Genomic DNA, 143156 nt, shown 5'->3' on the forward strand with positions numbered 1-143156 from the left:
TCAAGTCACCTATAACGATGGGGGAGGGAGTCATTCCATTTCTCAAGGAAAAGCAACACCTGGCATGTGAAAATAATTCTCCTTTGCTTACCTGTGCCGTACTAATCACTTTGCTCTCTCTTTCTCGTCACAGCCCTCGCAGGCAGGCAGATATTATTATCCCCTTCTTGCCGATGAGACAGCAGTGAGGAGCGGATTAAATGAGTTGGAAGTGTTAGAATGGGGAGCCAAAGCAGGCTCCTGGCTCTCAGCCCCCAGCACTTTCTACTATCTTGCAAGAAAGCCTCAGATGAGAAGGGAGCAGCCCGGGGTTTGCCCCAAATCCTGGCTTCTCATGCATGATATCATATCAATCTACAAGGTACTCCCGCTGGGTCGTATTGCTAGACCAGATTTTCTTTAAGATTCGGTTGCCAAAGTTATCAGAAATACATTTTGGACCCTGGCCACTTCAGACGGTGGCCCGGCTCCACTCGCTCTGTTTCGGCCTTTCTTCGTGTACAAATAGGTTCGGAATCATTTCTTGGTCTCCCTCCACTTGGGCAACTCCTTGAGTGGCTGCCTTGCTCACTCAGGGAACTAAGCTGAAAAGCTGGTGTTCTTTTCCGCTCAGCAGACGCAAAGGCGATAAGCTGCACTTTTTAGAGCCTCCTGAGAGACTCAGACACCCTGGGCTGAGCAACTCGGATCTTGTCCAATTTCCTCCTCTCCAGCTCCAGCTCCGGCTCCGGCTATGGATGGGTGTCTGAGCTCCGAGCAGCAGCCTGGGCGCCTGGGGGAAGGACCAGGCTCCCCAGTTGGCTGGCTGGAGGCAGAGGAAGAGGCTGTCCAGAAAGATGGCACCAGTGGACCCACAGGAGGTACCCCCCTTCACGACCTCAGCACCTTCTCAGTTGTTTTCCTGCTGATGGCATTTTCCAGTTAACTTCTGTGACAAGAATTTCCATTTCCTTTTAACTCTAGATTTTTAAATGATTGTTATTGAGATATAATTGACATGTAATGTTACATTAGTTTCAGGGGTATGACAAATTATTTGATATTTGGGTATTTTGCAAAAGGATCACTACAATAAGTCTAGTTAACATCCTTCTAGATTGCTCGTATAATGAAATAAGTAGAAAAATGCCTTTATGCAAGCATAAGCATAGCGTTACGAGTAATCCCTATTTTTCATTACTTACTTATCAAAATCCACAAATGTATTTTATCTTGTGTATAAATCTAAGACTGTATATTTTTGTAACAAGAACATTTTAAAAAGAAATGCAATCTAGGTTAGTTTCTGCTTTTCATCAAAATGTATTCCTGGCAGCTCTGTCATACACGGATCCGTGTAGAGCAAAGTGCATTTTCCCACCAGGACAATGCAACCATGAGGGTTGCATTTCTGGACAGGGACTTAGTAGTTAATAAATGATGGACATAACAAATAATGTCATGAGAGCCAAGATACAGCATTTATAACATTTGCAATCATTTAATGTGGTACAATGATGTTCCAACTCTACTAAACCAGGATATTATTTATTTCTACTAAACTGTTTACGTAAAAATGCAACTCTACCTGTCTCTCAAATCTGGTCCCTCTAAAGCTACCAGTCTAGCATGGGTACAATAAATGAAAATATTTAGTGTGCAGTAAACATAAATTTCTATATTTCTGTACACTATATAAGGTTCTAATGGGAGTATATTTATATGCCCACACTTCTTTACCCTGTTGATTAGGGAAGCATAAACATTAGCTTATTAACCTGTAAAATAATGAACCATTCAAAATCAGCCCATTGACTTTTCCCCCAGTCTTGAGAGTCCCTGGTTGGCGATTTGTGGGAGGAAGGAAAGAATGAATGGTCTGGGGCATCGCGGGGGTGGCTGGGGGAAGGAAGCCAGCAGGAGCGGCACAAGTACCCGATGGTCGGGCTGCTCCTGGTAGACACTCCACTGATGAAAGCCTTTGAGGAAAAGAGCACAGCCCTGTACCCACTCCTTGTACCAGCTGGCCTGTGCCAGCTCCTGAATTTCAGGAATTTGGTGAGCTGGTTATTAAACATGGCCGTTATTGAAACTTCAGTTACATAAATTGCAATGAAATGGATTATATAAAAGGCAAAGTTATATAGGAAAAAAACAACCTAGATAATAAATACTCTGGACCAGACATGAATTATTTTAGTGCATTTGATGATTAGCTATGTTCTTGAGGCTATTGATGTCCATTGTATCTGGACGGTAGAAGTACTCCATTGTGGTGTATGCTGCACATCTTTCCCCAGGGACATTTTATCACCGGGTTGTTTACACCATGGTCACTGTCAAACCCTACAAATCAGTGGTAGAACCTAGGGCCTCCTTAGTCTAAGGTGACCAGACGTCCCGCTTTTGGCGGGACAGTCCCGATTTTTAACAATTTGTCCCGCGTCCCGCGGCGTTTTAAAAAAGTCCCGATTTCTGGAAAGAATGCACGACAAGCTAGGGAACGGCGGGAGAACGGGAACTATTTAGCCAGGATATGAATTTTATATTATTTTTGTTAATTTTATAATGTTAAACTTTAATGATAACAAATAATTGTTGAGAACTGATTATCGAGAACTGCTTATCAAAGTTCGCATTGTTGATCAGTTAGAATTCGACCACCATTGTTTGGACTTAATGAACAATGGCATTTTTTGGGGATTGGCAACGACGAAAACATTTTGTAACTGTCTCTCAGATGATACACATCGTACTGCGTGCTAGGAAGCTAGTTAAACAAGTGATGTCATTACAAATCAGCTATTCAGATAATTCAGGTAAGTAATTTATTTATTTATTTCATAAATACATACATTTTCTTGAATTTAGCAGACAGTACTCGTATTATTTATATTTTATAGTGGCGGCAAAAAGTCTAGCGCCGGCCTTGACAGTGACACTTACGACTTACCTTACGGCAAATTCATGACCTTTTAAACAACGACAGCAATCTACTAAAAAAAATTCACTCAAATGAGAAATATGCCAAAGAATAAAATAATACTATACATAATTTTTTATTTATTATATTTGTAAATTGTACTTATGTTGAAATTTAAAAAAATATATTACAATACTATTTTTGCGTTCTATGAAAATTTTTGTTGCTCCATAGAGACCAAATTTTTAATCAAGGAACCCTCCCTCCCCCCCCCCCCCCCACCCCCACCCCCCGGTCAATTGTGTCCCGCTTTACCAATGTTAAAATCTGGTCACCTTACCTTAGTCCTTCATAAATATTGGGTTGGTGTGGTATGTCAGTAGCTTCCCATAAGAGGTAGGCGAGGACCCTACGTCTCCTTCCCTCCCCTACTGCCTCCCCACAACCCTGACCAGGGCACGGGACAGGAAAGGACCCCTCAGGACTGACTTGGCCACTCTTTACCAGCAGGTTCTGGCAAGTTCGATGCAGCTCCTGGCCTCCGGAAGCTCGCCTTTTTGTTCAGGGCGGAGAATTCTCCTTCCAGGGGCGGAACACGCTAAGTCAGAACCTGCGGCCAAGAGCAGCCCTCCCAGGAGCCGCGGACATGGTGATGCTGGTTTACAAACCAGTCCCTTCGCTCACACTGTGGTCAAAGGCCATTTCCCAATCTGCTGCATACTGACACTTTTTTTTTTTTTTTTTGGTAAAACACAACAAAAACGAATTGCTAGGAAGACAAAATGGAAATACATACACACAGACATGCAAAGTATAGGCATGTAATTAGATGCAGCAGACATGATCCCGTTGTGGAAATTCGAAAGGCTTACTCCAAGTTTCTGTACTGTTCTTTCTGGACACCGGGTACAAACGGGTCGCAGACCAGTGGCCTAGAGCTGTTGCAGTGCCCCTGGGAAGCCGTGATACCTGAAATAGCCTGTCCTACCTGCCTCCCAGGGGTGGACTCCTGAGTAGGTTTCTTCAAAGAACCCTCTCCTCTGAGCATGTGCTCTTTTCCTCTCATCTTATATGATATTTGAGAGCTGCTGGAGTGGTCATGAGAGCAAAGGAGCATTTAACACAGCAGTAACTTGATAGTCAGAGCTCATCTGACAATCTCCCCCTGGACTGTGGGGCTGGCTCCTCTTTGGGTGACCTATACCTTTTGAGGAGCTGATGTAAGAAGGATTTAAGGAGCACACTCCAGCCAACATTGGGAATGTTACTTCAAGACCTAAAAATAGTCAGGCCCACGTTTGCCCGGGTCTTCCTTACACAGACAGCTCACTTGTGCCGTGTTCCTGGTGCCATTTCGCTTTCTCCTGTCGTCAAGAGTGTGGGAATGGAGCCACGCTTCTTCCGTCCTCTTCCAAATAGAGGGACTATCCTTTGGCATTTCGTCATATGATTAAGATGTCGCATCTGAATGTTATGTCCCTGTCACTCCCTATCACTGCTTTGTGCTAGTCTGCAGCCTTTGTCATTGGTAGCCTCACCCCTCTGTTCCCATCCTACCAATTGTACTAAGTGTGTATTGGCACTGAACCAACAAATCATGAAACCTATTTTATTTTCTTCCCCACAGATTTTAACAACATAGAACCATCTCTTCGCAGCCTCCAGAAATTTGTTCCTACAAATTATGCCAGCTACACGCAGGAGAACTATCTGTTTGCAGGCAAGAAGATTGTCGTTCAAGAATCAATAGAGAGCTACGGAGCCGTGGTGTGGCCAGGGGTGAGAGGACTGTTGCACTGGGATGGCAGGACGATAATAACACTTTTGTACATTTGCGTGGCCTTGGACAATTTGCCAAGTACTTTAACATTTTGGGTTTCTCCAACTGAAACCCACAGCCAGGGGTGTGGGGAGGGTGCTTGGGCTCCACAGATACATCGCATCTCTCCCATAAGCTTTGATTTTCCTCTAGGCGATGTTCCATTACATTAATATAAGCTTGAATACATCAGGAAGTAGGATGAAAAAATTCACATGAATTGTTAAGGGAAAAAGTCACATCTCAGAGTTTTGGCTTTGCATCATGTACCTTTGGGCCACTCCCACACACCCTCGGGTTTACGTTATGTTTGCATTGTGGATACGCCAGCAGGAATGTTCGAGAACCGTGGCTGCTTCTCATGTTCTCCCGGCAACGGCCCCGGGAGGGTGTCGCCGGAATGGGGGAAACGCTCTGACTCGAGACCCAGCAAACCTGCTGTTTCCTGGCTGTGTGGTCAGGGATGGTCACTTCGCCTGTTTGCCTTCATTTCCATATTTAAAGCGTGGGGCAGTGTTCCCGTCCAGTTCCGAGATGGTTGTGAGGGTTCAGTGAGTGACACACCTAAGCTCATGTTAGACCGTCATTGTTGATGCAGTAGGATTAATATTAATGAGTTACTAAATTGATGAGGAAAAGCTCCTGACTTGGTAAAGCCATTGCACGGGGGCGCCGTGCACAGCCAGGCTGGGACAGCGGCCTCAGGGGCAGCACTGCCGTTCTTTCCACCGAAGAGGTTTTCAGCCAGGGCTTAGAGAGGCTCCAGGTCAACAGCTCAACCCCTAGCATGGATGGGAATCATATTGGGGTCTCCTTAAAATGCAGATCCTAATTTGGGGAGGGGGAGCACTGTACTCTGCATTTCTCCCAGGCTCCCAGGTGATACAGACCTGCTGGTCCAGGCACTGCACATGCAAAGAGTAGTCATGATTAGAGGTTCCATGGAGAGCCCTCGGGGTGATCTGGGGTACTGGTGGCAAGTGAGAAGGGGCAGGAGGAGGAATGGACAGCCAGGGGTCCCCACGCTCTTAGAGCTCCACCCTCTCCTCCCCCCTCCCCGCCCAGGGACAGTCCATTTTTATCTCTTATACATGAGTATGATTTCCTTCAAACAAAGGTTTTTCTTCTCTTTTTTAATTGAATTTATTGGGGTGACAATGGTTAATAAAATTATATAGGTTTCAGGTGTACAGTTCTACAATACATCATCTGTATATTGTATTGAATGTTCAGCACCCCAAGTCAAGTCTCCTTCCACCACCATTTATCCCCCTATCCCCCCTACTCCCCTTTCCCTCTAGTAATCACCATACTGTTGTCTTTGTGAGTTTTTGTTGTTTTTGCTTTTTTTAAAAATATATTTTTACTAGAGCCCCCCCTTGGCCTGGCCTGTGCTCTCTCGCAATCCGGGACCCCTCGGGGGATGTCGGACTGCTGGTTTCAGCCCGATCCCCACAGGTGAGGGATGTAGTAGTGTGCGAAGCGGCAGGCGGCCCGGGTGCCGCTCCCACTCATCCCAGCCCTGCTGCGCCTGCTGTGGGAGCACCCTGACCACCAGGGGGCAGCTCCTGCATTGAGCGTCTGCTCCCTGCTGGTCAGTGTGCATCATAGCTACTGGCTGGTCGTCCGGTCATCCAGTCGTCCAGTTGACCAGTCGCTTAGGCTTTTATATATATAGATATTTGGCAAATAGACAACAATAGCAGGGGTATCAGAGATTAGATTTGTCCACTGGGCTGTTTTATGCTCATCAAGGCCTCAGCCTTTCATGCACAAACGCTGGCCTCTCTTGGGACCTCAAGCTCCTGAAAATTGCAACAGAAGGATTCATGTAACACGCTTCTCTTGTGTGTAGTCCAGTGCAGCTCTCCGCGAAAGAGATCATTTTCCAGATTTCGATAACAGGGCTAAGAAGGGTGGGGGAGTGTTTGTAATGTCAAAAGATGTAGCTGTTCCTGAGAAAAGCATTGTTTCCAGATAGCACCCCAGAGGGGCCAGCCTCTCACAGGGCAGGGCTATCTCTTCAGAAAACACCTCAAAGCATGTGTCCTCTCCATAGCTCTAGTTGACACTGTCTTCCTAATATTGAAACCCCTACATCACAAATAATTATCCTCTTTTCTCAAGGGATGTTTGATTGTCTGTATGAAAGCTATCTTAATTTATTTGCATATGTGTTTTAACGTCTCCTTGCTACTCATAGTGTGGTCCACAGACCAGAAGCCCTGGCATCACCTGGTAGCTTGTGGGAAACGTAGTCCTGAGCACCCCAAGCAGAGCCCACTGCACACAGACGTGCATCTTAACCAGGCCCCAGGTGATCTGCGTGCACACTAAAGTGTGGGAAGTATTGTTCTGACAGTCTGATTCTTCGAGAAACCACTTAAAACAAAACAAAACTGCCCAGTTGTCCAGCATAGAAGACGAAGCCCTGGCCCACCTGAATTTTGATAGAGGCTGGGAGAGAGGTCTTGAGGAAGTTTATCCAGCATTCTTAAAGCAGGTGGAGGCCTGGCATGACTAAACCAGGGGAGGAAGTTGCTGCTCTGCAGGCCTCACCGCCCGGGTTTGCAGGAGATGAGCTGATCTTCCAGTTCCTGGAGGTCGAGCAAGAGTCTTCTGATACAGGCGATTCACAAACCTGTTCCTCTAGTTCCTCTGATGTAGGTTATAATTTTCATATTCCAAAGGTCTAAATACATCATTAAATGTATATTTTGATTCTGATGAACCTTTCAATAAATGATTAATGACATGTCTTATAGTATTTAATTTGGGGTGGGGATTGAGGTGGCTACTGGTTTCCAATGTTGCAATGCCCAAATGACAACTGTAAATCTTTTTTAGGCTATGGCTTTGTGTCAATATTTGGAGGAACATACCGAGGAATTGAATTTTCAAGATGCTAAAATACTTGAGATTGGTGCTGGACCAGGCCTTGTTTCCATCGTGGCCAGTTTTTTAGGTTTGTTTATTTACTTATTCCTGACCTTGTTTCAAAAGACCTTTATTGTGACAACAATGATAAGGAGTATCTGTGGTTTAGGTGCTCGCCATGATTTCACTCATTGAATCTCCCCCAAATGTCACAAGCTACAATTACTACTGTTATCCCCAGAGATAAGATTATTGTGTTTTAGAGAAGAGAAGTTCAGTAATTTGCCCAGTCCACCGATTACCATGTGATGAAGTTGAAAATTTGGAGTTATGACTTTCAAATCCTCTGTTGTGAACAACTATGTTGTTTCCTGCTCTTTGTTGCAAATATTATCACTAACATTTTGAAGGAAATAAAAAGTGAGTTAATCCAAGGTGAAGACAGATTTATACCCAAAATGCAGGTTGTGAGTTCCTGGGCACTGGGCAAGAGGTGGTACTAATCTGGCTACTTCTGCCTGCATTATATAGTTCTTTCTTTAAAACTAATCTGGAAATATAGTGATCTATTTTGTGAACCATCGTCACTAGCTTTAAAATGCCTAAGAATTAATTTAGATAAGAGTGAGAATCAGACAAAATAGATTATCTTTTGTGGAAAGAAAATTGGGTGCCGATTTTCTTTTTCATGTAAGAGAAAAAGAAAATCATCAGATAGATGTATTTTTAGAGGGAAAATTATGAATTACTATAAGCAGCTGCTGAAAACCATAATATGTTTAGCTAATTGTCCTGAAATCTCTTAACATTGCACCATTGCTGAACTTAAAGTTTCTTAAAAGATGGTTCTCAACCAAAGGTGATTTTTGTCCCATGAAGGACATTTGGCTATGTCGGAAGACATTTTTGATTGTCACAACTTGGGGATGGGTGGGGAGGTGCTACTGTCATCTGTTGGATCGGTAACAGAGACACTCCCAAACATGTTACAAAGTACAGGGCAGCCCCTCCCCAGCCCCGCCCCCCAAAGAATTATCCAGTGGAATTATGTCAAATATGTCCCGCCCATATGTCAATAGGGCCAAGGTTGAGAAGCCCAGTTCTAGTTCTTTTCTTTCTCCCTGAGAGTATATGTCCACTCTGAATGCCCAAATGATTCCAGGTAATTACTACATTTTTCCTCTTTCTCTCTTAGGAGCTCAAGTCACGGCCACGGATTTGCCTGATGTCCTAGGAAACCTTCAACACAACCTTTTAAAGAATACACTAACACACACAGCACATCTGCCTGAAGTGAAAGAACTGGTGTGGGGAGAAGGCCTGGAACAGAACTTCCCCAAGTCGACTTTCTATTATGACTACGTTCTGGCCTCCGACGTGGTCTACCACCACTACTGCCTGGACAAGCTGCTCTCCACCATGGCGCACCTCTGCCAGCCAGGGACTGTGTTGCTTTGGGCAAACAAGTTCAGGTTCAGCACTGACTATGAATTTCTAGATAAATTCAAGCAAGTTTTTGATACAACGTTCTTGGCTGAATTTCCAGAGTCGTCGGTTAAAATTTTTAAAGGAACACTAAAATGGGACTAAATGAAACAAATTGCCATTCAAAAACTTAGTGTGTGTTTTGAGCCGTGTTAGAAATTGTATTGTCAATAAAACACTTATAAGATTGAGAAGGTAGTGCATAAAAAAATCTTGTACACGCAAAACAAGCAGAACTTAATATTACAGCAGCTATCTAAAATCACCTATTTAAGATTATCTGGTTAATCTAAACATCTGTAAAGAATAACGTGAAAATATAAAAATAGCTTTGCTGACTTCCAGAAGTCTCAGCTAAATGTTCAGTAAATTTTACATGAATAAATTAATAAGCAAGTTTTAGTATAATTTACTACATACTTGTTTGTCTCAATTCATTCTCCTCATATAAACCAAGAGGTGGGTTTTATATTTTCCGGCTTTTTCTACAGAAGTTGGCAGCTACTGTACTATAATGTAAGCCAACTTTATTATTCTCCTACTATGACTGCAACTAATTTTGATTTCCTGTAGCTCTTGTTGATGGGCATTTTTTCCATTGGGTTACAGCGAAACTGATAGCACTGCAGCACATCTAAAGAACTAGTGGAAGAAGACACATTCACAGAACAAATATGCTTTGACTGTGTTTCTCATTAATAGAGCTCCCTTCTTCTACATCTGGTTCTCTCTGCAGGTCCCAAGAGAAATGAAAGGAGGATACTATACTATGAGTAAGTAGTTGTACACTACAAATAAAAAGTAAAGCAAGTGTCTTTATTTATGTTGTTCACTTAGTCTGGAAAGCCCTTTCCTTGATCTTTTCTATCAACTTAATCCTCATTCCCACAGTCTTCCAGAAAGCCTGACCTCAATTCTCAAATCAAAGGTGGCTGCACTTGTGTATCTCACAGCACTGTATCTGTACTTCCATTCTACGTACTCCAGTCTACTTCAGAGTCAATTCCAGATCAGCAGGCCCCGACTAGATATCAGTTTCCTGAGAGTGTACTTAGGGCTTATCGTGTCCTGCATACAGTAGAGATCCAATTAACATTTGTTTGCTGATTTTTACGTTCATTTTTTAAAAAGTATTTTTATTGATTTCAGAGAGGAAGGGAGAGAGAGATAGAAACATCAATGATGAGAGAGAATAATTGATTGGCTGCCTCCTGCAGGCCCCATACTGGGGATTGAGCCTGCAACCCGGGCATGTGCCCTGACCAGGAATTGAACTATGACCTCCTGGTTCATAGGTCAATGCTCAACCACTGAGCTACGTCGGCTGGGCATAATCAAGTCCATTCCTAAAACAGGAAACTAACCTGTTACGCTTGATGTAGTGCCACCTGGACAACCAACTGTTGAAAGGCATGGGCCATTGTTTCCAACATTTGAAACATAAGCTGTATTATGCTTCCACACTGCATCATTAATGACTTCACTTGAAAGAGAGAATTCTCCTGAGAGAATTCCTTTGAACATAAAATATCGTCCCACATTTCAAGAACTATATTATTATTGTGTGAAAATATTGGCAAAATATGGTTTATATAAAAAACAGAACTAAAGCAGTGGCTATAAATAAGGAAGTCTGAATTAGTATGAGTCAGGGTACATTCTCAAACTATAAAAGCTTAGCTCTATTCCCAAAGTATTTATAATTGCAAAATATTGTTCAACTGCGTGGTTCAGTAACTTCTGGCACCACCCACCATTGGTGGAATATGATACAGCCATTCCAGGTAGTATAGCTGAGTTGGGTTTTAGTGTTGGGAAGTAGTCATGAGGCCAGGTTAAGTGTGGAGAAATGCTAGATACAAAATTGAACATATGTGGGGAAAACTACAATAGGACTGAAGGCAAATACTGAATGATTCGTAGTACTGGGTAGCAGGACAATAGCTGGTTTCACTTCCATCTTCCACTTGAAATAATGTATTCAGAAACGACTCCTCGGGAGATTCCTATATATATTTGTGATTAGTGACAAAGGTGAAGGGGAAATAAGGCTCCAGGGAGAACTTAAGAGTAAGATTTAAAATATAAGAAATCTGGTTAGAGCTTGATAGCAAACAAGAAAAATGTACTGGTCCCCTTTGTGGGAGAAAGACAATTATACGAGTACTAAAAAGTTAGGATGCTGCCTAAGGTCTGTCGCAGCATTCAAAGTGCCACTATGGCCCGGCCAGCATGGCTAAGTGGTTAAGCGTCGACCTGTGAACCAAGAGGTCTGATTCCCGGTCAGGGTATATGCCTGGGTTGTGGGCTCAGTTCCCAGTTTAGGGCGTGCAGGAGGCAGCTGATTGGTGATTCTCTCTCATCATTGATGTTTCTATCGCTCTCTCCCACTCCCTTCCTCTCTGAAATCAATAAAAAATATTTTAAAAACAAAATAACAACGAAGTGCCACCATGATTTGGCTTCCTCCACCCCCTGCCTTGAATAAAACGTCATCTTACATCTTGTTGGAGTCCCTCGACCTGGGACAACAGTTCCTCTTTACAGGGCTCTCTTCACAGTGCTTGTCTGGCGATGACTGCAACACCAGAAAACTCTGCCGCAAGCCCCTAGACGAGAAGCCATGGGGCGCCACACGTCGTGAGTTGTTACAGAGGTGCCAACGTCGTGCCACATGCTGCCCAGGAACGCTCTGCATGAATAGTATCATGAACCCTGCAGGACACAGCCTTGCTCCAGTGAGCTCTGCTCCAGTGACTTTTAAACTGAAGACAGCACCTCAATCTCATAGACTAGAATATTCGAAGAGAGGCAGTCTCTAAAGGCTTCCCAGATTTATGCTTGCCGTAAATTCACACAGCTACCTTTTCTTGATGCAGTAAAATAGTTTATTTCCTGTAAGAACTCTTGCTAGCAACTGGGAGATGATTTTAAAGGAAGGTACAAGTTGGAATCTGAAATTCTTCTGTTTCTACCTGGATTTAATACTTAACTAAGGAATTAATACTTAACTACCTTCTTTGTCATATGTAAGCATATAAATATTTAGTGCACAGGTCCCAGAAATATAGAAAGTTACATATAAACTGAAGGCAGAGGTAATGCCAAACTATGTAATAGTATGATGACTAGCATGTCTGTGGATCTAATCTTTGAAGTTAATAACTCTTCCTACACATGGCTGTCTCTTGGATGTTTGTGCTACAATGGAAGATGCAACGCCAGTATTGGAAAGGCAGATTGATGACCATGACGACATAGATACAAAAGGAACAACTGAGCAACCGATTCAGGAAAACAAACCCAAAAGGAAGCCAACTATTAAGAAATCACAAGGCAGCTCAGTCACTGTGGCTCTGTGGTTGAACATCGACCCATTAACGAGGTCACAGTTCCATTCCTGGTCAGGGCACATGCCCGGGCTGCGGGCTCAATCCCCAGTGTGGGGCATGCAGGAGATGGCCAATCAATGATTTCCTCTCATCATTGATGTTTCTATCTCTCTCCCTCTCCCTTCCTCTCTGAAATCAATTTTTAAAAATATATTTTTAAAGCATCTTTTTTTTTTTTAATTGACTTCAGAGAGGAAGGGAGGAGAGATAGAAACATCAATGGTAAGAATCATTGATCAGTTGCCTCCCATAATCGAGCTCACCCTGAACGGGAATCAAACTGTGACCTCCTGGTTCATAGGTCGATGCTCAACCACTGAGCCATGTCAGCGGGCAAGAAAAACATCTTAAGGATAGGTTAAAACTAACTTACTCCTCTCTACCCCAGAAACACATAGGGAGCATGTCCTGTTAGCTCCAGAAATCTTCCAGCATTGTGATTATGGCCCTGAACTGTTATGTCGACATGAAGTGAGTGGCAATCGAGAATATGCACCGTTAAGAGTATGCCAAAAAATTTAAAAAGCTGTATTTTGAAATAAAGATGACTCATTGTATTCAAGCAGAAATCATAGACATCAATTTTTAAATCTTCCCATACAAATGCATCTTAAAATCAAATCTTGTAGCAATTGAAATAGACTGGGCTAGAGAACTGTGATGAATGGAAGCTAGCTTTGGCTTTTGTCTATTTCTGCAGAAAAGTGATGATTCTATAACAAAAATAATTAATTTTGCCCTAGCAGGTTTGGCTCAGTGGATAGAGCATTGGCCCACAGACTGAAGGCTCCCAGGTTTGATTCTGGTCAAGGGCACGTATCTCAGTTGCAGGCTCGGTTACATGTGGGAGGCAATCAATCGACGTGTCTCTCTCACATCAATGTTTCTCTGTCTCTCTCCCTCCCTTCCACACTCTCTAAAAAGCAATGGGAAAATATCCTCTGGTGAGGATTAACAAAAAATTAATTTGGATCTAGTGATTCAATTAGTTGAAATAAATCTTAAATGATTTTTGGTGAAGTTCTGGTAACTGACAGTAACTTGGGCGGGGGGAGAAGTGGTGGTATCTGTGGTTCAGTGAACTTTTATATCTTACCAGTGAAAATTACTACAGCAAATATTATTTTTCATTAAAAACCCTATTTTTTATTTTCTTTGATTTCTTGGAAGGGAAATACCATTTCACTACAAAATAATTTGTAGTTAATGAAGAAATAAGATTTAAAAAGTAGTATCATCTTATGTTTGTATAGTTCTTTGCAAGTTACAAAGCATTTCTACATAGTTTGTTTTCAGTAGCTTATCATTTGATAACTTTTTACATTTTATATTTACATAATTTTTATATTGTAAAACTAGGGCTTTCAATGAGTGTTTTTAGTTATATAGTTTTACCATTTAAACTTAAATATTACCTTGAAGGAAAACTAGGGCAAAAAGTGAAATTTTTGTTTGAAGTTTGAGAGGCCATATTTTGTACATATGGGTACAATTGGAAGTGGTTTTGCTTAGGGAAGCTCTTTCTGATGGATTACAGCCAGTTGCTACAGATTTTATTTAAGAGATAAACCACACACCTGTTCTTCTATTTAAGTTTTAAGTATATATTACAAAATCGAATATGGGCCAAAGAAAAAAATTAAATTTATGAAGGCACTAGTTTTGGAAAACTACTGAACCATCCTCAAGAGGATAGCCTTTGGTGTATCTTGACTAACTTGTAATCAGTAATTAGGAGGAAAGAAAGTAGGAGTAATGTTGGTTTATAGCGTAAGGGAAGAAAATGAGAAAATAAAAATTTGCATTGAAGACTTGCTTTCATCTCATCTCTTAATTCTCTCTAGTAAACCCTTAGTAAAGTGTGGTTAAAAATTTTTAATTTAAATATGTTTTCTAAGAAAATCAGAACAAGATCATCTGATAATAGTGCATGAGTTTTTATTGACTATGGTACAAGCTAAAACAAGAAGAAACAATCATTTAAAAACACCAAAGACCCTTACATAGCAAAGGTTAAGAAATAAATTAAGACTCCTGTTGGGCTGTGCTGGGGGAAGGATAGGCCTCATTCACTTCGATCCTTGGGCTCTCGGTATTTCCACTGGATATAGTCAAAGATGTCTTTCTCACTATCCACTGGCAGGGGTTCTCCAGCAACTCCTACAAGAGACAAAAGAATCAAAAGTTTTAGCCGAAACCGGTTTGGCTCAGTGGATAGAGTGTCGGCCTGCGGACTGAAGGGTCCCGGGTTCGATTCCGGTCAAGGGCATGTACCTTGGTTGCGGGCACATCCCCGGTAGGGGTTGTGCAAGAGGCAGCTGATCGATGTTACTCTATCATCGATGTTTCTAACTTTCTATCCCTCTCTCCTCCTCTCTGTAAAAAATCAATAAAATATATTTAAAAAAAAAAAAAGTTTTAGAGGGTTCAGGACTGACAGTTGTATAGGACATACTTGTAGAAAACAAAGAAAATGGTAGCCAAGCCACTAAAAAAAGATCTTGCCCGCCCCCATCCTGCCACATGAGCTGTGGTTGAGGTTTGTCACATATACACCAGAGCTACAAAAGGAACCTGAGTGTGCCAACCACAGCCTCTAAAGTTATCCAATTCATGATTTTCTTCTCTGCTGGATCTCCATGGGAGTCTCCATGGATTATATAAAATACTCTAGTTAGTTCCTTTGCAACTCAAAATGGGGTTTCTAGACTAGCAACTGGCATCACCTGGAAGCTTACTAGTAATGCAGACACTTGGGCCCCACTCCGAAGCCCACTGAACTAGACTCTGCATTCAATGGGGTCGTCACGTGGTTTGTATACACACTGCCATGTGAGAAGTACTGCCCTAGCCTACCAAGGAAGAAAGCCAGATTTTATACTTTTTAGGACAAAATAACAAAATCTCCATTTTCCTAGTACAGAACAGTAAACTACATAGTATATTGTGAAATGTTAACAAGATCAATAAAGCTGAGATTAAGCTATTCTTACTCTTTAATTTTAAAGCATGGGGCCAAGCCCTGACCGGTTTGGCTCAGTGGATAGAGCGTCGGCCTGTGGACTGAAGGGTCCCGGGTTCGATTCCGGTCGGGGCATGTACCTTGGTTGCGGGCATATCCCGAGTAGGGGGTGTGCAGGAGGCAGCTGATCTGTGTTTTTCTCTCATCGATGTTTCTAACTCTCTATCTCCCTCTCCCTTCCACTCTGTAAAAGCAATGATACCTGGATTCTTCAGAAGTCTTAGAGATACATTTTAATAAACAAAACACTTAGACCAATAAAGTTTATTTTTACTGACCATCACAGGTAGAAAGAATTTAACCCACTGTGATAGAGCTAGAATTAATTCCTGTCATCACGGGCCTTCAAGTGAGAGCCTGGGAACATAAATGGATTAAAGTCCCATTTGTTGCCTGAGCAACTAACAATACAAAGAAACTAATTAACTGGCATAGTTATTTAAAGGCTTTTTAGAGAAATCAAAGTTGCTAAACCAAAATACCTTGAAAATAACTTTCTCTTCAGATGACTGGGGTTTTCTCTAAAGAACACAAATACTCACCAGTGACTCCTAGGGGACGGATTGTGTATTCATTGATTGTGAAACCCTTTTCTAAGGCATGAGTTCGCATATTCTTATTGAAAATATCACTCCCAGTGAAATAGAGAACACCACAATAATATTGATCCTTGGGTATCAACCTTAAAAAAAAAAAGCAATAGAGAAATCTTCTACTACACATTTCAATGTAGCAAAAATAAGACTCTTAAAATCAGTAAGATACAAAGCACCTAAAATATTAGTCTATGTGGCCACATAACCTGAAAAGGAGACTATCATTAGGTAAACCATTCAAACTACCCCAACCCTGCAGTTTAGGTTTTAGTAAACTATGCTCTGCAAGAGATGTGGAGAAATGAAAAGCAGTGTCACTTATTCCAATAACTTTCCCCAGGGAGGAAATGACTTTTGAGCTATGGAAGGCATCCTGATGAGATGGATAGCTAGAGAAAATAAATTAGATTCTGTAGACAGTTATTATTTCTACACTTTCAGGCTAAACATTTTCTACAGCAGAAACATAAGATACTTCAGAATGAAAAGGGATTCTGGATATTTATGTAAATTCCAAGATAAATAGAGGGAGGGGGGAACGGAAACAAGAAGGGAAAGTTAATAGGTCAGCAACAAATACCTGATATCAATTCTCCTGTGTGGATATTCCTTTCCATCATTTTTACTGGGAAGCTGGCAAACACCCTAAAATGGATATTTAAAAGAATGTTTAATGATATTTTTAAACTGAAAGCTTAATTTTAATTAAATGTTATTAAATGTGAGGTAAGTTTTGTTTATATGGAGGCAGTTTTCTAATTTGGAGCACTTTTAACTTAGTTTTTCTATGCACTGTACATTATCACTACCTTCTTATTACACTTTCTGATAATTAAAGAACTACATGAAACAGCAGGCAAGGATGAGAGTGATGAGGATTTGGCCTTTGTGAATTCTAAACAACAAGCTAATTGAGGAAAGCATCAAACATGAAAGACAGACCAAAACAAACAGAAAAAAAGCAACTTGGAAGAAATGATTATTCAGGAAAAAGAAAACAAATAAAAAAGCTATTAGAGGAAAAAGTAGGAGAGTTTGAAATTGTGGAAACCTCTCAGAAATGAGAAGACCAAGAGAAGAATAATCTAAGATAAGAAAACCAGGGTATTATTTTCTTCCTTCTCTACAAGTGAGTTTTCATTATACTTCTAGTTTTCAAACAGATATTTTCAAGGTCTGTTTTGTTATCTTTTCCTTTTTCATAAAAATAGGCAAAAATTCTGGACTAGTCAGCAACCCATAAATATGTTAAAAAAAAAACTACAGACATAAATAAATTTCAAAGTAAAACTTTCAAATGCCACATTCTAAGAAAAATATACAAGTGTCAGGCTTCTGATTCTAAAAAGTAGTTGAGTTGGTACACATACCACTAAAAGCCATACTTTTTCACTCAGCAACATAGAAAAGTTAAAATCTAAAATCCAAAATGGGTTGCTATGGCTGAAAGATAATGAAACCTATTTATGTTCAAAATATGAAACCTACCTTCTTTGGCATTAGTAAGTTCCAACTCAACCTTCAAATGAATCAGAAACTACTTCTATCTGGAATTACCATGAGGTATTACCTTTCGGATATGGATGTTTCGATGCCACAGGCAATGATCTTACTGTTCATCACATCAGAACTAGGTCTTCATCTAATGGCTTTGTTCCTTTCTTCAAGGCTAATTTTATTTCCTGCACTTTTTCTGAAATGCTAGTGTCAAAGAATTTCTCTGTATTATTGTACACTAGTGGCCTGGTGCACGAAATTCGTACGGGGGGGGGGGTGGTGTCCCTCAGCCCAGCCTGCACCCTCTTCAATCTGGGACCCCTTGAGGGATGTCCAACTGCCTGTTTAGGCCCGATCCCGATAGGCAGTCGGACATCCCTCTCACAATCCAGGACTGCTGGCTCCCAACTGCTCACCTGCCTGCCTTCCTGATTGCCCCTAACTGCTTCTGCCTGCCAGCCTGATAACCCCCTAACCACTCCCCTGCCAGCCTGTTTGACCCTAACTGCCCTCCCCTGCAGGCCTGGTCACCCCCAACTGCTCTCCTCTGCAGGCCTGGGTCCCCCCAAACTGCCCTCCCCTGCAGGCCCAGTCACCCCTAACTTCCCTCCTCTGCAGGCCTAGTCCCTCCCAACTGCCCTCCCCTGCTGGCCTGATCGCGCCCACAACTGCCCTCCCTTGCAGGCCTGGTCTCTCCCAACTGCCCTCCCCTGCTAGCCATCTTGTGGTGGCCATTTGTGTCCACATGGGGGCAGCCATCTTTAACCACATGGGGGCAGCAATCTTGGTCACCCCTATCTGCCCTCCCCTACGGACTTGATCGCCCCCAACTGCCCTCCCTTGCAGGCCTGGTCCCTCCCAACTGCCCTCCCCTGCTGGCCTGATCGCCCACAACTGCCCTCTCTTGCAGGCCTGGTCCCACCCAACTGCCCTCCCCTTCTGGCCATCTTGTGGCGATCATCTTGTGTCCACATGGGGGCAGCCATCTTGTGTGTTGGAGTGATGGTCAATTTGCATATAACTCTTTTATTAGATAGGATTAACACTCTTTAGGAAATTTTAATCTCACTTATTTTAAAGAATTCTGAGTCAGAGAATATAAAAACATTTGTTATTTTAGGGAAAAACTTATATGTCAAGGTCATTATGGATATTTTAAAAATAGCAGAGTATACCTAATGATCTATTCCAATGGCACAGATATTTACAAGTGGAGAATTTAAAACAAAATTCTTTAATAAAATAGTCTGAGATTAGCATTCTGCTAATTCTTCTCGTTTAAGGCCTCATGGATATTTACTGACTGTAACATTAAGCTACAGTGAGGTCACACCCTCACAACCATTACTGAACAGTCTTTAAAGTTTTTTTCTGATGTGTTAACTCAAACGAGTACTTACCATGAATTTTGTTTCACCTTTTGACAGAGTATCTGTAATAAAACAGACCTTTTGTAACTGCTCCACAACACGATGTAACAGTTTTGGCTGTAGAATCATAATTAGGGAATAAGAAAAAGAACAATTACTCTGTTATGGCAAGAAAACATTTTTAACACAAGTTTTCTGATGATCTGTGGAGAAATGCCTATTTTCCTATGTTCTGAGTAAGTACTTTTTTCTTTTAACAGGAAATTCATCTTATTAAATGAAACTTATTTTTAGATACCATCATCTTTCACCAAGATCATCATGCACCCAAACAAACATCATTTGTTTGTTTATGTGTTTCATTAAAACAAAAAAGTTAGCTGTTTAATCTTTAAAAGGCATATATTCCAAAATAAAAAACGTTTTGCCTTCTTGGGATTTCTAATAGAGGTAAAGTTTCTAAATACAATATTTTTTTAATTAAAAAATTCCTTTAATGAAAATCTGATTATACAGAGTATTTTTAAAATATCTATGATATACAATAAATAATTCTGAAAATATTTTACTAAATTTCACCTCTTTCAAATGTTAGATTGTCCATCCAATTCCTCGTAGAAAAGTATGCACCCCTTTCAACAACTTACTTTTTGCCTTTCACATAATTCAATCAGTACCAAACAATTTGACTTTTCAGAAAGATTAAAACAAAAACTTAGGCCTGGCCAGCATGGCTTATTGGTTGAGCGTTGACCTATGAAACAAGAGGTCACGATTCCATTCCTAGTCAGGGCACATGCCCGGGTTTCGGGCTCGATCCCCAGTAAGGGGCATGCAGGAGGCAACCAATCAATGATTCTCTCTCATCACTGATGTTTCTCTCTCTCCCTCTCCCACTCTCTCTTAAATCAATAAAATATATATTTTTTAAAAATAAAACAAAAACTTATTCTGAAAATGGACAACTATCATTTAGAAAATGATGCTCATTGCTATGTAAGATTGATCGCATTGATTATAAATTGAAGTACCTGTTTGTTTGACTCAGAGGTAAAACTTGGATGGGTCAGAAGAACATCCATGTCACCACTGGACTCTGCACCTGTGATAACAGAGAAAATTTATGGAATTCTTCACGTAAATTTACCTATGAGACAAACAGAACCATGGGGATGACACACATAGAAGGGCCTTACTTTCTCATAGCATGTGGCTTGCTGTGTATCAAAGTCTATGTTTTGAAAATATTGATTCCAAGGCCCTACCCAAGGAGATTCATATTTAGTAGGCTTGCAGCAGGGTACAGCAATGTGTATATTTTTAAAAACTTCCTAGGTGTTTTTGATGCACAGACTTGTTAACTCTAATCTTCTCATTCTGCAAATATGGAAAACAGGATGTGGAGAGACAAACTTACTTAAAATCATGTAGTGACAGAGTTGGCCTGAGAACCCAGGTATTTTGGCCCCAATCCAATGTTCTTTCTACTTATCAGTAATTACAAATTTAGTCCTTTCCTATTCCCAACTCTAGATTCTTACAGCAGCTACCCAGAGAATTGCTTATAGCCTATCACCTACTTCCAAGCAAAACTCCAGAGTGGCCAGAGATTCAGTCAGATATCTTTCTAAAAGTTTTAAATAAAATTTTTCTATTCTAATTGTTAAAGTTTATATTTTTAAACTTATGTTACCCTTCCAAATTTTTGAGACCACAATTATATAGTTCTAGCTTTGCTCGTATTCACATAGTAAATGGACATCAGCAGAACCTGGTTGTTGTGAGAATTGGTTTTGAACTGGTGCTTCTGAGACATTATTCTTAGATCCATTACAGAAAACTTAGAAAATACAAAAAGTAAAACAAACAAACAAAAACTACCCACAGATTCACTAGCATCTAGCCAGACAACCACTATTCGGATTTTAATACACCCAAAATTATTATAAATTTTTATTAAAATTAGTCACTAAAATATCATCCTATAATAAATCCAGTATGGATTTCTCTAATTTTTCATATATATTTCCATCTACAGATAAATAAACTTAGCTAATACTACTGGATCTAAGTAAATCTGTTAAGTAACACAAATTACATCTTTTTTGTTGTTGTTGTTAATCCTTACCCAACGATATTTTTCCATTGATTTTTAGAGAGGGAGGAGCAGAGACAGAGACAAACATAGATGTGAGAGAGACATCTATTGATTGCCTCCCACATGCACCCGGAACAGGCCAGGAATCAGCCTGCACGTACCCTTGACCAGAATTGAACCTGAGAATCTTCAGTCTGTGGGCTAACACTCTATACACTGAGCCAAACTGGCTAGGGCACAAATTACATCTTTTTAATCCATGTTTTTTTATATACACTAAGCAATTTTAACATCAAGGCATGAATAACCTGAGATTAAGAAGTGTATTACCTCTTCTGAAACTGCCACAGACTGTAGCAATGTATTCAGAATCCACTTTTTTAACTTCGTTTAGTACAATATCCTAATAGGAGAAAAATTAAGTCAGTATTCTAAAAATGGCTTTTCAGAGTGACACTGTCAATTCTAATCAAAGAATACAATTCAGCACACTCTTACTTGCATTTGTAACATCTCTTCACGAGGAATTCTTTTCTCAAAGTCCTCAAAATATCTATAAAGACAGAATAAATAGATAAGATTTGTGTGACATTTAAATCTTCTTAAAAATTAAATTTCCTACTATATCAAGTGTCCTTATACCATCAGATCATTAAAAAATCAAGATTAAAATTCATTAAGACAACAGTAAAACTGAGGGTGGAGAAGGTTTATTCCTCAAACTTGATCAAAATCCTTACGAGCCATCCTTTCTGTTATTCCAGATACTCCATCTAAACTTATTTATAAATAAACTTCACATTCACATACCAAGAGTAAATAAATTTAAGTTAGTACACTTCCAAATTAGACTGTTCCCTATTGACAAGTCAAGGGGTTAATATTTATTGTCCTTAAATCATCTAAAATTACTGTATTTTAAAATATCTTAGTAGGATCTTGCAACATAAACAAACCCAGACACTATTCTAATTGAAAAAGGCCAAAAGACCACATATTGTATTATTTCATTTATATGAAATGTCCAGAATAAGCAAATCTATAGAGACAATAAGTAGATTAGTAGTTGCCAGGAGCTGGGGGGTAGAGGTAGAGGGCTGGAGAGAAATGGGAGTGACTGTTAATGGGTACAAGCAACAAAAATGCTCTAAAATTCGGTTAGTGACGGTTATACAACTCTGTGAATATACTAAAACCTCTGAGAAAGTAAACTGATGAACAAAATAGACCCAGAGACATGGAAGCATGCAACAGACTGACAAATCTCAAAGGAAGTGGAGGGGGAGGGGGCAGGAAGAGATTAACCAAAGAATTTATATACAAATATGCATAATCTATGGACAATAACTCGGTGAAGGCCTGTAGAGGGAGAAGTGGGGAGGAGGGGAAGAGGGGAGAAGGAGGTCAAAGCGGGGAAAGGGGACAGCTGTAATACTTTCAAGAATAAAGATAAATTAAAAAATTTAAAAATAAAACCAATGAATTTGTACTTTAAATGGTTGAATTGTATGGTATATGAATTATACTTCTACAAGATTGTTATAAAAATATTATCTAAGTATGAAATAAGATCTAAGAATAAAGCACCGGCTCAAAACCAATTCTCACAACAACTAAGTTCTTTAGAAGACCTCTATTTACTATGTAAATGCAAGAAAAGTGAGACCTATACCACCCTGGTCTCTTAACTTGCTCAAATTTTTGGAAGGGCAGCGTAATAGTATGGTAAGGCATCAACAGAAAAGTGCAAGTTATTAGGCCTGAATCGCCAACAAGACTGTAAGACTAGAGGAAAGAAACATGCTTATGCATGTACATAGCTTATGCACTATGTATCCCTATCTAATAAAAAAGAAATATGCTAATTGACCCTCATGCCATCGTAAAGATGGCAGCACCCACAGCCAATAAGGAGGGAATATATTAATTGACTGCTCCGCCCTCAAAGATGGTGGTACCCACAGACAATAAGGAGGGAATATACTAATTGACCACCTTGCCCTCAAAGATGGAGGCACCCACAGCCACAAGATGGCAGCGCCCAGTCCCCTCAGCCCCGCTGGGGTGGCAGGCGTGCGGCAAGGCTCCGCGCGCCTATCTCTGGAGTCACCCAGTCCCCTCAGCCCCCCAGCTGCCCAGGGCTGGCCCAAGGCACAGGCAAGCCTTGGATGGCAGCTGCCCAACCGCCCAGGGCCGCCCGAGGCTCAGGTAACCAGGGCTGGCTGAGGCTTGCACTGCTAGCAGTAGCAGCAGCAGAGGTGTGATGGGGCGTCGCCTTCCCCTTATGACTGGGTCGCCTCCCACCCCTGAGGGCTCCCGGACTGTGAGAGGGGGCAGGCCTGGCTGAGGGACCCCCCCCATCCAGTGCATGAATTTTCATGCACCGGGTGTCTAGTTTTAAATTATTAGAAAGGGGGTTCCTGATTATATCTGGTACACAACATAAATAATAGCTAATGCTGATATACAACATGCCTATTAGTTATTTCATTACTGTTATTTAAATGCTTGGTATTTTTCTTCTTTTTTTGAAATTTAGTGTTTCAAGTTCATGTCCTATCTTCTGAGGTAGACTCTAAACTTCCTAAGAGCTACACTGAGCCTGTTTATATCCTTACCCCAGATCTAGTGTAGTGCTTTATATAATGAAAGCATGAAATAAACACCCACTGACTCACTGATACACTCAGTTCTATGAATTTTCAGAGGAAATTCCCTACAAAAGTTAAGAGAATTAGGGGAAAACTCTAAACAGGCAAACTAGAAAGCAGTAGCAAAACATGTGAATACAGGCATATTCTCTACAAGCGTCTGTACCAAATCTTAGCATTTCTGAATAGAGAAATGGTTGTTTAGCTAAGTTTGAAGAATTATTATGATGTATGAAAGAATGGCTATAAAAAATTTTACTTTTACATTTCCAGTGTCAAAGAAAATTTGCCACCTTACTTCAGCCCAATTCGCTGATGATGGTTCAATTTATCTTCATTTTTTCTGAGATCTGTAAAAAAGATAAAGTTGAGGTGCTGATTCAAACATTTTTGGGGGAAAAATGGTAAATTTAGTGATCCTATTTACAAAAAAAAAACTCCATGGAAAATACATTAAAATTACTTTGAAAAGACAGTAAAAAAATTTACCTCAAAAGAATTAGATAAAAGTGACTCTTCAAATTAACATAATAAAACCTAACAGTTATTTCATGATCATTTTTATTTCCTGAATCAAAAGTTCAATTAGTTACATGGAACAGTAGATAAAACATACCAAGATCATACCAAATTTCACTGACTATAGCACAAAGCAGCCTTAATAAGAACTATATTGCTTAATTTATGATTAACAGCAGCAGTAGTAAGCACAACTTCTGAATGTATTATGAGTAACTAAGTTCATTTGTATTGCTCATTTGTTTATTCACTCCTTCATTTAGTTAACATTTATTGAGTACCAGTTTGTGTAGGAACTGTGCTAAAAATACTGTTAAAAAGAGATGTTTTTATTTTTTTATTTTAAAAACTGTCATATCCTAACATATCTTAAATATAAAAGTGACTTAGTTCCACTTAGATGTTCCTTTATTGGGCATAAATACAAGAGTAAGCTTTTAAAGATAAGTATGCTTCACAAGCTATTCCTATAATCACTCATATATTCACATAAATTCTCTCTGGAAATATAAAATGGAGAAAAATAAGTATCTTTATAATATATGGAGTACTTAATATTTCTCATAGTTGTATTTACACAGAAAACAATGAAGTATATGACTGAAATGAAACAGGAATATTGAGTTTGTTTTATGGATATGATATATCAACAGTTATTATATTACAGATCTGTGAAATGAGAATGTAAAAACCCTACAAAAGTTAAGAGAATGAGGGGAATTAGAGTAGCTCCTTCACACTCCCAAGGGATACAACTAAGTACCTTTGAAAAACTAATGCTTGACCCCATTTTCAGTATTTCACTCAGATAAACCATATATGCCACAAGCAGAAAAGCACAACCCTCTGAGATGCAGATGTAACAGAGGTCATTAACTAGCCATGCGACTCACACAAATACTCAGTAATATTACTAATTAACCATACTTCTTAAGAGTCGGTTACTATTTTTAATTACTTTAGTAGGTACCAAGCATTGTGCTAAGTGCTTTACATATATTATTTCATTAAATCACATGAGACAGAGATTATACCATTTTGTAGCTGAGAAACTGAAGTACCAATCATTCATTCTAATGAACTCATTGCTTATAAGTAGTTGAACCCACAAATATTAAACCCTAAATGCCAGATATACTGTAATGAATCTATACATATATATGCCCTTGAAATGTATGAAGAAATAAATTATATTTAAATGACTGCTATATTAGATTTAAGAAAAGTGTTTTACAATTGCTATTTTTATCACTTCTTTGAAAGCAAAAATTCAATAAGCAATACAAGTCTCTTACAGAAGCTTTCTCAATATACAAAACTTGGCTTTTAAGCTGAATGTGTAGGACTTCGTTGTTTAAAATTTTATTAACGAACAAAGTTTATTTACATCAATTAAAATCTGCAAATGAAATCATTGCCTTAAAACAAAAAGCCACTTCTTGCTCTTCTTGATTTTCTTCTGAGTTAAGATGGGAATCTAAACTACTCTGTATATCTATTCTCTAATGTAAAGTTAAAAAAAAATCCGTATCATTTGTATCTAATTGAGAAGGGGTTTTTTGTTTTGTTTTTTAATATGTTTTTATTGATTTCAGAGAGGAAGGGAGAGGGAAAGAGATAGAAACATCAATGATGAGAGAGAATCATTGATTGGCTGCCTCTTACACACCCCCCACTGGGGATCGTGCCCGCAACCTAGGCATATGCCTTTGACTGGAATTGAATGCAGGACCCCTGAGTCCACAGGCCAACGCTCTATCCAATGAGTCAAACCAGCTAGGGCAAGAAGGGATTTTTTCAAGTTCTGGTTTGTTAGAGCATTAACAGTCAGTCAGGACCACATTTAATCTGGAATTACATACTCACCTTCTAATGTTTTAATTCCTTCATCTACAAACTTCCTTGCAGCAGATGGACTACAAGAAAGAAACACATTATTTCATATCAAGTGAAACTCAGGATTCTTGAAACAAATAATTATGTCTTCTCTTGTCAAACATAAAAGAGTTACTAAGACTTGCTAAAATGGTGTATGGTAATTTGGGTAATGTTCAATTTCATCCAAAGAGAGGAATTCTTGAAGCCTCAATCTAGGAATACAACCATAAACTTAGACATGAAAAAGATGTCTCAACAGTTAGGTGGCCTTATGCCCATGTCTTTTACCCATAAAAGACATACAGGTACTTGAAAACTGTTCATTCACTCATGAGATTTGCTGAGGGCCTAATATGTACCAGATAACACTGCTAGGTGCTAAAAATACAACAGGAATAACACAAATAAGGGTGCTGGTCTTACCTACTTACATTCCAGTGGGTAGAGAGAGTGAATAAATACATACATATATAAACAAATAAAAAAATACCTGGCAGATGAATGAAAATAGAGAAACACAGCAGAGTGGTTAGGTACTACTTTAGATTGGGTGGTGAGGGAAGGCCTCTGAGATATTTAAACTGAGACTGGAATGACAAAGAGCCTATTCACAGAAACTGATATTCATGGCAGGAAGACAATGTAGCATAGAAAAAACAGAACTGAAAAGGGAGTCAGGAAACAGTTCTAATTCTGATTCTGCCACACTTATCTCACTTTCTGTATGCAGTTTTCTTGTCTGGAAAAAGAGAACAATATAATAGAAACCCTATAAAACAACTTTTAACTAACATTGCATAATTGCCTTGGGTCCCCAAGGAGTCAAGCTCATTTTCAGTAGACTAAGTTTAAGAATTTAATCTATTTTAGAGTAACGTTCATAAAGATGTTGCCATATAAATCATCATTATATCTAAAAAAAATTCTCATTCCACGAAGATGAGAGTTAAGTAAAGCATTACAGCCTTAATATTTCAATGTTCATCTTTACTTTGTCTAGTGTCAAAGAAGCCTCCTTTCATGCCAGTTCAAATTTTAAGATAAAGATCCCGTCATTAAAAAAATGTTTGAGAGCTTGTTTCAAATTCATAAGGTACTATGCTAGGTGCTGTGGAAAAAAAAGCTTAAATGTTTAAGATATCATGCTCAAAGAGGCAAATGAGGTTTAATCTGGAGAACACAGTAAGATGTACGAAGAGCAAGTGTTAGTGGAGTTTAGAGGAAGAAGAAATCATTTCCGGCTGGGGAATCAAACTGGCTTCATAAAGGAGGTAACACTAGCCTTGGATGAGGCTTTCACAGTCAAGGCAACATCTAGAGAACCAGCCTCAGACAAGTAACATATGGAAGAGCAAATTGTATGGGCAAAGGCACAGGCGTGGAAAGAGGCAGGTTTTGAAGAGAAACAGCATGCACTTTAGTTTGGCTGACATAAAAAATTAAACCAACCCCACATTGTGTCTGTTTGAAAAATAGTTCCTGCCCTGGCTCAGTTGGTTGGAGTATGATATCGTAGACCAAATGGGTGCTGGTTTGAAATCCTTCCTCTCTCTCTCAAATCAATAAAAACATATCTTGGGTGAGGATTAAAAAAAAAAAAAAAGATAGTTCTTACCCAATGCCAGTAACTCGAGTCAGGAAATTGATAGATGAACTTGTATCATCCTGCCGAATCTGTAAGGGGGGAAAAAAAGCATGACAATGATTTAGGAATGCTTCAAGGCCTCCAATGATCTTATTGGAAACATACCAATACTTACATGTGTCTGGATAACTCTTAAAGGAGTATTCATATATAACCTAGGTGGTTATAAGTGACTAGAGGCCCAGTGCACAAATTCCTGCACGGGTGGGGTTCGGCCAGCTGGCCCCAATTGGGGTGGATCGGGGCCGGGCCTGTCGGGAGGATGGCCCACCCCGATTGGGCCAATCAGGGCCGGCTACGGGGAGGGGCCATGGGAGGTTAGCCAGTCAGCCCCATCCCTGATTCGGGTTCGCTGGCCGCAGTGGGCTTCATAGCGACCAGTCCTTCCGGTTGTTCCAGTGTTCTGGTCCCTGGCTTTTTATATATATAGATAACAGAGCAGCTAAAGATGTCTCATCTCTAACTTATCCAATACTCTTAAAAGACATTCATGAAAAACCAGAAGTGATGTAATACCTCTCACCAGAGTGAAATAAAACCATAAAAATACTTGGAAGAGTTTAAGCATTGAAGTTCTAAAAGATAACACCTTTTAGTCAAAGTTTATAATCTCCCTCCTAAATGGTTCTGGAAATGTGAAGATAATTCTATTATATATGTTAATAGTCTCTTAATTGCCACATAAAATAAGTGAACATTCTATAGAATATTCAAATTTTTTAAAAATAGGACACTCAAAGCCATAAACTCCCCTCTTCTCTTTTCCTTCTGAGTCTCTAGAGTCAGTGACATCAATCACCTTCAGTGGTGCTCCATGATAGCTGCCATAAAAACAGACACAATAATCAAATAAGCAAATAAATATGTTAAAATTTTACCTTTTCCAGTTTACGCAATTTTCCAGTTGCTAAAAACTCATCAATCTTTTCAGCAATTTTTGTTCCAACGCCGGGCTACATAAAAAATTAAAAACACAGAAGTCATGTAAATGTAATGTTTTCCAAATCTCTAAAAAATAAAGTACAAAATTAGAAATTAAAAACAAATGATTATCCTATGACCAGTTTTGAAACAAAGAACAAAGAAATTGGGCCTCAGTAAAAAATATAAAATACTTAAATGATTGACAAAAGAGAAACCCTAGCAAAACAATTCTAAATGACTTGCTTTTTAAAAATTAACTTCTGTGCCTGGCTGGTGTGGCTCGGTGGTTGAGCAACGACCTAGGAACCAGGAGAACACGGTTCAATTCCTGATCAGGGTACATGCCCGGGTTGCAGACTTGATCCCCAATGGGGGGAGTGCAGGAGGCAGCCGATCAATGTATCTCTCTCTCGTGGACGTTTCTATCTTCTATCCTTCTCCCCTCCTCTCTAAAATCAATAAAAACATTTTTAAAAAAAGGGGGAGGGGAGGACTGCTCAGGTTTCTCATTTTCTATGTCAGAAGATACTGACCCAAAGCAATTTAGAGCCAGGCTATTTTTTATAACTAATATTATGGAGTATAAGGCAAAATACTTATTCTGAAAATCTCAGATTTCTAGAATTATGGAGAAGCACTGATATGCATCAGAAAGTAGGTCTGTTCAAAAATAACAGTGAAAAAATAATAATAGTGAAATGGAATAAAAATGACATTTTCATATTAAGTCCAATCTTATGCAAAAGGAATTTTGGGTACTTCTGTGTTCTTTTTAGGGATAGACCATAACTGAGATTTGGAATGAAGTGCATCAAAGTTTGCCAGAAGTTTGCCTTTAATAAATGATTGGGCTATTTGCAATTAACATAAAAAGGGAAATTCAATAGTGACTAAAGGGGAACACAGAATGGGAGCAGAAGTGGCTTCTGAGGTTTAACACTGGGTCAGTTCGACAATATAGAAACTTAGAATGAAAGTCTAATGTATTTATAACTTGCATGGCTCATCTACTTGGGGAGGATGTATTGATGTTGAGAACTATTATAACAGAAAGGATTTAAAACCTAGACACCAGAGCATGATTTGTATCGAGTAATAAATTCAAGATGAAGATGTGGTACATGACTAAAGTAGATAATGTGTCACTTAGTCATAAAGTACAAGATTAATGGTAATGTTAAGACTCTGAAAGACGAAAATATAAGAACAGTTATAGTTTACATTCTAAAGGCTCTCATGAGAAAATTAAGGACAATCAAATAGTAATACCTAAATTCTAGAGGACTTTGAAAACACATAGATAAAGAACAACAGAAGAAGGTGATAACTATCAGGATCTAGACTAATCAAAAGCCATGTCAGTTTGACATCTTTAAGAAAAAATGAATAAGCCATGGCCAGTTTGGCTCAGTTGGTTGGAGCATCATCCCATATACCGAAAGGTTGCAGATTCGATTCTGGATCAGGGCACATACCCAAGTTGAAGGTTCCATCCCCACTTGGGGCATGTACAGGAGGCCACCAATCAATGTTTCTCTCTCACATCGATGTTCTCTTTCTCCCCCACCCTCCCTTTCCTTCCCTCTAAGATCAATAACCATATCCTCGAGTGAGGATTTTAAAAAATAATAAAAGAAAAAAAAAAATAAAAAAGGCATGGTCCTTAATTTTTAAGAACTTAGAATCTTTTAGTGAGATTTAGATGAGAGAGAATAATCTGATTATCAATAGGTACACCTTCCTGGGATAATATTAACATTACTATTACAAATTATCAAGGATGCGACCTTCTAGAAATTGTGACACTGCTAGCATACAGGGCTTTATGGAAATTACAGAGGACAGGGCTAAATGCCATAATATACAAAGGGGTTTAATCATGTGCTTATTAGCAGGTAAGATCTCTTTGGGAACACTAACTCATGTAAGTTCCTATACGTGGGGATCAGAAAAAGGCAGCTGGGGACCAGATATGCTGGTACCACTCTGTCTCCATACTCTTCTTCAGATTGAAAATGAGTGAGTACATGCATAAATGGAAGAAAATAGAAAAAACAGAGAAAAAAATTTTAATTACACATGTTTAAAAATTTTTAAACTCATCCTTCTCCCAACCAAAACACTTTGAGCTTGAAGTATGCTTGAAGCAAAATAAATATTATTCCAATAAGTCAGTACAGTGAAATTTGCCTTGTAGGCCAAGGCAGCTTCAAAGAGACAAATTTAGTTTATGGGAGCCCACCAAATTCGTATATGTGTGAATTCGTCAATCAACTTGCTTACTAAACTTACCAGTTTCTTAGCTTCTGCTCCACTCTTTATTTTGTGTGGGTACTTTGCTATCACAGATGCTGCTTTCCTATAAGAAAAAAGGAAATTAGAAATCCAGTAAGATCTTAATTTTTCTTAAACTGGAATACACATACAAGCAAATATGCAGCTTAAACTTTCACCGAGCTAATTCATTTTCCATATCTGTAAAATTTCTAAAAAAACACACACAGATGAGCTGAAACCACATACCTCCCTATTAGAGATATATCTTGAAAATACTCACAATTGAGACCTCAAAATTATAACTAAATTACAGAACAACTATAAAAAAGAAACAGTCAGAAATAAAGGATACACTAACTGAAATGAAGAATAATTTACAGGGAATCAACAGTATAGTAGATGAAGCCAAAAATCGAATCAGCAATTTGGAATATAAGGAAGCAAAAAATACCCAATCAGAACAGCAAAATGAAAAAGAATCCAAAAGGTGAGGATAGTGTAAGCAGCCTCTGGGGCAACTTCAAGCACACCAACATTTGTGTCATGGGGGTGCCAGAAGAAGAAGAGAGCAAGAAGTTGAAAACCTATTTGAAAAAAATGACAGAAAACTTCCCTAACCCGGTGAAGAAAATAGACATGTAAGTGGAGGAAGCACAGAGAGTCCCAAATAAGATAAACCCAAAGATGCCCACCCCAAGACACATCATAATTAAGATGCCAAAAGTTCAAGTTAAAGAGAGAATCGTAAGAGCAGCAAGAGAAAAGCAGTTAGTGACCAACAAGGGAGCTCCTGTAAGACTGTGAGCTGATTTCTCAACAGACACTTTGCAGGCCAGAAGGGAGTGGCAAGAAATACAAAGTGATGAAAAGCAAGGACCTACTCTACCCAGCAAAGCTATCAATTAGAATCAAAGGACAAGACTAAACATTTCCTCTCTGAAGCCTGCTGTGACTCAAATTATAGCGTTGAAAATATCTCTTGACTACTACATCATCAAATGTGTGGATGATAGGACAATTACTTTCTATGGGAAGCCATAGGAGGTAAAGGGGAGAGTATAATCCTTTTTAAATTACGCTGGCTGGGAAGGGAAGGAGGAAGTTGAGTTCACTTTTGGAAAGGTAAAGATCAAGGGGATATAGGCGTAAAAAATCTGAAGAAAAGCCCAGTGCGATACATATTTGGAGTCACTGACATAACCAGTATACAAAGCCACCAAGAATGGTAAGATTGCCAAGAAAGTGAGAGGAGAGAGTCTCTGAGGGCAGATCTCTAGGCACTGCCATTTTAACACGGAAAACAAGAGGTGAAAGAACAGAAGGTTACGCCCTCACGGAAGTCAAGGGTAAGACATGAATAGAATGAGCTAGTAGTGGATGTCACTGAGAATCCGCCGAGATGTAGGTGAGGGGATTTTCAGAGGGTCGGCAGAACGGAAATCGTACTGCAATGAGATAAGAAAAGATACCAGGGAGTCGGAAGGCCAGGCCAGGAACACAGATCACTCAAGAAGGTTAATTGTCAAGTGGAAGAGAGAGATAAGGTCCTAGTTAGAGGGGGAGTGAAGAAGATTGCTTTGTTTTTGCTTTTAAGAGCTGAGGGATTAGGATGTGTTTATAGGCCAAGGATCAGAAGCAAGTGGAATAACGTCTAGGATCAGGCCCCCGGTGAGATGAACAAGGATGGGATCCGAAAAGGTGACAGGATAAGACACAGACGAACCAGAGGGGGAAATGTGTTTCCTTGAACCCCATCTGTTTCACAGCACAGTCCTCATCCACTGTCTTTCATCTACGTGGAAAGCAAACTGTATCTTCAGCAATTCATGTTTAAGTCCGAACTGGATTGAATTGATCTTACAGAGCTCTGCCCAAGTTCTCCCAGAAATATTGCAGGGAGGTACCACCAGCCAGTGCCTTCAGTCCTTGCTTTTTTTTTTTTTTCTCCTCCTGCAGATGGCCCAAACAAACACGGGCCCCTCCGCCCTGTTAATGGCCACATATCCCGGAAGGCAAGTTCCCCGAGAACGCGGCACCGTCCCACCTGTACGCATTGTATTTGTGGATCGCCTGGTTCACGTTCTTCTCAAAGTTGGCGAGTTCTGAAACGGCAACAAGAGGCTCGGGTGAACGAGAACCACGAGTCAACAAACGAGAACCGAGTTTCCCATAAGGGGAAGTAACAGCCTTTAATTTTCTAGGGCGGGGACACCCACCCCGGCTCCGCGGGCCAAGCCCATAGCAGCCCCGGCGGTGACAGGATTCCCAGCAGCGCTGACTGACAACCAGCCGCCGGCCACGGGCGCGGAAAGCAGGTCCGCACGAAGGTTACCCCGCTGCCAGGGCGCCGATCCCATCCCCTGGGCTGTCGGGACGGGAAAGGGAGCAGGGAAGGCAATGGGGTGGCAGGAACGAAGAAAGCCAGCGGCCCCCCGGCGCCGGGCTCACCTGTGAGCATGTCGGTGATCCCCCCGTTGAGAGTCTCCTGGGGCGCTTTCCGCTTGCTCATGGTGGCCTGCACCTGAGAACCTGAGGGCACTGAGCCAGGGACTGGGCCCCTCGCCCAGCCTGAAGGGGGACAGGGACGCGGAGAGGTGGGTAGGACCAGCCCAGCCCCCGTACAGCCAGCGCGACCGGCTGAACAATGGCTGCCACTGACAGGAGGCGCGGCGCTCGGCGCTCGGCGCACGGCGCGCGTGGTGACGTCACGCTGAGGGGCGGGGCCGGGCCGGGCCGAGGACAGCGCGACTTCTGCGGGTGCGACTGAGAACCGGTAGGTAGGGGGGCGGGGACCCGAAACTTGGTTTTGGCCGGAGGAAAGCGGACACCCCAGAGTTACCTCCCAATGAGGTTTCTGTCGGAAGACCTGGATTCCCAACCTAAGACGTATCTGTTTTCTCAGTACGTATCTCTGAAATGCTCTCCCTAAAAGGGGAAACATAGGAGCCCGGTTTTTCACTCTGAAGTCAAAACTTAAGGTGGTGGGGGTATAGCAGGTGGTTGGATGGGAGACAGAATACTGAATTCTGCTCTGTGCACATTTTGTGTGTGCACAGTAACAGTTATTGAACTCGTGACGCATTTTATATGTGATGAGGCAACACCACCAGGGTGATAACTGTCACAACTTTGTGTAAGAGGACGGTGCAGTCCACACCGCAATGGCGTCCTCCTGAACTAGGTGAAGCAGGAGCCCGGAATGAAATAGGCCGATAATAGGAAAGCCTCCTCTGTGAAACTTTTTAACAGATATGCCAACCAGTGTCAAAAGACATTTTATTTGTTATTCCCCTGCCTTTTGCAGTAGGGGCTAAGGTGTGTGTGTGTGGGGGGGGGGGGAACACACACACACAAAAAAAACACTAGAATGGGAGAAGTGCTTAACTTAATGAGCAATGAAACTGCCATTACAACATGATAACCTGCATCTGAGAAATTGATAAGTTCTGCTTGAGAAATGAAAATGTGACATCAGCAATATTTTACAAGTGTTCACTCCTGGGGTTCACACTGCCAAATTCCAGGCAATTGCTTTGTAAATAAAATTAAAAGCTTATTACAAAATGATAAATGGTTGCTGTAGAAAAATCAGAAAAAAAGTATAAAAGGAGAAAAGAAAAAATCAGTGAACATCTCACCATTTATCTTTACTATTAATATTTTGTGACATGTTTCCAAATCTTCTAATCCAGTCCTTTAAAAATTCCCATTATTTTTTAATAATGGAATGCTTTAGATATATTTCCTTGATTAGGTTGTGTAGGTGTTTGATTTTTTTTTTTAAATATCAGTATACATCTTAGGTTGTACTTATTGGACATTTGTATTTCTTCTTTTGTGAATTTCCCATTTATATCCTTTGTTCATTTTTCTAATAGGGTAGTTGTCTATTGTTCATTTGCTAGATTTTTAAAATATTACTACTAACCCTTCTGCACAGTTTTGTATGGTTTTTGTATATATTTGTATTTGCCCTTAATCCCTTGCCTTTTAACTTTATTCTGAAGCTTCTTACCACTTTGATTCCCACCTTCAATTAGAAGTGAGTCATCTTGTTTTCTGCATAACCCTTCTTTTTGGCATTGAGTTTGTGGACATCTCCAGTGAACTATGCCTAAAGTTGTGTCCCGGTCTGTTGTCTGCTCCTACACCCGAGACCGGGAGGAATATGAGGACGGCGAGAAGCCCCTCCACGTCTACTACTGTTTGTGTGGCCAGATGGTTCTGGTACTGGACTGTCAGTTGGAGAAATTGCCCATGAGGCCCCGGGATCAGTCCCGGGTGATTGATGCTGCCAAACACGCCCACAAGTTTTGTAACACAGAAGACCAGGAGACTATGTATCTTCGCAGGCCTGAAGGCATTGAACGACAGTACAGGAAGAAGTGTGCCAAGTGTGGACTGCCACTCTTCTACCAGTCCCAGCCAAAGAACGCTCCTGTGACCTTTATTGTGGATGGGGCAGTAGTCAAGTTTGGCCAGGGTTTTGGGAAAATGAATATATATACTCAGAAGCGAGAGCCTCCTAAGAAGGTGATGATGACCAAACGAACTAAAGACATGGGCAAGTTCAGTTCTGTCACTGTGTCTACTATTGATGAAGAGGAAGAGGAGATTGAGGCTAGGGAGATTGCTGACTCGTATGCACAGAATGCCAAAGTGATTGAAAAACAGCTGGAGCGCAAAGGCATGAGCAAAAGGCGGCTGCAAGAGCTGGCTGAACTAGAAGCCAACAAAGCGAAAATGAAGGGGACTTTGATTGACAACCAGTTCAAATGATTAGGACCGTTCTCTGAACCCAGACTAAAGGCAAGCATTTAGACCAGGAGGCGAAAGAACTTTTTCTTGACTGCATGGACTGGTTCCTACCTTTATGCCCCAGCAAAAGGCCTTATGTTGCTTCCTACATTCAGTGAGGTCTTTGAATCCATCTGACCTACTTTCTAGAAATGAATTTTTTAAATACATGGGTCTTCTGTACTATTTTTTTTTTTGTCCATTTGATGTCAACTATTTTGGTTGTATAGAAACTCCATAAGTAGACTAGTGCTTGAGTGGCTTTAGTTTCTAAAGTAGCTGTTCTTTAATAAAATATTTAAAGATTTTTTTTGGGGGGGGGGGAAATGAGTCATATTAGTTTTTTTTCCATTCATTTTTCCTATCCATCTCTATTCCAGGCTATATTCATATTATTTTTTTCTGAAGAATGATCATTCTTCTTTAAATAAAGTTTTTATTCACCTCTGAATAATGAGCATTGCAACTTTAGGGAATTGTGGGCTTTAGAGAATTGTGGGACCATTTTTTTTTTATATGAGTATTATGCCAACTTTAAAGAAAATCAGTGCCAGAATATCAGGGGAAATGATCAATTCTCTGTCCTCATCCTCTTGGACCAACCATTAACATTTGACCCACTTAACCACTGGCTTCTTGAAATAGTTTTCAATTGGCTTCTAAAATAGCACATGCTGTGTTTTCCTTCTTCCTTATTCTTCTGTAGTAGCCACTCCTCAAGTTTGTTGGTTTTTGTGAGTGTTGGTTCCCAGCTCCTCCACTCTCCAAACTAAATGGAAAAGTACCTCAGGCCTTGATCTCCTGGGCCTTTATATCCCCACCTTGTCCAGTTTCATATCCCCACCTTGTCCAGTTTCACCTTTTAAAATACCATGGTAGCTTGAAGATTCCTAAATTTGTATTTCTACAAATTAGCCCTGATCTCTCTTGAACTCTAGACCCATGTATCAGACTGCCTACTGGTTGTCTCTAGTTGTCCATAATAGGCATCTCAAAGATAAAATGTCCTATAGAATTCTTGATTCTTGCCCCACTAGCGTCTCAACTTTTCCCCTTCTCAAGTTAATGACACTTTTTAAAAAATTTATTGGGATGACGTCGATTTCAAGTGTGAAGTTCTGATACACGATCTGTATGTTGCATTGTGTGTCCACCACCCCAAGTCAAATCATATTCCAACACTATATATTTGGGCCCCTTTGCTCTATAATATCTGCCTACCCCCTTCCCTCAGGAAACCACCATACCATTGTCTGTCTATGAGTTTGTTTTATATCCCACATATAAGTGAAATCATATGGCTCTTTGCTTTTTCTGACTTATTTTGCTTAGCATAATATCCTCAAAAGTCCATGTTGTCACAAATGGTAGTGTTTCATCTTATGGCTGAGTAGTATTCCATAGTATATATGTACCACATCTTCTTTATCCAGTCATCTATTGAAGGACTCTCATTGTTTCCGTATTTGACCGCTGTGAATAGTGCTACAGTGAACATAGGGGTGCATATATCTTTGTGAATAAATGTTTTCGAGTTTTTCGGGTATAAATCCAGAAAAGGTATTGCTGGATCATATGGTAACTCTGTTTTTAATTTTTAAAGGAACCGCCATAATATTTTCCATAGTGGCTGTGTTGATTTACATTCGAGGGCTCCTTTTTCTCCACAGTCTCTCCAACACTTATTACTTGTCTTGTTGAAAATAGCCATTCTAACAGGTGGTAGGTGGTAGTTACCTCATTGTAGTTTTGATTTGCATTTTCCTAATAGCTAGTGAAGTTAAACATCTCTTCATATATCATTTGGCCATTAGTCTTCTTGGGAGAAGTGTCTGTTGAGGTCCTCTGCCCATTGTTTAATTGGATTGTTTGTTTGGTGTTGAGTTGTATGAGTTCTTTATATATTTTGGATATTAACCTCTTGTCAGAGCTACTGTTTGAAAATATTATCTCCCATTCAGTTGGTTGCCTTTTTAGTTAATGACACTTTAATCTACCCTGCCATCAGGCAAAAACCCTAGGAGTCATTCTTAATTGTGCTTTTCCCACCCCACATCCAATCTGTCAGCAAGTTTTGTCTGATCTGTCTCTAGAATATATATTCTCAACTGGATTACCTCTCACCACCCCTACTGCCACTACCCTAGTGCACTCTATTATGATCTCAATCCCCAATTACTGCCGTAACCACCTCAATGGGCTTCTTGCTTCTGTTCTTGTTCCCTCCAAATAGGACAAGAGTGATTCTTTAAAAAAAATGTGTATCAGACTATATCATTCATTTTCTTAAATACCTTCTCATTGCACTTAGAATAAAATCCACACTCCTTCCCTGGCCAGTATGGCTCAGTTGGTTGGAGCATCATCCCGTACACCAAAAGGTGGCAGTCAGAGCACATACCCAGGTTACAGGTTTGATCCCCAGTTGGGGCATGTGCGGGAAATAACTGATAGATGTTTCTCTCACATCAGTGTTTCTTCATCTACCTCCCTTTCTCTACAATCAATTTTTTTAAAACCCCACAGTCCTTTCCATGGCCTAATGTGATCTATCTTCCACCATCTCTCCTACTTCCCACATTTCCCTTTGTTTACTACACAGATGTACCTGCTTCAAGGATCTTCTCTCATTGTTCAGGTCTTGGCCTGGCTGCCTTCTTCTCATCATTCAAATCTTAGACCAGTAGTCACTTCCTTGTCCCATTCCTGAATAACACTATGCACTCTATCCATTACCTTTTGTTTTCTTCATAGCACGGAAACTATTTGAAACTTACATCTGTTACTTGTCTATTATTGACTCCTTACTCTACCCCTTTTCCCACCAATGTTAGTAACCTCCATGAAAGTAAGTAGTTAATTCTTGTTTGCCACATCGAGGTGCTCAATAGATACTTGCTGAATGTCCTAATTGCAATTTTGCTGAAGTAAAGTGTCAAATACTTTGAATTAATTACACAGGATAGGGACACATCATGATGTCGGATGGTTAATCATCCTGGGTTGACAGAGACGGAGAACTTTACTGGGATACAGAACGTTTGGGCTAAAACAGCTATGGCACTGTTTGATCCAGGTACTTATTCCACTGAGTTGATTACGAGTTCATAAGTTCTAACCAGAGGATTGTGGAACCCAGTATAAGTGTTGAGTCATTTCACAAGATAGAGAAACTATTTTTTTAAATAAATCAATTTAATAATACTGCTAGATGATATGAGAGGCAGGAACTCCCTGTCCCACCTCCACCACACACAGATGTGTCCGAGCAAGGACAGAGGTGTGAGCATTGTGTTCAGCAGGCCAATGGTTAACAAGTAACCTTTTCTTCTCTCCTTCTTCTCCATGACAACTCACTCCCAAGTAATCTTTGGGACCCAAAGAAGGGAGTTTCTCTTCCATCCTGGCTCTAGTGGCTAAAAGGACTATAGACGTGGGAGCCGAAGGGAGGATAACCACCACAGTGTAGGTAAAAAGACGATTTTAGCAGCAGTGAAATGAAAAGAGGAAGAGAGAGGATGGGACCAGGCCAAGTCCATGACTTAAAAGTCTGTTCAAGAGAAACCAAATCCAATGAAACCATTAACTGTGAGGACATGTGGGTCGGGGCCTCTGAAGATCAGGAGGGGTCAGGAGAGGATAGGCTGGCATCAAGGACTGTTCATACTTTGCCCTGAAATAGTCATGTCAGACGTTTGTCCAGTGGTCTGCGGGGCAGCAGTACGTGAGCACTTTTTTCAGAGCAGAGCAAGGAGCCTCTGTGGTTTAGTCTCCCTAATGCTCCTGCCTGGCATCCATGCTTGCTGGGCCTCTGTGATGGAGGACTTCCAGTGTCCTGACGAGTTGCTGGCAGCGCCCACAAAGGGCCACACCCTTGGTCCACGGTCAATGCCACAACGGTTGGGGAAGTGAGATCTCCACCTGGGTGCCAAAGACTGCTGGGACGTCAGTATCGCAGGGCACATACCTGGGAGAGCCTCGGGCCAGGCAGCCCCATCAGGTGGTCAAGGCCACCCACACAGTCAGGCGGCCTGCTCCAAGCTATTCTGCTCTTCTTCCTCCGTCTGTAACCAGCTCCAGTCTAAAGACTGAAAGTCAACAGGCAGGTTAAAAATACACCTCAGGTGGTGCTGGTTTTTCCAGGAGGCAACCAGCCCCATTTAGAAGGAAATGTAAACCCTCTCATTAATAATAGCTATTGCAGGGTACCCTTGAGCTAAAGAAACATTCAAAACCATACAGAATCTTTTCTTTGGACTGGCTAGGAGTCCCTGAGATTCCTGGACTGTGGAAAGTAGAAAAGCAATTTTAGTATTACTTGTACTCACAGTGCTTATTTATGCCCACTGTGGGTAGGTGGTACCAAGAGCATTTCAGGTGGAGCAAAAGCACATGCAAAGGCCCTAGGCGTATAGCATAGGAGTATACTGGCTGAATATAGCATAATCTAGGAGCAGAGCAAATCTCAGCTATTGATTTCCAACCTCACCAAATGAAATGCTCTAATAAGACTTCTTTTTCCTCTGGCAGAAATGCAAATTAGCAGTGAAAGGATTAAATATACGGTCCCAGGAGGAGGAACAGTAGCAACAACAGATATAGAAAGCCCCCAAACCAGAGAACACTTAAATAAATACCAGATCATTACAATTAATGGTGTCCCCTCTGATTATTATGAAAACTAAGACGTTAGAGGGAGGCTAGTAGGTGATTGTACTGGCAGGAAAAGGCCATTTAAAGATCTGAGGGAATGATTTAGGATCCTTGAAGCAATGTTAGTTTTGTCTTAATGTACCTGTATCTTGACTAGTTTTTCTTTAGGTTACCTGCCCTATAACTAGTGCTACCTACTGCTAAGCTCTGAGTCCCTGAGAAGTGGGGCCATGATAGGTTCCTGCTTTATCCCTGAAGTTCAGCACAACACCCACAACACACCAATGTTCAGCAATGGGACAAAAGTTGATGGAGGTTGGGGGCGGGGAGGCCTTCTCAAAATAATGTTACCTTCTTCATAAAGATCAAGTATTGTAAGGTTTAAATGAGACAATGCACATAAAGTACTGTTCCCATTCAATGATTGTTAGCATTATTATAATGATGATGAATAATAAATATGTACAGTTGACCCTTGAACAACATGGTTTAAACTACGCAGGTCCACTTATACACGAATTTTTTCCAATAAATACAGTAAATGTATTTTATCTTCTTTATGATTTCCTTAGTAACATTTTTTTTCTCTAGCTTACTTTATTATAAAAATATAGTATGTAATACATATACAAAATATGTGTTAACTGTTTATGTTATCAGTAAGGCTTCAGGTCAACAGTAGGCTATTCGTAGTTAAGTTTTTGGGGAGTCAAAAGTTATATGTAGATTTTCAACTGTGCAGGGTGTTGGCACCCCTAATCCCTGTGTTGCTTAAGGGTCAATGTACTAGAAAATCACAAGTGTATACTGAGATTGAGGAACCACTGGATTGCCTTTCTGTTTTCTTTTTCTCGTCTGCTGTAGCAAGGACATGGGATAGGCCATTACCCGTAAACTCTGGTCCTGTTCTTTCATGGTGTCTTGCATTGCACTTTCTAGCTGGGTGCAGAGATTGTGTGCTTCGGCCACCAGTTCTTCACTAGAGAAAAGGATTGAGTTATTAGAAAGTGTCAGTAGTATTTTTTCAGAGATAATACTATTATTTAAAAATATGCTAAAGAGCTTTTGACAAGGTTTTTAAAATTTAATAGAATTATTTTGGTACTGAGTATCTTAAAACACCATGTCATTGATTAGTGACCACATTCATCCAGTTAAGCACTTTTTGGAAGCCCAAATCTAGCCATAAGTACCTGCTGTTACTGTGAAAAAGCAAACAGATCTCCGCTTAATAAAAAAGTTAAAAGTAAAAAAAGAACTCTTTCAGACTTAACTATATGGCTAAATATATTAAACTAGAGGCTTGGTGCATGGATTTGAGTACCAGTGGGGTCCACTTCAGTGGAAACTGGAAGTCCTACATTCCCTGAGGGATGTAGTAGTGCGCGTGCGCACACGCGCAGAACGGCAGGCAGCCGGGGAGGAGCCCGAGCCTGGGCCAGGTGCCGCACCACTCTGGCTCATCACAGCCCCGCTGCACCTGCCGCTGCCACCGCTCGCTAGGCTCGCTGCCGCTCCACTGCGGTCTCTGTGCGCCCATCCTAGGGCGATACCAGCACACCCATGACCAAGAAGCGGCTGCAGGCTCACGCCCAGTCAGTCCCGATGCTGGTCCTGATCCCAGTCCTGGTCCAGATGGGGGAGGGGCGTGCAGGGGGAGTGTCCACAGGAGAGGCTTGCCACAGCTGCAGCTGCATTCGCAAACCATGAGCCCAGTGTCTGGTGCCTGTTGGTCAGCTGAGTGGCACTCCCGCTGTGGAAATGCACCGAACACCAGAGGGAAGCTCCTGCATTGAGCATCTGCCCCTGGTGGTCAGTGCGCATCATAGCTACCAGTCAAATGGTCGAATGGTCGCTTAGGCTTTTATATATACTAGAGGCCCAGTGCATGGATTTGTGTACTGGTGGGGTCCCTCGGCCTGGCCTGCAGGGATCAGGCCAAAACCAGCTCTCCGACATCCCTCGAAGGTTCCCAGATTGCGAGAGGGTGTAAGCCAGGCCGAGGGACCCCACTGGTGCACGATCGGGGCCGGGGATAGACCACGGGAGGGCTCCAGGGTGTGTCCAGCCCATCTCGCCCAGTCCCCATTGGCCAGACCCTAGCAGCAAGCTAACCTATCGGTCGGAGCATCTGCCCGCTGGTGATCAGTGCACATCACAGCGACTGGTTGAACAGTCAAATGAATAGTCGGACACTTAGCATATTAGGCTTTTATTATATAGGATAGATTCTTTCCAAATTGCCAAAATCTAAAGATAATTCCCACATCACCTGTTTTCCAATTTTTGAAATGGAAAAAAATATATATGAACCAAGCAATTTCACCAGGTTTCCACAGTTCCTTGAGATCCGAGAAAAAGTAGGTCTGGGAACTGATTTCATTTAATCTGTGCTCTCTCTTTTCTATAACGATGCACGTGTCCTATCAATATCGGGCCATGGTGGCATAGGGGGAACTCATCCGCCCTTTTCTAACCTCAGCTCTATGATGTGGAGAAACAATCAGCAACCTGTGTGCCCAGGATGACTCTTCCAGATCTTTGAGCATTTCACTGGAGGGAATATGACAAATCCAAGAAGGCAGTGTCCTCCCACCTTGCAAAGTATGACTGATGGAAGGAACACAGGGCACCTTTTTTGCTTAGCTTCATCTACAGGGCTACTAACTAGGTGAAAGGCTTGGGGCCAGCTCCAGCGGACAATGTAGGAGGCACAAGACCCAGTTTTACTATCCTCAAGGGACTCACAGTAGGCTGGGAAGAGAATTAAGAACTCAAGGCCATATAGGATTAAGTACCAAAACAGGAGAGGCTATGAACTCCCCCAAGTACTAGAACAGGACTTTTAAAAACAGCTTTATTGAGATAAATTAGCATACCATAATGTTCACCCCATTAAAGTCTACAATTTGATAGTTTCAGTACATTTACAGAATTGTGCAACCATCACAATAATCTAGTCTTGGGACATTTTCATCACCCAAAAAGCAATCTTGTACCCATTATCAACCACTTCTCATTTCCCCTCCCCACCTGCCCTAGGCAATCATTAATCTATCTACATTAATAAAAGAGGAAGATGCAAATTGATCGTGCCTTCGAGAGGCCCACCAGCCAATCAGGAGTATGCAAATTAACCCAACAAAGATGGTGGGTTAATTTGCAGACAGTGGTCGGGGGGCGGGGCAGGGCAGTCCCCACCGCCCCAGCCACTCCGGGCCTCTGGGCAGCGTGGGAAGGCGGAAAGGCGGCTCCGGGCGGAGCGAAGACGGTGCCGGCAGGCAGGGGAAGGAAGGCCCATTCTTGCACGAATCTTCATGCATCGGGACTCTAGTTTTCTAAATAAAACCTGCCTCTTTGCCTAGGGCCTGGCACATAGGACATGCTGAGTTAATGGGTGTGGGACTGAATTATAAACAAAAACACTCACAGGAGGTCCAAGAATTGAGCAATCCCCATGTGCTTGTGTGGCCAGGGCTTTGGAGGTAGGAAGCAGATGTACCCTCCAGATTGGAGGACCATTCCAGAGAAGCTCTCGAACTTGAGTGTGCATGAGCTCCACCCCTGAGTTTCTGTTTCAGAATCTGCATTTCTAACAAGATGCTGCTGATGCGGCTAGTCTGGACCAGGCTTTAAGGACCACTGAGCTAGCGCAAGGAGTTTGTGCGGGAACAGTGGATCCGCCTAGAGAGCTGCTCTAAGGTGGCCATGAATGCCTGAAGTCTCAGAATGGAGCCTCTAGGGCAGGGGTGGGGAACCTTTTTCTGCCAAGGGCCATTTGGATATTTATAACATCATTCATGGGCCATAAAAAATTATCAACTTAAAAATTAGCCTGCTATATCTGGTCAAACATTTAATTAACTAACCCCTAATGCCTTGCCAGGGCAAATGATTTCATATGGCTGCTCTAGGGAGGCAGAAAGCCTTGCCAGAAAGGGCTGAAGTGCTCTGTTTACCCCTCTGTGGCAGGGGTCCAGGTGACAGGAGGGGAGAGGAAGGGATGAATGGGAGGTGATGAGAGGTGATGGGAGGAAACCGGTAACTTGGTAACTCAAAAGTGGTGGTGGGGTGAGAGGGAGGAGGCAAGATGACTCAGGTGGATTGAATCGGGCCCTCCCTATAAGGAATCTGGTTTTGAAGACCAGATAATGACTGATGGACTACATAACAGCATGTGACTGACCAGCACTTTCAGTATTCTCATTGAGCAATTAGTAATCCAACCCTCAGACAAGGAAATTTTAGTTACCAACATATTCAGACTCCCAAGGGACTATGAAGCATTTGTCCCTGCAGTGCCTACCATATATAGCAAACACAAAGAAAAACATGCACAAAATCATTAGATAGACGAAATGGTCTATCAGTGATAAACATCCATTTCCACCCCATGACCTCCTGACGTGCCCTTGAATATTACACTTGGCACTGTTAACTATGACATACCTTTTGTTGACTAACTCAGGTAAGCTGTCGGGGGCAGTGAGAGGCTGAGACATCAGCTGGCCGGAGTGACTAAGGCGAGAAGCATTCATGCTATCTGGGCTTCCACTAACAGGACCACGGACCTTGCTCTAAAGGACAAAACCAAAAAGAAAGTCAACAAAGTTTTGGAGCAAAGGGATAATTCAACTTTTGCATTCACACCATGGTATTTTCTCATGAAACAATTGGCCACAAGACACATGCTATTCCTAGAGGATATCAGTCAACCCCTGTATCTGTGACAACAGCTGGTAGTTTGCATTTCAATTTAGAAAATGTTTCTGTATTTTGATAAAAGATTCTAAATACAGAGAGATTTGAGTGCCTGTATTTGTAAGCTTTATTTCATTAAGTTTGATTGCTTAATGAACTCTTATAAGGAGATTAAAAGTGAGGGTTTTTTTTAATTCTTTTCCAAGTAGAAGACTTAGACACACACAAAAAAATGTTTTCAGGGACTTTCTGTGAATCGCACCATCTTTGGGACAGCTGAGAAGAAAACCGAGACAGTCTGACTCCAAGGCTGTGGCAGCCACTCCCCTTCAAAGCCAAGGTGCTCCATCAACTGCTCCTGCTCCAGCTACTTGCACCTCCTCAAACCTACAGCCCACAGACATGACCTACAGTCCACCTTCTCAGCACCTCAAGCCACCTCTTCCTCCCCGCATTCCCACCATACTCTCATCTGTTGGCCTCACCTACTGCTGATTAACCCCTCTCTCCTCGCCTTCACTGCAGCCTGCATTGTTTTCATCCCTTTCAGCTGTACAGACTGGCTCCTCATTCTCCCTTCCAGCTGAACATCAAGGTCCAACCTCACCCAACCATTCAAGAACCCTAGTTTGCCCTGTTCTTCATCCTTCCGCTGTGCCTTCCCTGGCGACTATCACCCTTGGAGAGACCCATCTACCTCCTCTACTTCTGCCTGTGTCCACGGTAAGGAAGGAGATCACTGTTGTGCTTTTGGGCTCCTGACTTTTCTACCATCCTGTCCTGTGCACCACAGCAAGTACTCAATTCTGCCGCCATGGAGTGGCCACTCACGCTCAATGGTGAGGTCTGCGAAAGTCTCAAATCTGTTCTCCAGCTGCCATCAGAGTGAGTTTCTAAAATCCTAATGTGACCATCCCATTTCCATACTTAACTTTCTTCAATATGAAAGGAAAAAAGCAAATACTGCAATGTTTCCTTTATTTCTTCAAAATAAAGTGTGGCCTGTCTGATAGCCCTTGCCTAGCTGTCCAATGCCATCCACAGGGATACACTTCCCCCATCCCACACCAACCTGCTTATACCTCCTTGCTCCAGGCCTTTGACAGAGTATCGTCTTTGTCCTGGAGTGTCCTCATCTCCACCTAGCCACCTACCTACCTCCTCCTCATTCTTCAGGTGAAATTCTGTGGTTCCCTCCCCTCTAAGACTGAAGTTGGCATTCCTCCTCTGCTTTTGTGCTATAGCGTGTGCTTACTATAGCTGCTGTATGTCACCTCCTGACCTAAATTGTTCTCATTCATTTCCCTGTCTGTGCCCCCTCACCAGATTATGAGCTTGGGCCAGGGGCCATGCTTATTTTTCCTCCCATAGCTCTAGTATTCAGCACCCCGCTGGGCATATACTCAGCACTTGATGTTGAATGGATGCAGATGGCAGATCAGGCCATTTCCTGTGAATACCTCAACTTCCCTCTCCCCCTAAATCTTGTCTGCCTTGTCAGCTCTCCCCTTTTCTTTTCCTCCTCACTTCCCAAGGCCAGGCTCATGATTCTGACCTCTGTTGTTCTCAAGACTGGAGACTAAATTGTCTCCTGTTACTTTGATACTGTGAATCCCCGGAACACTCCATTCTACTTGGCTTACAATATGCTCCAGTTGCCATCATCTTAAAAAACACCATCCTTGTATCCCACTTTGCACCTTAAGAATTCCCCTTCTCCTCTTTGCTCTTAAAGACTATCAGTGACTACATGGCTCTCTTTTCAGCCTCTTCCGCCTTTGTGCAGCCTTCCCATCAGCTGTGGCTTCCGTGGCTTTTACCTGTCTCTTTTCACTTCTCTGTCCTGAGCTCTCTTTTTCGTGTTATGTTTTCTCTCTGAGCAACATTCAGTGGAGTCACAGCTACATTATGACAGATGGTGGTCACAGAAAGTAAGAGTTACAATAGAAGCAGCAGGCATAGATGAGGATCCACCATACCATGTACTGCAGAGGACTAAATGGAGGACCCCCAAAAGGTCTGTCCATTCCTAACTCCAGGAACCTAGGAATGTGCCCTTATTTGGAAAGACGGTCTTTGCAGATGTAGTTACGGATCCTGAAATGAGATCATCCTGGACTCTTCACGTGGGACTGGAATTCAATGACAAGTGTTCTTATGAGACACATCCAGAAGACAGAGGCAGAGATTGGAGTGATGCGGCCACAAGCCAAGGAACACCTGGAGCCACCAGAAGCTGGAAGAGGCAGGAAGGGTCCTCCCCTAGAGCCTACAGAGGGAGCCTAGCCCTGCCAACACCTTGATTTCAGACTTCTGACAGAATATTTTGTGGTAATTTATTAGAGTAGCCACAGGAAATACATATATGCATAAATAAAAACAATGGGCCTAGGCCCTAACTCTGCCACTCCTGCTCCTCTAAGTTGCAAAGAGGTGGCCTTATGGTCTCCCTTGTAGGGCGGTACAGCTGCAGAGAGGGGGAAAGGCCCAGGGAGATGGCAGACTGAGGGCTGTGGACCAGGCTGCAGGGGCTCACTCACACAAGCGATCTTCAGGAGATTCCAGAGCTCCTTCTGTCGCTTTTCCTGAAGCCGAACAACAGTCTTCTCATCCTCATTCATTAAACTCACCACTTCTTCCACCTTGGGCAACAATTCCAGAGCCTTCTGCTTGCAAACCACAGTTTTACTGTAAAGAATAAACAAGACAAAGTCCAGTGGCATTTGGGTTGGAGAAGGTGGGAGAACATAATCCCTGGTGATTACGAATCCAGTCAGCAGCTGCAGATATTTTCTTCACGTGGACAAGTGCATCAGAATGGAGTGAAGAAATGGCCTCACACAGCCTTGCTGCTTCTTCACATTCCACCTCGAGTAGGAAAGTCGGGGCTTATACCTGAGCTGTGTATAAATCACTCGCACTTTCTTCTCAAAGGCTTGGATTGCCTGAAGTAGCAGTCGCACCATTTCCTGGCTGTCACCCTCAGTTCGCTGGTCTGGAAAGAGGAAAGGAATTGCACAGTTTCTACAGGTGGCTGGCAAAGAGGACCAATGTCTCACACTTGAGATACCAAGGAACCCAAGGCAGGCATAAAACCATACTTACCTCTAGGTTTTTCCCTGAGTCTCCTGTAAAGCTCCCTCGCTTGCTCTTCTCTGAAATATACAAAAAAGAAGCTCTGTCTAGATTTGAGGCCACATTAAAACATCTTAAGCATTGATTAGCTGATTCCTGCCAGTAGAATTACTGATTTCTAGAAGTAAGGCTGGCAATATGTCTTGACTGGAGAAAATAATTATTCCTGGTGATATTATAGGTGATGTCTATAAATAAGGGCATGATCACTCTCATTATCAACTATCTCCAAGGTTTAATTAGAGAGGATCTTAAGAAAAGGAGTCTCCACTTTGTCCCTTGGAATTTCTGGCTTCCGCAATAGTGGTTCCAGGTGCCATCCCTGTATCTGAGCCCGGAGAACATGGCTTCCTTTTGAAAACGTAAGACCAGGGTGGATACAAACTCCTGTCCCATTTTCCCCTTAACACAGTGAGACAGGCTGATATTTTCAGAGGTGATTTTCATTTGAAAACTAGAGGAGAATAAAAGTTTAAATGATTCAAGAAAATATAGGGTACAAATAATCAGATTTCTGATGTTCTGGCTCCTGGTCCTGAGAATCCCAGTAAAAGCCTCAGAGGACACCATGGGGCCCAAATGGGACAGTTTGTGAGAGGCTGATGTGCCTGCCTGCCTCCATCCCATCTGCACCGTGGGGGCTGTGTGAGACTTCCTTCAGGCAGGACTGCTCTACTTGGGTGCCTCATCCTCTCTTGGAGCCAAGGCCAAAGTCCTGATAAAGATTCAAATGAACGGTTTCCAGATCTGAACTTCTAAGAGTTTCCAGGCTTCTCCGTCTCTGGGCCAGTTTCTGCTTTTTAAGCTACACCTGGGACAGGGTGAGCTTGACGAACAGTGACGCCTGATACCATGACCAAGGCTCCTTGCAGTATAGCCTTTATATTTTACAAATTACTGCTCTATGCATTAGCTGAACTGATCCTCACAACCTTGGGAGGTGAGACAACTTTTCTGGCCACTAAACAGATATGGAAACTAAGGCTCAGAATGATGGTGATCTGTCCTTGCTCATCTCTGGAGCTTGCCGAGATGATTCACTGGGGGTCGGGGGTGCATGCTCTGCAGGAGAACAATCTCACCAGCTTCTATAATAACCACACGTGTTCCCAACACACATACAGAAACTCCAGGTGAGGCACATGCATGTGTTAGGGACACTGTGTGATCCCCGCCCAGGTGGTACTCACAGGTCGTCCAGCGTCCCCCCCTGCTTCCGACCCATTGGGCTCCTCTGCAAGTCCACGATATCCGTCTGCAGTGCCATCATCCGTTCTACCAGATGTTTCACTTCGTTCTCCTGATGAAAAAGCTGTGCTAATGTCAACTGACATAGAGTATTCTGAGACGCAAGATTTTGGGGGGAAACCCTTCAAACTGATTGTAGACTCTCAACTGACTCACTAGAAGGAATATGGACTTCGGAATCAGAATGAGCTGGCTTTGGATCTTGGGTCTACCACTTTCTGTGTGACCTTTGGGCAAGTTACTTAACCCTTGATCTGTAGTTTCCTCCAGCATAAAATAAGCTTCTAAGAGGGCTGTTTTAGAGGTCAGATAAGTATCTGGCATGGTGCCTGGCATATAGAGGATGCCCAATGCACAGTGTGCCCCCCTGCTTTCTCTTAATTTGTCCATCCAATGACATCCCATGTGGGGAGCCTGGATTCCTTTATTTCACAGATTATGTCTATGAGTACCCATCTCTATGGTTAAATAATGTGTTATCTATATATATATTCACCTTTAAGCATTCATTCAGTATTGATTTACAGAAACAAACATTACAAAAGACAGAGGTGAAGGTCCTTGCCCAAGGTCACAGGGGAAAATGGTGGAAAAGTCCAAGAAAAAGGCTCAGAGCCCAAGGTCTTCAATTTGTGTGAGGGTCACTAAGTAATACTTCCCCTGCCTTCCCAGTTAACATCTTCAGTGGCATTTGATCTACACTGTCCTAAGACCCTCAGTCTAGACCTTTTCTTTCCTATGGATTTAATGTCCCAATAAAATGAGGCAAAAACCTTTGACTAGACGGAGTGTTGATTATTCATTCATCCAAGGCCCTTTCTAATAGATGTCTAGGCTTCCCCCCAAGGACACTTCACACTTTGCTCCTTATTCAAATCTGGACCAGCTCTGTCCATCTGCATAGCTCCTGGATCTGCCACAGTGTGGCCCCCTTTAGTGGCTATTCTTCCAGCTTCTTTCCAGCAAGTTCTAGTTAAAGTCAAAGAGCATGGCGAGGAAAACTTGAGTTCTCACGTACAAGATCGGCCTAGTGTTTGACGAGAAAGTGGAAAATGGTAGAGAAAAGCCTCAGTAAGGATATAAACCTAAAATGAGTCTCCTACCCGCCCACAGAGCTCCACAGCCTGTTCCATTTCCCTCCAGGCCAGCAGCAGTTTATCTGATGCTGGAAAAAAAAAATGTAGGGGAAAAAATGAAAAACAAAATGAAGACACCACAAAACCAAAACAGAAACAAGCAACTCGATTATAAAAGGATAAAAGAAACCTCAGGAAGAGAAAACAAAAATGAAATGGGTCTCTCCAAACTCATTGCAAAGAGTACACTCACTGATCCCAAACTCAGTTTGCTCACTATACTTCTCCAGGTCAATCTGGATGCTGGTCTTAAAGAAATCCAACTTGGCCTTGAGCTGCTGAGACATGGAGGCCATGGAATTCTTCATCTTGGAGAGGCAGCTGTTATTCCGGAGGAGATTCATCCTGGAGGGACCACAAGAAACAGAGCCTTCAGGCATCTTTGGATCCAAACACCATTTCCTGTGCAATAACCAAACTGCCTCCAATGCCAAGGCAGATCCCTGCTATAATTATTATAAGAGCAGCTACTCATAACCATCAGGACAATTTCCCTAGTCCTCAGCAATGCATGAGGTCCTGCACCAAAATTGGAATTGGACAGAGTACTACACAAAGGACCAATAATCCAAACTAGTCATAACCTGGGGGGAAAAGTCAGGCAGTCCCTGGTATGACCATCAGGGGAGTGTTGCTGCCCCAAATTGCAAGGAGCTCCTCCATGTTCCAAATTCTGCCCCCGGTTCAGCCAGCCCAACCCTCCATTTATGCTCCTGTTCCATGTGCTGACCTCACCCTGCCATGTCTAAAAGGGTCCTCCTCCATCCAGTCCAGCTGACCACGTCCTGCCCATCCAAACCAGTGTCTCCCTAACAGTTGCTTCTGGGTCCCTGCCTCCGCCACCTCCCTGTGGCAAAAGCCACCAAGCAATTTTAAATAAGTCAAATCCAAAACCGCCTGGCACAGTACATGGCAGCTCGCTGTCCCTGCTGCAGCCGGTTACAGTCCTCCTTCAGGGTTTGGATGCTGTGCCAGACCTGGCCCCACACTTTCCGCAGCTGGAAGAAAGGCAGGCTCCTCTTGGGCTCTTGAACTGGAACAGAGTCATAGGCAATTGTCAGAGAACTGCTCCCCTACAATTAACCACATCCTGCCTTGCAACATCACTGGCACTTACACATTTTAAAAAGTTATATAACTTCTACGTTATTATAGAACTTTTTTGGGGTGCTATGCCTGGTTACTCTCTCATACATTTTTGTACCCCATTACAGAACAAGCATGCACTAGTCAATAAACAGCTTTAGATTTGATTTGAAGAAAGACTTTGTGAATCATGTGGAGATAGTCATATGTACACAGGCTCATATATTTTCAGTAGAAACTTTTATGCTCACAATATTTAAGGTCACATGAAGCTTTCTAAAAATGCAGCTTCAACCAGCAGTCCTGGAAGATGACTAAGCCAATAAGCCTGGAGATCTCTAAGCCTTTGGACACTTGCCCTGTTTATTCTGTGTGTGCGTGGTGTGTGTGTGTGTGTGTGTGTGTGTGTGTGAGAACAGGACTGGGAGGTACATTAAAATGTCCATCACCCTGGCTGGGTGGCTCAGTATGTTGAAGCGTCATCCCATACACCAAAAGATTGCATGTTTGATTCACCATCAGGGTGCACACAGGAGGCAACTGATCAATATTTCTCTCTCACATCAATGTTTCTCTCTCCCTCTCTCCCTCACTCTCTCTCTCTCAAATCAATAAAAAACCATGGACATAGACAATAGTGTGGTGAAGGCTGGGGGAGAGAGGGCAGGCAGCGCAGGGGCAGGGTAGAGGGGTCAATGGGGAAAAAAAGGGACATGTGTAATTCTTTCAACAATAAAGATAAATTTTTTAAAAATTACCCCGAAACAATAAAAAATAAAATCAAAAAATAAACACACATCCTCGGCCTCACTGGTGTGGCTCCATTGTTAAGCATCGACCCATGAACCAGGAGGTCATGGTTCGATTCCCAGTCAGGACATATACCTGGGTTGTGGGCTCGATCCTCAGCAGGGGACATGCAAGAGACAACCAATCAATGATTCTCTCTCACATTGATGTTTTTATCTCCCTTCCTCTCTCTGAAATCAATAAAAACATTTTTTTTTTAAATCCTCAGTTGAGGATTAAAAAACATTTTTAAAATGTCTATCTAACATTCGTACAATGGAATACTACTACACAGGCATTTTAAAAATAGGCAGCAAAAGGGGAAAAAATTTTCCAAAATATATTGTGAAGTGAAAAAGGCAGATACAGAACAGTACATATTGTATGCTACCATTTGTTTCAGGGGGAAATGAAGAAGTATATAATCATTTATAAATGCATAGGTAGAATACCCCTGGAAGGTTAACTCAAGAATTTGATAGTAAATGGGGGAATAAGGACACATATGTAACACCTTAATCAATAAAGAAATTTATAATAAAAAAAATAATTTTATAGTAGCAGTTTCTCTGGAAGAGGCTGGGAGTACTGGGGAGAGAGGAAGGCTTATTTTCCGCTCTATATGTTCTTGCATCTTTTGATTTTTTTTTTTTTTTGCGTATGTGGATGTATTCATTATTAAAATATAAATAAACTCAAAAATAAATAAAATGGCCACCTGATTCAAGGTCAGTGGCTTGCAGGCAGTGTTCTCTGTCTGTTTCAAATTCTACCTAGAGGCTGAAATTAACTGAAGACTTCCTTTCCTCTTTTTCGGCTGGGCTACTCCTCACATGTCCCTAGTAAAGAAGGCTGCCCCGAGGATAGGGTAAGCTGATCTCGGTGTGGACCCCTCTGCTGGGCCATGTCTCTCCCTCCTGCCTTGTCCCAAGCATTGTAAGCGATTATTTAAAACAACAACAACAAATAACCACAACGATGTTCTTACGGATACAGCTGACACTTTCAGGTTGGGGCCGTGGGGAGATCTGCGTCTCATAGGTGACTTTACTGTTGTCAAAGAGGAAAACGAGATCCATGTCCAATGTGCGGCCCTCGAGCTGCGAAGGGACAAGAACAAAATGAGATCTCGTGAATCCAACCCCTCCTTTATCTAAGGAATAATGAAGATATTTCAGCGTGTTTCCCACTGTTTACCAACAGCATCGTCTTCAGCCAGCAAGTACTAAGCACCCAACTGGCCTCTACTTCCTTTTCCTGTTCCTTTTCCACTTATTTATCCCCCGTTCCTTTTCCACCTCATTTGCAACTTATTACATTCCATTTTATTCTGTGATTGTCTTTTAGGTGCAATTTAGACATGTGCTATCTCCTTTTCTCTCCAGTGATTGTTTCTTACATGTTAACTTCATCAGTTTTGTGGGGGCAGGGACCATGTCTTGCATTGCTGTGGCTGTCAGCACAGTTCTGTACACAAGAGGCACATCATAAACAGTTTTGGTTGACTTGGAAAAACGAAGCATCACGTTGACAACAAAGGCAAAATAAAGGCACTCTAAGTGGTCTGGAAGTAACAAGACGGGTGTGGAGTGATTGGTGTCTCCTATTAGGACACACAGGGGATCTTGCATTCAGTGTGATGAGCAGAACTGATTAAGTAGAGCTAAAATCTGAATGCATGATTATTTTCCTTGCAGGCAATGTCAGGGCAAAACAGGGCATTCTGCAAGAAGCCCAGGGCTCACCTTCCCGTCTGAAATACACTGAGTGGCAGGCTTGTCGGAGAGCAATGCCAGACCCGCTTCTTGCAGCAGCTCCTGGTCCTCCTCAGGGATTTCTGTGTCCTGCCGAATTCTGGCCTTTAAGCTCTGCAGACTCTCGTCTTCTGACACTGGATAGGTGTGAATGGTGCCTGTGACCATGTTCAAGATATGAACCAGCTGCAACACAACCCAGATGTTATTGAAAAATCCCAACTTTACAGAGATGCCCATCTCTGGATCCTTTGCTACTCCCAACACTTCCCAGCCACACAAAGCAAGGGCCTAGCTTGAGGGCCATGGTATATATACTCTAGTCTTTAATATTCATGTTTGTCCATAGCTACAACCTTATGACCTACGTCAGTCAGCACGGGTTCTATCCTCTTACTTATGTAGAGAGATATGCTCACAGCGGCCTAAATTTCCCCAATGGTCAGGTGGCCCATGACCTGTTTTTTAATGAGTATTTCTTTCTCATAAGAACTGCGTGTCCCATGGGGATCTGACCTGTTGCCTCCATGCTCACCTTTAAGTTTAAGATGTCATCCAGGGCCTTGAAGCAGCCATTGGGCCCATACACGGGGTCAGTGCCCCTTTGCCGGGGGTGCCACATTAGCATCAGCTGCAGCCACTTCTCCAGTCGCTGCAACAGGATGCTGAGAAGAAGAGGAGCACAATGTAGGAGGAGACGCCTCTAATGCAAATTTCAGGGGGCCTTAACATGGGATTAAAAAGCACACACTCACATCCATTTCACCATTATACACACGGATGGCAGCCAAAGAAATAATGACTTAAAATGAATTAATCTGAGAGAAAAAGTAAACATTTCCAACTAACTTAATTATTCAGGTGCTTATCCCCTCTCCTGGTCTGCTAAAACACCTCCTCAAAATTAGGGAGCAGATGGGTCAATAGGCTGATGTCCCACTGGCTCTGTGAGAATGATCTAAGCTTTTTAAATGCACTTTATAGGCGTGCCTGACCTCCAGGTGATCTCCACACACAACCTGGAACCCCTGCTGCTGGAGTTATTTTGTTAATCACCCCGTCAAAGGTTCACATGACAGAGGTCACTCCTTCCCTTGGCACTGCAGGCCCTCCACAACCTGCCTCCTGTAAGGTCTCAGCTGACCTCTCACCGCCCCCACGAAAGCCCTTCATGAAGCCAGTACTGCTACTGATGGATTCCCTAAATGTGCGTTTGCTCCCCCGCAATTTTTCCCCTTTGAACTTCCTTCCTCTTTATCCATGTCCTGCACATCTTTCCAGATCCTTCCACCAAGTTCTAGCTCAGCCAAAGTCATTCCACATAGCTCTCATCCACACAATACATCTCCCCATCTTCTATATACTCACGGTAATTGTTATCCATGCTACTTGTGGATAATGTGACTGCCTTCTTAGCTTTCTTTTGTACCATTCCCCAATTCTGATATTATTGTTTAACTGTTCATATTCTGACTCTAAGACCAGAACGCAATGCTGTTCAAACTACAAAGTTTATTTCTTGGCTATTACACAGTACTAGGTTACATGAGCAATGCAAGGAGAAATATTCCCTACCCTTAAAAGGCTTACAGGTGAGTAGGAAATAAACTCAATGCAAAACCAAATGTAACACAAGGTTGAAGCTACTAATCCTAATAAAAGGTACATATGAATTGTTATGTGAATTTAGAAAAGAAGATTTCTAGATGGGGCTAGGGCTGGGAATCAACCTAAGTTTAAGATTGAGATGGATTATGTCCAGTTTTTAATCATAGGATGATATCCTGATAACCCATTTAAAAGCTATCAGATGTCACCTCAGACATCTATTTCAAAAAGAGGAAAAAAACTGTTGAAGAAAAATGCCGCTGTACCTTACCTGTTAAGATTATTGGGGTAGGGTAAAGAGCTCGAAAACTTCACCGCTCCATTCAAGTCTTCAAAAACGACGATGTCCATCTCACTCTTCTGCCGGACTTTGGAATGCCTGCAGACATGCATTCTTGTTACTTACAGCCCTTAACTCACTTCGTGGTCAAGAGCCATTTGACACCTGTAACATGTCACTTTACAACTGTGCATGATACCCCCAGGTCACTAATCTCTTCAGGTAATGGTCATTGGATGTGTATCCTGGTAGGAAGGCTCCTGTGAGCGTTTACTAGTAAGAATGATGGTATTGCCTGAATGAGTAGAGTCATTAACCCTCCTGTACCCAGAGTTCTGCAGTTGGAGCTGCTGACTCATTTCATCCTTGGCCCGTCCTTATCATTTTCTCTAATTTAAAACTCCCATGTTTTGATGGAGGATAAAACGGAGACTTCCAAACCATGACTATGCACATATCACATTTACAGGAAATATGCACAACACATGCACTTCCCTCTAAATGTATATGGCTAAATATTATTTGTAAGGGTAAATGAACTTTTACAATTCCCAATTTAGAGAACTTATCAATGCACCTGAAATAGTTTTTAAAGTGAAAAAAAATTAACCCTAGCTGGTTTGGCTCAGTGGATAAAGCGCCGGCCTGCGGACTGAAGGGTCCTGGGTTCAATTCCGATCAAGGGCACATGCCCGGGTTGTGGGCTTGATCCCCAGTTGGGGACATGCAGGAGGCAGCGGATCAATGATTCTCTCTCATCACTGATGTTTCTCTCTCTCTCTCCCTCTCCCTTCCTCTCTAAAATCAGTAAAAATATTTTTTTAAATAAACGAAAAACATTAAAATCCAACCAGTTTCAAATCTTCTTGGGTGACAAGGATAATAATTTGAATAATGCTTCATAGCTAAGCAAGTACTTTGACACTGAACACACACACTTCCTTTGCCATAACAACCGCATGTGGCAGACACTATTTTTAGACTCCCATTCAGTGGTAAGGAAATAAAGATCAGGTGATTTACCCAAGGTCATACAACTACAGAATGGCAGAACTGGTAACTCAAACCCAAAGTCTGGTGTTCTTTTGAATGTCTGAACCTTTCCTTTCCAAAAACACCTGGGAAATTTAAATAAAAAGTATCCCATGAACACATCTCATTAGTAAAGGGTGAACTCGCCTATCTGGAGCTCATGGGAAACCCTGAAGAGCTGGCAGATGGCCGAGGCTGGTGGCTTACAGCTCTGGCTGAAACTGACTGTTGTAAGTGCACCAAGACTCTTCATTACATTCAAGTGGGATGATCCTCTAATACAGTGGTCGGCAAACCGCGGCTCATGAGCCACATGCGGCTCTTTGGCCCCTTGAGTGTTCTAACGCCACTTCTTCAAATTAGACTTGCCCAGGCCAAAAACCGACTTCTGCGCACGGGCCACGAAGTTTCAATCGCACTGTATGTGCACGCCCGCACGTGGTATTTTGTGGAAGAGCCACACTCAAGGGCCAAACCGACCACTGCTCTAATAGAATACTTAGTCTGTCAATGGGAAATTATAAAAATAGAAGGACATAGTAAATAAAATGCTTATTGCTTAGGTCCTAAATGTATTGCAAAGTAGCTTTATAATCAAATTACAAAGCTGAAATGACATTTGTCCTGAAATTACCATCTACCTGCCACCTGAGATGAGAGAGTGAAATTTTAGGAGTTGTCTGCGGCTTTACAAAGCAGATGACACAGGCGCTTCTCACACCCTAGTCCACTGCACAGCTCCTTAACGAGCCGAGAAATCCATTTGAAAGCGGTCACCTGGCCTTCCAGCACCAATGAGGGGGGTTCTAGGAATCCGATTCTGCAGACAACAGACTTACTAGGAAGATGATGAGCCATTAGGAATATATTTTCAAAGAGCACTTGTTCTCCCAGTCCTAATGGATTTTAACTGATTTTGTTATAAATACTAGAAAAGGTCAACATTTGAACTGAAGAAATGCAGTAATTCTTTGGTTAGTTAGAGACACTGCAGCTGTACAGATATTTACTTTTTTTTTTCATAATGGTTACAGAATAAATTGTAACTATAAATTAATTAGCTAATTCCTCAATATTCAGAACCTGTGCCAATCAACAAGCATTACTTGTTTTTAAAATAAGCCACCACAGGAGGGCGTATTTTGTCATTTCACAGGACTCCTCAAGAGCAGGGCCTTCACCTCATGCATCTTTGCATTTCCAACATCTGGTGTATAAAGCTTGACTGGACTGCCATCACATACAACGGCTCTGAAACAGATTTCAAAGGCTACATCTTATTCCCATAAATAAGTGTTCTCATGATAAAAAAAATACCTGTTTTTGAAAAAGTTCATTGTTTTTATTACTTCCAGAAAGGTAGAAAATGACAACAGCCAGTGTTGGCAAGGGTGTGGTGAAAGGGACAGCTTTGCATGTTCCTGGTGGAAACAGTATTTATATAACCTTTCTATTGAGTATTTTGTTGCTACAACATCAAAAAACCTTTAAAACATGTATAATCTTTGATCTTTTGCTTCCATTTCTAGAAATTTGTCCTAGGGAAAATTAATTGTGAATACACAAGAATTTCCCTACAAAGATGTTATCTTGGTGTTGTTTTCAGAAGTAAAAACTATAAACCACCCATGCTTCCGGTAATGGGGGAGAAGCTAAATAAGATGTAGAACGGCCACGCAGTAGCAGACCACACAGACATTACAAATAACATGGAAAAACGTAAAGCATTTTCAATACTAAGTTTGAAAAGCAGGTTCTATGAGAATATGTAATTTATTTGTGTGGTGTGGGTTTTTTTTTTTTTAAGTATAACACACACACTGAAGAGCTTGGAGACACACAAAAATGTTCATAGTGGTTGTTTTCAAGGAGTGTGAAAGAAATCCTCACCCTGTAAAACTGCTTTAGGAGCACATACAAGACGGAGTTCATATTATGCTACCACTGAGGTGAAAAAAGGGGAGAAACACATTAACAAACAAACAAACAAACAAACAAATGCAAGCCAAATCTGCCTGTATGTGTATGAAACATCCGTGGAAACATACCAAAAACCAATGCTATCGAGTGCCTGCGGGGAAGGAAATCGGGCTGGGAGACCAGTCTGATGTGACTTGCACTGTATACTCTTTCACACGCTTTGAAGTTTGAACCATGAAACGTTACTACTCCAAAAAACTAAAAACTGAAAACCAACAAAATATCTGAGCCACACAGCATCGTTTAAATTAGTGTGTGGCCTCTCAAGGAGCAATTCTGAATGAAACTTAACTAATTTAGGGGAATGTTAATTTTTATTTATTTTTTAAATATATTTTTATTGATTTCAGAGAGGAAAGGAGAGAGAAATATCAATGATGAGAGAGAATCATTGATCGGCTGCCTCCTGCACGCCCCTTACTGGGGATCGAGCCTGCATCCTGGGCATATGCCCTTGACTGGAATCGAACCCAGGACCCTTCAGTCCGCAGGTGGACACTCTATCCACTGAGCTAAACCGTCTAGGGCAGGAATGTTAATATTTTTTAATATATTTTATTTATTTTTTTCAGAGAGGAAGGGAGAAGGATAGAGAGTTAGAAACATTGATGAGAGAGAAACATCTATCAGCTGCCTCCTGCACACTCCCTACTGGGGATGTGCCCACAACCAAGGTACATGCCCTTGGCCAGAATCGAACCTGGGACCTTTCAGTCCGCAGGCCGACACTCTATCCACTGAGCCAAAACAGTTAGCCAAAATGTGTATAATGATCAACACATTTTTATAATAAAAAAAGTTAAAGGACATTTAAAAACTTAATTGTACCCTTTGGTGTTTTTTATACTAGAAAATCTTTCTTGGTAACTTACTTGGTTCATATTTTAAGCCACTTTCTTATAATTTTAAAACAAAAGTGTACATTCATGTTTAGTAAAAACTGTCAATAAATTTTCATGTAAATATTTCTCATTTGTCTTGCACACATATCCTTGCTTTGTTTACTAATACACAGCGTTGTCAGGGTAAGTGCACACATTTACACAACGGCCTGTGAATGTTTTGACTTGCTGCTACTGAATGGGGGGACAAAGGCCATTTGGATAGTATTATATTTAATGATGCTCACACTTGACAACTGCTCTAACTTTCTAGGTCTTTGGAGTTTGAACTGCCTACATGTTGGGTCCCAACAGGACTTGATCTCTGGAAGACAGATCACAGATGGCTCAGGCCTAGCCTGGGAGCGCCCAGTGAGATGGGAACAGGTGAAGTGACATGACAAAGCAAAGGGACATACTCCTTCTTTCAGAAGACTCTCCCAGTCCCCACGCCCTCCCACCCCCCAGGGCTGTGGTCTCTCACTCACCACTGCACAGGCTGCCAGTTGGGGAGAAAAGGCCGGAAGCCCGTGATGCACTCGAAAGCCAAGGTACCAAAGCTCCAGTAGTCGACAGTCACCGTGTACTTCTGCTGCTCCAGCAGTTCCGGGGCCTGCAACAACGCATGAGGGAAACACACCTGAGCCGCTGCCAGAGGGGGCAACCAGCCCTTCCGGTCACGCCCCACACTTTTCCTGGCTCCATCCAGGAGGTGCTGGCATGCCTGCTCCAGGGTGAGGAGGTGACCGTGTTTAGGTGGTGGTATCTAGGATTTTTCTGTACCTCACTGACTAAAAAAGGGTATTTTTAGGTAGATCAGAGTACATCATCTATCTTTCTCTTGGGCAAATGGGAAAGTAGACTACACACAACAAAGGAAAATGATACTGAGCTATATATACCAAATGCATAATACATGCATTAAATGCTGGCCACGTCTCCTAAACTGATGTGTTTTATGACGTGTATACAATGAAAATGGAATATTTACAATCAGGCAAGAAAAAAGCCAGATACATGACTGCTGCCCACGTAGAGAGAGCTGTGGGGTGACCAAGGAAAGCTTTGAAGCACAGGTGGGACCCAGGCTCAGGCCTGGTGTCTGAGAGGAGACACTCCAAAAAGGACCATCACAAGCAAAGGCATGGAGGCAGGACTGTGTGGTCTGGCTGAATGTGTGACACTTATGGACAGACCAAGGAGTCAAACCACAGGGGAAAGTTGGGGGATGGTCAGGTCAATCTCTGTGTCTCATTATGGACAGTTCTGGCTCCTGCAAGTGAACAATTTCACTGAGCATCCTGGTCAGAGCATGGGGGTCCTCCCCTTCCCCCAGAATGCTGCTAAGCCAATTAGGATTCCCGAGGACACTCAGCAGGACCTGCATAATTACATTATGTGGACACAAGTGCCTTACCATAGCCCGCCCCCCACCCCCGAAATCTCTCTTCCATAGTGGAGGTGATAAGCTGATGGAGCCCACACCCTAGTTAGTAGGATAAGTAGAAAGTATAAATGCACTCAGAAAGACTTAGAATTTCTTTTCTTTTTTTAATTTAAGAACTAGAAAGAATATTTAAGCTCATCCAATCCAGTGGCGTTCAATCTTTTATTGCTTTTGTTTTTTAAACTGCAGGCTCCTTTATTCAATCAACATTTTGCCGACACAAGCAATCTACTACCAAGTCTTGCTAAGTCTCTTGCTAAGCACTGCTTACATCATTTTCTACATCCTCACTGCTGCCAACAGCTCTGAACTGCCTATCACAATGTCCTCCTTACTACTTGCTCAAGATTTTACTCTTGTTCATTCTTCCCACCCTATCAAGAGTGATCTTTTCTAAAGGTAAACCTGATCTCTCTCCAACTTAAAAATCCTTCGCTGTCTCTCCAGATGTTTTAGGAGAAAGCCTAAAATCTTAAACCAGCTAGCAAGTCCCTGAATCGTCTGTCCTCTACCTCTCTCTCCAACTTTAACTCGAGGTTCTTTCTCTCTCCCTTCTTCTCTAGATTCCTGACTGTCTCACTTTCTGGTCTGCCAATGTACTATCCCTGGAGGGACTTCCTCTCCTTCCCCCACCTCCAGCCCCTTTTCACCAATTCAACCTTCAGGTTTCAGACTAAGTTAGGTCTTCCTAATATATATTCTTATCCCTTTTCCTTCGCAGCACTTACCACAACTGCAATTTCTTAGTTATTGGTGTAAGTCTCAGGGTAATGCCTACTTTCTTGCTAACCTCTAAGCTACTAACGGCCAGAGAAGTGCTTGTCTTCTTTCCCATTGCATTGCTGGCTCCTGGCACAGTGCCTGGCACAGAGCCTACACTCGATCACTATTTCTTGAATGAATGAATGACTCAAATAAAACCACAATATTCAGACCAAATAAGAAAGGGTAGGGACTCAGAGCTCAGATCTTCCTCAGTGGCCTCTGAGACACCTCATGGAAACTGTAGTGTCTATAGATCAGTATGATACTAATTTAAATTCTTATTTTCTGACAATATAAGAATTCTTTATTTTTAGACAAAATACCGAAGCACAGAGGTTATGGGATCTGTGTGAGGGCACATCAGCAGCCCTTCTGACATCAGAGAAGATGACCACATCCTTCCACAGGGTCTCTGCCGGCAGAAGTGCTGACTTGACCAGATAGATGATGGCTCTGACCTCATACAACAATTCCTACGCATCTAGGAGACATCCAAGGAGCTGGCAAGACTGAGATGCTAGGAGGCGAGGACAGAGAGGAGCCCCACAAGTGTGGCCATTGGAGAGAAACTGATGAGCAAACATATAACCCCATTTCTTACCAGGTACTGCAGGGTCCCCACAAAGGAAGTACAGAGACTGCCCTGGTCCAGTTCCTTGGCATATCCTAGGTCAATAATTTTGTGTATTAACTGAAAAAAAAAAAAGGGAAGAGGAGAAATCAGAGGATTCTGAGAATACACTGTCTCCTATAACAATTCTGATTTGTTTGCTGACATGGCAGGGGATATACCTGAACTTCCAGGTGGTATTAGAACCTGAGCTCCTATGAACCACCAAATACACAGGAGAATGCCTTCATCGTGGTAGATTTAGGGCAGAAGGAAACAAACATATGCTGGAAAAATGCTGGAAAAAGGCATACTTTCTCTGTTGGTCTGTGACCAATCATCAGAGGAAAATCAACATTAAAAGACCATGCACCAGCCCTCAACATTGCTAAACCTGGACTTTATGATGTGAAAGATGAGGCTGGTCTCTTCTCAGAAGTAAATACCTTCAGTTCTCAATTCTTAGAACCAATGACAAGTATGAGTATGAACTGAAACAATGAACTGATATCACAGGTCAGCCTAGAATGCTGGCGGAAGCTGTATCGGAGAGATTAAGTGGCCCACAATTGAGTTACTACATTCCTCTCAGCTGAGCCCCTGCTCATCACCCCCAGCTAAACAAACAGGGCCATGAAAAAGCACAGCACTGAGCCCCATGGGGAGGTCACCACCACACATGCAGGAGCGCCACCGATGAGGCCACCAAGAGCTCTGCGGAAACCGCAGGCTGGACCAGGCTCCATGGGCAGGTGCCAGCTCCAAATGCCTCTTCTCAGCCCCACCCAGAGTCAACTTAGAGCTGGTTCCCATATTGGCATCAAAAGTGGACGCTCTCAAACAAATGGAAACAAAAAGTCTATTTCCAAGAAGTGCTAGTCCCAAAGGTTGGCGCTGGAGGTGGGAAGAAAAACATGATTTTCCTTATCAGATTCCCGCCACTTGGGCCATTAACAATGTGATCCATTCAAACTTGCCTCAACCTGCAAGCGAGAGCTCTTTGCTGAATTTTGTTTCAGATCAAAAAGCAGTCCCAGAGAATCAAAGCAAATATAAACTCAAGGAAACGCAAATATAAACACACATGCAGAGCTTGTTCCTCATCCACCAGAGCCGCTTCCCTGGGACTTTCCAAGCCCCAGGAGGGGGTCACTCACTCTTTGCTCTCCTTGCTGCAGGACGATGTTTTCTGGCTTTAGGTCCCGATGGATGATTCTGTTTTCATGAAGGTATCTAAGCGCAGAGGCTGAGAGGGTGGAAAGGGGAAGGAGTTTTCATTAAGCCTACAAAAACACTTTTCATTTCAAAATCGCCTGAACTGTGAGAAATGAATATTGTGTGTGCCTGACCCACAGTCTGACTCCCAAGGCACAGAAACGGTGGAGGGATGGGGCCGAGGGAGCTGCCCCTCGGGCCAAGTGAAGAGGACCTGGCTGTGTGAGCAGAACTGGGACCACCACAAGAATCTGACTTTTTCACGCAAAGAACTCGTAGCTTCGAATTCTTGAGGTCACCAACTACAGTCTAAATTGGCTTAGATCCACTGATTGTCCAAATGAAATGAAAGACTTGCTACTTTCAATGCCTAAAAAAAATTCTATTCCATCTTGTTCTCTATTGTGTTAAGTTTTAAAGACTTATGCTTCTTATCGCACTTTCATTTTTGTTTTACTAAGTTTTATTAAAGAATCAAAGCAAAGTACAATAACACACTGTAATAATTGCACAAACACAACCTTGCACACAGGGATGGTGCTACTGTTGAAACTGAACTAGTGGCTAGCAGGGAGCGCTGATGTGCAATAACTCAAAATGTTTATTGATTGGTTCAGAAAAGGCCTGTCTGGGTATATGACAAGAGTGTCAGGGTATCTATATATATAAAAGCCTAAGTGACCAAACGACTGGTCAACCGGTCGCTATGACACGCACTGACCACCAGGGGGCAGACGCTCAATGCAGGGGCTGCCCCCTGGTGGTCAGTGCGCTCCCACAGCAGGAGCGCCGCTCAGCTGACCAATGGGTGCCAGACGCTGGGCTCACGGCTGACAAGTGCAGCTGCTGCGGTGGGAGCCGCTCCCGCCTCCACGGCAGTGCTACCGAGCTGCTGCGGCAGCAGCAGGCACAGCAGGGCCAGGATGAGCGGGAGCAGTGCCTGGCCGGGGCTTGGGCTCCTCCCTGGCTGCCTGCTGCTTCCTGCACTACTACATCCTACGGGGATCAGGCTGAAACCAACAGTCCGACATTCCCTAAGGGGTCCTGGATTGTGAGAGGGTGCAGGCCAGGCTGAGGGACCCTAGTAATATAAAAAAGTGTGGGTTGATGTGTTCAAAAGCAGAAGATTTGAAAGTTGAGACTCACTGTCTTTTTGGAACAAGCACACAGACTAAGACAAGGCCTCTGAAGCTAGATGTGAACGTCTCAGTGCAAATAGCAGGGCATGAGCAGGTGAGATGCCCCAAGCAGCTCCTCATGAGGAGAAGAGCTCGGATCAGACTGAAAGCCCCATTCTCTACGCCCTGCTGATTGAGAACTGTCACCAGGTCCTTAGTGAGGGCAGATGGCAGGCTGGTCACTCAATCTACTGATTACTATTAATAGCTGTCTACTTTTATGCTTAAGCAACTGTACATAACAAACTTTAACCCTCATTTTAGGGCAGTCATTTATTCTCAGGTATTTTTATCAACTTAAAGTTGGAAATTAAAGAAATTAAAGGTAGCTCGGCCGGCGTGGCTCAGTGGTTGAGCGTCGACCTATGAACCAGGAGGTCACAGTTCAATTTCCGGTCAGGGCACATGCCCAGGTTGTGGGCTCAATCCCCAGTGGGAGGCGTGCAAGAGGCAGCCGATCCATGATTCTCTCTCATTGATGTTTCTCTCTTTCTCCCTCCCTCTCCCTTCCTCTCTGAAATCAATAAAATATATATATTTTTAAAGAAATTAAAGGTATTGTTATATATAGTTTCTTGGACTGAGTGAAAGAGTCAAAACTTTGGTAGGCAGAATCAGTCCTTAAAACGCTTAGTTCAGCCTGACCGTGCTACATTTTACAAAATAGTACCTGAGGAGCATGAGAAAATGAATCAAAATTGTCTGAAGCCAAGAGAACCTCATTTGATTTAAATCAGGTGGAAAACAAGAATTTGAGGTTAAGAAAAATACTTTTGCATTTGAAAGTTTATTTAAAAATCTAAACATCTAGCAATAGTGATAATACACATGTATAAAAATTGAAAACCACAACACAAGCATCAAAGCCTAAAAGTTCATTTCTCATGTTTCAATTATAGAAAAGTATTCCTAGGACAGATATTGCATACAGGAAAATGATACCCTCCTTCTGTTATCCTTGTTAGGCTCGGCATCCAGGTATTTACCCCAGCCTTCCCTTAGCTCATGAGGTAGACGAATATATAACTGAAGTGTGTGTCACACTTGGGAGTTCTTATTGATGAACTAGAATCCCAAAGCACAGATCCTGTGTATTTTTTTCAGATTTACAAACCACAAGTTAGGGGACAGATAGGACCAGCTAGACTTCCTTGTAGAAAAACAGGTTTATAAAGGTTGTGTCCATGAGTTTCTACTTACCACCCTCCAAATTCAAAAGGATTACTAAACTCCTTTAAGAACATTTTTGTTTGGGATACAGTCCATAGAGAAGAAATGGAAAGATAAATGGACCTAAAGACTAACACAGAGATTAGAAGAGACTGAAAAGGCAGCCAGCAATTGGTGATTTAAGTTAGCAATGAGTAAGAAGGGCAACAGGATGTTCGTTCACGCAATAAAAATTGACCATGTTCCTACTATGTGCCAGTCATTTTGGTGTCACTGGACTTTCCAAATAAAACACATTAAAAGGCCAAGTGCGGACATGTGGAGAAAGAGTTAGTCCAGCTAACGGTTTCTCAGCTAAAATAGTTCCTATGACTAATCAGCAAGGTGGCGAGGCAGCCATGCCAAGTGCTAAGAGAAAAGTGAAAAATAATTCTCTCATCTTTTCAACTAGTAACTTATAAAGTGTCTTCTGTTTGCTAGGTGTTGTGGGAAATGTGCCAGTGTGAATCAAAGCGCTTTCTTCACTGACAGCACGAAGTCTGTTCAACAGGCCCCAAACCCAGAAGCCAGTCCTTATTGCCAAGCACAGGCAGAGATCGTGTAACAACAGCAGAGATGCCAGGTACCAAGTGAGTGGAGTAGGCAAAAGGGGGAAAGGAAAGCCGTGAGAGGAAAAACCATGGTGAGTGATGGATCAGGGAAGTTCCCATGGAAGGGGCAAAAGATAAAAAGGCATAGGGTTATTGGGGAGATGCAGGAGCAGCATTCTCAAAGGAGGAGCATGTGCAAAGGCTAGCAGGATTGAAAAGTGGATTTTCAGTCATGTACATGTGAAGCTGGCTCAGTGGATTGGGAGAAATGCAAGGTTAAGAGGTTTGGCCTTGATCTAATGATGGATTATAAGGAAAGTGTCCTTTCACTTGTATGCATGTATATAAGCATAACCAATGGACGCAAGACACTGGGGGGTGGGGGCGGTGAGGGCATGTGCCGGTGTGTAGGGGAGGCCGAGGCAAGGTCAATGGGGAAAAAATGGAGACATATGTACTACTATTTATAATACTTTAAGCAATAACATAAAATTTTTTAAAAAGTGTCCTTTCAAATGAAAGATGGATTAATAAAATGGGGATAAGGAGGCAAGGTAGGAGGTCATTATAGTAATTTCCTATGACACAATTAGTGGAGGCAGTAGGAACACAAAGGAAAAGTGGGATATACAACACAAAGGAAGGCTGAAAGGATTTGGACACTTTTAAAATAGGAGATTCAAAATTGGCAGGAATGTAGGACAAGTGATGCAAGAGAGGTCAGAGTTGAACATGCAGATTTTGGAGATGTAACTGCTACAGATGTCATGAGAATGACCTGGCAGACAGAATATTGGGAAGTAGAGGGTGGTCAGTCCAGGGACAAATAGGATGGAGCAGAAATAAAAGAATGCATCAAGCAAAGCTCTGGGCAAAAGATGATGCATTAAGGGAGAGGGGAAAGAAACTGTGGGAAGTAGTCAGGATGGAATAATGGAGTGAACAGCAAGACTTTCTGGGGTGCCCAGGCCAGTGTGGCTTAGTTGGTTGAGAGTCGTCCAATGCCTGGAGAGGTCTCTGGTTCAATTCTGGTCAGAGCACATGCCTGGGTTGAAGGCTAATCCCCAGTAGGGGGCATGCAGGAGGCAGCTGACGGATGCTTCTCTCTCCCTCCCCCTTCCTCTCTCTGAAAATCAATAAAAAATATTTAAAATAAAGACATTCTGGGATAACCATTCTGAAAATCAGCTACCTGAATGCTGAAAATGGAATATTTAAAGTTAGAATGGACTTCCTCTAAGGTCACCTAGCACAAATCTCTCTTTTATTTTTTACTTTTTTTTTTGTAGGCCCAGAAAGTTACCATAGTTTTCCATAAAGAGGAAATAGTAATATAAGTAGACTAAAAAAGGTCCTCGCACAAGCAGACAGAGCTGGGAAAGAGGAGAAGCCAGAACTGACAGATAATTGTTTTCTCTTTTATTATTATTACTAGAGGCCCAGTGCATGAAATTCGTGCACGGAGGGGGGCAGGTCCGGCCTGCACCCTCTCCAATCTGGGACATCCCTCTCACAATCCGGGACCACTGGCTCCTAACCACTCACCTGCCTGCCTACCTGATTACCCCTAACTGCCCTCCCCTGCCAGCCTGATCGCTTCTAACTGCCCTCCCCTGCCAGCCTGACCGCCCCTAACTGCTCCCCCCTGCCAGCCTGATTGCCCCTAATTGCTCCCCCCTGCCGGCCTGATTGCCCCTAAATGCCCTCCCCTGCCAGCCTGATCTCCCCTAACCGCCTCTGTCTCGGCCCCCACCACCATGGCTTTGTCTGGAAGGAAGGCAGGACGACCAGAAGATATACAGCCGACCCAGTCTAATTAGCATATTACCCTTTTATTAGTAGACTATAGGCCCAGTGCACAAATTCATGCACTGGTCGGAGCATGGCCTGTGGGGATCGGCCTGCTGTGGAAGGACTGCTCATCCCAGTCAGCTGAGCAGCTGCTGAATGAGGAAATTAGTCTGAGCTGCTATTTCGGGGTAATGTCTTGGGTAAAGGCATGTTCTGTGTCCTGGAGGAACCTGGCAGAGAGTTTTGCATCCCAAAGCCACTCAGTGAATGTCCTTGATGTGTGATGCCCGGTCGGTGACACCATCAGGGATGTTCAGGGCAGCCGTGCTCCAGGATCCTCAGCCAGCAGGACAGCCTTCCTGGAGGCTTTACAGTCACGTCCCCTCTTGCCATCTGCCTATGCCAGCTCCCTATGCTCTTTCTAGAACACACCTTAGAGGGCCGCATCAGCTGGTGGGGTCAGGCCAGAGTCTGGATTGTCTCAGGTATTTGATAGGTGCAGAGACTTGGCCTCACCCTGGGCCTGCTAGCGGCTGCTCCCACTGCAGGAGCAGCTGCTCATCCAGGTCAGCGGAGCAGCGCTCCCACTGTGGGAACGCACTGACCACCAGGGGGCAGCTCCTGCGTTGAGCTGTTGAATAGACAGGAATATTCACATCATACTGACTGGTTGACCATTCGTTCTGGTCATTCTGCCATTTGGTCGCTGGGCTTTTATATATATAGATACTCATTAACCTGGTTATGCTTTCCAACATATTTTATATACAAATGATCTGCATTTCTGAGATCAGGTGATCCTCTTTTGTTATGATTCCACAATTAGAGAAACACTAAATGGAGAGCCCAATTTTCTGATTTCCAGAATGACAGCTCTGTTCCCTAAAGCCCTGTGTCCTCTTTGAAACCCTCTCTGCTCTTCAATGTTGAAGTACTGGGTGCCTGCTAGGAGCAGTTCCAAAAAGGACAGAGATGGCTACTCAAAGAAAGAAGCACAGACAAAAACAGGGAGTGAAGTTCCTGAAGGCTCAGAGGATAGGATGGTCAGTCACTACAGTAAACCAGCCACCTGGAGAACTGGGAAGACTGAGTCAGATCTGAAACTGAGTAAGACCCTGGCAAATGCACAACTGGCCCACCCAGCTGGCCTGCGTGGCAGGTCCCCACCCCTCAGAGAGCAGAGACGTGGGACTCCAATCTGTGCCTCAATCCTGAGTGCCCAGGAGTCTGCTCCTCTCCTGACAGAAGGAAATACACGCCAATGTTTTCCAAAGAATTATGAGCAAGACTGCTTCAATAGAGTCCACTTAGATACAACCTTCTTAAGCTATTTTAGGATCATATTCTTGGGAAGACAAATAGTTCCTAGCTGCCCCTGCACCTGTCTCCGGATCTCTTACCAGCAGAGAACAATGGTCGAACTGGCCTGCCCTGGCAGAGGAAACAGGGCTCACCGTGTGCTTGCCAGGCACCTGCTCATTTTCTCACATGTACACTGCAGTACTTCTCGGGCAATTTAAAGTTCACTGGGAAAATCCTACCTGTGTCTATTATCTTGGTGCTGCTCTGAGTGGGCATCTCTGGGAGGTGAGTGGCACAGAAGATATGGGGGGGAAGGGGGGCTACACAGGTGTAACCCAGAAGAGAAGGCAATGAATCCCGACCCAGCCGTCAAGGGTGTGGCTCTGCCGCTTATCTGAAGTCAACCTGGCAGAGAACAGAAGCGGCAACTCCAACAAAGGGAACGTGGCGCCAGCACTTGAAACAAACTAGAACAAAATAAGTTCAGGAAAGGTTTCAGAATACAGAACAGTTAAGTGAGATGAGCTCCAAGAAAAGCTTTTGACCTCTGGCTCAGTGACAAAACGCTTGCAAAAGAAATAAATTTGATGAATACACAAATCAGAAATGGGTAAAAAAGTAAAATACAACGTTATCAGCCACCTCAACCACCACAACAAAGGCTGGGGAGGTAATTGCTTACAAAAACTGGCTGAGATGGGAATGGGTTTGAGGAAGAGAAGTTTCAAAGACAACCTCCTACCTGGCTCACTGGATCCCAATCCCAGGTCCACACCCATATTAGGGTGATGGAAGATTTTCAAAAGGGATGCTCTAAATCCAAATCCAGAGGGGAAAGGAAATGAGAAAGAAACTAACACTTGGTGACTGCAATTCTGCTAGAAGCCCTATGTACATCATCTCATTTTATCCTCATAACAATTCTAATAAGGGGAGTAATGGTCCCATTTCACAGCTAATAAAACTGATGTTCTTAAAAATGAAGTAGCATGCCTAAGGTCACACTTCCAATTAGTAGAAGAGCTGGTATTTGACCTGGGAGTGTTACATATATGTGGATCTTTCTTTTTAATAGGTCCTTACTTATTTTAATTTATCTTGGAATTTATTTCACTCATTTGACAAATATTTATGGAGAAGATGCTAGATAAGGTACTATGGTTCCAGATGCTGAAGTCATAGCAATGACTACAGTCTCTACCTTTGAGAATTTAATTCTAGTGTACTACTACTTCAATACCTCATTAATTCCAATTTGGGGTCATGGAGAGGAAAGATAGGGAATCAGAGAAAGAATTTTAATATTCATTCACCTATAAGTGAACTGAACAGCAACGTAAGTCCTTTGACGTTTACCTCTTGGTTATTCTGATTTACAGATAACTTAAACACACACGTACAACTTGAACAGGTAATAAATAACACGAAAGCTACTCCACAAGTCAGTGGTAATTGGATATGCAACTAGAAGAATTTCTATTAATATCACTGGAGAATCGCTTGAGGAAGTAAAATGTTATATGAGGAAGTAAACAGTTATGTGTGCCTAAGCCAATAATTTAAGACTTTCTTAATAACTATTTGCTGAATGCACAATGAGTGAAAGAAAAATATTGGCAAGGATAACATTTTAGTAAATGACTTGAAGCCCTAACCAGGGAGAAACAAAATAAAAGTTGCCCATGAAGAGCAAAATACTCTCCAACCTATTAACCTGCTTTCAACCCAACTCAACAGAGAATAAATTAATAATCTGGCCACCGGGGAAAACACAAACAAGTAAATGTCTGAGCAAAATGTAGATGGGTGAGCCACGTAGCAAGGTGTCAAAGAAACAGGTGAGATTCTCGACCTATAGGAGACCCACAGGGCCAATGCATGAAGGAATCAGTCTGGCCAGTGGTGGATGCCCACCCCAGTCAGATCGATTGGTGCAATGTCAAATTGCCCTTACTGTGAACTCTATCCAAAAGATAAAGACACAGAACAGAGGAGGAGATGAAATTTTCTGTCAGACTGTTTGGATCTTAATATTAAATATGTCATTGTTTAACTTTGCCCCATTTCATTTCCTTCTTGCCCACTTTCCATCAAAAGTGGCACAGAGTGCCCAACCAGTGTGGCTCAGTCAGCTGGGCATCATCTTATGCACCAAAAGTTTGCCTTTTTGATTCCCAATCAGGGCACATGCCCAGGTTGTAGACTAGCTTCCTGGTAGGGGTGTGCATCAGGCGGCCAATCAATGTTTGACTCTTATATCAATGTTTCTCTTTCTCTCCCTTTCTCTCTCTCTAAAAATCAATCTTAAGATATAGATATATAGATATATAGATATATAGATATATAGATATATAGATATATAGATATATAGATATATAGATATATAGATATAGATATAGATATATAGATATATAGATATATAGATATATAGATACTCGTGGCCCAGTGCACGAAATTCGTGCATGGGGGGGGGGGGCCCTCAGCCCGGCCTGCACCCTCTCACAATCCGGGACCCCTCGGGGGATGTCCGACTGCCGGTTTAGGCCCAATCCCTTGAGGAGCTTATAGTCCAGTGGGGGAGACAGGTGAATCAGATTTCAGTGGGGATAGGACCTAGAATGTGGCTGAGCAGAAAATGCCAGAGCAAAACATGGAACAGTACCTGACTCACTTCTTGGGGTCAGATTTCCTAAAGATGTCCCTAAAAGCAGTGACATCAAGCAGAAGTTTATAGGATGAACAGATTTGCTATGAAGAGACCAGGCCTAACCTGGCAGTTGGTCATCTCTCTCACAATCTGGGACTGCTGGCTCCTAACCACTCGCCTGCCTACCTGCCTGATCGCCCCTAACCACTCACCTGCCTACCTGATCGCCCCTAACTGCTCGCCTGCCTGCTTGATCACCCCTAACCACTCTGCCTGCCTGCCTGATCATCCCTAACCACTCTGCCTGCCTGCCTGATCGCCCCTAACCACTCTACCTGCCTGCCTGCCTGATCATCCCTAACCACTCTGCCTGCCTGCCTAATCACCCATAACCATTCTGCCTGCCTGCATGATCACCCCTAACTGCCTCTGCCTCAGCCCCCGACACCACAGCTTCATCTGGAAAGATGTCCAGAATGACATCTGGAAGGTTGGTCAGCTGTCCGGTCTAATTAGCATATTATGCTTTTATTATATATATATATATGTATATATGTATACATACACACACACACACACACACACACTTATATACTGAGTGACCAGATTATTATGATCTCTGAACACATAATAATCTGGCCACTCAGTGTGTGTGTGTGTGTGTGTGAGTGTGTGTGTGTGTAATAATTCATAATAATTCATGCATGGTTGGGGTCCGGCCAGCCTGGCCAGGGGGAGGAGATATGAGCAGTTGGCCGGTCTGCCTGCTGGTCGAACTCCTGGTTGAGGGGACAATTTGCATATTAGCCTTTTATTGTATAGGATATACACTGAGTGGTCAGATAATTATGCGTTCAGAGATCATAATAATCTCGCCACTCAGTGTGTGTGTGTGTATGTGTATATATATATATATATATATATATATATATATATATATATATATATATAGTGTAGTGGCATAGAGTAAGTTAGAGGCAGACCCACAGCAGCAAGGCAAAGTGTCTTTGAGACTGGAAGTCACCTATCCTTCCAGGCCAAGACTTAGAAGAACACAGCTTGTGGCAAAATAGTAACAAGTGGTGAATCTAGGTGACAGGTATGTGGGTTTCACTGGACTACTCTTTTAACTTTTCTGTATGTTTGGCATTTTTCTATAAAATAAAGTGTGAGCAAACAAAATACAGCTTTAAAAATGTTTCAGTGAGAAAGGGATAAAAATGGTATATCATTCCCCAAATCTCAGGGCAATGCTCCGTGATAAACTCTGGATAACTCTAGATCTCAGTCAACTTGGCATTGCTTCTGACCTCTGCAGTCAGTGGTCACTCTTCTCCCTGAAGCCAGCCTTGTCTTCTCAGAGAGTGCCACCGATACCCTCATCTGAGGACACCATCAGTACCACAGGATTAAACAAGGGCGGTTTTTCCTATGCCTGGGGTTGGCAAAAGAGCTGCCAATGTGGAAGTGGAAAAAGTCATTGCGAAGGGATGAGATTCATTCAAATGACAACCTGCTCCGTCGCTGGCCATTCCAGGAAAGTAGGGAGGGGAGATTTGTAATGGGAAAGGAAATCTGTTACTCTATATACATCATAATTCACTTCATGACTTAGTCCGGAAGGAAGGGAAATCTATTTGAGTTCAGCGCCTGCCTGACTAGCCCCTTGTTGACCTCCCCACGCTGTCTGTCTGTCACACCTCAACCCTCTGTAATGACCAAAATATCTCTGCTGTGCTCCACAAGGACTCACAGGGGCACCACACACTCTCCCTGGAGGGCTTGACCTGCCTTCCAGGTCTGGGATTTACCAATGTCACTCAGCAAGGTGAGGATGGCTCCTTCCCGTAGGCCACAGCAGTTCTCAAACTGGTTCAGGTACTGTCAAGAAGATGAAAAGAAGTGTCAGGCTGACTGGTCACCAAACACCAATAAGTCCCCAAGGGACTTTTACCAGCTGAAGTCATGTGAGTGAAGACCCTGGCCCTGGGCTTTGGGGACCTGGGCTGATGGGTAGTAGGACTGGCAGGAACTTGCCCGAGGCGGAAAAGGAGGAAGCAGACTGAGAACTTCGAGAAGCGCTCAGTTACGCATAGCTGAGGCGCCTCTGAGTCATTCTAAGATGAGGGATTTTCAGTCTCACCTGCGCTGCAGTTTTGAGGGAGAGAGGCCAGAGTCTAAGCTCAACCACAATTGGTCCACTGTGCCTGACCGTCCCACAAAAGGCAGGGTGGAAGGCTCTCGCTAAAAACCACCTTCTGACCACTTCCCAACATTGCCTTGCCAGTGGGGTGATGATGACAGGAGGGAATATTTAATGAGCACTTACTACGTGCCTGGCACCGGGCTAACCTCTGCACAGATAAGCCAGGTAAAGCTTTACCTCCGATGTCTCACTGCATCCTCCCCACTGCCACTGAGGTGAGTACTGGTGGAATTTCCATTTCATAGGTGAGGAACATGAGAATGGAGGGGGTCAGCGATCTGTCTGCTCACACAGCCATTCCAGGCAGAGCTGGCATATGAAGCGGTGTATACCTGAGGCTCGAGCCCAAACACTTAACCCCTTTGCCCTCCTGGCCCTCTCAGCTTATTGAGGGGCCCAATATACTGCTGGAAATTGGCAGTAGAGACAAAACTTCCCAATTGATGTTTACAGTCATTGACTAACACTTACAACCATGAACACTCAAGGGCCTGTTTCCTGAGCAGGGCATACGGACTTCGCTCTTTCAGTCTGTTCTGGCTTTTACACTTGCTCGTGTGCTGGCCACGCTTGTCTCGCTAAGACCAGGGTGTAGATTTTGAACATTTTAGAGGAGGGAAAGACAGGCCACCTCATCTGGGGAACACAGAGAACCCCATCACTCCGGGCAGCAGCACCCTCCTCCAAGTTCTCCCACCCCCACCCTGTGGGTAACAACATGGACAGAGGCCCCTTAGGCTGCAATCACTTCCTGCTTCCTCAGAGCACCCTGCGCCCACGCCGGGCCAATCGTGCTGAAGTGTGTGTGTCTTCTTCCCTGGCTGACCGGCTCTCTGCCGCCTACAAGAGCAAGTCTGAAGTCCTCTGCCCAGTCCTCCACAATCTGGTCTCATCCCACCTACCTCCTACATTGCCCTCAAAGAACCATCTGCTCAACTACAACATGGCTTTTATCTCCTCAAATAACTGCAGTTAGTAATCAGATGATTGTCAAAGGTTAGGAAAATAAAGAGGGAAAATCGAAGCTTTGTCACGTTCCCCATTTCTCATCTGTTATCAGTGCCCTGCCTGCGGTCTTGCCAGCGACTGTGCTCACATCCTGCTGTGACACTCCCAGGATGCGCCCACCTCCCGGGGTGGAGAAAGCCACTGGGGCGGATCAGCCTTCACGGAAAGTTTCCTTGTAAAAAAGGAGGCGGAAGGGGCCGAAAGAGTAATGAGAACAGCACGTGATGCTGGGAAGCTGCCATGTGAAGACAGAAGAATTGCCTGGGCAACCCCCGCATGGACCTCCTCCTAGAGCAGGGGTGCAGAACCTTTTTTCTGCCAAGGGCCATCTGGATGTTGACAACATCATTCGAGGGCCATACACAATTATCACCTTAACAATTAGCCTGCTGGCCTTAGCCAGTTTGGCTCAGTGGAGAGAGCTTCGGCCTCTGGACGGAAGGGTGGCACGTTGGTCCGGTGGAGAAGAGCGTTGGCCTGCGGACTGAAAGGGTGGCATGTACCTTGGTTGCAGGCTCAAGCCCTGAGTGCGGGCAGCAACCAATTGATGTGTCTCTCTCACACTGATGCTTCTCTCTCTGTCTTCCCACCTCCCTTATACGGCCCATGGGCCGGGCGTTCTCCACCCCCGCTCTAGAGTGAAGAGCTGAGGGAGACGTGCGCTCACAGGGACATTTCAATACAAAACAAGTGTCTTGTTCAGAGCCTTCAGTTCTCCTCTTGCTGTATGGCAAAATTCAGCGTCACTGGTGGAGAGGTGGCCTGCATTCGGGTTCGAGCAGGCTGTGGCCAACCTCGGCCACTGCAGCTGTGAGGGTTGTAGCCACCTAACCTCTCGGGGCCATGATATCCACCCTTTCCACGGGAATCGTAAGTGCTTAACCAGTGTCACGGGGGTTGTTAATCAAGCGAGGCAATGTGTAAAAGCAAGATGTGTGATGCTGTTTTAGAGAACATTGGGGAGGTGGACACCCACTACTGTCCCTGAGCTGAGGGAGAGCTGCCATCACCCGCCCTGACGTGTACGTGCTAGTAAAGAGAAGCTCGTGTGAGAAGGAAGAAAGCGGAGCCCAGAAGGTGAGTCAGTGGTGGCTCTGGAACCCCAGCTGGGTTCCCTGACTACTGAGCCAGCCCCCTTCCTGCTCCACTCTGGGACGCTGAGGGCACTGCTGCCACATCTGTGGGAGCAATCCCTCCTAAAAAGGACAGCAGTGAGGCTGACATGAGAGGCTGAAGTGGCCCTGACGTGCCGAGGGAGGAGAAGTTTGTTTTGGAGCGTGGCCAGTCTTTCCCCGTACTGAAGACCTGGTCACTGTTTCCTTGTCATTTTAGTAATCGCTGTGCAGAACGTACAGTGAGCCCTTCCCTGGCTTTCTCGTAAGAGCCTCTGATTCACACCCCACACTGGGCATGGACGGGGGATTTGAGGAGGAAAAGCAATCCCGCTGAAGTCACCGGGGCTCCCTGAGCTTCCTGATGATGAAAGAGGTGAAAGGTCTCCCCGCTGCTCCCGCCCGGACAGGCTGTGCCCGCCACGCTGGAAGCCTCACCTTTCGGAGATCTCCTCCTTGGCAGTACTCCATGGCCAGCAGGGGCAAGTCATTGGGAGCCAAATTCTGCATCCCCTCGGGGACATCCCGGGCAGCCACCACATTGGGGTGGTTGAGCCTAAGGAGGAGGAGAAACCCATGAGGGAGGAACCCAAGCGTTGGCTCAAACCCATTCCCCACTCTGTCCATGTCTCATGGAAGCGCGCCTTCTAACAAAGGCCTAGAATAGCCAAGTGCCCTCGGGAGTAAGTAGGAAGACAGAGGTCAGGAACCGGCGACTCACCCCAGTGCCCGGTCAGTTAGCATCCACCCAGATCTACTTTCAGCACCATGAACTCAAGAGCTCTGTGACTGCATCAGTACAATTAGATTTTTCTTTTGAGTGCCCCATAGCAAGTCCTCATTGTACTTCGAAACTGCTTCTAAAAGCAGAGAAAGTAGAGGGATTTCCAATCTCATGCCACTGGAGTGGCGATGGTGTGTGTGTGTGTGTGCCCGGGTGTGTGTATGTGCATGCAGACAAGGTGACGCCTCCCCTTTTTAAGAGGTTCGTGGAGGGAGCACCTGTTTGAGGTCGTCCAAGCTGATGAGGCTGCTGGGAGGACAGCATCCATCTAGGGACTGACAGGCCGTGTCTCCACACTGGGGGAATAAATATCAGCAATAGGTTCACAGCAGTGGAGTCACATGCCACCTTGGAATTGGAAATATAGGGGGAAAAGGATTTTTTGCTGACAAAGGAAAATTCACTGGGATAACTATTTTAAAGGCCTTCATATAACAAATAAAACTGCCCAGAAGCCCCTGACAAGGCCCAGTCGTTGGACACTAACCACCACTGCTCTGGAAGTCATTTACCTGGACAGTCTGGCTGGTATTCTGATTGGGGGACTGAGATATGCAGCAGGTGGGGCTGTTGCTCCAGATCCCAAAGTTCAGCTGGCACCCTCCAGATTTCATTTCAATGTCCCATGGTCCCTCAGCTCCAGCAGTACCCTTGACACTCCCCACCCCCCCCCCACCCCCCGCCACCCCCAATCTTCCCCAGGGGCTGCTCTGTCCAAGTGGCTCGGCGTATGGTGCTCAGACCTCACCTTCTCATGATCTGGATCTCCAGGCACCACCGCTCTCGATTCCGGGGGCTGAGCTCCTGCCGGCACTGCTTGATGGCGATCTGCTCACCTGTTTCCTGCAGGGAGAGCACACACAGGAAGGATCAGCACAACCAATGACCAACCACAGAGAAACTCATGGGTCAAATCGGGAATTGTCTCCCTAGAGCCCAAAGCATGGATCTTGATCACCTCCCATCTCCCGGGGCCCATCTATGTATCCGCTGGTAAATATCCCCAAGTCACCTGCCAGCCCATCAGGCTGGTCTCCACCCTCCCTGCCTCTCACCCTGCCCTTCTCTCTCCTTATTTCTATCCATCCAGAGTCTACATCGAGGCCTTGCTCCATTCCCTCCTCCTCCTTGAAACCTCTGCTGACCATCCCAGCCCAAGAGATTTCTCATTCCTCCGAGCCCGACTGCCGTCACACCAGGTTGAACCATATGACATTGCGATCTTGACCAGTCTGACCTGCACAACTGCTACTTCCATATGGCTCAACCAAATAGTTAATGTCACATTCTCTTCATGTTTCATGTTTCTCTTCTTTTTCATGTTTCTCTCTCCAGAGAGAATGCAGGCCTAGTATAGTAGGTGGAAGACAGACTGATTCAAATTCCAACTCGGCCATTTACTAACGCTGTGACCTTGAGCAGACCATTTGGTCTGACTCAGTTTTTTCATCTCTAAAATGGGAATACAGATGCCCAACTTCAGGACTGTCATGAAGCTGAGCCCCTCGCAGGTGTCCAATAACACTCCTGGGGGAACACCCATGTTCTGCAGGTACCCCTGGCATTTAAAGTCCTCTGAAGCTTGGCTCCAACCTGCCTTCCCAGCCATTCTCCCATGACTCCAGCCCAGGCATCTGACACTGCAGCAAGGTTACTCCGCTTGTCCCACTCCTGTGTTTTTCTAGACTATGCTCTGATAGGTGCACAGGCACTACAGTCTTCCTACTGCAAGGGGCTCTTACCCTCCTCTCTAAACAGGTAACTCCTCCATTGTGCATACCTACCAAAGACTTATTTCCCATTGGGCCATAGGGTTATTTCCTCTTTTCTTAGTTAAATTTGTCTATCCTCATGCACTTTAACCTCTATTCTACTAACCAGCACAATGCCCTCAATTGAGGTTTTGTGAATGGAAGAGAAGGTAATAAAATTTTTGTGAATAATTAACCGATTGCCTGGGTCCTGAGGATCCACTCCTCCCTCTGACTTAGTGCTCTAGGCAGCACCAAGGAGCTCATGGGCACAGACTAAACGTGGAAGGCCCTGAGGCTGCAGCACTGGCAGTAGCAGGGACAGCGGCTCTGGCCTTGGCTGTTCCAGACACCACAAGGGGGTCACCACTACGCTGCTCCAACCTCCATGGGGGCCTCCAGGATTGCTGAGGGACGGCAGCTGCCCCTGGCTATGGCTTTGGTGGCACCAGCCTGGGAAATGGTCCTGCCATTAGGGAGCAAGCTATACCAATACTGTGTTCTGTGCACATGCAGCAAGAACCTCCCCAATAGCCCTATGCTCAGTATGCACCCGGGAAGAGCCACAGAGTGCAGGACGGTACAGTAACCCCTCAATAAGAAAATATTGCAAAACCATCCCAAAATCCTACTGCTGCCCTCCTCGAGGTGCTGCCATCTTTGATTTTCTCATTTTATAAAAATGCATACTGAAAACAACCATAAGCCTTATAATTATTAGCCTTATAAGTGCAGCAATTATATGGTACTGAATGGGACTTAAACACACACATGCCAAGGATCGTGGCAAGACCTCCCAGGGTGCATGTGGCTGTCCTTGTGGCAGCAGAACTGCATCACAGACACACATTTACCAAACTAGCCATGATCCCTGCAGGAACAAGGACCTGCCCAGGGAGAAAAGGAAAAATGGAAGTCTCTAAACACAAGCAGAAGTTGTCTAGTAAGACCACTGAATCACTGCTCAATAAACCAAACCCTAAAACTAACAGTCAAAACTATAAGCTTCAGAAATAAGGGAGCAGCATCTCTGACCCTTACAGCTCCAATTCCAGAAAACAGATACTTACAACACCTCTTAAGCTACTCTCAGAAGTTGCTTTTATCAAACCCCAATATTGCTGTGGTTAAGCTCTCCATCATGCAGTTACCTCACACGCCTACCTTTTTTTTTTTTTAGCAGTTCTATTGAGATATAATTCACATACCGTACAACTCATCTATTGAAAATATACAATTTAATGGTTTGGGGTGTATTCAGAGTAGTGCAACAAAACCACAATCAAATTTAGAACATGTTCATCATCCCCCAAAGAAACCTCATATCCATCAGCTGTCACTCCCCTTTTTACCCCCAACTCCTACGGCTCTAGGCAACGACCAATCTACTTTCTGGCTCTACAGATTTGCCTGTTCTGGACATTTCATATAAGTGGAATCATATAGTATGTGGTCTTTTGTGACGACATCTTTCACTTAGCATGTTTCTAAGGCTCACCCACGCTGTAGCCACATGCCTACTTTGGTGACAACAGTCCTTGGTGCAGCCCGTAGTACTAGGCATTGATAACCAGGTCTGCCATAAGTATCATTCACATACTTTGGTGTTAGATCCCTGATCTTTGCCTGTTCCTAAGGCTCTCTCTGAAGATGTTGAAAAATTGTGAATTTTGTTTCTATTGAACCAATTAGTACAGTTGTACAAGTGAACTTGAGTAGAAGTCCACCTAGGAAATGTGTCAAAAGAATACCATTTTTTCAAGTCTGATGTATAGACTTAATTACACCTCACAAAATATTATAGCCTCTACATCATGAACTTCTGAATTCCTCTGTCTGTTCTCAAACTTATTTGAATTTAGTTTCAAATTTCATTTCCCATCAGCATTCAGACTCACACTTTTTTGCCCAGTTCTCTGGTAACTTCATCAGTTAACAGCTCTCACATGCCATTACAGATGCTTGTTTCCAGTCAGATGGGATCACCACAGAATCTCAGACTGTGGAACTGCAGAGTTTTACAAGTGAGAGAAGACTGGTGGGCCGAGCTGTAAAATGAGGTGACACTGCTGAGAGTGTCCACCCAGTATGTGATGTTTTGATAGACAGACTTATAAGCAACAGGTTAGCAGAAGACACACATGGCTTGGTACCTCAGAATGACTCTGAGAGTTTAAACCAAGATATTTTAAATGTGCACTTATTTTTCCAGGCCAGTGTGGCTCAGTGGTTGAGCACTGACCTATGAACCAGTAGGTCACGGTTCAATTCCCAGTCAGGGCACAGCCCAGGTTGCGGTAGGGGACGTGCAGGAGGCAGCCAAACAATGATTCTCTCATCATTGATGTTTCTCTCTTTCTTTCTTTTCTCTATCTCTCTCTCTCTCCTTCTCCCTCTCCCTTTCTCTCTGAAATCAATAAAAATATATTTAAAAAAATAAAATGTGCATCTATTTTAACTTCAATTCACAGAAGAGTTAGTTTTCTATAGCTGCTATAACAAACTGCCACAAACTTAGTGGCTTAAAACAACACAAATTGTTCCCTTAAAGTTCTGGAGGTCAGAAGTCCAGCACAGGTCTCACTGGACCAAAATCAAAATGTCAGCAGGTCCATGTTCCTTTTTGGAGGTTCTAGGGGAGAATGTGTTTCCTTGCCTTTTAGAGCTTCTAGATGGAGGGTGCCTGTGTTCCTTGGCTCAGGGCATCTCCCTCCATCCTCAAAGCCAACCATGACCAGTTGAGTCTTTGTCACATTGCATCGCTCAGACACTGACTCTCCTGACTCCCTCATCCAATCCAGGATAATCTTCCCATTTAAAGTCAACTGCTTAGCAACTTTAATTGCATCTACAATCTTAATTCCCCTTTGCCGTGAAACCTCATATATTCACAGGTTCAGTATATTAGGACATAAGATACCTTTGGTATAGGCCATTATTCTACCTACCACAAACAGTATGCTTCCTTCATAAAAATGATGATAAATCAATCCCTAAAGGTAGATTTATTAAGTGACTTAGATAATATTTTAGGTACTCTATCTATACATTGGATAACTGTAGAGAATTGTAGTCTTCTACTCAACACAAACATTGAACCTAACACACCTGTCACCTGGCCCAACCCAGAATCCAGAAATAGATTTTGATACTTAAAGATTAATATCAAGGATGGAAGATTTTTATATTGGCCTCAATATTCAAATTCAAACTAAAGAGTAAATTGGGTAATATGAACACTGGGAAAACTGGGCGCAGAGACCAAAACTGACTTTCTATTTGTAGACAATTCAGCTGAGTCCTAAGGTTATAGGGGAAATCCTAACTTCCTAGGCCTGGGGATGTCCCATACAGTTACAGACACACCAATTATTTTTACACAGTGGCCCTCTGGAAATATTCTAAAACATTCCGGGTTTTCTGTGAGTAATATTTCACTTGAACTACAAGCCCAAACACTGACTTTCTGCTGCTTAAAATATGCCTGGTCTAGAAAGCAAAATTCGATGAAACAGCACAGAAACAGACTATGAATACTGGTTGTGAAGGCCTGGGGAGTTTGTTCTTCACCAGCAATGAAACTCAAACAGCAGCACATGGTTTCTTTATTTGGCCTGGAACCCCCTAGTTTCAGCTCTGTTCTGTGGAATCCTAGACTTGGCCCGGAACCATCTCACTATCCAACTTTCAGTAAGTGGACTCCTCATTTAGGACAAAATTTAAAATTGGTTTGTATTTTGAGAAATGGAGACAGGGGCCAACAGTGTTATCTATGTTGGATGAAGTTCATTACAAAGGTCATTAAGAGTTTCTGTGATTCTTTGCTTTTTGTACATGCAAACATAAAAAGTGTGTATAAATGTGAGTGTATTATCAAGTGTAGAAGGCAGGAGGCGGTGGGTTGGGGAGACACATCCTCAGACTTCTGAGAGCTATCAAAAGTTGCCACAGCAGCCCTAGCCGGTTTGGCTCAGTGGATAGAGCGTCAGCCTGTGGACTGAAGGGTCATGGGTTTGATTCCGGCAAAGGGCACATGCCGGGATTGCAGGCTTGATCCCACTAGGGAGTGTGCAAGAGGCAGCTGATCAATGATTCTCTCTCATCATTGATGTTTCTCTCCCTCTCCCTCCCTCCCTCCCCCTTTCTCTCTCTCTCCCCGCTTTCCTCTCTGAAATCAATAAAAAAAATACATTTTTTAAAAAATAAAAATAAAAGTTTCCACAGCAGTAATCTGGAAGATTAGTTTATATAGGAGCTGGCGCAGCTTCCCAAAGTTAGCCTTCTTTTAATGACCAGGGAAAACTCACAGGAAGCCAGAAAGTACATTCAACCCTTAGTTAACACAGAAAGTCCAGTCTCTTGTTACCATGGCCACCATCCAACAGGCCATTATGGTATAAGGGGGCAATTAGTAATAACCTTCTCATTCCTCCTCAGGCCCTGCCCTCTAAAATGAATGTTTCAGAAAGGAGGTGCAAAGCTGGGCCCTGAGAGATCCTAGTGACAGAACCCAGGCCCGACGGTCAAAAGGTCCAGGGTCTGACTGCAGCTTTACCCCTGACTCAACAGTGTTGAACAGTCTGTGCTGAGAGAGCTCTGACTTCAGCCCACTCTATTCAGTGTAAACACCCAACGGACACAGTAGCCTCCACACTCACCCACGGGGCTCAGGGATGAAGTGGGTCAGGGTGGAACTCCCTCATCCTTCACCTGGTAAATGTGTGGCATTGAGCCTATGACTTAAGCTTCTGGGTCTTAATCCACAAGATGGAGATGACTCTACCCGCTCCGGTGTTAAAAAGAGATGGATTGCCGAAACCGGTTTGGCTCAATGGATAGAGCGTCGGTCTGCGGACTGAAAGGTCCCAGGTTCGATTCCGGTCAAGGGCATGTACATTGGCTGCGGGCACATCCCTGGTAGGGGGTGTACAGGAGGCAGCTGGTCGATGATTCTCTCTCATCGATGTTTCTAGCTCTCTATCCTTCTCCCTTCCTCTCTGTAAAAAATCAATAAAATATATTTAAAAAAAAAAAAAAAAAAAAAAAAAAAAGAGATGGATTGCCTTATACACAGTGAGCCTTGAGTAAATGACTGGTACCATTTCCTTTCTCTAGCCCTTTGTACATGTTGCTCTACCCATCTGAAGTGCCCTGCCTTCTCCCATCAGACTATCGACAGTCTACTTCCTTTCAAGATCCTGCTCAAGTTCCATTCCCTCAAGAAGCCTTCGCTCCCCTGAGCATTCAAGAAAACAATATAGACAGAGCACCTAGACCAGCGGGCACATGACACTCTTGATTGATAGTAGCCAGTATCATTTCCACACAACGGGGTGCTTAAATTTCAATATACTGGATAAATTCCTAAGTATTCGTTTTCCCGCCTCAAATAGGGCATAAGCACATTAAGGACAAGGTCACGTCCTTTTTTTCCCTTGATGGATTGTGATGGAGCTGAGGTCCGTGCTCAAAAAATTCGAAGTGAACTGACTGACTAAAGTCTTTAAGACTTCAAAACACGCAGATAAGCTGAAAGGAGCTTAGTCTTGTCCAGTGAGGGGACAAGTAAAAGTCAGTACTAATTCAAAGAAGGGATGTTGAGTAATAACTTACCTTTTATATCTTTATCTTTATAACAGGCAATGCGTATATGATCTCATTTTATCCTCACACAAGCATCATTTGGGACCCAAGACACAGACCCTTTCACATCAAAGTACACAAAGAATATATTTATAAGGCATCCTAGGACTTTCCCAGGTGCTTCCAGAGAGCTGCCCATGTCTGGCCCAGAGCCGAGGGGATCAATATCTTAGCATCCTCAAAATCCATGGGGAAAGAGGGCATACAGGAGACAAATGGTGATGGGAAAAATAAAATGTACTAAAAAATAAAATCCATAGAGGAAGTTGTGGCCTTAAGTCTTGAAGCTATCAGTAAGAGCCAGGATTTGAACCCAACGTTGTGTGACTATGAGTCATGTATTTCACCCCCCTTTTTTCCCCACACGGTGCTGCAGGCTGAGGCCACTCAGGTCATCTCCTTTTCCTCTTCTTTCGTTTTTAACAAAGATCTTATTGAAACTATCAGCCTATCCAGGCTGTACTGACCCTTGGGCAGAAGATGTAAGGGAGTACCAACGCAGCAAGGATGGTCAAGGCCCATGCTTGGTAAGAGAATAAAAAGAACCTCAAGGACACAGGGCTGCAGTCATTGTTACACTGCCCTTCCTCACTGAGAAATAATCTTTTTAGAGTTCTCTGTTAAACAAGGAAGACATCTGTTTTGTCCTCCCTTTTCCCCTTGGTGCTTTGAAATGGTTTAGACTGGTTGTGGAGAACTGGTAATGTCCTAGGGGTTTCCCCACCTTGGATTCCCCCACCATAGAGCAGCCACAGTGGGAAAGCATGAGGCTGGGACTCAAACAGTTGTAGGTTCAGATTCCAAATCCTTCCCTTACTAGCTTAGCCTCTTTGGGTAAGCGGCTTAGCCTCTCAGCTATAGCTCCATTTTCTCCGCTATAAAATGGAATTAAAGACAATAGTACTTCCTTCTAGGTTTACTGTGCAGACTGGACATAAAGCATGTAAAATACCTAGCCCCGGCCTGCCAATGTGGCTCAGTGGTTGAGCGTCAACCTATGAAACAGGAGGTCACAGTTTGATTCCTGGTCAGGGCACATGCTAAGGTTGTGGGCTCGGTCCCCAGTAGGGGGCATGTAGGAGGCAGCCAATCAATGATTCTCGCTCATTGTTGATGTTTCTATCTCTCTCCGTTCCCCTCTGAAATTAATAAAAATATATTTTAAAAACCTGAAATAAGATAAAATTCCTTGTCCAATGCTGGCATGTAGTCGGCTCTCAATAAATGATGGGTCTATTACTAGGCATCACTTATCTGACTGAGGATACCAATGCTTAAGTTCTTTTATGCAATGTCTCATGATAAAAAAAAAAATAGTCTCTTTTGTAGACAAGATAAAGCACATAGAGTATTAGGAAAACGTGCATGATTATGTTAAGTATAATCATTATACTTGACTATAGTTAAGCAAATCGACACTACCCTAGCCCAGCTGAATTCTTTAAGAGGTCCTGAACAGAGGGGTATCCAGCTGACAACACATGCTCATGTTCTGATCCTGAACATTGATTCAAGAACTGCCTCCCACCCACCCCCCGCCGCCCCAAGGACCTAAAGCAGCTCTACAGATTTCTCCAACTGAGGAAGAACCCAGGAGGATGGTGCAGAATTCCTGGACTGAGCCAGGCTCATCAGCAAGCAATCACTAAGAATTTGTGAACACTCAACTCCTCCCACTCCCTCAGCCCCTCCACTTTCTATTCCACCACCAAGTCTTATCAATTTTACTCCTAAAATAGATCTTAAATCTGCCCCCTTCTCTCCATCTCCACCACCATCAGCCCTGTCCAATCTCTCATCTGGACTCCTCAAAAAACCTCATAACTGGTATCCCCACATGACAGGGTCGTACCAGCGGGGTCCTGGTACCAGTTCCTCAGAGCTGATTGCAAAATATTTAGGAATTCAGTGAGAACTGGTTGTCAAACTGTCAGTGGCTTGAAATAAGCCATGATAGGACTAGTTACTCTGCGGAAATCAGGGCTTTATTTTGGGACAGCTGATTTCCCAGCACACCACTGCGTGGCCCCTTCCAATCTGTGCCTGCAGTCAGAGTGCACCACCTTCAACAGCTTCCTGTTGCTTTTTGAATCACAGCAAAACCTCCCCAGCAGTGTCTGACTCTCACCTTCTACACTTCAGCCTCCCTGGCACCTGTTTCCCTGTCATCCTTCTTTCCAGTCAACACTGGCCTTTAAGTCCCACCTACTTGCCATGACCCACCCCTCCGCAGGGGCTCTGAACAGACTGCTCCCTCTGCCTGGAACTCTCTTCCCACATTCTCTACCCAAATAACTTCGTCAACCCCTCAGGTCTCTGCTGGGTGCCACTTCCTTGGGAAAGCCTTCCCTGTTGCCTAGTACCGTGGTCGGCAAACGGCGGCTCGCGAGCCACATGCCGCTCTTTGGCCCCTTGAGTGTGGCTCTTCCACAAAATACCACGGCCTGGGCGAGTCTATTTTGAAGAAGTGGCATTAGAAGAAGTTTAAGTTTAAAAAATTTGGCTCTCAAAAGAAATTTCAATCATTGTACTGTTGATATTTGGCTCTGTTGACTAATGAGTTTGCCGACCACTGGCCTAGTATAAGGACTCACTGCCCTTGGCCCCTCTCCCATGATATACTTACCATAGTTTGGAGCTTACACTTATAATTATTGATTAATGGTTCGTTCTCTTTTCCAAAAAGGTCTTTATCAAAAACCAAACGGGTTTTAATCACCATTGTATCCATAATAGACAATATTTGTGGACGGACTGAATGAATGATTTTGTGTACCTGACACATATATAACATAAAGATAGTTGGAATGGGGAAGTAAAAGAAACCCAAAGCCACAAAGAGCCCTGGCTGACCAGGAACTAAGAGCCTTCAAAGAAAAACTCCTACACACAGACAAAAAGGCATTATATGAGGCATGCCAAATGAGTAGAGCTGAAGGAATTCAAAATTCCCGCAGAATGAAGGAAGTCTATAATGGGTTTATAGAGGAGATGGTCTAGGGCTGGCCCTGGAGGAATGGGCAGAATTTATATAAAGCTGTCCGGGAGAGGGAGACTTGTCCCAGAGGGGGCTCAGCTGACAAACCCGTTGGGAACCAACAAAGGCCGGTAATGCTAGAAGGACAGAGGGAGGCCAGACTGCGGAGGGGCCTCAAACAGCAGGAGGAGGAGGAGCTTGGCTGTTGGCTTTTTAAAAGAAAAAACAAGTTAAGGTGTGTTTTTTTTTTTAACAAGGGAAGGAACTTGAAAATAGTTATTCTAGAAGAGTAACACACACACACACACACACACACACACATATTCTTAGGCCCATATATATGAAGCCAGAAAGAAAATTTAATCTCACAATAGCTTTCCAAACCCAGGGAGCAAATAGAGGGCATTTTGAGCTGGAGATAACAGACAAGTGGTACATTTGGACAAAACTCTTTTGAAGGGAACCAAGATGTCTCTAGTTCAGCTGCAGCAAGATGTTTGCCATAGTCAAGACTCTAAAAGCCCTAGCGTGTCGAAAAGCAGCCCAGCCCAGGTACATGGGGCCATAGAATAATCTGGTTCTTCTGCTGTAATGCTAGACCCCTGGCTATCCTCTGACCAGAATAAATTTGAGCCAGTGGCGTTACTGAGGCCCCCTCAGCCAGGGGTAGGCTTTGCTAGAAGCCTGGTTTACCAGTTGGGTATAAGAATGTTACTGTCTAGCCAGCAGACTCGATGACTCTGCCTACTTGCTGCAGCCGGGCTCCTGGCCGGTGGTATGCAATGTGCCATCCCTTCAGTCCAAAAGGGTGCTCATGGCCTGGCCAGTTTTTCTCAGTGGTTAGAGTGTCAGCCAGTGGACTGAAGGGTTCGATTCCTGGTCAAAGGCACAAACCTTGGTTGCAGGTTCCCCAGCCCAGGTAGGGGAACCAATCAATGTGTCTCTCTCACCTTGATGTTTCTCTCTCTCTCCCCCTCCTGCCTCCCTTCCACTCTCTCTCTCTAGAAATCATTGGAAAAAATATCCTCGGATGAAGATTTTTTTTTTTTTTAAGTGCTCAGGAGCCCTTGACTGAAAAGCAGGTGCCTTCAAGGGCTTCGCTAGATCTCAATTTTGGATCAAGAAGCTAATTTAGCTTTTTGGTGAGTGAGAGTTCCCTAGCGCAGCGGTCTCCAAATTGGGTATATGCACTGCAGGGGTGATCCAAAACTGGATTCCAAAAAAAAAATAAAAATGAAATTAAGCTTTTCTGATATTAACTATCTGGCACTCTCCTCAGACCTTTGGACAAAAGGTCATTTGCCACTTCTGGTACTCGAGGCGTCCTGAGGAAAAGGGCATTTCACAGGCAGGGGTGCACAGCGGCCTGTGGGGGAAAGTTGCAGGTTACATGTGCTCCGCTTAGTTATAATTATGAGCTGTATTCTCTCATTTTTAATAACTTTCATAAAATGGCTGAGGGGCTTAAAAAGGATCCTACAGAGAATTTCAGTACATGTAACACCTGCACAAGCGAATAGAAAAATGAAAGAACTAACACTTCTAGTGTGGGAAACTCGGGTCAGACATATAAGGAGCAAAAACAATGAATTTTAATCAGATCTAAAAAGAAATCAGTCCAAATAATTCAAAATTATAAAAAATTATTTGAAATATGGATTTTCATCCCAAGATCCTTAACAACAATTCTCACTTTCGTGAGCCTCTGCGTACATTGTGCTGTGAAGTATTGCAAATACTGGTAAGACACTTAAAAATGTTTCATTATTCTCATCTTTTACATTTTTCTATCTGTATGTTTTATAACATAAATGTTTGATCTATTAGAAGAAAATATATTTAATACATGATAGTCTAATGTTAGCATAGATATATAATTTAAAACATAATTGAGGCCGAAAGCTTAAAATTTTTTTACTATTTATTTAGGTGGCATAGTCAGTAAGCTTGGAGACCACTAACCTAGAGTCAGCTTAGCGGTCCTGAAACCCCCATTCTCAGGCCCCCTTTCTCGCTCTCTCCCAAGAAGCCCATGGCACAGGTGCGCAGCATTCACCCACCTGGCACACTGTGGGGTACAGGCAGTGAGAGGGGGGCCCGTCTTCCACAGCCCCCACCCCTGCCTGCCCAGGGCCCTTCCCAGCTGCACAGAACCCCTACCTGATTGTGCCATCGGATGACGTTTCCAAATCCCCCTGTCCCAAGTCGTTCTTTCATTTCCCAGGCCCCACATGTCTGGGTTGGCAGGGAAGGTGACCAGCTCATACTGATGCGGTGCTAACTCTGTAAGCAATTTGGGGTGGGGGACAAAAGGTTATGGTTCAGAAGAAAAGAAAAAAATGGAACTCAAGGAAATGGAGAAGGTAAGAGATACCCTCGCCTTTCCATGTAAGAGAAGGAAAAACTGAGCTGGTTTTCAATCTGTATGCAAGTCTGGTGTGTATTTTGGTTTGAGTAACGAAGGTTTGTCTTTCTCACTTTCCCCCACCCGCACCTCAGCTGAGGTGTCAGCCAGCAGGGAGGCAAGTCGTGCAAAGGGGACGATGATGCCCCACAGCCCATGACCTCCAAAAGGGATCCCCAGCCTGGACTTCAGCGAGGGGCGCCCTGCCCTGCCCTTCGGCCCCAGGTGGCAGGGGCAGACTCTGCCTGGGTTTCCCCACGGTCACGTGTGTCTTCACACAGTCCCGGTGAATCACGGCTCCGTCCCACAGCCACCCACCTGCAAGCAGCCACCTGGAACCGCCCGGCAAGGGCTGTTCCCGGGGCCTCCCAACTCCTACTGCGCCAGAGACAGGCTTCCACGCCCGGAACCCCCGACTTCTAAACTCCACGCAAGTTTCTTCAGGGGCCTCCAGTGAGGCGGGAGGTGCAAGCAGAGCGGAGGGGACCAGGGGTCGGCAGGTGTCACGGGGGCCCCAGCACCCCGCGGCCCACGCCCGCCCGAGGACTCACCTGTCGGCGGGGACACGGGGCGGGGGCGGCGGGGGGGCTGGGGCAGAAAAAACTGGGGGCTCTGGTACCACCCCGAAGACATTAAAATGTGGGAATTTACATCGCCCAGCCGAGCGCCACTTCCTCAAACACTTCCTGCTCTGGCGTCACGGATCACGTGGGTCGCCGCCCGCCCTTAAAGGGGCCGCAGGGGGCTCTGGCCCCGGCCACCGCTGGTGCCCGCAGGCGGCTGCGCCACCCGGGCGGTACCCTGGGGGGGGGGCGCCTCGCGCTCCGGTGGCTCCGGGGTAGATGCATGTGGCTTCTAGACAGTTTTAATCCAAATTGTACAGGCTGTGCTCCCGGAGAGAGAGAGAGAGCGGCGCTAACACAAGCCCTGAAAGGCCAGAGTTCTCATTAAGACAAAGGACGTGGAGCTGAAGCGGTTTCCAGGACCAGGTGGATGGGGATTTCCTCACCCCTGCCCTCCCGGGTGCGCTCGGCCCCGCTCCCTAGGCTTTTCACCAGGTGGAATTTCCCGCGCCCCCGCGGGATTGATTTGGGGCCCGTTTACAAGAATTGCCGCCGGCCTGCTGGGCTCCTGCTGGGCTCCTGCTGCGCGCCCCTGGTCTGGAGGTTCTTTGGCTCCTTATCAAGGACGATAAATCACAGCCTACTCCTTAAAAGTGACAGCCCCCATTTCCCTCTTTAAAAAAAAAAAAATTTTGTTTTAAGTGGGAAAAGAAATCTTAATATTTGGTGCGTAGTACCATGCTAAGAAGTTCAGAAGGCCAACTGAATTTCGAAGCAGCTACTACTGCTATTGACTGACCGACTACCTGGGAGGATCCAGCACCAATTGCTTAACCGGTGCAAGCATCCATTTCTCTTCTTTAAAATGTAGGCAGTATTAGGTTGAATTGCCTGCAGTTGTCATTTTGATACGTCGAAAGCAGTTGAAACATCAGCGACCAAGATCAGCCGTGTCATCTGCTTCCAGCCCACGAGCAGCAGGAAGATGGATAGGAGGGCACACAAGTCAGAAAAGCAGGCGCCAGCAGGGTTGTTGTGAGGGAGGGATGAGGTCAGGGTAGAGGACACTCCGGCCCGAACAGAGTCCAGAGGCTGAAGTTAATTAATTCTTAGGAACGATGTCAACCAAAACAGAGGGGTCAGCAGTGCCCAGAGCCGACACCAGGCACTCGGGGCTGCTCAGAATTTCTCAATTTACCCTGTGGTCTCTGCTAAAGACGTAGAACACTCAAAGCAGGAAGAGAAAGGAGCATGAGTAAGTAGCTGTAAAGCAATGTAAGTGTTTGTTTAATAAATACGTTTTTAAAAAATAAAACATATTTATTGAGCTCCTATATGTACAGGAGCTAGGCCCTCTGTAGAGTCTACTTCCTGTATGACATCCTGTCACCTCTGAAAATCACTGTCCCTGAAACGTAGAGAGACATCCGCTGATAACCGATAAGCTGAAGGTGGACTCTGCACCACTGTAATTTAGGAGTTCTCATTGCTTACCTCAAAATAACTTGATTTTCAACAGAACATAAATCTCTCCGATACGTCATAGATTACTAGATATTTTTGAAATCAGTGACTGCCCAGGAAGGTACTTCTGGGTTTCATCATGTCCCAGATATTTATCAGCTTATGCCCTGTTTTCCCTCCAGATAACACGTGTCCACTGTCTATATCTGGTCTCTATCCTGCTCTAGAGATGTGGGCAGGATAGTATCTCTTTTTCTTCCTGTTTTGAGGCAGTGAATGCTATTTAGCAGTGACTAGTGCAGTGATCGCGAACCTATGACACGCGTGTCAGCACTGACACGCGTAGCCATTTCTGATGACACGCGGCCGCATGCTGAGGATGAAACATTTGCTGCTTCTGAGGATGAAACATTTGCGACTAGCGTCTTGGAGTTAGTTTTTTCCTCAAAGTGACACACTACCCGAGTTATGCTCAGTTTTTTGGCGAAGTTTGACACACCAAGCTCAAAAGGTTGCCCATCACTGGACTAGTGGATAATCAAGAAATACTGAGCAGCCAGAGTGCCTCACACAGCCCTGGGCACCTCCGTCCCAAGGAATTCAGGCCATGTAACTCTCATCAGAGACACCTGGAATCTTACTGGGGACATAAGACTCCCAGAGGGCCATCAAAGAATTCCAGATAAGGACCAGGCAATAAAAACCCTGTGCTAATTAGTTCTATCACAGAGGCAGTACGGTATTTGTGATAAAGATACGGTTTCCAAGCGGTTCTTTTTAAAACATAATCTTCTTCCCACAGTCAAAGATCTCTCTCCTCCTAGTCTTTTTTTGTGCCATCATTTGAGAAAACTGCTCTCTCACTGATAGCATCCAGGCAAAGCGGCACTGAGCTCTTGGGAGGGAGGAGAGGATTATTTTCTGAAAGATGAGTCATAGTAGGAGAAGCCAGCTTGAAAGACAGAAAGGCAATAAAACAGACCACTCGTGATAGGGAGGATTTCTCGGTCCCCCAGCCCCCAGAGTCAGCTCTGGTTCAGCGACGTCAGCAACTTTTTCATGATCCTCCCGAGTTTCCTTTATCCCACCCCTGCAGGGAGACTTTGCAAGTGTCAAACTGCTCCTTCAACAAACGAAAATTCTTCTGCCAGAAACGTTGGAAAACTCCTATAAGTTGGAAGAGGCTGAAGAAATCCTCCTTTCTTCTAGGGGAGTTGGTGGGACGTGGGGGTGGGCTTGTGGAGGCTTATGGTGGAAATACACTTTGGTCCAGACCCTTCAGGGCTCAGCGCATCGCTGGCTGCAAAAGAGGAAGGGAGAAAAGTCTCTGTGAAGGAGACCTGGACCAATGGTGAAACTTTAGAGGAATCAGGAAACTTTTAGAGGGCCAGCCAGGCCATTATGCCTCAAACCTTGGGTGAAACACTGAAAGCTGAGGATTTGGGCCCCTGAGTCACCCTCCCTGGAGGGATGATAGATTGGGGGAGGAATGATAGCTTGAACTCTCCCTTTGTGTTTACATACACATGGTTTTATTCCAGTAAATTCAAATTAAAGAGGAAGAAGTTACTAAAGGGCAGCTCCCCCCACACACACATACACACACACACCCTTCCTTGGTGGTGGCAGCAGGGAGACCGTGGATATGCACTAGGTTTATATGTTTTCTCTCCACTCGCCTCAGTTTTGAGCTGCTACTTTTGTTCCGCGGTAGCAGAGATCTCGTTCACTGCTGCGCTCCCAGTGCCTGGTATATCATAGGCGCTATGAGTGGACTGGCCAGTGTAAAGATTGGTGATAACTGCACTCTTTAGCTTTTGGTTATATGTCGTCTCTGGAGTCTGAGAGATGTGGGTTCTAATCCTGGCTCTGCATTTTCTTGGGTTTGTGAATTCAATTTACTGAACCCTTCTGAGTGTCAGTTTTTTCATCTGTAAAATGGGAGCTAATAAAACCTATTCCTGCTGAAACCGGTTTGGCTCAGTGGATAGAACGTCGGCCTGTGGACTGAGGGGTCCCAGGTTCGATTCTGGTCGGGGGCGTGTACCTTGGTTGCAGGCACACCCCCAGTGGGGGGTGTGCAGGAGGCAGCTGATCGATGTTTCTCTCTCATCGATTTTTCTAACTTTCTATCTCTCTCCCTTCCTCTCTGTAAAAAATCAATAAAATATATTTTTAAAAAATACAAAAAAAACCCCTATTCCTCATGGTTATATGGTTTAAGTGAGATTATATATAAAGAGCCTAGTACAGAGCCTAGTACTTATTAAGCCCTCTTTGAATAGTGGTTATTATGCTATTATTTTTTTAACTAGAGGCCCAGTGCACAAAATTCGTGCATGGGAGGGGGTCCCCTCAGCCCAGCCTGCACCCTCTCCAATCTGGGATCCCTTGGGGGATGTCCGACTGCTAGTTTAGGCCCTAAACCAGCAGTCAGACATCCCTCTCACAATCTGGGACCGCTGGCTCCTAACTGCTCACCTGCCCGCCAGCCTGATCGCCCCTAACTGCCCCACCCCCTGCTGGCCTGGTCGCCCCTCACTGCCCCCCTCCCCACACCAGCTGGTCACCCCCAACTACCCTCCCTGCCAGCCTGCAATTCAGTCATTTGGTTGTCCCTCACTAACCCCGCTATGGGCCTTGTCGCCCCCCACATCCTGCAGCCTGCTGTTCAGTCGTTACTGTGACGGAGTCCTGGACAATTTGCATATTTCTCTATTATTAGTATAAATTGCAGTAATACAGAACTCAGCTGAGCTTTGTGACTCCAGTGAAATGGGCTCAAACCCTACCTCCTTACAGTGAACTTTCATGTTTCCAGGAATTTGATGTAAAAGGTGGGTGGTATGTTTCTTAGTTTCTTAACCATCCTTTCTAAATAGGTCCTCCTCTCCACCACAACTGGCTATTTTGTCACCACACTCTATTCTAGTCCTTCAGAGCACTTATTACTAATTTTTTAAAGAGTTCAGCTTTTTATTGAACATGTTACCAAAAAGATTTAGTTAAAAAGACCAAAGCCCTTGTCATCGTTGGACCCCTCAGATTCTTCTTTCTTTTCTTCCACTCTCTTCTCCCCCACTGAGGGGCCTCAGGAATAGAGGGGGCAGGGTCTCGTGCTGGGCAGGGCCGCCAGCCCTTAAGTTGTAGATGAGGCTCCCAATGTTGATGTTGACCAGGGCGGGCATTTGCAACAACCCTGGGCAGAAGGGTTCAGCATTCACACCAGCTGCTGTAATGAGGGCATTGATCCTGTCATCTGTGACTGTCACCTCATTGTCCTGCAGTTTGAGGACCAGGAGATACAAACTGCTTCAGAAAGGAATGCCCTGATACAGGCGAGTGCTGGGCTGGTAGCTACCAGGCCTGGTGCTAGTTGCTGGATGAAGAGCGGGCCTCACCCCAAAGCAGCCATACCTTCCCTTGGAAGCTACCGAGCACCTTAATGGCAGCTCTGAAAAGAGGCCCTCGCTAATTTTAATATAATATTAGTTTATTGTTTATTAGTTGCCCCTCCCACTACTGGTAGCTTCCTGTCTGCCTATTCTATCCCCGAGTGTCCATGCATCACCTACATGAGTGCAGGCCATAGCATAATAATAATAATATTAATAATTGTTATTAATATTATTATTGTTATGGCTGCACAGTAGGACCCTGCAGCCAGGGGCTCTGAGATGGCCAGCACAGCAGTCTAACTCCCATTCTGATTCCCAGTGCCTTAGGCTGAGACCCATTTTCCTGCTGATGGCCCCACCCACCGGCTCTTACTCTGCTCTTCTCAGGTCCTTCTGGCTCTGTGACCCCTTTAGGGCATCCCCTTTGCGTAAGCAAGCTCTGAGCTGAACAGGCTTTCTATGCTGTCTAATTTCTTTCTCTGTCCCTGCCCCACCACCACTCTCGGTAAGAAGGGACCCATAGTGATTTGATATGAATTATGTATGCCTCCCTTTTTAGAAAAAGCAACAGACTAGTTTTGTTCCTAGATAACTATGTTTTTCTTCTCTGCTACTTCTATACTGCTACGAACTGCCCATCTGAGTCAGTTGACACTGACTGAGTGGGTGATCCGAAAAGTGGGCAAAAAATGACAAAATGGGAGGGGAGATTTTGGGGAAAAACTGTAGACCCCCTACTCATTTTATTCCCGGAGGATGTCAGATGATTTACATTCATAGGTAATGTCTCCACTTCATTTTGGTCATTTTTAAAAAATCAGGTTTAGTGGTGTAACTTACACAAAATAAAATCTACCAATTCTAAATGTACAGTTTAATGAGTTATTTTACAATTGCATATAGGTTGGATCACTCCGAAAGATGCCCTCCAGTTAGTCCCCTTGTCATCAACCCCCTCCTCCCACCTTCTGACACAGTCCTTCCCGGCTTCCTCCTTTCTTCCCCAAACCCCCACCCCGCAGCCCCTGGCAACCACTGACCCACAGTCACTAGAGTATTGTAGCTTGGCTCATTTTCATTTAACTTCTTAGCCATCATTTCTAGAGAATGCCAAAAGTGTGGCCAGACTGCTGGGCTGGGCTGGATTTTTCATGCTGAGGAGTCAGAGGAGTCAGAGACCAGAGATGGCCAGACAGGGACCTCCCAGGTCAGTGGCTCTAGAATAACGCAGGCTGAGGCTGAGCTAGCCCAGGCGGGAAGGACGGCTAATCATGAGCCTCCAGAGGCCACACCAAGAAAGGGGAACAGAGAGGAAGGGGAGAATCCCCGTGCACAGTCTAGAGGGAGGAGGGGTGGAATAGGCCACACAGCCAGCGGAGATGGGAACTTCACTCAAGGGCCCAGAGCTGTGTTGCAATTCAACTGTCAGACCCAAATCCATCCTGAGCCCAGGCTGCTCTCAGCACTTCCCCTTGTCAGGGGTGTCTGTCCCACCTACCTGCTAGTCCCAACTTCTCCTTTTTGCAGAGGGACTGTTAGCGCTGCCAGATCACCAATACTGGGTCTCGATCTCTGAGCCGCCCCTTTCTAACCTCAGGGGTTGGGGCTGTATCTGGGAGCATCACCCCCAACTCCTCTCTCTCCTGGGCCTCTGTCTCCAAGTTCATGCCCCATGTCTATGGGAACCCTTGCAGGAGCATTTGAATTTTAAGTGGAGGTAGAAAGTAAATTAACATGTATTGACTATCTTCTACCAGAAGGGAGGGAAAATTCAAACAGCTAAGAATGACACAAAATGAAAACTATAAAGTCTCTCTCCTAGTCTGTCCCTTCAGAGGCAACATTGTCAACCATTTCCTGTATGCCCTTTGCAGGGGCAAAGAGGGGATATTGCTTTAAAGGGACATAATATACGCATGGCTCTGCACCTTCCCTTTGTCACTGCATAATCCATCTTGGAGCTCTTTCAATGCCAGCGTATATATCAATTTCAAACCTACAGAAAAGTTGCAAGAATAATATAAGGAACTCTTGTACACCCGTGACCCAGACTCACTAATTATTTATATCTCACCCCTTTTGTTTGGTCATTTGTTCTGTTACCTACCCATCTACATATTATTTTTTCTGAACCATTTTAGAGTACATTAGACACTTGAGAGGTACCCTCTACCCCTCATTACTACAGTGTGCATTTACTAAGAATAGGACTTTCTATTACATTTCAATTATTAGAATCAGGAGATTGAACATTGATACAAAACTATTAACCTGACTCACAGTCCATACTTAAAGTTGTTCCAGCACTATCCTTTATAGCTATTTCTCCAGTCCAGGACCCAATCCAGGATCACATACAGTACTGCACTTAATTGTCCTGTCTCTTTAGTCTCCTTTAATCTAGAAAAATTCCTCAGCCTTTCTTTGTCTTCCTTGACCTTGACATTTTTAAAGAGCACACGCCAGTTGTTTTGTGGAATGTACCTCAATATGTACCTCAATTTGTCTGACGGGATGTTGTATCTTTCTCAGCACATCATCTCAGGAGGCACATGTTCATTTTCTCTTACCCATTCCTGATGCCATTAACGTTGATCCCTTGGTTAAGGTGAGGTCTGCCAGATTTCTCCACTTGTAAAATAACTATGTTCCCTTTGTAACTGTATAAATATCCAGTTCCTCATCAAACTTTTATCCAGCCGAAACCGGTTTGGCTCAGTGGATAGAGCGTCGGCCTGCGGACTGAAAGGTCCCAGGTTCGATTCCAGGTCAAGGGCATGTACCTTGGTTGCGGGCACATCCCCAGTAGGGGTTGTGCAAGAGGCAACTGATCGATGTTTCTCTCTCATCGATGTTTCTAACTCTCTATCCCTCTCTCTTCCTCTCTGTAAAAAATCAATAAAATATATTTTAAAAAAAAACAAACAAAAAAAAACCTTTTATCTACTTTTTATCCACTGATGATTTTCTAACTCTATCATTTCTTATAGTTGGTATTTTACTGTAAAGAAGTGTTTTTTTCAGCTGGTATTCTACTGTAAAGAATAACTTCCCTGCCCTGGCTGGGTAGCTCAGTTGGTTCGAGTGTCGTCCTGATACACCAAGGTTGAAGGTTTGACCCCCGTTAGGTCACATATAGGAATCAACCAATGAATGCATAGGTAAGCGGAACAACAAATCTCTCTCAATCTCTCTCTCTGTTTCTCTCTCTCTCTCTCTCTCTCTCTCTCTCTCTCTCTCTTTCTCCTTCCAACCTCTCTCTCTAAAATCAATCAATAAAATAAATTTTATAAAGAATAACTTTCCCTTCTCTGCTATTTTATGTTTGTTATATTAATATAAACTCTAATTCTTATTTTCTTCAATGAGTTAAATCCAATGCTGTTATTTTTTTATTTTGATGCTCAAATTGTTTCAGTGAAAGTCACTGCAAGCTCATGCCTGAGTCCTTTTGGCATGTCCCCATGATTCTTTGAGTACTTCCTTACATTCTGGTACAACAAGATGTTCCAGGATCATCTTACACTTTTCTCGAAGGAGTCCTGGTTCCTTTGAGTGGAGAATGGTATTTGGAAACCAAGCACATACATTTTCACCTAGTTGATTTATCAGCTGAGTATTATTCTATTGTATGTATGTAACATGATTTATATAACCACCAGTTAGTGTACATTTGGAGTGTTATCACAAAATGTGCTGCTGTGAATATTCTTGCACATATATCTCAGTTAACATTTAGACTCTAGCAAATTTCTAGCAGTGAAATGCTGGATCAGATTTATGCATTTAAAAATGTGATAGATGTTTTCAATTCTCCCTTGAAAAGATTAGAAAATTGTTGTTATTCACATATATTCCCATCAGGGATGTATAGGAGTGTCTTTTAACCCAAATCTTGCTAACTCTAAATACTATCAAAATTTCAAATTTTTGTCAACTTAATTATGGTTATAAACACATTCCTTGTGTTACAAGTGATGTTGAATCTCTTTCATTGTTTATGACTACTTGTATTTCATACTGTCTCATCAAATATTTTTCTCATAAATATACATTCTCTTTATTTGTGTGTGTGTGTGTGTGTGTGTGTGTGTGTTTCCCTTGTTAATTAAGAAAATTAGCCTTTTGACAAAAAGTTTCCCAATTTATTTTCTGACACTGCTTAGTGTGGGGCTTTATGTCATAAAAATGTTTTTAAATATTTTTATTGATTTCAGAGAGGAAGGATGAAGGAGAGAAAGATAGAAACATCAATGCTGAGAGAGAATCATTGATTGGCTGCCTCCTGCACTCCCCACACTGGGGATCAAGCCTAAAACCCGGGCATATGCCCTGACAGATTGGGAATCCAGTCATGACCTCCTGGTTCATAGGTCGATGCTCAACCTCCAAGCCACGCTGATCGGGATTGTGGTAAAAAAATTTTAAACATTCATTTGAAATTTTGTGGCTTCAGGCTTTATATTCTGATAGACAAGTCTTCCCTACAAGATTATAAATAAATTTCAGTCACATTTTCACTTCATAATTATGTGTTTTCTTTTTTTAGGTTTAATGATCCATTTAGCATTGCTTTTGTAAGAGTAATGAGGTAAGAATTCAGCACTGTCCACACACACACACACACACACACACACACACACAAAAGGGCTAGCTTATTGTTAAAGCCATTTATTTAAGAATTCATCTTCTTTTTCACTGCACTGAAATGCCACCTTTATTAGTAACTTTATTCTCATTTGTTTTGAATTTATGCCTGCATTCTATTTTGTTTAATTAAGCTTTCTTTTCTTCTCCATGAAAAAAAAAAGTTTAATTATTGTAGTTTCATCATATGTTTTAAGATCTGGAAGATGATACATGATCTCATTTGAACCTCAAAATAATTCAGGGAGAAAAGTATTTCTCCATCATTGCTAATAAAAAAAGAAAATGGAAAAGAGGTGAAGCAACTTATACCCGGCTGTAGAGGAGTGAGTGGAATACTGGAACCAGCACCAACCTCTCCATCTCCCTCCAGAGCTTGCGTCAATGCATGGCCTTACAGCAGGGCTTAGGGAGTCCTGATGTCTTACCAAGACTCAGGAGAGTCACCAGGCTTTCCTGAGATAATTGAAGGGCTTGCCGTTTTTTGGTCTTGTTAATCTTAGATCGTTCCAGTTAGTAGAAATAGTTCCTGCTCTATGTGATAGATGTTTCCGAAAGGTTGAGCATATCTGGCTTTATTAGCAGTTTCCCAATTTTTATAAAGTGAATCCTTTTGTAAACCACCCAGAGAGTCTCTGTTGAAGGGAACCTAGAGAACTAGTAAAGCAGAGTCCTTCTGCAATTGTAAAATTAGCTCCTTCCCTTCCCTGTCTCGCGATTCGTATTTGGAGAGGGTATCTGAGTTTCTTAAAAAGAGGCATACCCGCGCTACTAGAGTCCTATCACATATGCACGGGGGCCTGAAGACCCGAGGTATCTGTGAACGGAGCAGTAAGGTTGGGCTGTAGGGGAAAGATCAGTACTTCCTGGAGAACATCCTTCGTCTTACTTCACCAGCATCTGGCATTCACAGGACAGCTGTCTGACATGATGGCCAGCAAGACAAACGATAGTATCAACAGTTCATCTTCCCTAAACAGGAAACTAAAAATTGCTGTGTAGGGACAGTCAGAGGGCGGAAAAGCTGCTGAGGAACTTTTCCACTGGCTCTCCTCACTGAGCTGCTGTGGTTTTCTGCACCAAGTCCAAGAAGGGATCTAGATGTTTGCTGATATTGCAGAGCTAAGATTTAGTGTCGCTCCATGCCTCATCTGTGCTAGGGGCTTTGTAAAGCTCTTTGGCTCCTCATATATACTTTTTATTATATATATATATATACACATTTCCTATTTTAATGCACTTTTAAATGAAAAACAGTATATCTCAGAGGGAAAAAACATCAATACAGAAATGTCTAATACAGAAACGTATAATACGGAAAGCGAAAGCTTCCTCAAGGCCACTCACGGAGATAAACTCTTCTGTAATGTTTCCACTTATTTTTCATAGCAGTTTCTATCTCATTGGATGGATGTTTCACTTCTTAACCATGTCTCCATTGATGGTTATTCCAAATTTGGGCTATGACAGCAGTGCTGCAATACACATCTTTGTTATGTGTCTCTTTGCACACATGTCAAGAATTTCATAGACATTTCTAGAAGTGGAATTATGAGTCCAAGAAGTATGCAGGTGTAAATATTGTAATAGTTATTGCCAAATTGCTCTCTGCAGTGTTTATGTCTTACAGGCCTTTTCTGGGTAAGGGCTCTTGAGTCTGAGAAACTAAGGGCTGCCTTTCCTCTCTGAGCCTGAGAGTCCTCGATTTTCTTGTGATCACAAGAAGATGAAACTATGGGCTCCTATGGGTCTCACTCTCCCTTTTTTTTTTTTTTTTTTTTTTTGCTGTCAAATGCATGCCAGGTGGTGTCCAGATAAAGTTCACACTATTCTGCTTGCCTGTGTGATTCTCAATCACCCAAGGGCTTCTCCCCCTCTGAGCAGGGTGGCTCCCTGGGTACTGATGGCTGACAGATGGCTGGCGACCTGTCCCTGAACCTTTGTGGACATGGTCTGCAGCACTGCAGTGTCTTAACCCATTTTGTTGCTTTCCTTACATCGGAAGTTGGAGACCCATGGTGTCATCCAATCACAGTGCCCTCGCTTCTTTGGGGGTACTGAGGGGGTTTAAAGACAGGTGTTCCTAACACATGTAGAATTATAAAAAGAGTGACTTCTAAACAAAGGGTTAGGGCAGGCTTTTCAGATGTCCAGTGACTGGTACTGCCTTCCAATTCCTGACCAATTACATGGAGCAGCTCAGTGTGACTGGATAATCCATTGATAGTTGACAATTTACCATATAAAATTAATTACAAATTAGTTTTTTTAAAATAATTGTTAATCCACAGGAATACAGTAAAGAAGATTAAAAGAAGCAAAAGGAACTTGGCACACTTAAATCAGGCCTGTTTGCTCAAAACACAATCTGTGAAAAAAAAAAGAGAAAAAACACAATCTGTGGCATCATATGTTACAGGCACTCCCTGTCCGGTTACATGTCCAACAGCCACAGCACTGGGACTGCCCAGGACACTTCCTCCTTATTTTCTAAACAGAATAGACTGTTTTACTATCTTCTCCTAACCAGAATAATTAACCACCTGGTGTCGAGTAGGGTCAGATTAGAAGATGCTGAAGCTTTAGTAATTAATCCTTTCAAATAAAATTACCCCACTGATGTGACAAATGCATAGGACTGGATTTGCACATTTTGGTTGGATGACCTCAAAGCATGATAAAACTCCCAAATAAAATAATAAATAATTTTATGAAAAGTGTCCATATATCCTTAATGCAACCAAAACCTGATTACCAGAAATAACCCAGAAGTTATAGACAATAGGGTATACAGCTTCTTCGGGTAAACTATTAATAAAGTCAGATATGCTCAGTGATTAAAATGCATCATCTGAGTTCATCCCACTTTCTTTCTATATCTTAATTTTTCCAGTTTGAACAAAGTACTGTATCACATGCAATTCTAAAAACTCAAATATTATGTGTCCAACTACAGATTGGATGCCCTTAAAATTATTAACCAAGGAACCAGGACTGTTTGTTCTTATTTTAATGTTCAGAACACCAGTCTATCACCGTAATCACTTGGGGCTACCAACTTCAGGTTCCTGTCTGTCTCACTTAAACCCAGCCCTTTGATCGGACTCAGGCTTGAGCCAAAGTAGCCTCATGCAGTGCTACTAGCATAAGCAGTAGCACAATTTCATATGAAGTTATGTTAGTTGTCATTCTGCTGTCTATACGTCAATTAGTAGTAATTATTATATTAATCCTAACCACAATTCAGGGGAATGGTGGGACATAAAAGCCTCAGAGATGTTTTGGGACTCTGAGAAGGTCTGTGCTTACATCCAGAGTGACCTGCTTGTTGTCAGCAAGCCCGTAGCAGGCACATGGACATGGCGACTGGGGCTGCCCAGTCCCCAGTGTACCTCAGCCCTCCTGAAGAACACCAGTGACTGGCAGAGGCTCTGAGAACCAGAGGAACCTCTCAGCAAGGATGAGGGGACACCATCAGCAGAAGTGGCCGCTGGCTTACAAAGCCAGGACTGTGGGCACAGCAGCAAATGCAGCAGGAAGTGAGGGCAATGGCCAGTGACCAGGCAGAATGGGTTGGCATCTTTGTAGAATGTGGCAGAAAACAGCACAAACCAGAGTGCTTCCCTACCCCCTACAGAACATAGCTACAATTAATTTACAAACCACATAGATAGAGAGTTTTCATTGTACCCATTATTTCTAATAGGGGCCCTACTTCCTTTACTAGTATATACCTACTTGACAATATCTACCTTAATAGCTCTAATTTTTCTATTATTTTCAGTGCACAGTGCTGTTATAAGATGAAGCTTGCTAATAATAGCACCTAACACCTACAATATCTATTCAAAGTCTTAATCCTTTTCAATGCTAGAATCTTTATCCCAACCACAGGAAGGGGAGGCAATCAATCAATGCTTCTCTGTTACATCAATGTTTCTCTATCTATCTATCTATCTATCTATCTATCTATCTATCTATCCCCCCCCCTTCCTCTCTCTCTAAAAATAAAAATAAAAATATATCCTAGGGTAAGAATTTTTTAAAATATATTTTTTACTAGAGGCCTGGTGCACAAAATTCGTGCATGGGGGGGGGGGTGTCCTGGGTCCCTCAGCCCGGCCTGAACCCTCTTCAATCCAGGACCCCTCAAGGGATGTCCGACTACCTCTCACAATCTGGGACCGATGGCTCCTAACTGCTCACCTGCCTGCCTGCTTGATCGCCCCTAACCCCTCTACTTGCCTGCCTGATCACTCCTAACCACCTCTACCTGCCTGCCTGATCACCCCTAGCTGCTCCCTTACCAGCCTGATCACCCTTAACTGCTCCCCTGCTGGCCTGATTGCCCCTAACCGCCTCTGCCTCACCCCGCACCGGGACCCAGGATTCCTTCTTCTGGCCTGTTGCAGTCACCCAGGACCTGGGCCAGCTTCGCCTGGGCCGGCCACAGCTGCAGGGGACCATGGGCAGGGCGGCTTCACCCAGGCCACAGGCGCTGGCGCCCGGGACTGTGGGGTGGGCAGCTTGTCCCTCTCCCGGGCCACAGGCACAGGCACAGCCGCTGGTGCCCAGGACCGTGGGGCGGGGGGGGGGGCTACTTGTCCCTCTCTGAGGCTGCAGCCTGGTTGGTCCCCATTCCTCTCTTGTGAGCTCATTTGTGCCTGGCCCCCATTCCTCTCTCCCCAGTGTTGAGTGTCTGAGCCTTAAGGCATGATGGCGTGATGACTGTTTGCATATTAGCTCTTATTATATAGGATTGATTTCAGAGAGAGGAATGGAGAGGGAGAGATAGAAACATCAATGATGAGAGAGAATCATTGATTGGCTGTCTCTGCATGCCCTTCACTGGGGATCGAGCCCACAATCCGGGCGTGTGCCCTTGACTGGAATCAAACCCGGGACCCTTAAGTCCACAGGCCAACACTCTATCCACTGAGCCAAACCAGCTAGGGCAAGAATTTTTTTTTTATGTTACCAAATTATAAGTTAAAGAAAAAAAGAGTGTTAATATATTGAATACTTTGATAGTAATAAATGTGATCACTTTTCCTATATCATCTACACATATACAAAAGTCACATCAATATTCAAATAATCTTAAAATAGTTATTCCATATGCCTATATAACTAGTCTTGTCCATACTCTCACATTTACTAATGTAGAGCAGATAACTAGCCTTTCGAACCTGCATTGAGCCATAGTCAATATAATAATATTAATCGTCATCATCATCATAATAAGTATTTAGGCTAATAAAAATGTTAAATTTGATTATATTTCAGTAATCTTTATTTCTACTGCCCTTTTCATAACATGGTTATTTCTGAAAATACCAAAAATGGGTACATGTTTACTCAAATATTAATCAATTGCTTTAAAATTTTGCCCTCATTAAAAAAAAAAAATTTGCCCTCATTTATGATCACTGTTTCAAATTACTCTTAACAATATTTTCAAAGATTTTACTGGGTAATAAAACATTGAAATCATGTCATGTTATTAACTGATCAATGATATGGTCAAACAGATGCAAACACAGCCTCCCCTCCAAGCAGTTCTCTATAATTGGGTTGAAAAAAATCATCTTTGAGTCAGGTTTTGAAAAATTTAGAATTAACTCTATTTCCTACCCTTTTAACTAGTTTTTATAATAAACCCTGCTTGGCTACTCATTTTAGGATTACTAGGCCCAGTATGACCTCTGGTCTTAACTGCCTTCTACAAGAGAAGTCTCACTGTTAACAGCCCTACATTCCAGGACAAAAGTAAGAACAGGGTTTGTTTATACTAATCTGTATCTAATATTTCCTAGAGAAAATAAAATAAAACAAAATATTTGAACCCTAAACCTCTGTTAATGAGCCCAGGCAACACTACTTCTGGCAATCTAAAAAGTGATGTTTTAAAAGTAGTTGCTTTTTCAACTTTTGACCTACTAGGAGTAATAAAAATACTAATTTAAATTAATCAAACCTACTTAGAAAATAAGACACATAGATTCAAATAAACATATTTTAAAAATGCTCTACAGTTTGTCATTAAGGAATTGCAAATTAAAACAACAATGAGATGCCACTACAGATCTTTTAGAATGACCCAAATCCCAAACACTGACCACACACCAAGTGGCAGCCAAGATGTGGAGCCACAGGAAATCTCTCATGCATTGCTGGTGGGAATGCAAAATGGTACAGCCACTTCAGAAGACAGTTTGTCAGTTGCTTACAAAACTAAACATACCCTTACCATATGACTCAGCAATTGGGCTTCTTGGTAAGTACCCAAATGAGCTGAAATCTTATGTCCACATGAAAACCTGCACATGGATGTTTACAGCAGCTTTACTCATAATTGCCAAAACTTGGAAGCAATCAAGATGTCCTTCAGTAGGTGAATGGATAAACTGTAATATACCCAAACAATGGAAATTTATTCCGATCTAAAAACAACAACACAGCTATTAAGGCAGTGATTCTCAACCTTTCTAATGCCACAACCCTTTAATACAGTTCCTCATGTTGTGGTGACCCCCAACCATAAGATTATTTTCGTTGCGACCCACAGGTTGAGAACCGCTAGCAGGGTCGCCTAAGACCATCGGAAAACACAGATATTTACATTACGATTCATAACAGTAGCAAAATTACAGTTATGAAGTAGCAACGAAAATAATTTTATGGGTGGGGGTCACCACAACATGAGGAACTGTATTAAAGGGTCGCGGCATTAGAAAGGTTGAGAACCACTGTATTAAGGCATGAAAAGACACAGAGGAAACTTAAAGGCATATTACCAAGTGAAAGAAGTCAATCTGAAAAGACTACATACTGGATGATTTCAACTATATGACATTCTGGAAAAAGCAAAACTATGGAGACAGTAAAAAGATCATTTGTTGTCAGCAGATAGAAGGCAGAAAAGGATGAGTGAGAGCACAGAGGATTTTTAGGGTAGTGAAACTATTCTGAATACCACATATCCACCACTAATGTAAAAATAGATGTTAACATCCTGCTATATTTGCTTCATTAGTATTTTTTAAAGACAAGGTACATTACATTTTTGATGGGACAAATTTCATACTATTTGTAAGCCTTATCATCATGCATATCATCTCTGGTGCTTTTCTTTTTCTCTCGATCAGCAAACTTGTGAAGAACCAGCATTATAATTGGAAAATATTCTTCTTCTTGGTCCTGGCCAATTGTTCAAAGCACTTTCTTTCTTTCTTTTTCAAATATTTTTTATTTATTTATTTTTAATATATTTTATTGACTTTTTTTACAGAGAGGAAGGGAGAGGGAGAGAGAGTTAGAAACATCGATGAGAGAGAAACATTAATCAGCTGCCTCCTGCACACCCCCTACTGGGGATGTGCCTGCAACCAAGGTACATGCCCTTGAACGGAATCGAACCCAGGATCCTTGAGTCCGAAGGCTGATGCTCTATCCACTGAGCCAAACCAGCTAGGGCTTTCAAATATTTTTTAAAATATCTTTTTATTGATTTCAGAGAAGAAGGGAGAGGGAAGAGAGAGAGAAACATCAATGATGAGAGAGAATCATTGATCAGCTGCCTCCTGCACACCCCTAGTGGGAAATGGGGCCCACAACCCTGCTGACTGGGAATTGAACCGTGACCTCCTGATTCATAGATTAACGCTCGACTACTGAGCCACACAAGCCGGGCTCAAAGCACTTTCTAAGTTGAACTATAGACATCTGGTATCTAGCTCTTTCTTGAAGATTATGTAAACTCAAATTGCCCTTCAATATGTTTCTTTTTTTTTTTTTTTTAAGATGTTGAGGAAATACTTCCCCCTTTTTTTTTACAAAAATATTTTTATTTCTTTCTAGAGAGAGAGAAACATCGATGTGAGAGCGAAACATGGATCAGCTGCCTCCTGCACACCCCCTACCAGGGATTGGGCCTCAATAGCCTTTTGGTGCACGGGATGATGCCCAACTGAGCCACATCGGCCAGGGCTAAATTACCTAATTTTATGCATCATTACTGACAGCACACAAAAGCTTCCTGGGCTAATTTAGCTTATCTTAAAGCTGGGCAGTGGAAATGTCCAGATGCGCTTTTATAGGCCCATAAACATAGAGGTTGGGCCTGGCTTTATTGTTAGTTGTCTGCAGACTTGCACGTGCAAACATCAGCACACCCAAGAGAAGGGCCTGTCTGTGAACTGAGTACTGAAAGGCTCTAGCACAAGAACTTCATAAGGCAGCTCCCATATTTTGCTTGACCATATCTCCATGGGATCATAAGTAATTTTTTTAAATCAAGCAATAAATGAAGTTTTGACTAAGCTATCCTTAGAATGGTAAATTTCATTCTAGCAATTGAGTTCATATCATTGTCCTTAACCAATACTTCCCAGTGTAAAAGTGAAGATAAAACGCAACTAAACTGTGGATACCTTCAGCTGAAATGAAAATGGAGATAGTTTATTTTTCTCTTCTTTTGGGGTCGAGGGGCTGTATTTCAAACATACAGAAAAATTGAAAGAATGATACAATGAAAATCCATAAATCTTCCACCCAGATTAAATAACTGCTAACATTTTGCCATATTTATACAGTCTCTCTCTCTTTCTCAATTTCTCTCTGTCTCTGTTGCTCTAGGTAGGTCAGTGGGGGGGAGGTAGAGAGAGAGAGAGATAGATAGATAGATAGATAGATAGATAGATAGATAGATAGATAGATAGATAGATAGATAGATAGATAATAGATGTACAGTTACATAATTTATGGTTTGCTATGTCATTTGAAAGTAAGTTGTAGACATTATGGCAGGATGACAGGCCTGAATATTCTAGCAGGAGTCTTCTATGAATAAGAACAATCTCCTACAGAACTACAGTACTATTTTCACACCTAAAAAACTAACAATCATTCCATAATAGAACCTATATAATAATCCATATTCAAATTTTCTAAATTGTTCCAAAAAATATTTCTCATTGCCTTTTAATCACTTATGTTCTTCAGCCTCTTTCAGTCTACCAGTACTCCCACCCATATTTTTTTTCCCCCTCAATGATCTTGGCTTTTGTTGAGTCCAGAATAATTGTCTTGTGGAAAGTCCCACGACATAGATTTGTCTAAGTTTGTCTAATTGGTAACTTGATGGCCTTTAATTCTTCTCCCGCCCTGTATGTCCTGAGAACTGGAAGTTAGGTTTACAACCTTGATTAGACGCAGATTCAACATTTGAACAAAAAATACATTATGGGTGATATGCTTTCCCATCATATTAGGAGACACATATGGTCAGGTTGTCGCACTATTTGTGAGGCTTATTTTGATCACTCAGAGTGGTGGCCACCATATCACTCCATTATAAAGGTACCGGTACATTTTCAAAAGTAACAACCAAAGTAAATAAATAAATAAACAAACAAATAAATAAATAAATACAGTACATTTTCTCTTTGAAATTCATAATTAATCATGAATGCTATTTTGTTGCCATGAAAATAGAACTGTAATGGCTTAAAACTCAAATAATGGGTGGTTCTTATAACTCTCTGAGAGTCTGTTTTATAATTAATATTCTCCTATAAAGATCAGCTTACTCTCTATATTAGCAGAGCCTTAATTGAGTAGAAAATAAGCACAAGTACAGTCATAAAATCATTAAGAAAAGGTGCAGCATTTGGGTTAAAAATAAATGAGCTACATTATCTAGTTTAGAGTACAATGTTTATGAACGTGTCCATGGTTAAATAGACAAAAGCAGGATTTAATAATTAATCCGAACAATCCATAAGACACTCACACCCCGTCTCTCTATCTCTATCCTCAATGAAAAATTTGTAAGTTATAATATGATGGATTTTATTGGAACTAACAAAGATGAGTCAGAATACAGTAAGCAGTCAGAATGGTTCACTTGGATGAATCCAATTGTAACTCAAGCCAAGCATCCCATTTATTTGGGGAAGGTTTGGGGAACACCTGATTACTCTGAACTCACCCTAATTCTTTCTAAGTCTAATTAAACTGTGCTTAATATTTCCTAAGCATCTATGTTCACTCACAGAAGTGAAGCAACACAGGGGATTTTTAAAAAGTCCTCAAAGAAAATGACAAAGTAATTGTAAAAGTGGTGAAAACCAAAAGTTATATTTTTGGCATAGAAAATTAACCAGAACTATACACCCTAAATCTTATTGGTTTAAAATCCCGTAACTAAATGAATAACTCATGAACAATGAACAGAGTGATGTCATCTATGTTGCAAAATAGTGTGAGATTTATCAGTATTGGGGGAGCGGTCACTTCTGCCTAGATACAGTTGCCTAAAATGAAATTAAGGTTAAACATTAAATATACATTTTTGAAAATATTTTTTAATTTATTTCAGAGAGAGGAAGAGAGAGGGAGAGAGGGATAGAAACATCAATGATGACAAAGAAACATTGATTGGCTGCCTCCTGCACACCCCCTACTGGGCATGTGCCCTAACCAGGAATGGAACCGTGACCTCCTAGTTCACAGGTGGACGCTCAACCACTGAGCCACACCAGCTGGGCTTAAATATACTTTTAGTAACAATAACCACAAGGTAATTTTTTTTAAATATATTTTATTGATTTTTTACAGAGAGGAAGGGAGAGGGATAGAGAGCTAGAAACATCGATGAGAGAGAAACACCGACCAGCTGCCTCCTGCACACCCCCTACCGGGGATGTGCCCGCAACCAATGTACATGTCCTTGACCGGAATCGAACCTGGGACCTTTCAGTCCGAAGACCGACGCTCTATCCACCGAGCCAAACCGGTTTCGGCCACAAGGTAATTTTCATGAGAAAAAAAAAAGGTACAGATCTTTTGAAATAGAAAATGCTCTTTGTTAAAAAATAAAATTACCGCCGAAACCGGTTTGGCTCAGTGGATAGAGCGTCAGCCTGCGGACTCAAGGGTCCCAGGTTCGATTCCGGTCAAGGGCATGTACCTTGGTTGCGGGCACATCCCCAGTAGGGAGTGTGTAAGAGGCAGCTGATCAATGTTTCTCTCTCATCGATGTTTCTAACTCTCTATCCCTCTCTCTTCCTCTCTGTAAAAAATCAATAAAATATATTTTAAAAATAAAATAAATAAAATAAAATAAAATTACCAAACCTCCTAATAGGAAGGGCATTGATTAAATGGCTTAATTCCAATAATCCACCAGTATGCTCACCAAACTATTGGACACCTTTGTAGAAAAAATAATACTTAGTTATAAAGTTAGAGATAAGAAAATCAGATTTCTTAGCACACCTTCACTTAAAGGAGGAGGGTAGACAGCTACAAAGGTGAGATGGGGCACAGACAGGAGCGGGGGAGAGGCACATTTCTCCCATCTGCAGTGGGGAGCTAAGGAATGTTTTGAGCATGGTGTAAATATGAAGAAGGCATTGTCGGGAGATGATTGGGAACAACTCTCTGAGAAAAAAATAGTGACTAATTTGGGGACAGCCAGTATGTGCCAGGCTCTGTGCAAGCTCAGTGGATAGTCCTTCTCTAAGCCCCACAGCCTGTTTTACAAATGAGGAGCAGGCTCAGAGAGCACGTAGCTCACCAAGGTCACATTGCTGGCAAATCATGGAACTAAGATTCAGAACAAGTGTGTTGACTCTGAGGCTCGCATCCTTTCCTCTGCTCCAGGCCGTGGCCACGAAGAAAGCACCTGCCACAGTGAGCACCTGTAGAAGCCCTGCCTTCTGCGAAAGGAGAGTGCTGGCTGAGCTGGGGACCAGGGACCACAGGGCTTCTGACTTTCCAGGGACCATAGTGCATCTAAGGGATCCTCTTCCCCTGGCCCCATCCCTTGCCACTTTGCTAGCTGTGTGACCTCAGAGAAGTCACCTTGCCTTTACTCTAAACCTGTAAAGGCTTGGCAAAAGAATAAAGAAATAGGATACTGGATATACGTAGCTTATGTACTAGTAAGATGGGACTTTCAGGGTGAGGTATTTGGCTCTGACCCTCAAATGTGTCATCGAATTTCTTTTTTTTTTCTACTCTCACTTCCTTCTTGCCTAGCCAACTACCATCATTGGAAGCCAACTACCATCGCCGGTAGAAGCAGGAATGGGACAGATACATGGAAGGGAAAGAACTGGGAAAGAGGAGAGATTTGTGGGGGGTTAACAATGTCTTCTAGATTCAGAATGTAGCTGGACTCAAAATCCATAAAGAATATTATTTTAGCCCAGCTGGCATAGCTCAGTGGTTGAGCATCAACCTATGAACCAGGAGGTCACGGTTCAATTCCTGGTTAGGGCATATGCCTGGGTCGTGGGCTCAGTCCCCATGGGGGGTGTGCAGGAGGCAGCTGATCAATGATTCTCTCTCATCATTGATGCCTCTATCTCTTTCTCCCTCCCCCTTCCTCTCCAAAATCAATATATATAAAGAATATTATTTTAGCCCTAACCGGTTTGGCTCAGTGGATAGAGCGTCGGCCTGCAGACTCAAGGGTCCCAGGTTAGATTCCGGACAAGGGCATGTACCTTGGTTGCAGGCACATACCCAGTGGGGAGTGTGCAGGAGGCAGCTGATCGATGTTTCTCTCTCATCAATGTTTCTAACTCTCTATCCTTCTCCCTTCCTCTCTGTAAAAAATCAATAAAATATATATATATTTTAAAAAGAATATTATTTTAGAGGCTATTTAAGGAATGGAATTAGGGTTAGTGACCATTTCTGAGTGTAGTTACAAAATCATGTCTCTGGTGTTTCTCAAACTCAAGTGTCCATATGGATCACCTGGGGTCTTACTGTAAAAAGATTCTGATTTAGTAGGTCTGTGGGTGGGGCCGAAATTCTCCCAGCTGGTCCAAGTCCACACTTGGAATCGCAACAAGCCAGACTTCTGTGAAGGACAAACCTCTGTAAAATGGCTTCGGCCGGTGTTGGTGTGGAGCAAATGCAAAGAACTGAAGAAAAGGCACTGGATAAATGATATACTTTCATATTAATTACTTCATTAAACACATATTTATTGAAGACCTACCAACTGCCTGGCATACATGAGAGAGGAACAAGACAATTGGTCTTGAGAATTACCCTAACTTTCAGCAGGTGGAATCAAAGACCCAAATGTTCAGCAACTAGGCAACCAAGTAAACTAGGCACAGGGAAGAGATGAGCCAGGAATGACTCCTCACTTGGAATCTCTGGAATTCCTTTCACTCCATGACCTCAGGCAGGAAGATTAATGGTGCTGCAGCCCCTGCAACGGGCTCCAGGTGGAGCTCAGCCAGGATGACTGGAACAGAGCAGGCAAACACTCCACCAGGCACTCCCTTCTCCCCCCAGGGACCAGGATCTCCCTGGCTCCCAGCCAGCCGTGTGGAAATGCTCCAGTGCCCAGAGGAGCCTGCCACCTCCCCGCCTGAGTAATGGGGTGATCTGTCAACGCCCCTTCTCCTTGAGATCCCCTCCCCACACCACCAAAGGTTTAATCTTCTCCCCCATAACCGTTGAAGTCTCCATCCACCTCTGACAAATCGTGGCATTCTCTAAACTTTCCTGCTGGCAGGGGCAGGCCACTGGCGGTGGGACCAAGGAGGACAGGTTCCTCCAAGCTCAGGCCCTACGAGGGGCAGCAATGTGGAGAGAGCCAAGGGTGGGGCACCAAGCACAACTGGGTTTGAATCCTGACCAGTGTTCCCATCACAAAATGAGATTACTAACACCCACCCCACTGTATTTTGTGAGAATGAAAATGAGATTGTTTATGTACACTATCTGGAATCAAGGCCGAACACCGAAGCTTCAGGTATGTCTGCTCCTCTATTCCTTCTGCCCTGAGGATAAAGACCGAAGTCTTCATTGTGGCCTAAATTGCCTCTCTGATCTGCCGGCCTCCTTCTCTAGCCCCATCTATGGCGCCCCTCTACCCGCTCGGTCTCATCACACTAATTGGTTGTGGTCACCTAACCCCTGTGCAGGGCCCCTATCACAGCGCCTTTGCTCCATGGTGTGCCTCCCTGTCCAGCAAAGCTGTGCCTTGCCCCAGCCCGCGTGGCAAATTCATACTTTTCTTGTTTGGTTCAGCACAGCAACGCCTTCTTCACAAAGCCTGTTCCTCCTAATGCGTCCTTAGTAAATGTAGCAACTCCCTCTTTCAAGTCATGCTGTACCAGGTGCTCACTTCCACCTGTACCTCCACATTCTAGGGCAGGGATCATGCCCTCGAGCCAAATCCAACCTCCACCCGATTTGTAAATAAAGTTTTATCAGAACACAGCCACACTCATTTGCTAATATATTGTCTTGGTTGCTTTCATGGTACAATGACAGAGTTAATATAGTTACGATAGAGATCATATGGTTCACAACGCCTAAAAATATTTACCCTCTGGCCCTTTACCAAAAAATTTGCCAAACACCTTCTCTAGTACATACTTGTCTCTCACTAGACTGTCCCTTGCCTCTCAGTCCCCAGCATGTAACACAATGCCTGCCACAAAGCAAGAATCCGGTAAATGTTTGAGGAGTAAAAGACCTTACACATAAATAAATAAATGCACATGTCTCTTCAGTCTTCCTCATCTGTAGGTGGAGTGAGGACCTTCTGTGAGGCTTGAATTTAGAGGCGCAGGATCTGTTTGATTGAGATGAGGTTTCCTGGATCCCAATCGTGTATCAGAATGAAATGGCGAAAGAAAGGAGCTTACTTAGATCATGAAAAGCTCGATTGCATACAAGAGATTCCCTATCTCTACACAGTGCTTCTGAGGATGGCTCCTAGGACCCAGAACTAAAAAACAGACTCTACAGGCAGGAAAACAGTAAGAAACCCAGCAGAAATTGTGTGCACCTGCGAGTTCTGCAGTCTGATTTTGTAAAGGAAAACAAGGGGTCAAATTAGTCCCTCAGGAGGTGATAGTGGCTTCATGCATTAAATTGGCTGGGGATTTCTAATACCTGTTTTTGTGGAGGGTCATCACTGAGCCTCTCTTCTGATAGACAGCATCGCTTACCCTATCCTCATCTCACATCTCCTGATTTCATTTCTTTGGAGCAGTGAGTTTGATCGCATGGTGTTCTAGAGAGAGCCCTAGGCTGGGTCAAGGACCCTGGCTTCCCAGTTCTACTAACTGGTTGAGTACCGATGGGTCCAGAGAAATGGAAGTGTAGGCTAACCCAAGTGAAGTCTAAGGCTTCTTCTAGTTCATAATTCTGCAAATCTGATTTGTTCTGCTTTTGTCTTTGCAAGCATGTACTAGAGAAGGCGTTTTGTCTTTCCCTTCTCATTTATGGAACCGAAGTTCAAGGACCTCGGTGCAGAGAGAGACTGGTATGTTGTGTCTACTGTTCTGTCTTCCTTGCACCCCTTTCTGCTTCTGGTAACAGACTTCAATCCCCAAGCCATAGAGATAGACACATGACCAGGCTGGACAGGTCTGCAGGAGCTCTCTGTGGTTACAGGCTATAAGAATTTGAGCCTGGAGCTATAATGTCTGTGTCCCTCAGCGGCATGGAGTGCCAGCCTAAGAGGAGCCATCATGCAGATAGAAGAGACGCCGAGCAAAGCCCCAGGGTCTGCTGCCCTTCAGGCCAGCTCATTGGTTTACTCAGCCAATATATCCCCTTCTCTGCTCAAGAGAGCTCACTGGGGCCATACCTGAGCAGCACATGGAAGAGTCCTGGCCTTTTTACAGCACTTCAAGCTCCTGTCTCTCTTGGGCTCAAAATACTACTATGCTTTCTTTTTTTTTTTTTTTAAATATATTTTATTGATTTTTTACAGAGAGGAAGGGAGAGGGATAGAGAGCTAGAAACATCGATGAGAGAGAAACATCGACCAGCTGCCTCCTGCACACCCCCTACTGGGGATGTGCCCACAACCAATGTACATGCCCTTGACCAGAATCGAACCTGGGACCTTTCAGTCCACAGACCGACGCTCTATCCACTGAGCCAAACCGGTTTCAGCCTACTACCCTTTCTAATGCCCTTTCTGTTCTCCCTGGGTGAGTCTTGTCAGGGAGCTCGTGTCTTCACTAAGCTGTGTTGCATTGTGGGTACACAAGCCGACTCTGGATGAGGCTGGATTAAATCCTGTTTCTGTCACTTACTAGTTGTATAACACTGAGTGAGTGACTCCAGCTCTCAGTGCCTCTGTTTTCTCACCTGCAAAATGGGGACAATCACAATACCTGCCTCACAGGATTAAACATATGCGAAGTGCCTGTCCATGAATGTGTTCTGTAAGAGGTAACTGTTAAAATTCTCCACGGTGTCCCAAGAAACCAGAAACACCAATCAGAAAGGATATATGTACCCCTATGTTCATAGCAGCACAATTTACAATCCTATCTAATAATAGACAAATATGCAAATTGACCATACCTCCGACACACCCACAAGCCATGCCCACAAGTCACGCCCACCATCCAATCAGAGCGAGTATGCAAATTAACCCAAACCAAGATGGCTACAGCCACAGAGAGCAAGGTTTCCTAGGTAACAGAGGAAGCCAAGCTTTCCGCCAGCCGTTGCAGGCCTAAGCCTCCACTCAAGCTACAAAGTTTCAATTATAGAAGGTAAACAAATTCAAACAAATGGCGGCAGAATGGAGCTTGAGAGAGCAGGCCAGGGTTGCCGCCAGCAACAGGGGAAGCAAAGCTTTCCACACACCCTGGCCAGGCCCAGGCCTCCGCTTAAGGCTACAAAGTTTCAATTATAACCCCATCACAAATGGCTTCGGGCCTCGGAGGGAGCCCCAGGCTTGGCTCTGCTCCAGGCTACAAAGTTTCAATTGTAGAAGGAAAATAAATTCCAGATACCAGGGCCTCCGCTTACATTGCCAGGGGGCGTGGCCAGCCTGCAAACCACCACAGGCCCCTCGCTCAGGCTGCCCCATGCCCCAAGGGAACCCCACCCTGATCAGGGACACCCTTCAGGGCAAACCAGCTGGCCCCCACCCCTGTACCAGGCCTCTATCCTATCTAATAAAAGAGTAATATGCAGATTGACCATCACTGCAACACACAATATAGCTGCCCCCATGTGGTCAAAGATCCTGCCCCCATGTGGACACAAGATGGCCAGCAGGAGAGGGCAGTTGGGAGGCACCCGGCCTGCAAGGGAGGGCAGTTGGAGGTGATCAACCCTGCAGGAGAGGGCAGTTAGGGGTAACCAGGCTGGCAGAGGAGGGAAGTTGGGGGCAAACAGGCTGGCAGCAGAGTGGTTAGGGGGTGATCAGGCTGGCAGGCAGAAGCAGTTAGGGGCAATCAGAAAGGCAGGCAGGCAAGCAGTTGGGAGCCAGCAGTCCTGGATTGTGAGAGACATGTCAGTCGGACATCCCTTGAGGGGTCCCAGATTGGAGAGGGTACAGGCTGGGCTGAGGGACAACCCCCCTCCGTGCACGAATTTCGTGCACCGGGCCTCTAGTAGCTAATATTTGGAAACAGCCTAAGTGCCCATCAGCAGATGAGTGGATTAAAAAACTGTGGTATATCTACACAATGGAATACTATGCCGCTATAAAAAAAGAAGGAACTCTTACCATTTGCAACAGCATGGATGGAACTGGAGAGCATTATGCTAAGCGAAATAAGCCAGTTGGAGAAAGATAAATATCACATGATCTCACTCATATGTGGGATATAATGATCAACATAATTAGATGAACAAGAATAGATCCAGAGACAAATGGTAAGGGAAAGGGTGGGGGGTTAGAGAGCAACCAAAGGACTTGTATGCATGCATATTAGCATAACCAATGGACACAGACACTGGGGCGGTGGGGGCTTGCCCGGGGTGGGAATGGCTGGGTGTGGGGAGCGGTCAATTGGGGGAAAAGGAAACATATGTAATACTTTAGACAATAAATAAATAGATAATAAAATATTCATTGAAAAAAAAAAACAACAAACAAAATTCTCCATAGTAACTCAATCCTCCTTTTAATAAAACTATAAAAGTAGGTTTTTTAAAATTATGGTCAGATTAAGGGAGGCAGAGGTGATGAAATGTTTGAAACGTTGACAATAGGAATGTCAGTAGTCACTCTGGTGGTTCTAGCAGGTGGTGGCCCCCGGAGGCAGCCATTCCACATGGTATTATCAAACGGGGTTGATAGTGGGGAAGGGCGTGCAATAAGAATAGAGCCACACTTGTCTGATAATTATTCACCTTACTAACTATTGATAAGTAGTTTTCTTACAGACCCTGGGAAACTGGAGGATTAAAAAGGATAAGATGCCTCAATGGGTCTATTACTCAGAAAAGAAATATGTTTTGAAAACAGACCAAAGACAGGAAATGCTTTGATTTGGTTGCTGTGCCCAGACTCTGACCCACTCCAGGAGTTTTTCTCAGGAACGCTGACCATTCTCTGTTCCCAGGAATGGGTTGAGCTGTTTGTAACATCATAAAAGATTAGCCACCTTGTTATCGGAGCTCCTGAAGGCCGGACTGCAGACTCTAGCCTCCCCTTTCCATGTTACACTTGCGGCTTGCAGCTGCACGTAGCTATCTTCTCCCTCGTGTGCATATGACCAACCAACTGGCAAGAAGGGTCAGATTGGCTCATTGGTTCGAGTGGTGACAGGTAGCTCGGACCTCTTGGTTGTCCGGTTATAGGGTCACAAAAGGTCTACACAGAACCACACAGAATTGTGAGTTTGTAGATGGCGGAGCCACCTGGGGCCTAAATCTGCAGGGAAATAAAAATGCAAGTTCGTAGGTTCCTGAAATATTCTCTCCAGTGGGGTGGGCTGAAGTGTGCTGATGCGGGGAGTCTCGGCCTTTGTCCTCTCTGCCCCAGTTGAGGAAGTTTAGGCCACTGATGGAAACACAATCTCCTTTTGTGCAAGGCGGGCATGTGGATGTTAATAAACAATTGTTTAACATCTTGTCCCCACTTGCAGCAGGATAGAGCCACTTCAGATATATTTTTGTTTAGTGCTTAACCTTGAGTCATTTATAGGAATTTAGCACTCAGGTACCATTTCCTGTTTAGACCAGGCAGAAGGGCTTAACGGAAGTGGTGCTCGTTAGCCTTTGGTGCCCCTGCTCCCTGCAGGTCGACCCCCAGGACTGCCAACCACACCCGCAAGGCTGGACGACCCCAAACTGGCCTCAACAAATCCCATGCAGCCGGGTCACCCGGTGGAGTGTGCAGAGGCAGCCTACTTCCTTCCCCACCTTCCCTGTCCCCACCCTCCTTTCCAGTCTGTACTCTTTTTAATTCATACAGAATCATTTAACTTACATTTGCATAGCAATGCCTCACCAATTATCATTGGATCCTCCAAAACCCCTCTGCAAGTAGGTAGCGTCAGATTTCATTTCCATTTTACAGATGAGGAAACTGGCTCTGCGCAGTTAGGAGCTGGCCCCCTGGCCCGCAACAGTAGTAATACAGGCTGTCAGAGCTTCTGAGCTGATGTGCTCCAGATGTGAGCCTGTTGCTCCCACCTGCCTCCTGGCATCTCTCTCAGCTGGAAATCAGCTTCCCCAGCCTGGCCCTGTGGCGGCAGGTCAGGGCTGCTCTCCAGGGTGGGGCCCAGCATCCTCTGGCCCTCACATCCTAGCTGCTGGCTGAGCACAGGCCAGAAGGATCCGCCACCACGATGGGGCTCGTGGCCCAGTGGGAGGTCACGTCTACAGGGACGACTTTAATGACTCTGGCAAGGGCACGCCTTTGGCATCCCTAGGGATGGAAAAAGAATGATCTGTCTCGGCCTGACAGAGAGGAGGGAGGTGTGGGGGCAAAGCTCTGCTGCAGCTGCAGCTTCTTGGTGGCCATGACCTGCCCCTGACCAGGAGGCTGTGGCCATTTCAGACCAACAGTTCCTGAGGGTTGCCCACTGGCACGCAGGAGCTGAGAAGCCCAGGAAGAGACATGGGGGCAGTCATAAGACTCAGGGAAGGGTCTTCTATTCCCATTAGTGAAGGACAAGGAGGAGAAAATACAATATGCAGTAGTCTCAGGAACATTCTGTGGCGACAAGAGCTCAGCTCCACAGCTCTGCCGTGAGGACATGAAGAGCACAAGGGTGGCGTGTGCTACAGGAAGCCACTTGGCATGTGAACCTACCACAACAGGATCCCTCCTGGCCAGCACGCCATGAGAGTCTGTTTCTGATGTGGTGTGGGTGCTGCTGGTAGCAGGTCAGACAAAAACATCAACAAACTTAATCCTCACTTGAGTTGCCTCCTATGAGAGCCAACGTTGGGTTCTCTAATTGCCCACTGACAGGTGGCCAAAAGGAGGAGAGTGTTTCTGATGGGTGGTGTCCTGGCTGGAGCCCAGATTTTATTTCTGTTGACCTTGTTGGGCTCCCTCTCATACTCACAAGCAGTTCTGTGGCCACAGGCAAGTCCTCTCTGGGCCCAGTTCCCTGCTCTGAGAACTGGGTATAACATCTTCTCTGTCCCTCTCCTAGGATATCACGTTTGTGAAGAACAAATGTGATCATGTGCATGAAAGCGCTTTGTAAAAGGCCAAGCACGATATAAAATTAGTTATTAGCCACAACCACATGGTGTCTGCAAGGCAGGCTCACATTGGAAGCATGTGGCTTCCCCTGGTTTGAAGTCTCCTTCCCCCTCTATCTTCTCTCCAAATACGCAACATCCTCTAGGTATAAGCTGTGATATGGTGATGTAGAGGGCCACGCCATCAGTACCGCCCTTTAAGAATAATTTCTACCTTCCTTGATGACTCAGATTCCCTTTCACTTTCCCAGTAAGCTGCCTTCCTTCCCAGCTTCATGCCGCCCCCTGAGCCTTCCCAGTTCCTCTCTTCCTGGTCCTCGAATCTCCTCTGCCCTTCAGCACCATCCCCACCTATCCCTGACACCTTTGCCCTCTGCCAGCCTAGACTCAACGACCCATTACCCCAGTGCCTACTAACATGCTAGAAATCCTCCCTCCCTTATTCTAATGCCAAGGTTCAAACTTTGGTGATCTCAACACTCTCTACTGAGGGCTTCCCCCACTCCCCTGGTTTCAAATATTATTTCAGAGCAATTGTTTTTCAAATCTTCAGCTACAACCTCTCCTCTGCTGTTAACCTTTTGAGGCGTGTGTGCTTTTTAAAAGTTGGCTTCATAGGGTTTTGTAACCTGATGTATTTCTTCATATTCCAAAGTCATTTCCATATTAGCCCAAACACATGAAATAGTGATTTGAGAATGGGTGTGATGGTCATGACAGGTAGTGAGTTGGCGCTCACGAAGGTCTTTCCTTTTCGTTGGAGGACAGGCCAGATCATCCAGATCGACAAGAGCGCCTCCAGTGCTCTGCGTTCTCACAGTTTCCCTCCGTGTCTAAGAAAAGCCGTGGACTGAGTCACTCCCGAACCAACACAGTGAGATAGGACAAGGGACATTTGAAATGTGATAAAAGTCATCCATCGAAAATTAAACAGGAAACCCTGTGCCCCATAGATAAAGGAAGGCTGACAAAAAAAAAAAAAAAAAAAAAGTCTCAGGTTCATTCGGATTGGTTCAAACCCCACAGAGGGAAAACATGTACAACTCAGTCAGGATGAGGTAAAAGAATCTCATAAAATATGCATCACTTCCCTGGGGTGAGGAAGAGGGGTCTGTGGAAAGCTTCCTCAGAACTGTATTCACTGAGCAAAAATGCTTGGCTCAGGAAGAAGGTCTCCAGAGCAGCGAGTCCCGTGACACCGCAGTGGAAGGTGGGTCCAATGTCAACAGTCTGTTCCTGCCACCCTGAACCGTGCAGTTGCGCAGCCCATGGCCAGAACTGAGGGAGAGCCTCCCCTTCGTAAGCCACCACGCACTCGGAGTCTGCCTCCCGTGTCAGGATGATCTCATTGCTGAGGTGAGGCGGGCTTTGCCGGCTCTGTCCGGGGAGCCTGCCCTGACACAGCAAGGACCTAACACGTCAGGGTCAGCAGGAGGGCAGAACTCAGCCAAAACCAAGTGGGTGATCCAGGTCCACTTGGTTTTGGCTGTTGCTGCTGTCATTATTTTAAAACAAAAGACCAGAAAGGCTGAAAGGAAACCAATCAAGCACCTCACCTGAGGCTACCAGGTGTGGTGGCCCTAGGCACAGTACTAGGACCAGGGCTTACAGACGCAGAGGACACCAGAATTCCAGCGCTGGCCAGCAGCCCCTACCCTGGGACTGGGAGCAGTCACTTCTCAGTGTCCTCAAGCTTAAAGTTAAGGGACTTAAGTAGATATATGCATAACCCTTGGACACAGACAATACAGTGCTGAAGGCCTAGGGAGGGGCAGGAGTGGGGTGGAAGGATCAATGGGGGTGGGAGGAGGAAGGGGACATCTGTAATACTTTGAACAATAAAAGTCAATTAAAGAAAAATAAAGTGAAGGGACTAGAAGAGCTCAACTTTCCTGAATTTAATTGACTACAGACACCCTTAAAATCATAAAATGCTGGTAGAATACCTGCAGGTGTTGGTTGGATAGGAAATGCCTGAATATAAATAGATGGCACTGGGTGGTATCATAGACCAACTAATCTTTGCAAAAATCTCCATAAAAGTTAGATTTCAATGTCTAATACATATGCAATGTCTAATACATTACTTTATATCAGAAATGGCTGCATTTTGCATTTTCAAGTAAATATTTTTTAAGTTAATGGGCATTATGTTTTAGGAAAGTTTTAGGTTTACAGAAAATTGAGCAGAAAGTACAGTTTCCCGTATACCCTCCTCCGCTTCCCCTCCCCACAGTTTCCCCATAATTATCTTGAGCTTAGAGTGGTGGTATTTGTAAAAGGAATGTGTGGTAATGTTCTTAAAAGAAAAAATGTTATTAGCATTGATATCCCCCCTGACACCTCCCTGCCCCCACCCCACATGTGTGACACTAACACTGCTTAGAAGATGGTTCGAGAAAATCTCAAGTAGCTGCTCTTTCAGGTCCCTTTTGGCACCTCTGAAAAAAGAGTGAGAGTTTTTCCCCTGCAAAGAGCTTTCCATTTGAGAATAGATGTAGGAAAGGGATAAAGCTGCAGAAACAAAACTTATGGAACAGCTTGTTAAATCACCAATAGCATGCCATTTGTCTCAAAGCCTTTTCTTTCCCTTTTCAGCCAAACAATAATCCTCTGAAGCACAAGGAAGCTAAAGCACAAGGCAAACTGGCCCACAGACATGCAACGAATTTCGGAGAAAAAAAGGGCGAACTTCCTGATTCACAGCCACAGGCTCTCTCCGCCAGCCGCACAGCTCACCAGGCGTGAGCACAGGTGGGTGAGGCCCGTAGGTTTACTCCTAGAAGATTGAAACCAGCTCTGCCTCAAAGCTCAAAGGGGTTGCTTTAGGTCCAAAGGCAAGAGGTGCTGCTTTAGAGAATGGGGAGGCCACCCGGATAAGCTCGATTCCCCCCACAAAGGAACTGATTGAAAATGAGATGTATTGAAGAAGAGTTTGAATAAGTTCATGGAAATCTGTAAAAGGTTAAGGGAAATTCCCAACCTTCCCACACACAGTCATGGACAAGCCTGCCTTTCAGACCCTGTGTCAGAGAGAAGCTGCTGGAAACAGACTGGACCCAGTGTGGAGCCCGTAAGTCTCTTTTTACTAAAGCAATCTAAAAGTTTCGAGAAAGGAACTGAAAAAAAATTCACCAAAAATTGCAGCACTCCAACACTTGGTTTTATCTACATATATATATGGTTTATATCACATAGTTTATATCACAGTTCATGTACAAATTTGTTTTCTACTTCTTTGTGGTAATATAATATGTGATTGATTTTGATATTCTGTATAATTCTATTATCAATCCTCAGAATGGCTACACAATATTGCATTATAAAGTACTATTGCCTTATTTCGGGACATATGTTATTTCCAGTTTTTAGATAGTCAAAATAATGTTTTGTACATATCCTTTCCTTGCATGGGAATTTAAAATTTTTATTTCATTGGCTAAATATTCAGAAGTAGAATTGCTACCCCGAGAGAATAACCCAGTTTTTACCTTTTATTTTAAAAGTCATTTGCAAGAATTATTTTGAAAGAGTTGCCAGAATAGTACAAAGAGCCCCCATACGGCCTGGTGAACGATTCATAACAAGAACAACCATATTTAAGGGCACTTCCCAGGCATTCGGCCTTAAAAAACCCATAAGAATTGATGTTTCTTGGTGTTAGAGCAGAATTCGGGTCACTGGTACAGCTGACCAACTTGGTATCTCTAGTCTAGATGAAGGCCTAGACAGTGCATGTCATAATAACACCATTTCAAATCCACTGTGCTGTTTACCCCAGCCTCTGAAAAGCCAGATGGCTCCAAAATTAACCTTTTGCACTCGGATGTTGAGTGTGACTCGACATGGTTAGCATCTGTAGCAGCTCGATGAAAAAAGCAAGCGAGTGCAAAGGGTTAGACCTTCTGAGATTATACGCAAATTTTCTGTCTTCTGATCACAAATTGCTTTGTCATAAGCCTTTGGTCCATCTCCCTTTGCCTGAGTTTCCACAGACATCACATCATTTCTTACTCAGCTGATGGGATCTCCGTGGTCCGTGTTCTTCTGCCCCATCCCTGTGCCCACTCTGGTGATAAGGTGCCCCCGCTAGTGACGCATTCTGCCCAAGCTGGGAGGGGGGAGAGGGAGGCCCCGCCTCAGAAATAGTGCCAGGCTGAACAAGCTCTGTAGGAATGCTTTCTTCCGGTTTCCCCGCGCCCCCTTCGGCTCCGTGTTATCTGGGCCTGGGTTTTATTTCCCTTCCTTGAAAGCAAAGGGCTTTGATACAATTTTGCCAGGATGTGATTTCACCAAGATCTATTCTCATTCTCCCCCCCCCCCTCCACCACTGCAATCCTTTGACTAAAATCAAGGCTCCCATTGTGTTCCTATTAACCTCCCTCCATCCACCTCCTCCTTCTCAGGCTGATCCAGAATCCGAAGAGTCTGTGAAAGAAAAACCGATCTCACATTTCGTAGGAACACAGAGGCCCCAGCGTGGGTGCTAGGACCAGGGATCCTCTGGTGTGAGTCATTTGGGAGTCATTCAGCAAAGCTCAGGGGCACCTGCTGGTGACCTGCACACCCCGTTCTCTCAATCTCCTGCTCTCAGCCCACCCCTCTCTTTCTTAAGACCTCAGGTTAACTGACCACGTTTGTGTTTTAAGTGGTGGTTAAAAACCTAAGGGAATGAGTTTGGCAAGGTGGAGCTGTAGGTGACCTGACAGGTGGTGGGGAAGGATTCTTCCTATCCCTCTCCTTGATCAACCCCAGTGGTCACCGCCCAGGCCTTAGGAGCTATGCCCAGACTGCAGTCTCTGTGGTGATCGAAGGCCGTGGTCAGCAAACTGCAGCTTGCAAGCCACATGCGGCTCTTTGGCCCCTTAAGTGTGGCTCTTCCACAAAATACCACGGCCTGGGAGAGTCTATTTTGAAGAAGTGGCGTTAGAAGAAGTTTAAGTTTAAAAAATTTGGCTCTCCAAAGAAATTTCAATCGTCGTACTGTTGATATTTGGCTCTGTTGACTAATGAGTTTGCCGACCACTGATCTAAGGAGTTAAGTGTGATCGTTCAAGGTGCAAACCATCCTCTCCAGGAGTTCAAGTTAAAGTCTCATAACCACCACCACCACCACCCCTTCACTCCTGCGGAACCACAATGCCAGAGAAAGCCCCTACCCCTCCTCATGGCATACCATGTCACAGGAAAATAGACACATCTCTGTGGGCCAGGGCCGCCCTCCGCTGCAGCTTATCTGATGTCCTGTCTCCAATGCTCTGTAGCTAACGGGTCCCCTATTTCCCCTTTTCTAATAATGGCCATTGGCAGAACTACATCTTGATAAAAATATGGAAAAACAGTTTGACTTTGGTGACAGCTGCCTTATTTTCCAACCTCAAAATCAGCTCTCGTTGCTTAACAACTATGAGCACATTTAGAATCGGAATAGATGAAATCTGGCCTCTCCTAGAGTAGCTGCTTGTCCCACAGTGTCCTCTGCCATCCACTGTCCCTTCTCCTGGCATCCTTTCTCTTACTCCTCGCTCACAATGCCTTGTCTCAGCCAGACATCAACCAGTAATAACACGTGCCACTGACTGTGATGAGCCACTTATGTGATCGTAGGCACATTGTTTCTAATTCACACGTGACCTGCAGATGCGAAAGCTCAGCATAACTGAAAAACTCGCCTGAGCTCACGTCTCTCATGACTGGTAGAGCTGATTCAAGCCCAAGCCTTGCCCCACACTGCGCTGCTTTTATCAGTCATCTGTTAACAAGTCAAACAGGTTACCTGTTTCCAGGAGCATTTACACTTAAGGGCAAACTCCAGCACACGGAGCCGCTTCCATCAGTTTAAGGGATGGATGGATGGATGGATGGATGGATGGATGGATGGATGGATGGATGGGTGGCAGTGATAGAATTTCAGCTCAGCACTCCACCCCCTGCATTCCACTCAGGGAATGCTGCAGCTGAGATGACCTCAGTTATCACTGATTCACTTTACAGAGAAGCGAAATGATTTTCCTCATAATCACAGAACTGGGAGTGGCAGGGCAGGTGCCCGATGAAGCAGATTCTGGCTGGGGCACTTTCCACTGCAGGTGCCTGCCCTTAAATGCCCCCACCGCTACCCCAAACGCTCCAACCCTGGCATTTCCTCTGCCCAGAGGGCAGCTGGTCCACCTGGCCAGTCCCTCCAACCTCTTGTGTCCAGAGGGGCGGAGTTACTGCTGGAGATGCCAGAAGAACCCCTCGGCCTCCTCAGTGTGTATTTCTTTACTATTGTGAAGACCTCTTTTCGTGATAAAGGCTTAGAGCCTGCGGATCCTGAGGGTCCCTTTTACGTCATTGAGACTACGATTCTAAAAAAAAATAAAGATGACTCTTAAGGTCCTGTCCAACTCCCAAATTGTATTCGATGACATCAGGACTGTGAATAATCAGGCTGGCCCAAAGCCAGGATGGGCTACGCGGCTTCCATCCTGAACTTCCTCCCCCTCTTTATGAAAACAGGCCCGCCCTGTTTGACTCCCTCATGGCCCTGTCCACTGGGCATCCTCCTGCTGCAGAGAAGCCCGCCCACCCGGGGCCACCGACCCCACCCCCTGCCTTGACATTTAAAGGAGGCTGGAGCTGTGCAGAGATTGGCGTTGAGGTCCTGCTAGAGTCCGGGCCGACAAGAAAGCCTTTCCAGGAGGCAAGCAAGGCAAGGAGTGGAGGTAGGTTGAATTCTGTGCCTCGCTGTCCAGCGGCTCCTCTTCTCTCTCTTAAAAGTCTTTCTGGCAAACTAAGCCAATTCAAGGAATGCCTGAGTCAGGCACTGACTTTGTGCTCCAGGCAAAAAGAGGATTAGCTAGCGTCTGCACCCAAAGGAGATTTCTTATTGAATCTGCATTTAATTGGGATAGGCTGAAGTGTTTGGGGCAGGGAAAGAGAGAGAATAGGAGGGCTTATTTCTTGGGTAAGAAATCTCCGCTTGCAGAGTAAAGGGGAACGTGAAAAGAATTATACAGAAATGCTCTGAATAGGCAACAGGAGCAACTCATGACTAACAGGCAAGAAATGTAAAATCAAGCTGCCAGCGGGCCACTTGGGGTGGGGGCGGGGATGTCTGGCTAGGCAGCCTCCCTCAATGAGCCCACGGGGGAAACTGAGGCTGGGGACGGCTCGGAGAGGGACATTCCCAGGGCACGATTTGGTGGGAAGTGCTGGGAAAGAGGAGGAGGGGGCTTCCAGAGAAAGGCCTCTGAGCTCCCCTTTCCCCCGCTGGACCAGAGAAGCTCTGTTTTCTGGCTTTTTGCCCAGTGTGCAAATGTGAGGTCCTCTTTAAGGAGTTTTCAATTACAGAGAAAAAAAAATAACAGCAACGTCCTTTATTCCTAAAGCACTCTGCAGGAAGCCTATCAAGCCTCTAGATTTGCACTGTTATTATCTTTATTTTCTTAACCTCAGGGCAGGAGGGAGGGGAGGAGGGAGGGGAGGAGGGAGGCAGAGAGGAAAACATGCTGAGCTCCCAGGTAACTAATGATCTCAAGCGCAGAGCAGTGTGGTAAGGACCGAGCTGGAATAATGACGGTAGTCTCCTGCAGCCGGTTGATGACAGAAAAACGTTACATGTGTGTGTGTGTATTTACGAGCCCGTGGAGAAATTCTGCAAATACAGCTGTTAAGTGGAGTTCCCTCAAAAGGACTTCCTAGCAATTTCAGTCTGTAGGCAGGAAGACTCAGGCTGGGATCTGGACACTATCCTGTCCAGAATCAATATATGACGATCAGAGTGAGCTGCTGGGTGAGAGCCTCCTGTAAGAGCAGAGTCAGACTCCGGGCACTGGAGGGGATGCAGTCAATATTGAACTAGAAAGAGCTTCATCCCATCCATCCATTTATTTTACTTAAAATGCCCGAGACACCAGCCTCAAATCTCTGGGTCTAGGTACCCAAATGGCTCTGTCTCTGTCCAGACTCTCCAAGACCATCTCAGGAGACTTTGTGAAGCCTCGGGTCAGATTCTCCCAGTGTCTGTGCTATTCTCAGTTGCTTCATCACAGTCTGGCATATCAGCCACCAGGGAGTAGCTGAGGAACTGCAGTGATGCTGTTATTAGTTTGTGCTCATTGACGCAGGACTCTAGGACTTTTATTTCCTTGGGGCCTAACACGCTGATGAGCAGAGCTGTTGGTCAGTACATTTCAAACTATCATAACAGACAGTGCAGCCATAGCTTTGGTGGTGTGACGTAAAGTGACCAGGGCCATCTAAGGCTTTTGTAAATGAGTGATGGGAACCACAGAGGAAGTGGAGAAACTTACTGTCCAGATGAGGCCTGTTACTGATCTGCAACAGCAGTTTTTCTGGTCATGAGATTTATAGCAGCCTAAGGGGTCATTAGGAGAGGATCATCATTTGGAAGGAACAGTGCTGGCTTCACGGCTTCCAAAACTGCCAGGGCGGGTGGAGATTATTTTCGGTCAGATGGCTGCAGTGGCAACATGGTTCAGAGCAATGATAGTGGGCTTAGCTCCTGTCAAAATTCCAATTCCATATACTACTCTGAGATACCGAGTATCTGGTTGCAAGGAAAAAATTGGGGTGCTGATTATTTGGCATTGTGCATCTGCAGTCTCAGAATAAAATTTCCATTTCCTGTGATTTTTCAGCTCCATCCTGATAAGAGGGCTAGTATGAACAATGAGTGAGCAGAATACTCTGCATATGTATTCCTTCTTTGGGACATTGCTTTGCATGGAGAAAAATTCTGTTTATAGTTTCATCCTCGTCAACCAGCTCACAAAACCGTGTGATGGGTGTCAAATCAAATCAGATAAAAAAGTGAGAATGATTTAGACTCAGAGATAGAGCTAGAAAAAATCTTAGAGATCGTCCACCCTAGTCCAACCCCACATCCAGCCACATGGTTTTGTCTTAGTTGTCTACTTACATATAAGGACAACATGTTTTCTTAGTGATATTTTGTATATTTTATGTATACTCTCCTGCTGGGAAATAGACTTCTGTAGAAGAGGGTAAGAAAACAGATAAACCTCTTCATCACCTAAAAATTAAGACTTATGACAGAAGGTAACATGAACCAGGTACTGGGCACACAGTAGGCATTTCATAAATATTTTTTGAAGGGATAACTCAGGCAAGTTCTGATACTGATCATGATTACCCAGGAAATGCTAACCAGCTGTATGCATAGAACTAATACAGTTGAGTCTCCTTAGCAGCTGACAGCACTATCCATGCCAAAGGCCATGACCCAGAAAGCAACTCTTGGCCAACAGGCCCAGCTGAGGTGTGCAGGATGACTATGTGATGCTCCTGACCTGTACACCAGTGGCTTGGAGAGGTCTGTCTGGGAAATGACCTACAAGACCTGATTCCACTGGGGCCTCTGATCACTTCAATGTCAGGTTGAACCCAGATACTGGGAGACTTTTATATAAAGAGCCTTTTCTGTTTATTATGTAGCCACAAATATTCCATTAACTTACAACTAGGCATTAGGGAATCCAAACTGAACTCCTTCCCGCAAGGCCCCAACATCCTTAGACCTCTTGGGCCTTCCAAACCACCCTTCCTCCTAGGGACACCCTGGAAGGGAGACCCTGGGGTGTGTGAACTATATTCCTTTGCCCAGAGAAAGGTGTTTGCACTGAAGAGAAAGAGGCTCTGGTTGCTTCTGGCTATTGTTCTGGTCCCTAAGCAATGGGCCCATCTCTGCCAGTGGCTTGGAGAGGTCTGTTTAGGGATATACTCTGTCAAGAAACACCCTGCTTCATTGCCTGGCTCACTCCTACTTGTGTCCAATAAACAGCTTATATAGTACCCATTCCAGAAAGCTTACCCTGACCAGCCCCTGACCCCCTGCCTCAACAAAAGTGAGCTAGCCCCCCTCCTCCACAGTCCAGTAGGACCCCTTTTTCTTCTGCATACCTACCTTCCATCCCCTGCAACCCCCCTGCATATCACAGCACAGTGATCACACTCTTACTATGATTGTCTAGTTGTTACTTGTCTGTCCCCTTCCTAAACTATGAGTTTTTGAGGACAGAATATATGTGTCTTTATACCATGAGCCTGTGCCTAGTGCATGGTTGGTGCTCAATAAACGTTTGATGGTGAATACAGAGAGTGAGTAAGTCATCAGAGAGTGAGTAAGTCATCACCTACGAATTCAAGAAAGGAAGAAATTAGATGTGAGATCGAGATGGATGGGATGGGGATCTGATAGACACAGGGAGGATGGTACCCAAGGAGGTTCTCAAGCCCCTTTGTTAGGCATCTTTGCATGAGCAGTTTGATATCAGCTGAGTTTCCTGAAGGTGGGGACAGGGGTCTGGTTGGTGAAGCTGAACCCAGTAACCTACTATGAATAATCTAAAAGAGAACTTCTCTGCTGGCTATTCACATTTTGTCATGTTCACTAAAAAGAGAAACTTGTTTAATTTTGCTCATTGTGGCAAGAGCCAGTGTCTGCCACCTGGGCTTTTCTGTTTTTTTTTCTGGGAAGCTCCGGTTTCCTCATTTTTCGCACGTAACGTCTCTAGTTGTCAAACATTCGTGTGTTCTGCATCAGATGGGCCTTATCAATAGCGAGAGTCTAGCCTTCCAGCTGTCTTAGCCGCTAATTCCGGCTTCTCTCAACAATCACTCAGGCGTGTGTTGTGTAAATAGGCCTGGGAAAGGCAAATAAAAACACAGATTAAAGACAGGATAAAAAGCACCACCCCACATGCAGGAAATGATGGCTCCTGTTGATACTGATCTGTACACATAGATGAAGGGCATGCTTCTCTCCATTGTAAAGCATCTGGCTGCAGGTCATCGCAAGATGTGCAAATGTTCTAGGAAACAGAATTAACCCGTGAACACGATGAGGACCCCATAGAGCTTGGTGTCCCTTCTACCTTGGCAGCTTCTAGTTACTGTTCCAGAGAGAAGCTGTAAACTTAGGTGCTCCCACTTCTGAAGGACAGTAAGCACAGTTAAGCCTACTGTGCAACAGCCATTAGTAGGGGCTTTACCTGCTGCTGCTCTATGGCCGTAACAATGTGGCAAGGTGGGCATGACTAGCCCGGTAGGAAAACCAGGAAGCTCCACACAGTCCGTAAGTGGTCCGCGGAGTTTGAAGTTAAGACTCTAGAGGCTGTGCTCCTCTCATGCTGCTCCTCTCAAACAGCAACTTTGACCACATGAAAAGCATGACAACCCAGCCTCCGGGCACAGTAGGAGTAGTGCAAAGAGTGTTGGGTTTTGGATATTAGATCTGGGTATCCTGGGTTTGAGTCCCGACACCACCTCTAACATGGTGTGTCACCTAAGGGCCAAGTCCCTTATTCCTTTTGTGTTTTTAACAGCTTTTTAAAGATTTTTTTTTTTATTATTGATTTCAGAGATGAAGGGAGAGGGAGAGAGAGATAGAAACATCGATGATGAGAGAGAACCATTGATTGTCTGCCTCCTGCACGCCCCCTGCTGGGTATCGAGCCCGCAACCCGGGCATGTGCCCTGACCTGGAATCGAACCTGAGACCCTTCAGTCTGCAGGCTGGACTCTCTATCCACTGAGCCAAAACAGTTAGGACCCTTATTCCTTTTTGAAGTTCAGTTCTCTCATCCATAGAAACAAGATAATATTGCCTTAAATCAGGGGTAGGAATCGTCCAGCCCACAGGTCTTATAAGGCCTGTGAAATCATTTGGTCTGGCTTTGCTAAAGGATTAGGGGTGAGTTAATTAACTGGTTGACCAAATATAGCAGGCTAATTTTTTAAAATACATTTTTATTGATTTCAGAGTGGCAGGGAGAGGGAAAGAGAGATAGAAACACCAATGATAAGAGAGAATCATTGATTGGCTACCTCCTGCACGCCCCACACTGGGGATAGAGCCTGCAACCCGGACATGTGCCCTGACTGGGAATCAAACCGTGACCTCCTGGTTCATAGGTTAACACTCAACCACTAAGCCATGCCTGCTGGGCTAGCAGGCTAATTTTTAAGTTGATAATTTTGTATGGCCCTCGAATGATGTTATAAGTATCCAAATGGCCCTTGGCAGGAAAAAGGTTGCCCACCCCTGCCTTAAACAATTCAATGGATGTAAAAAGGTTTTCTGAACTATCTGGCAAGTAGTAGGTACTCAAGTACATGATGAGCAAGTGGCATTAATCCAGACATTTCTCAAAAATATACTCCAACATCACTTTCATGTGAGGCCAGTAAAATGCGGACAAATTTCGATAATGATACAATGAAAGCTTCTGATCACTTTGTTTGGTTCGTGTGTGTTGAAATCGGGAGGTTATCTGAAGAATTATCAAATTATTACGCATTTAATTACCATGCAGTGATGTTTGCTTTAGGGAGTGGAAGGAACAGGAGGAACTGCCCTCATTGCTTAACAGGAGGCTCTTTTAGATTAACATTAGATTGCACACTTTGTTTAGATCCAGATTTTGGGGTTAACATTTTATTGCACTGACTAATTGAATTCGCGTTTGCCAGCTGAACTTTGTTGTTTTTACAAGGATCTAAGTTCATTAGGAAAGGGTTTTGTTTTTGTTGTTGTTTTGTGTGTGTGTGTGTGTGTGTGTGTGTGTGTGTGTGTGTGTGTGTGTTTATGGTAGGAGAAGGCAGATGGACTTCTATTCTCCTAGACCCACAAACAACACTCCCTTGGTTCCCCCAAATCACTAGGATTACCTGGCAGAGGGTGGGATGTTGAGGAGATGACAATGCTCAGTATAGCTTTTTGTGAGTAGCCAGGTTAATATCCCCTGACTTAGACTCAGTTCCTTATGCCTATATTTTCAAGATGCTTTGGAGAGAATTCTACCCTGGTGATTGAATGGAGATGTGGCAGGATTCTGTTCTATTGACCTCATTGGAATGATCAAATTAAATAATAGACAGACTCTTCCTCTCTTATCTCCCAGTTATAAGGAGGTCTGTTTAAAAAGAGAGAAAAATAAGCTTTGGCACAAAGAAAATGACCTTTTTTAAAGGTTAAGAATTGCTTACATGATGGCAGTTTTTGAAACTGATTTCTATTCTGAGAGCATGGTCTCTATAAAATGCAGGACCTGTATAAATGGGACCAGAGCTACCAGGCTAATGGCTCCTGTCCCAGCCTCTGACTTTGGCTCAGACAATAGTGAGCTTTTGTGGGAGCTCACCCCCTTCTCCGAGGCCTGGTTCCTCCTCCCATCTCACCTCACCTCTTGTCCTTACTCTGGTGGCATGCCTTTGCTGTTCCAAGGACTTCTGACCACTTCTTTTCTAATTTGTTGGCATCCATTCTGGGCCATGGTGGTTAAAGGGAGAGGGGGGTGGAGAGAGGGTGTTTTTGGTTTTATAAGCATGAGTCATTTTAGGGTATTTGGTACTCTTACAGGCTGACTTTCTCTTACTCAGACTTTCAGAGAGAAACACAATTAATAACTCCAAAATTTTCTTTACCAAAGATTCAGATTGCAAACCTTGCATGCGGCATTAAATTCGATCAGAGTATCAATTTACTTTTGTCTTTCCCTTGCAATTTCCATCTTCCTCTACCTAGCTTGCGTGTCTGCCTTTTTCTTGTGGGCAAAAATGGGAGCTAAATCCTCCAGTTCTATAACAACTGGGACAATGGCGTGGTTTGTACCTAGGATTAGAGAACTTGACTGCGTGAGTGACTGCATTTGTACAGTTCCTTTATTGCCAATCACTTTATAGCAGGTGGTTGAGTGTTTAAGTAAAAGTACTTACACCCATTTGTAAGTGCTTTACAGTTTACACAGCATGTGTATACTCATTCTATCATTTGTTCTCACAACAGAAACCATACAATGTTAGCCCTGGAGGAAACCTTGAGAATCCAGCCCACTGCGTTTTGCATCCCTGGGAATAGGTTCTATGTCTCAAAATATAGATGCTTTGGAAGAACAGCATGCTGATTTTTATTCAGTCATTTTAACTTTATGTGAATGAGCGTGTCAGCTCCTTTATGGAGAGCAGATTTCTCTGGGGAAGATGAAGAAGGTAGGAGGACAATGGAGGGAAAAGGTAAAGCAAAGGGGTATAAAGGCACTCAGGACAACACTTCCTCTGCTGTCCCCCAGGTCCTTCCTCTAGCTGTCCTGCTGCCACTTCAGTGACTTCACCCAGTCCAGACTCAAACAATTATGAGCTCAGTGTTCATTTCCGCAGGGGTAACATGGGGGAATGCTGATGGATGAGCACCACCCATCCATCAGCATTCCCCCATGTTTCCCCTGCGGAAATGAACACAGAGTGTCTGGTTGGTGTGATCATTGATTTCTCAGACAGAGTGGCAACATCCTGGGCTTGAGGACTGTAACCAGACCACTGTTCCCGTTGTTCCCTAGAGCAGGCATCATTCACACTTGTTCAGAGGGACCAGTGACTGGCGCCACTCTGTCACTGCAGCCAGCAGGACCCAATAGGGCTCCCGGGCGGGAAGGTCAGAGGTGCTGTGGAAGCAGATGAAGTGTGGCTGCACATGCAGCGTGCAGGTGGTGTCCTGCCCAGGGGTGCCTGCCCTTGCATCCTTGAAATCCAGGCCATGCTTTATTTGCCGAGTCATGTGTCCTGTTCTTTCTATTTGCACGGAGTCCTTGTCAACTTGCCAAGCCCGAGTCTGCTGAGCTTCATCCACCAGAGAGGGTGCCTTTTACAAATCGGCAGAAATCAACTTTGTGTGCCAGGTTGAGCCTGCCAGGGTTGGAGCCTTGGGCCCTTGAGAATGGCAGGCTTTATGGCCATCCCATCACTCCTCTCATACAGTGATGCTTTTCTTTTTTAAAAATAGATTTTTATTGAGTTTAGAGAGGGAGAAGGAAAGAGAGATAGAAACATCAATGATGAGAGAAAATCATTGATTAGCTGCCTCCTGCACACCCCACACTAGGGATCGAGCCCACAACCCAGGCATATGCCCTAACCAGGAATGAACCATGACCTCCTGGTTCACAGGTCAACACTCAACTACTGAGCCACTCCTGCTGGGCTCATACAATGATTCTTTCAGTGATTCAGAGAGTCCAGTCTAACAAAAGTGAGAACCCTCATGGTTTTTCTTTGTCTTTTCTCTTCTTTCTTTCTTTCCCTTTCTCCCATCCTCCCTCCCTCCCATATTTCTTCCTCCTCCTTCCCTTCCTCCTTCCCTCCCTCCTTCTCTTCCTCCCTCCTTCCCTTCCTCCCATCCTCCCGTCCTCCCGTCCTTCCTTCCTTCCTTCCTTCCTTCCTTCCTTCCTTCCTTCCTTCCTTCCTTCCTTCCTTCCTTTCTTCCTTCCTTCCTTCCTTCCTTCCTTCCTTCCTTCCTTCCCCTTGCTTCCTTGCCTTTTTAGTTCTTTGATTCTGGGAAACCATCAAATATAGCAAAAGGAAGAGAACACATTTTTTAAAAAATCTTTTTTCAGTTATAAAGTGAGCCTCAGAAGGACTTCTTACACTTCCTCCTCCAATCTCACCTCCCACCCTGGCCTCGCCATGAGCATCTGGTACTGATCCCTTTGGTGGGAACCTGTGGTCCACTGAGGTGTGCTGGCATGGGTCCCAGGGGTCCTGAGTCTGCGTCCACGTCTCTGGTATTCACTTTCTTCTTTGTCCAGGCGCTGCCCAGACCTCTACACCCACCTCTTTTACGAGGGCAAAGCAAGGACACGTTTCCCTCCCTTTTCTCATTCTCCTTTGTCTTTAGACTGCGCTGTTTGTCTGCTGGCCGGGTGACTAATTTCTTTGTCATTCTCTTACCCCTTCAGCCTGCCCAGCTGCTCTCATTGCCTCTGACAGTGAGGATGGAGCAATCCCATTTGTTTGTGTGTGTGTGTGTGTGTGTGTGTGTGTGTGTGTGAAAGATTCATTTGCACTGGATCAGCTCAAGGCTCAGCAAGGCTAAAAGAGGCAGAGGAAGACAAGGACTGATAGAAGACAGACAGTCTCTAACTCTCCCAGGAGCCGAAGACAAAAATATGCTCCTCTCCCCCTTCTGCTGATTCTTTAGTTTCAAAAGGGTTTGACATGGTGCAGCTGTCGGAGTCTTTGCACCCAGCCCTAAGCCAGGCTCCTCCTTCCCCGGTTGGTCTCCCGCCCCCCCATTTGTCCAGGGAATGCAAACATGTTAATACTTCACTTCCCACTTTGCCATTTCCAACATCTAGAATTGTGTTCCACTTAGGAGGATGGTGAGTTCTTGAAATAAAACAGTAACTCGGCAAGTATCCAGAGAAAAGACTACACCAATCCCCTGGATTTGGGTGAATGAGAATATTGAAAAGACTGGTTGGTTTGGCATGCAAGTTAAGTTCCTTGTTCAGCTGGTGGCTCATTTATTCGTTCACTCATTATTTCATTCAGAATTTCTTCATGTCCCGAGAGTTTAGAGGTCTCCCTGTCCTCAAGGCTTGGCTAAGACAATAAAGGATGGGACCATCTACAAATATGTGAAAATAATTAAGGTTGGGAAGAAAGGGGGGAATACATTTCAGAAGATCTGTTTTTAAAGGTCATAAGTAATGAGATAAAATTAAGAAGGGAAATTTAAGAGGAATTTGGGGAAATTGTGAGAAAGGGGAAAATTAAGGACAGCTGAGAAAGAAAGTTCGGAGCAGTTCCCCGTGTTCAGAAGGCTTTCTGTGTGCTCCTGCTATAGATGGCCTACTTCTTTCTCCTGAAGCTGCCTAAAACCAGTGAATAGTAGTGAGCTTCCTCCTCTAAGAAAGGGGCCCCCAAAGGGCACCGCCCCACACCCCCGCCTGAGAGGGGGGCCTTGGGCATGCCAAATCGGAACAAAGGCCCAGATCCTGAGCTTCTTTCTGTTCCTTTCACAATGGGCAAGGGGAGGTGGGGGAGGGGTATGCTGGTTGGCAAGACTCCCTCTGAGCCCATGGCCTGGGTTTCCTGCTGAGTTCACTGTTGACCCGGCCCTCCTGCCCTCTCCCCAATTCCCCCAGCTCTGGTTTCACTCCCCTGCCTGTCACCAGCATCCTAGGAAGAATCGTTGGGGCATAAAGAGTCTCCCACCACCCCTCTCACCCTTGATTTTGTGAAGGGAGCCTGGGGCCATGTGAAGGGAATGACACTTCCAACAGGGGGAGTTCTATGCAAATAAACAAAGAAGGGACCAGAGCCAGAGCCAGGCCAGGATGAAAGTCCTGTGAGCCTCTAAGGGACAGGGCCCTGAAGATCCTTGGGATAGTGGGGGAGGGGTGGGACCAAAAGTTGTTGTGACTGGAGGGAAATGAGTCAAGGGAAGAAATTCCCTAATTTAATCCTTAAGGATGAAGGAGCGAGTGGGCCTGCCAGACCACAAAATAACATCCCGACCAACTAACCTACTTCAAGCTGCTGAGAGCAAGAGCATGGAGAGGCACATGAAAGCCGGGAATTGGGGGTCCAGGAAGATCTGAGCTTCATGACTAAAACCAGATGCCTCTGCTCCTTTCTACACATCTGTACTTTGTCAGGCCTGTCTGTAAAGAAAGAGACCGACATTCCGATGGAGCGGTGGGGAGGGGGGGGCTGGCCCGGAGGAGCCTCCTCTTGGTTGGACAAAGAGGCCTGGAAGTCATGAGTGGAAGAGCTGAGGCAATCTGAGGTAGGCTGGCTCTGTGATGTGCCAGCAATAAACCCCTATGGTTTCCTCTAAAAAGTCAGGAAGAGGACATCACTGTGGCTCTGTCTAGTCAACCCCAGGGCAAGAATTCACTTCAAGGGAAACCACGCCAGCTCACCACCGTCCCCGGGCTGCCAAGAAGTGCCAGAGAAGGTCTCACCCTTCAGCCCACAGAAATCTCTGGACAAAATCATCTTCCAGCAATCCGTGTCCATCCATGGATGAATGGATAAGCAAACTGCGGTCTATGTAGACAAATATTATTCAGCTTAAAAAGGAAGGAATTTCTGACACATGCTTCGACATGGATGAACCTTGAGGACATTATGCTCAGTGAAATAAGCCAGACACAAAAGGACAAATATTGTATGATTCTAATTATATAGGTACCCAGTGTAGTCAAAGTCATAGAATGGTGGTTGCTAGGGGAATGGGGAGTTATTGTTTAAATGGGCACAGAGTGTGTTTGGAAAGATGAAGCTTTGGAAACAGACAGCTGTTGATGACTGCACAACAATGTGAATGTGCTTAATGCCACCAAACGGCACTAAAAAATGCTTAAGACCGTAAGTTTGGTGTCTTGTGTATTTTACCACTATATATAAAACACACACACACACACACACACACACACACACACACACACACATACATCTTCCGGACACTTGTCAGGGCATTTCCTGCGGAGGAAACTGATTCTGGGGCTCCCGGCCATAATAAAGTTGCAGGTTCTTGACCTTTGTTGCACTCCTTGACCTCTCACATCACACGATTAAGCTTTACCCCCATTCTTCCAGAATCCAAGGGACACTGAAGAAATGATGACTACAATGAAGAGAGAGCTGTTGTGCGTACTGCTGCTTTGTGGAGCAGTCTTCACTCTGCCCGGGCAGGTGGGTGTGCAGTTCAGGTCCCTTAGGGCTGTGGTCCCTCCAGGGGCTCCTCAGTGGAGAGGCAAAGGGACAGAGGGCCAGAGGAGCTGCTGAACACACACGTACATAATCCCCTCTGTATAGGATGCTTGGGATTCAGGCTTACAGCAGCAGACCCTAGGCACTTATTGTGACTTGAGGGAACAGTTTTTAATTCTACTCCTCTACCTCTGAACACCTTCTTTGGAGCTATTTTTTGTTAATTAATCCATAAAATACTTACAAAAGTATGCAAGTGCTGCAAGCCCTCCTGCTGCTTACTATCTCATTGGAACGGAAACTGTACAAGACACATGCTCTCTGAAAATGTCCAGCAGCAAAGGATGTCATAGAAGGCCAACTGAGCAATACCTGAGCAGCAGCCTTTCCAAGAGAGTCAGAGATGGCTACATAAGGAGATGGGGACTACAGCTCCACTGTTCAATATGGTAGCCACTAACTTCTTGTGATTATTTCAATTTAAACTTAATTAAATAAAATACAGGGTTCAGTTCAGTCACACTAGCCATATTTCAAGCGCTCAGTTGCCACATGGATTAGTGGCTATATATTGGACAGCACAGGTATTAAACATTTCCATCATTCAGAAAGTTCTTTTAGATGGCGCTAGTCTAGAAGGGGAGGAAGAATTAGACCAAAAGGCAGGAAATGGACTTTCTCCATGGGGCCAGTTACCCTGAGGGGGAATCTCTGGGCAGGTGGCATCTGATTGGCAGGTTGATAGGTGGTCTTTTGGATTGGCTACCTTTATTCTTAAGACACCCAGCATGTACTGATCCTTTCTCCACCCTTGGTTTCTCTGTAGGAAATCCACAGGCGATTCAGAAGAGGAGCCAGATCATCCAGAGGTAAGATGAAGCTGAGGTGGAAAGGGGCTGATGAAGGTAGGAGGCAGGGTTAGGGCTCAGGGTGATTCAGGCTCTGTCAGGGGGTCTATCTTCTATCCCCCACCTGATAACTTAAACTATGTGTGAAGGTGAAATTGTACAGGGCAATTCTGCAAAGATGCCTGTGTGGTCCCCCCCATCACTCACTCACATGCACCCAGGTAGCTGAGGGGAGCGAGCCGGGATCTGAGAAGACAGGGACAGGTGTGTCCTCAAGGAGCCAGCTGTCAGTCAGGGAGTCACAAAGCTGGGGGAGCCTGCAACTCAATGGCCCTAAGTCCTTCAAAAATACTAATGGAAGTAGCATGTTTTCTACACAGATCAAAATGCCAATTTTCTTTGTTTGGGGCCAGAAATGCATCATTTCAGTGTGGTAATACTCCTGTGGATCAAAAACTCTGGTAGGCAATTATATACATGTGTATAGTTTTGATGAATTAAAATGAAAAAAAAAATAGAGTTTACCTAAAACATGTATTTTAATAGATAAATTCCTTCAAAATAAGGGTCCATCAGAGAAAAAACAATAAAAGGAGTCTTTGGAGAAAAAAAATATTAGGTACTTGTTGTCTTCCAGTGGAGAGCAAGAAAGGAATACAGGATGGATTATCTAGAGAGTGAGGTAGGAATGTTCTCAGGAAGACTGGAGGTGGACCATCTGTTTTGGTGAGTCGTGCCCTAAGAGGCCAGCCTGTCTTTCGTTACAGTGACCTGCAGAGATGAAAAAACCCAGATGATATATCGGCAGCATGAGTCTTGGCTGCGTCCCATGCTCAGAAGCAACCGTGTAGAATACTGCTGGTGCAACAGCGGCCGGTCGCAGTGCCACTCTGTGCCCGTGAAAAGTACGTATGAACCTAACAGGTTTGGCTCAGTGGATGGAGCATTGGCCTGTGGACTGAAGGGTCCCAGGTTCGATTCCGGTCAAGGGCATGTACCTTGGTTGCGGGCACATCTCCAATAGGGGGTGTGCAGGAGGCAGCTGATCGATGTTTCTCTCTCTCATCGATGTTTCTAACTCTCTATCCCTCTCCCTTCCTCTCTGTAAAAATCAAAAAAAAAAAAAATAATATATATATATATATATATATTTATTATATATATATATATTTTATTGATTTTTTTTTATTATTTTTTTTTTTAAAAAGTACGTATGGACTTCAAGCCCAGGCTTCGAGCTTCAGCATCCAGGCTCATAGCCCAAACCCTGTCTTTATTGGTTCCCGACATGTTCAAATCTTTAAACAGAGATTCTGGGCATGATCTGCCTTAGGCAAATGTGAAGGTGCTGAGCAAAAAGGAGCAAAGCTGTGTGACCTCAGGCAAATACCTTCACTTGCCAAGTCTCAGTTTCTTTTTCTGTAAAATGGGGAGAACAATAGTACATACTTCATGGTTTTCTGTGAGAATGAAATGAGTTAATGTCGTAAACTGCTTAGAATAGTGCCTGACCTGTAGGCAGCACTCTTAATATTTTAACTCATATTATTCTCGGAGCTACTTTGCAAGGAATTAGGGGTTTCTTGTTTCTGCTTGACAGGTTGCACCGAACCGAGATGCTTCAATGGGGGGACATGTCGGCAGGCTCTATATTTCTCAGATTTTGTCTGTCAGTGCCCTGAAGGATTTAGTGGGAAACTCTGTGAAATAGGTGAGTAGTGGGTGGGCGGGTGTGAGAGAGGGACTGAAATCCCAATTGCCAAATCTACGCAGAAGGGAAATCTACCCTGGTGACAGAGGCGAGGAGGGGAGAGGGGACAGGAAGGGTCATCCCAGGGTTGGTTAGAAAACCAAAGTGCTGGGCCCACTTTGGAGTCTGGCTCTGCCACCAGTCAGCTGGGTGAGCTAGACACCCACTCCCCTCCTGCGCTCCAGTAGCTTCAGCAGCCAGCCTGCCTCATTGGTTTGGGGTGATGGCAGCAGCAGCAGTGAGACCCCTTTGAGAAACTAAATGAGAGGGGGTTCACCTGTGAGATGTTGTGTTTCCTGCTTTCAATCAGATGCCAGAGCTACCTGCTACAAGGACCTAGGTGTCACCTACAGGGGCACGTGGAGCACCGCGAAAAGTGGGGCCGAGTGCATCAACTGGAACAGCAGCCTGCTGGCCCGGAAGTCCTACAACGGACGGAGGCCAGATGCCAGCAAGCTGGGCCTCGGGAACCACAATTACTGCAGGTGAGAGGGCTGTCTTCCCTACTGAGCAGTTTTTTCTCTGGTGAGACGCTGCTACCATTGGGGACATACACTGAGTGGCCAGATTATTATGATCTCTGAACGCATAATAATCTGGCCACTCGGTGTATATATATATTAGAGGCCCAGTGCATGAATTCGTGCATGGGTGGGGTCCGGCCAGCCTGGCCAGGGGGAGGGGACATGGGCGGTTGGCTGGCCTGCCTGCTGGTCAAACTCCTGGTCGAGGGGACAATCTGCATATTAGCCTTTTATTCAATAGGATATACACTGAGTGGCCAGATTATTATGCGTTCAGAGATCATAATAACCTGGCCACTCAGTGTATATATTGGAGACAGAATTTCTTTTCAACTTTTGCTCTTA

General features: G+C 44.0%; 6 protein-coding genes across 11 annotated transcripts in view; 4 read left to right on the top strand and 2 right to left on the bottom strand.

Moving 5' to 3' along the window:
* The first annotated feature begins 733 nt into the window (after positions 1-733).
* On the top strand, positions 734-9409 carry LOC103288182 (protein-lysine methyltransferase METTL21C-like). The gene is made up of 4 exons (XM_028148710.2): positions 734-860; positions 4530-4681; positions 7569-7686; positions 8794-9409. Exons 1-4 carry the CDS (start codon positions 734-736, stop codon positions 9186-9188), a joined length of 792 nt encoding a protein of 263 aa, XP_028004511.2. The 3' UTR covers positions 9189-9409.
* Positions 9410-11536: 2127 nt separating this feature from the next.
* DKK4 (dickkopf WNT signaling pathway inhibitor 4) lies at positions 11537-12997 on the top strand. Its single transcript, XM_008144006.2, has 3 exons — positions 11537-11785; positions 12275-12419; positions 12864-12997. The coding sequence occupies exons 1-3, from the start codon at positions 11537-11539 to the stop codon at positions 12995-12997; spliced, it is 528 nt and encodes a 175-aa protein (XP_008142228.2).
* A 1399-nt stretch (positions 12998-14396) lies between these two features.
* On the bottom strand, positions 14397-33540 carry POLB (DNA polymerase beta). 2 transcript variants are annotated; one of them, XM_008143879.3, is made up of 14 exons: positions 33401-33540; positions 32997-33054; positions 30968-31034; positions 28630-28704; positions 27722-27780; positions 26095-26144; positions 24008-24059; positions 21557-21611; positions 21389-21461; positions 19992-20062; positions 18991-19077; positions 16674-16738; positions 16040-16179; positions 14397-14635 (listed from the first exon to the last, which is right to left on the bottom strand). In XM_008143879.3, the coding sequence occupies exons 1-14, from the start codon at positions 33459-33461 to the stop codon at positions 14541-14543; spliced, it is 1008 nt and encodes a 335-aa protein (XP_008142101.1). In that variant the 5' UTR covers positions 33462-33540; the 3' UTR covers positions 14397-14540. The 2 variants fall into 2 exon arrangements, with proteins under 2 accessions (XP_008142101.1, XP_054575992.1); XM_054720017.1 differs by lacking the exons at positions 32997-33054; positions 33401-33540 and adding an exon at positions 32676-32977.
* A 57-nt stretch (positions 33541-33597) lies between these two features.
* On the top strand, positions 33598-36068 carry LOC103288180 (STING ER exit protein-like). 4 transcript variants are annotated; one of them, XM_054720019.1, is made up of 2 exons: positions 33598-33725; positions 34960-36068. In XM_054720019.1, exon 2 carries the CDS (start codon positions 35063-35065, stop codon positions 35729-35731), a length of 669 nt encoding a protein of 222 aa, XP_054575994.1. In that variant the 5' UTR covers positions 33598-33725; positions 34960-35062; the 3' UTR covers positions 35732-36068. The 4 variants fall into 4 exon arrangements, with proteins under 4 accessions (XP_054575994.1, XP_054575993.1, XP_054575995.1 ...); XM_054720018.1 differs by lacking the exon at positions 33598-33725 and adding an exon at positions 33741-33853; XM_054720020.1 differs by lacking the exon at positions 33598-33725 and adding an exon at positions 33741-33853 and having other exon boundaries at positions 34993-36068.
* Positions 36069-39604: 3536 nt separating this feature from the next.
* On the bottom strand, positions 39605-91003 carry IKBKB (inhibitor of nuclear factor kappa B kinase subunit beta). The gene is made up of 22 exons (XM_008143878.3): positions 90951-91003; positions 90389-90511; positions 78606-78700; positions 77512-77629; positions 74559-74628; positions 64012-64100; positions 62846-62935; positions 60521-60645; positions 56131-56238; positions 54787-54916; positions 54243-54437; positions 53486-53597; positions 51532-51655; positions 50816-50967; positions 50590-50651; positions 49429-49538; positions 48209-48258; positions 47999-48098; positions 47644-47791; positions 44852-44979; positions 41291-41381; positions 39605-39837 (listed from the first exon to the last, which is right to left on the bottom strand). Exons 2-22 carry the CDS (start codon positions 90491-90493, stop codon positions 39772-39774), a joined length of 2268 nt encoding a protein of 755 aa, XP_008142100.1. The 5' UTR covers positions 90494-90511; positions 90951-91003; the 3' UTR covers positions 39605-39771.
* A 36807-nt stretch (positions 91004-127810) lies between these two features.
* PLAT (plasminogen activator, tissue type) overlaps positions 127811-143156 on the top strand; it is a 23140-nt gene continuing 7794 nt past the window's right edge. Inside the window, exons 1-6 of one of the 2 annotated variants that reach the window (XM_008143876.3) lie at positions 127811-127874; positions 139576-139671; positions 140516-140558; positions 141305-141442; positions 142138-142248; positions 142598-142772. In XM_008143876.3, the coding sequence (XP_008142098.2) occupies positions 139597-139671; positions 140516-140558; positions 141305-141442; positions 142138-142248; positions 142598-142772 (542 nt within the window). In that variant the 5' untranslated portion in view covers positions 127811-127874; positions 139576-139596. The remainder of the gene's footprint in view (positions 127875-139575; positions 139672-140515; positions 140559-141304; positions 141443-142137; positions 142249-142597; positions 142773-143156) is intronic. The other variant, XM_054720022.1, reaches the window with a different exon arrangement.

Source organism: Eptesicus fuscus, chromosome 8 (genome assembly GCF_027574615.1).
Source record: "Eptesicus fuscus isolate TK198812 chromosome 8, DD_ASM_mEF_20220401, whole genome shotgun sequence".
NCBI classification, from domain to species: domain Eukaryota; kingdom Metazoa; phylum Chordata; class Mammalia; order Chiroptera; family Vespertilionidae; genus Eptesicus; species Eptesicus fuscus.

Bases quoted from the DNA above. Each gene is read 5' to 3' on its own strand.
- LOC103288180 (XM_054720019.1), top strand. From the start codon at position 35,063: ATGCCTAAAGTTGTGTCCCGGTCTGTTGTCTGCTCCTACACCCGAGAC.
- IKBKB (XM_008143878.3), bottom strand. From the start codon at position 90,493: ATGAGCTGGTCACCTTCCCTGCCAACCCAGACATGTGGGGCCTGGGAA. The intron at 56,239-60,520 runs GTGAGTGAGAGA...GCATGTCTGCAG, and splicing joins AACTGGCAGCCTGTGCAGTG to GCATTCCAAAGTCCGGCAGA. The intron at 39,838-41,290 runs GTAATGGCCTAT...GTTGACTTTCAG, and splicing joins AACAGGACCAGAGTTTACGG to TCTTTAGACTGGAGCTGGTT.
- POLB (XM_008143879.3), bottom strand. From the start codon at position 33,461: ATGAGCAAGCGGAAAGCGCCCCAGGAGACTCTCAACGGGGGGATCACC. The intron at 21,462-21,556 runs GTAAGAGTGTGC...TTCTCCTATTAG, and splicing joins AAGAGATGTTACAAATGCAA to GATATTGTACTAAACGAAGT. The intron at 20,063-21,388 runs GTAATACACTTC...CTGTTATCACAG, and splicing joins CTGTGGCAGTTTCAGAAGAG to GTGCAGAGTCCAGTGGTGAC.
- DKK4 (XM_008144006.2), top strand. From the start codon at position 11,537: ATGATTTGGCTTCCTCCACCCCCTGCCTTGAATAAAACGTCATCTTAC. The intron at 11,786-12,274 runs AGTATCATGAAC...GGCTGTCTCTTG, and splicing joins CAGGAACGCTCTGCATGAAT to GATGTTTGTGCTACAATGGA. The intron at 12,420-12,863 runs GCAGCTCAGTCA...TCTCTACCCCAG, and splicing joins AACTATTAAGAAATCACAAG to AAACACATAGGGAGCATGTC.
- LOC103288182 (XM_028148710.2), top strand. From the start codon at position 734: ATGGATGGGTGTCTGAGCTCCGAGCAGCAGCCTGGGCGCCTGGGGGAA. The intron at 4,682-7,568 runs GTGAGAGGACTG...AATCTTTTTTAG, and splicing joins GAGCCGTGGTGTGGCCAGGG to GCTATGGCTTTGTGTCAATA. The intron at 7,687-8,793 runs GTTTGTTTATTT...TTTCTCTCTTAG, and splicing joins CATCGTGGCCAGTTTTTTAG to GAGCTCAAGTCACGGCCACG.